This window comes from Aythya ferina, assembly GCF_964211825.1.
Source record: "Aythya ferina genome assembly, chromosome: 3".
NCBI lineage: Eukaryota > Metazoa > Chordata > Aves > Anseriformes > Anatidae > Aythya > Aythya ferina.
This window is the reverse complement of record NC_140298.1, coordinates 113,122,788-113,266,966: the sequence shown is the minus strand read 5'-3', so window position 1 is coordinate 113,266,966 and position 144,179 is coordinate 113,122,788. Positions and strand designations below refer to the sequence as shown.

Sequence of the window (144,179 nt, the reverse complement as noted above, 5' to 3'; positions counted from 1 at the left end):
TTCAGGTCTGTTCAGAACTTCCTAAATGAGAGCATGGTTTTTGCCTGGATGGGACAATACCAGCCTCAGCCCTGCACCAGAGCCCACACAAGGACTGGGGAAACTCAAATGGAACATGGTCTAGATACATACAGGCCTTGGGTTCCCCTTTGCTTTTCTTCTTGTAGAAAGTACTTTAATTGTGGAGATATATGTCAATAAAATAAATGGGTGAAGCCATCTGAGTAGTAATCTTATTTGTTGGGATTTAGTCAGGGACAGATTTATGAAGGAGAACAGAAAAGAATGAGAGAAAAAAAAGAGAAGTGACCAGTGGAAGAGAAGTGGAGCTAACTTAGTTTCCGCAGTAACATTGCTGGTATATTTACTGGCGTGTCTTGAGAGCCTTGACAGTTCAATAATATAGACACATCAGACTATGCCTGCGAGTTCATAGCCAGAAGATGGGTCAAGAAATTCCCTGGTGTGGAGAACACCCAAGGCTGCATTAAACAGTTCTTGAATACTACAGTTAAAGGACCTTGAACTGATCCCTTCATCTCAAACTGCCTCCCCTCTTGGTGAATTAGGCACTTGTATCCTTGCAATTGCTCTGACTTATGTTGCCCATCTGCTGTAGGGGACAGGAAACAGTTCCCACATCATAGCTGTATGACACCTGGGATAGACAAATCTCACATTTGAGTCAGCGCCTTGGTGTGCCACAGAGCAGCCTGCAGTGAGCTCATTTACTTTGGCCATTAAAAGCAGACCACCACCTGGACGTGGGAGAGCTTCTCTGGAAGATTTTATTATGTTAACAGAGTTATAGAGGACATTCAAGCACTTGGAAACTGAAATGGCACAGTCCAGAAGTGGAGGAGCTGGTAGTAAATAAGAAGCTGTTGTGGACAGACAAATTATGAGAAGCAGAATGACTCTCAAAGAGAGTCAGCTTGTACATGTTATTGTGGAGAAGGAGGCAGTCCACCTAAGGGTGGGACAAGAGATTAGGAAGAGGAGGTTTTGACATGAATTTTCTTGCACGGAAGCAATTATTATTTTCTGGGGTATTTATTAGTTTACCAAAACAGCAGAACCACCAGGGAAAGGAAAACAAACAAACAAACAATAGCCAATCAATTTTTATTTTATTTTGGGGGGGGGGGGGGGGGGGAGTTGAATAATAGAAAATCTATTCGGAAAAATCACCATCACTGCTAGCTTGTGGATCTATATGTCAGGCCCAATACAGAGAAGACAGAGGACTAACTTGTGTCGTGGTTCCGCTCAAGTGGGCAGCCGAGCTCCACCACAGCCGCTCTCTCACTTCCCCTCCTCAAAGAGGAATGGGGGAGAAAATATGTGAAAAGGGCTCAAAGGTTGAGATAAGGATAAGAAAATCACACAGTAATTATTGTAACGGGCAAAACAGACTCGGCATAAGGAGATAGTAAGATTTATTGCTTATTACTAACAAGCTACAGAAGTGAGAAACAAAGGAAAGAAACCAAAAGCACCTTCACCCCCCATCCACCCTCTTCCACCTCCTCCCCCCGAGTGGCGCAGGGGAACAGGGGAATGGGGGTTATGGTCAGTCTACAGCGCTTCTTCTCCGCCGCTCCTTCTTGGTCACTCTCGTCCCCTGTGCTGTGGGGTCCCACCCACGGGATGCAGTCCCTGATGAACTGATCTGGCGTGGGCTTCCCACATGCAGCAGCTCTTCCAGAACTGCTCCAGATATGGGTCCGTACCACGGGGTCCATCCCTCAGGAGAAAACTGCTCCAACCTGGGTCCCCCACAGTCAGCAGCTCCTGCCAGGTCACCTGCTCCTGCGTGGTCTCCTCTCCACGGGCTACAGGTCCAGCCCGGAACCTGCTCCGGCAGGGGTCTTCCACAGGCGGCAGCCTCCGTCAGTGCAGGGCTACCTGCTCCACTGTGGTCTCCTCCACGGCCTGCAGCGTGGAACCCTGCTCCACCGTGGTACTCCATGGGCTGCATGGGGACATCCTGCTTCACCATGGTCCTCACCACAGGCCGCAGGGGACTTCTGCTCCGGCGCCTGGAGCACCTCTCCCCCTCCTTCTGCACTGACCTTGGCGCCTGCAAGGCCATTCCTCACTCCTCTCACTCTCCCAGCTGCTGTGTGGCGCAGCGTTTTTTTCCCTGTCTTAAATATGCTCTCACAGAGACACAAAACAACATCGCTTATTGGCTCAGCTTTGGAAAACAGTGGGGCCCTTACCAAACATGGGGCAGCTTCTAGATCCTTCTCACAGAAAGCACCCTTATGGCCCCCTGCTACCAAAACCTTCCCACGTAAACCCACTACAACTTGGTACCTTATATTTTATATACACACCTTACATATATAATGGGACCGTAAGTTCTTTCCCTTATGGTCCCATTATAGAAACACATTTGTGCTGCCTTTATTTATTTATTTATTTATTCCAGATTATGGAAATGAAAGCAGGGGATGGATACACAAGAGTGAAGGAAATAAATAGAATCTCTTCCTTCTTCCTATTTCTTCTTACCCACTAACCAATTAAGAGTCCCACTGCGTTATATTTGTCTCATTGACTGTGGTTTCCATTATACTGGTAAGTGCCACATTACCTCTAGTTACTAAAGCTTCTTAATGAGGGAATTACCATTCACAACAATGGGGCAAACACAGAAAACACAGTCAAGCAAATCCTTTTATCATTTTGTTACTGATAACAACTTAAACTTCACAAGCACATTCTGAGCATCTGTTCACCTCCACAGTCTAATTTCTTGCAAGAGGAACCAGTTTGCTGTACCCAGGCTGGAGGGGACATAGACACTGATAAGCAGACACAGCCAGTCGGGAACTCTCGTACCCCATGCTGATTTCCTGTAGTACCCCCAGATGTTTGGATGAAAGCTCTCTAGGAAACATTTCACGTTATTAGTACTAAAAGAAACTAATTACAGAAAATGTAGATTCAAGAGACCTATTAGGGCTCCTAGGCACTGCAGATTGCTCTCAGGAGTTTGCAGTGCTTTGTCCAGAATAGCTCTCATTGTGCCAAGGGGAAGTGTGGGATCCAGAGGAAAATGCTTGTGAAAGAGAGCTGTAACTACGCACTGTAATTTAGGAACTCAGCAACTGGCAAAAGGAAAGAAGATTACCTTTTCATTGTGCTACCACATTACCTCAAACAAGGCAGCCCCACTGTTGCTGACATAAGCAGGCATTACTTTACATTGCTGGCAAAGCTGTAAAACAACTTGACAAAGTGGGTGTGTCAGAACAACTGAACCTGAATAAAATGAAAATAAATGTGTGCCAGCAGAATTAGTGATAGTGATAGAATAGGGTTTTAACACAATTAAAAACCAACACCCACCTTGTACTAAACCGTGTAACAAATGAGCAAAATTAACTCAAGGACACTAAACTACTGCTAGAGCCCACACTTGATATATGCAACAAGGTCACTATATTCCAACTGCAGTAGTGGTTTTAACTATTTGTTAAGTAATTGCTATTATAGCGTTAGATGTTGCATATAGTGGTGTAGACCAGAGGTTCATCAGGATATTCATTACATTTCATAGGAGGTTTTACATCAAAGCATGTTGGCATTTTCTGTATCTTAAATTTTCCACAATGAAAATATATGGTAGTAGAGAAAGAACTATTTTTTTTCCATTATTGCTATTCAAAATGCTTTTCCATAAATTTGTACCAGAATTATGTTTGTGCTTTAAAAATCACACATCAATAGCAAGTGAAAGTTTTCTTCCTTGTCAGCATAATATGCCTCCTCATTTCAGCTCTTAGAAAGACTAAATAATAACACATCAAGGCATCAATTCAAAACAAAAACTGTTGCTGAGTTCCAAGGCATCTGTTTCAAATTCAACTTTAAAAAATGCAACTTTTCAGAATATTTGCTTTATACCACTCGTGTCACAAATTAATGGCTACCATAATATACTTCACAGAAATAGAGTACATTGTGCTGTCACTTGAACTGCTTATGTTTTCAAGCATTAATTCAGCTCTGCTTTTCTTGACTATTGAAAGCCATGATGTATGCTAAGTAATTGCATACATTATCTGAAGTATTTCAAGTATTAGAAGTATTTACATCCCAGAAAGACTTGATAAAATCTAGTGAACCAGCACAAACCTCTCACCTGATTACTGTGCTCAGGGAGTAAATAATTTCTCTCAAAAGATCCCAGTCTTATTTAAAGTCTTTCCAATGTCAGTACCTTCAGTTACATCCCCCAGTAAGCTTCCCCTGTGTTTATCCATCCTCACTACACAAAGTACAAGAGTGGATTATCTGAAATCAATTTTCTTTAACTTTGGTTTGCAGCCCATGGTTACTGTTAAGCTCTTGTCCATAAGTTTGGAAGCCAACTACTTCCATGCATCTCTATAAATAACTGTACATAGAGATTAATTCACCTCCTTTTTTTTTTTCTTTTTTTTTTTTTTTCTTGCTATAATGTGAATTAGATAAGCTCCATGAAACTTATACTGTAAGGCTGATTTCCAACCCTTGGATCCCCCCCTAAATTCTCTTTAATATTACCTCCATATCTATGTTAATACAGGGGCCCCGTAACTAGAAACAGCTTGCAATAGTCTTATCAAATCCACAGGAAAGATCACCTTCTTATGTATGACAACCTGCTTGCTGCGGTGAACTCAATGGACACCAAAATCTTCCTCGACTCCTCATGATCTCAGCCAGCATCTACATGCCAAGACAAAGCCTGTCTTTATCTTTCCCTGTTGCATTACTTCTGTTTATCTGCACTGAAACGTTTCCACTGTAAACAATGGAGATCCAGTCAATATAGTCATTCAAGTCAAGAAAGTTATTCAGTTAATCAAACGTAGATTTGCTGTAGGGAAAGCTGAATTCTCCAGGCTTGAAACCAAGCCATTCAAATAATTCAGTATAAATAACTTACTTTCAACATTTACTGTTCTGTCAGATTGCAGTAAGCCTTTTAGTAAGGATTCTGCCATATTTTTTAAATTATTAATAAAACTATTACTTGCATTTTAACAATTATCTAAGCTGTCATACAGATAATAGTTAATAAATAAAACCGGTTTGAGATATATAATTGAGCCAGTTTTTAGTGTATTTAATACCTGAATAATTAACAAAAAGATTTTCTACCAAAACAGTAAAACTAGGGCTTCTCTAGTTGGAGGAAATTTATTTCCATCTTGTTTCTTTTATCAGTTATAGCTATAATCCCAGTAGAAAAAATATATATTTTTTCACAGTATCACAGAATGGTTGAGGTTGGAAGGGACCTCTAAATACCACCTAGTCCAACCCCCCTGCTGAGCAGAATCACCTAGAGCACATTGCGCAGGATGGCATCCAGGCAGGTTTTCAATATCTCCAGAAAAGGAGACTCCACAACATCTCTGGACAACCTGTTCCAGTGCTGTCATCCTCACAATAAAGAGCCCCCTCATATTCAGCCAGAGATCTTATGAGATGTTCTTTGATATCATGTTGACAATTATCAATTTACTATTGTCAATTATATTTTTAATTTCTAAATTTTGTTTCTAGAATTTTAAGTGAGCTATTAATTTTTTTTGTTGTTGTTATATTAAACTCAGGGCTCAGAATTTCTTGCGAATATTCTAACTTATTTAAAGTCTTTTAGCATTTAGAATCTCTTCAAATGTCTAAAATATTACACAAATGATTTATTCAAATCTTTCCTCACTTACAAATGTAACTATGAGTAGTACAAACTAAAAGCTTTGGTAATGTTTTAACATTAGAAGATAATATTCACTGAAAGATACTAAAAGATGGGAAAAAAAAAATCCATGAGTATTGCAGTGGATGAAAACATATCATTGCTCTCTTCCAAAGACAAATTAATATTTTTATATATCAGCATAATACAGGGCTTGGGGTTTAACAGTTTAAAACATTTAGAGTTTCAGATTGTTGCAGTAAACTTAAGGGATGGGAGTCACCCCAGGCAAACTCAGTGACCCTGCTTATGCATTAAGGTCTCCATTTGTAAGTATGTGTGTGGCAACCCATGGGAGGCCAACGGGATTAAACCCTGGGTTCACTTACCTGAACACGGACTCCTCCCTTTCTCTTTTTAGGCATATGCCTCTTCTTTTTTAAGCACTTGGGAGAACAGTATTGTTATAACTTTAAGTGCAGATTTTTCAAGTTTTTTGTAATCCTAAATTACTGATGGTACCTGGAGAGCTTTCCGAAGCATACTGGAAATGCCAGTCAATGACTATGTGTTTCTTTACACATCTAACTACCCAACAAACCTTGTCCTTGACTCTTCTTTGAACTACATTATCTAGGCATTTTTAATAAAGAAATGCACTAACTTTACAGCTGCTATCATAATTTCAAAGATACATGAATGTATTAAAATTAAAATTGGAAATGGAAACGTATTATGGCAACATAAATCTATTACTCTGTTAATTATTCCAGTCAGATTGTGTGCACAGAATAATATTACTTACAACAGCTAATACTTGTTTGGCCTCTTGGGTCATTCAGCATATAAATTCTTCATGTTTAAAAACTGTGCTACACTATGCTGTGGTGTTCATACAATAACTCACAGCTTTAACCTTCAATTTCACATGATGCTTTCACTTTTCATTGATCCTCCAAGCTATGCTGCCTGTACCATTAAGTAAAATGATTAAGGATATTTTTCCGAGGTCAAATGACAAGGTTTTACTGATGTTCACATATCTAAACTCTCTTTTTCCTGAAACAAAGTGTCTAAATTCAAATTATCAGCAGAAATAATTTCTGAGAAATGTGATCCCCAAACAATGCCAGGCTACTGTCCAGGGTTCTGCTAATTAGCACTCATAGAAAGCATGCCAGGAACTGTGCTAATGATTAAACAATGTGGATATTTAGAGGTTGGTGCCTGAGACTGTATTCTGACATTGGTTCATTCCCTGGCTTACCACTGCAACACCACTGAGGCTGGATCTTGACTGGTAGCAAAACAAAGTAATAAAGAAACTACCTGCAGGCAAAGAGCAATGTCTCAGCGTTCCACAAATTCCTAATTCCCATGGTTGCCTTATAGCAATCATCAATACCAACATCAAGATGTTTTACTTCTCTGACAAGCAAGCTGACCAGCCTTGAAGGATGCCAAGGTTTGTTTTTTCCTCTCCAGGGTTCATAAGGAAGGGGAAGCCCACACAGCTCTCACAGAATTACCAGGCAACAGCTGACAATGATTTTGTGGTGCTGATGTAGTTGATGTTTTAATTGTCCTGAGGGCAAAAGTAGTTATGCTTACAGTATTTTTATATATAAGTCAAGTACTCGACTTTATGTACAAGTTGAGAAGTTTTACGTATAAGTTGAAAAGCCTTGGAGCATGCAGTTTAATTCTATTGTTGAATCCAATAGGATTCAATATTGTTGAGTCCAATAGGACTGAGACAAAGTAGGATGGGTGACTGTGTAGGAAATGCAAAAGAAAAAAAAAAAAAAAAAAAAAAAAAACAACATAAAATGCAGGCCCAGCCACTCTCTAAGGAATGGCTACCCTGCAGAGATATAACACCTTCCACCACCAGTTTTTATTGCTCACCATGATGTACATGGCATGGAATATCCATTTGGCCAGTTTCTTGTACACTCCCTGCCTATTCACTGAAGTGTGAGAAGAGAAAGCCTTGATGCTGTTGATGCTGTGCAAGCAGTGCTCAGCCATAGCTAAAATGATGATGACACATCAAGCTTCTAGTCTCAGATGCAAAACAAAGCATCATGTGGGCAGCTATGAATAAAGCTGACTCCATCCCAACACAGCTTGAACTTTGGTGTGCCTCAGACTTTTGTCTCTCTCGGGTCTCTTCATGGATTTTGATTTCATGATACACACATCACGTACATACAGCAAAGTAATACCAAGTTATTGCCCTTTATAATTTAATGGATTAATGGAGTTTTTGCTGCTTAATTTTAGACAGCTGGCTCTAAGCCAGTGAGGAATGGCAAGCACTCCATATAATGCCAAAGGTTCACAATTTAAATGAATTTTTTTTTACCAAAAATAATAGAAAAGCTGTATTTGAAAAGTCTTGTAATGGGTAACAACAAGGGCATGTAAAGTCAGTTATACTCTTTAAAGATCCTGGGACACTTCAATCAGCAAGTTTAAAGTTTAACTAGATTCTTAATGTACTGTAGGTTTTGCTGAACTTGTACAACTTTCGTTTTGAGGCAATTTATAGAGATACAGATTTGGAGACGGGTTTTGCTGAGCTCTAGTTCCAAAGCAATTTATGCCGCTTTCACTCTAGAAACAGAGATGATAATGAAGTGAATTCAGTGTTCTCTATTCAAAGGCCATTTAGTTCCTTGATTAGATTGTTTTAGTAATATAAATTGCCTACTGCTGGAAAAAGAATAGCCTAAACTTTTCAATCAGTTTTAACATGAGAACAAGCCTGGGAAAATGTTATTAAAAAAAAAAAAAAAAGAAAAATTAATGCGCCTTCACAGCTAGGTCCTGTAATAATCTCCTCTGTAAAATTATATGAACTCTGTGTTCTGGAACAATAGTATAAATGAGTTAATTGCAGATCTAAAAATTGTTTGCCAGCTGCTGCCTATTCTGTTACCAACACCTGTTTCGGCTCATGCCCTCATTAATTAAAATGTGATGAGCAAGCAGGCAAGTTCAAATCGTAGTGCTGACAATGTCTGTACAACTGACATGAAATCCATATTTGTAGTCTTCATCCAAAGCCAGGAAGTAAAATATCTGTAGTGTGATAGAGAGATTTTTATTTATTTTTTTTTTTCCCCAGAATTGCTACAGTTATGAAACTGTTGATTAAGGCTACATTTTAGTGGTAAATTGAGGGTAGAAATCATGGGCTTTCTAGAGCAGAAAAGTGTGTCAATTTAAAAATTATAACTATGAAATATTACTAGTTAACCATTTCAAACATTTTAGGGGCATTTGAGGAAAAAAAAAAAAAAAAAAACAAAACACATTGGAAATACTTATGCTGTTATCAATTTTCATCACTGACTATTCATTCACTTCTGTATTTTATTTTGACTGGATAATATCCCTTTTTAGGATTTGTACTGTTCAGCAGCATTTTTGTTTTCTGCAGCAGAGGCCACTAGACCTTTTATGACATACCTCATCTGTGTATTCACACACACACAGGTCTACATCAGAAAAAATAGAAAGGAAGCCACCTAAATCCCACATAAGCCAGGACGAAAATATCTCAGTCCCATCTGATTTGCAGAGTGGGATTTAATCCCAACTATTTTTCAAAGCTGTTGAATCTAGTTGGAGACACCTAAAAATGGTGAGCATCCTCCTGCTCAGATTGAAACTTCCCAGGGCACATAACAGCTACATCTACAGGCCCTTGGGTATGTTTGTGTTTATGTTGGGTTCTGCCTTTGTCCCAGAGATCCAGAAACATCCAACCTAGACCACCAGGAAGCAGGACTTTGCCTGAATTCCTCAGAGAATCTGCAGGTGCTAAATATCAGAAGTGTTAGTCTCACAACTTCTGCTAGCACCTTGTAATTCTTCTGCACAGTCACCTACCTTTTTGTGCACTCAGGCATAACATGGAAGGCCTTGTCCTGATGGGGAATTGACTACTAAAGTCTGGAGGAGAGGATGAAGAAGTAGAATGTAGTATGATAAATATGAACATATTCTCCAATGCAATTTGGTGCTGAGACAAGAGCAGAAACATCATAGGATCAGAAGAAGTCCAACTATTTCCAAGCTGGAAGTAGTCTGATCTTAGCCTGTTTGTTAAGGAACCCTGCAGAGGGGACAAAATTCGAGGGGACAGTCTAGTCTTACTTGGTGATACGTGTATGTACTGGGTAAAACCAGGAACTGAGTACTCAACCCCAAATGTGTCCTCTCACCAGAAAGTGACCTACCAACCACAGGAGAGGTAGGCACCTCCTAGTTGCTGTGCTTCTGTCCCTATTCCTGGACATACAAGGGGTCTAATTTCAAGAGAAGAAGGAAAGAGATATTTATGCAGGATACCCTGAGGTATCTAGATATGAGTTTAATCCTTTCTAGATGAGTAGAACTTAAAATTCTTGCTTCCTTAGCAGTAGAAGCTATGTTTGCTTTGGCCAAGCAGGCAACTGCCTTTATAAATATGTGAAGCTCAATAGATTCAGGTACCTAACATGTACCATTGGGTCTCTGCATTACTAATTTAAGAGGCAGAGAAAAAATAAGTTACACTGCAGATCTTCCAGAGTACCTACCCCTCTCCACTGGTAGCAGAGTGATTGCCTAATCTTCCAGGTGTCAAATATTCAAGGGGACTATAAATTGGGTGCCCAATTAAAGGGAAGGTATTATATATAGGGTTATTCTGAGGCCAAGTCTAAGGAGTCAGACCAACATACATGTAAACGCTCTGCAAAGTCAGTGCTCAGATATTTCTGGCATACAGGCAGACCTTTAGACACCACTACATTTTCCTACCAGAATACAGGACACCCACCTCAATCACCTCAAGAAGAATGTTACCTTTCACTGTAATGAAATGTATTATAAAACCAAAAGAATCACCCAAGCATCATGTAAGTGCTGGAGGATCCCACTGATGGTCATATCACCATGCCAAGGGCAGGAATCACTATGTAAATATACCTTCAATTAATAAGATCCTGTCCTGAAATAATACTTCTCAGAATTTTCCCTCCAAGCTTTTAATCAGCATTCTGGTAGCAATAAACTAACCAACAGAAGCCAGCTACCTGTAGAACTATATCTACATGTATATTAAACAAGCTGACACTACATGGGTAAAAAATGTAAAACTGACCAGCTCATCTACAAAACTCATTCAGTAGAATACAGACCATCAGAGAACCAACAGGTCTTGCAATCATACCTCCAAGGTGCATCAAATGTTTTTACAGAAGACACATAGGTGAAGCAAAAAGACTACTTGTACTAGAATAAGCTCACTCTGAGAACAGATAAATAATAGAAAGAGCTGGGAAAAGGAACATTTCTTGCCTGGCAGTCTTGAAGTCTCTGACCTCTCAGTCCTCATCCTTCAAGGAGAGGTACAAAACCCTTTAAATTACAACCTTAAGACCATAACACACAGCTTTGCAGCATTGCACATACTAATTAAAAATATTTGTTTTGATATAACATAATCATAATTCCCTGGTAGACTCTTTATTTTGCACTTGAAAAGTATTACTTCTCTTTCCTTTTAGAGCAATCACTCTACCACAAATAACTTTCTGCATACCAGGTACTTTTGTTCTCAAATAATATAAGTGATTAATTGATCTAATTACTCTCTGAACAATTGTTCTCAATTTGTATTTAGTTTTGAGGATTTTTGCTTCTAATTTAAAAAGCAAACACTATGCTTTTGTAAGTTCGTATTCTAGGTTTGTGGTGGTTTTACCATGCTGGGCAGCTAAACCCCACAACCGCTCTCTCATTCCCCCTCTTTTTAGATGAGGAAGGGGAGAAGTAAAGCAAAGAACAGCTCACGGGTTGAGATAAGGATAATTTAATTAAAGGGAAATAATAATAATAATTAAAGAAAGATTATTATGAACTAAACAATTTAACTAAAGGGAAATAAAAAGGGAAAAGGGAGGGGGAAAGAGAAAATAAAAAGAAGGGAGGAAAACAAACAAATAAATGAAGGCTATGTGGAAGTGCAGAGGAAAGAAATTACTCTCTATTTCCCACAAATGAGCGATGATTGACCACATCCTTGAAGCAGGGCCTCAACGCACATAGCCGGTGTTCAGGAAGAGGACCAACATTTTCACAAGAGCCCACCCCTGCCCTCTTCTTCCTGTTTCCACCTTTTATTGCTGAGTGTGACGTCACATGGTATGGAATATCCCTTTGGTTGGTTTAGGTCAGCTGCCCTAGTGATGTTTCTCTTCTCACTTTTTGCCCACCCCCTAGGAGAGTTAGAGAGAGGCCCGATGCTGTGCCAGCACTGCTCAGCAGTAGACACAACACTGGTGTGATAACACTGCTGTTCCAACTACAAGTGCAGAGTACAGCACTGTATGGGCTGCTGCAGGGAAAGTTAACATTCCAGCCAGACCCGGTACAAGATTTTACCGAGCTATGAACATAAAGCAGTAAGTTGTAGTCTAAAATGTGGTTTTAAAGCAATCTGATTTGGGAAGATGTTACACTATGGGAGCATCTTAAATCTAAACTTTAGAAAAAGATTCTAAATATATTAATACTTGTTTCTCCTTCTCATGATGTTGCAATAAAATGTTTGCTAATAAGCACATAAAATAATGACAATTGCTGTAGAAATCCCAACAGAGACATTTTCTCCAGAATTGGTTTGCCTTGTTTTGTTTTCTAATGTAAACCTGAATATTAATTTGATTATCTATCATGAAGCAAAATAAAATTGTTCTATACTATGCTCACTATTTATTTCGTGTTTGAACCTTTTGGTTTTTTTTTGTTTTGGATTTTTTTTCTCATGGTTTATCATAAAATCATAGAATCATAGAATATCCTGAGTTGGAAAGGACCCACTAGGATCATGGAGTCCAACTTCCAGCTCCACCACAGGACCATCCAAAACCAGACCTTATGTCTGAGAGTGCTGTCCTGACACTTCTTGAACTCCAGCATCTCGGTGCTGTGACCACTGCCCTGGGGAGCCTGTCCCAGTGCCCGACCACTTCTAGGTGCAGAACCTTTCCCTCACACCCAGCCTGAACCTCCCCTGTCCCAGCTCCATGCCGTCCCTCGGGTCCTGTCACTGTCCCCAGAGAGCAGAGCTCAGCGCCTGCCCCTCTGCTCCCCTCGTGAGGGAGCTGCAGGCCGCCATGAGGCCTCCCCTCAGCCTGCTCTGCTCTGGGCTGAACAGACCAAAGCACCTCAGTTGCTCCTCATACATCTTGCCCTCCAGACCCTTCACCATATTCATAACATCATTCTATTAGAGAGTTTGGACACTCTCTAATAGTTTTACATCTTTTTAATACTGTGGTGCCCAAAACTGCACACAACACTTGAGGTGAGGCTGCACCAGCGCAGAGCAGAGCAGGACAATCCCTTCCCTCGACCAGCCAGCAATGCCATGCCTGATGCACCCCAGGGTACAGCTGGCCCTTTTGGCTACTGGGGCACGCTGCTGATTCAACAGTATTTATTGTGCTTTGTTTTGTTTTGTTTTGTTTTGTTTTTAATCCACAGACTTATTTAATCTACCTTCAAGTTCTACCTCCAAGTCAGAGTGACAAATAGCAAATGATGAAAACATCAAAGTGAACTATCCCTAAAATGGAGCCCTGCAGAACCCCACTAGTGACTGGCCACCAGCCTGATGCAACCCCATCATAACCATTATCATTAGGGCTGTGACTTTTTCCACACTGTTGGGAGAAAAAAGATACACAACTCTAGAAGAGTGAAAAGGAAAGCAACAGACCTATTCTAGCAGGCAACCTAGTCTTTTTTAATAATTTCTTTTTATTTATTTATTTATTTATTTTTAGAATCATATTGACTCAATGTGAATGTGAAGGAGAGTTGACCATATAGCTTTTATCTCACCTCATACCCTGGTGTGCCTTAAACCAAATGTAGCTGATGAAGAGGCAGACAGGAGTCACCTGGTAAGCGCACACTGTTCTGAACCAACTTATGTTTTGCAGATATCCCCTCAAACTGCATTTTACACTAATTTTCCACTGCCAATCTGTACGTTGGCTGGCACCTAACCATTCACAACAGCAGGAGATATGCAAAGGAAAACAGCTCCTGGGGTGGATTCACTGCACAAAGAAAGAGTTATTCTTTCATGTTGTTTCATAAAGGCTTTAGAGCTTTTTCCTCCTTTAAACTTGCACCTTTCAGATATTTAGAGTTATTTTTCTCTCTTTTTACCCACATGGCTTGTACACAAGTAAAAACAAATGAAATTCCCATTTCCCCAGAGGTCTTTAAACCCTTCAGTAGCCGGCAGTACCAAGATCATATAGTAATTTTTTTTTTCTTTGAATTTCTTACAATTTACGAATCTTTCTACCATTGTGCCCTTCAGAGTCATAATAATTGTGCTGTATTTTCAGTCTTAATATTGCTCCAAAGAGGAGGCATGAAATTTCTTCAATGGCAGCCGAAAATATAATAATGTTATTAGTTTTCATATGTACTTCTAAAATTGCATTCTAAGTCAATAATGCAGAAGCAAGGTCTATTACAACAAATAGATGAGTAAAGAAGCATGAGGAAAATTGAAACTGCCATCTGCATATATTCATTGCTAAGAACTTTGCCAGCTTTTTTTTTTTTTAACAAATAGAATCCTCATGTAAAATCAGACAGAAACAAGTAAATAAATAATAAGTATGAAATTAAGCATACAACTAAAGCTGTTCAATTCTATGACTGTAAAAACTCATTAGAAAATAACTACATTGCTGTACTTACTGCTGTTGCTGTGTAACCATACTGGAATGAGTGACATTGGAACTGAAATGTTCTTTTAAAAGGTATTTTAATTCAAGAGCAATTATGACACAGCCCACCAATTAACTGCAAGTTAGGAAGGTATGTAAGAGACTTGAGCCTCAAAGCATCTCACATAATTTCCAGAAGGTAAAAGGTAATCAGATGAGACCAGAGTTATTTGAGCAATTAAAGCATCATTTCATATATCTAAGTTGGAGCACTCCTTCTAATTTAAAGAGAAATTATTTTCCAAAAGTGCCCTCATTGAGTTGTTATATGAGAAGCAGACCCAGGGCTATCTTGCATAAGGGATCCTATCCTACTCTTGCTAATCCAAAGGCATAAACAGCACTCCAAGGAGCTCTCAGTTCAGAGAACACAGAGACTTACCTGAAAATGAGGAAACATCCATATGCCATGCAAAAGCCTGCAAGACTCCAGTTTAGGTACTGCTATTTTATGCAGTGCAGATTCAGCAGCTTCTAATCCATCTTCCTGTGCAAGCTATGAACAGGTATTACCTTCCCTGGTCAGAACAGCTCAAGGGATTGCTGGGGACAACTTTTTCTGGCCTATGGGAAAGAACCTGGTATGGGACACAGCTTTGAATAAATAAAAATATAAGAAAAGAAAGATTTGTTTGTTTGTTTTTGTTGTCTATAGATTTTAGAACTATGTATTCAATTTGACTTGCTGCATTTATGTGTGTGGGAGTATGTGCACATGCAATTGCAATGTATTAGGTGGAAGCAATCCCTAAAATTCAAGCAGTATATTTATATTGAGCTAGCAGGGATTTTCCCCAAGGAAAAAGTTCACCTTTTGCTAACCAGTGCTTTTACTGTGCTAGACCTCAGCAGAAAATTGTGGGGTTTTGTTGTCCTTTTCAGCAAAGTTAACAAAGAGCATCTGGAAGTATGAACAGAGCTTGATCTGGAATATTCCACTACCTCTTTGCAATACTAGATTTCTACATGGTTCGGATTACCTCATTTTAAAAAACAATTGCTAATATTGTCCTTCCTAATCTCAGAGTGCTTGTAGCCATTCTGGTGCTCCTGCTACTTCAGTTCCAATGAGTTTTCCTGTCCTGAGAGTTGAATATTTGTTGCTGTAACAATCTGACATGTATTTTGTCAACCATACAATCTGTGATCTGGAGGTTTTAGAAGATAGTTAAGAAAGATGTGGGGGGGAGTAAGGGAAAGATATCTTGCAGGAGCACCAGTTTCTATGGCATGGGTGCTCAGTGAAGCATAATCATATACCTCATGTGATGACATATACTTTTTTACATTTAAGGTGGTTTTTTTGTTTGTTTGTTTCTTTTTTTCTTTTTTTGGCAATATTGCAGTTTGGCTGCCCTGTACAACTCTGATAGCATCTCTGAAGGCTGTTGTGAGAGGAAGAGAAAGCATATTTACTCGAGATATGAGTATGAGTTTCAGAACTTAGGACTGAATCTGAATCCCATTCTTCCTAGCCAAAGGCATTCATGTCATATTGATATAACAGACAAATGCTGTCTTACAATTCTATTGTTTCTGCTCCACTATATCTTTGAAAATATCTTCCAGGACCTTATTCCTTTGATAACTCATTCATTTGTTATATTCCAGCCTCATCTCATTTAGTATTTATGCTCCATGTTGTTTTTTTTTGCTTAAATAGGTTTTCTTCCTTCTTGGTACTCATCTTATTGTTACTGCACTTGGAATTTTCAGGGGTCTTTCCTATATTTTCCCCCTATTTTTTTTCTGCTTTATGTATTTGGATTGCAATCACTGCAAGGCAGGATGTGTTCTTATCTGAATATATTCAGATGTTATTTTTAATGACAAGGCTCCCATTTTGGATAGGGCCTTTGGGGGCTGAGCTGCAAGTTAATAAAGATGACAAAGAATATAGGCAATGAGGAATAGCAATCCTCCTTGCTTGTTGCCCTAAAGGAAATGAGGTTGCTTGCCAGCTATCAAAAGTGGTAGTTCTCCTTGATTAATTTACATTGTGTACAACAGAGAGGCAGTGCAATTCCCTTCATTACTGACCTAGCTGATAACATATCCTGATAACAGACAGAGATGAGGTCAAAATGACCCTGCCACATTGCTGCTTGTGGCTTCCTCTTGAAAATCCATTAACATTGCCAATCTTTTTGAATCATCACCATTTTCTCAGACTATGTATTTCTATGCTGAACAATTAAAATGACTAACTTCCAAGGTCATGGTAAAGAAATCTATCCTACTTCCTTGGTGGAAATACTACAGCAAACAAAACTTAGTTTAAAGACCTGAACATGAACAAAAGTAGATTAAAAACAAACATGTGCCCAATGGAGTTATGAAAAAAATCATTTGATATTGTTGGTACAGATAATAAAACTGTTGGTACAGACAATAAAACTGATGCATCATTACATCAGGTTCTGTACCCAGTTGTGGCAACAGTTTCTGTTTAATAGGGGTTAGTAATAAACAGATTTAAATATATATATATATATATATAAATAACAACTTCAGAATGATCTGCAAGAAAAATCTCACTGAAGTTTTACAGATATATATGACACACATTTTTTTAAGTACCCTTTATGTATCTGTATTTTCTCAGGCAGTGAATAATTTGTTGAATGAATACATAAATAAATTGAATTCTGTCTTTAAATGAAAATAAATAAATAAATAAAACTGTAGCTTAGCTGTCTATGAATTGTACTTGCTTTCTGGTCAGGTCTTTACACACTAAATTCCTGGGAGTATGATAATAATGAAGGACATCATCAGAGTAGTTAAAAAAGAAGCTAGACACTTTCTGAAGTGTACACAGATTTGCTTTAGATGGTACATACGGCAACAATGAGAAAAAGATGAAAAACTAGAGTAAAATGGAACAATTAACCTCTTTGTGGGAAAAGGGGCAGAAAAACTACCTAAAGACAACTTCAGGTAACTGTAATTCACTGTATAACTGTCTTTGAACAGGCTAAGTAGAATGACAAAAGCAAAGACTAATTCATTTAGTCTAGCAGCCTACCTCCCCCGGGTCAAAAGTTAAAGTTTATGGCCTGTGATATTCAGGAAACTAAGCTAAGTGGCCGTAATGAACTCTTCTCATTTTCAGATCTGCGGATGCCACTAGGAAAGGCATAGGTGAAAAGCACATTGAAGCTTGTAAGCCTCCACTTTTCAATTCACTCATGGCCATGGCCATCTCTAAGCATAGGTGAAGTGCCCGCTGTTCTTTGTGTGCTGGGAAACTGGGAAAGTGTTATTTTAAGGTGAGACACAAAGAGCTACTAATGTACAAATACCCTTCATACTGAAAAGTAAAACCCACTCATTTCACTTAACCTGGATCTAGCCCTTACTACATCTGGGTTCAGCTCCAGTCTCAATCAGTTAAATGTAGTTGTGTCTACAAAATAGTTCTCTAGTCAACTACCCAAACTTAGGTATCTACAGTGATTTCAGGTACCCAAGGGGTTCCCAGGCATCTACAGAAGAGGGGCAAATACAGGACCTCTCAGGGATGTATGTTCTTCTGGAGTGGCAAGAGAAGATTTGGCAGTTTCTCAAATGCTTCTAGCAGTCTCCTTCAGCAAGTGAATCACGTTCTTAATCAGTACAGTTAATTACATATAAGATGTGATTTATCTGACCAAAGGTAAATACCAGCTTCAGGAAGCATATAATCCATCTCTCGGATCATTTGTTTATAGCAGTTACAATTGACTATAAAAGTTAGTTCTTCAGTGGCTTTAATGAGAGCTTAGACATGTAGACACCTACATTAAAATGTCTAATCTGGAGCTGAATGCTTCTTCCAGTTCTTGAGGAATCAGACAGCTCAAGCATAATTTGTGTTGTGTTGACAATTCTTTGTATCTTTAATAATTCAGCAAACTGTGATGTCTCCTGTAAAGAATCTCAGTAAAATGAATACTAAAGTTATTCTTAAATTAACTTCAAGCATCTTCATATAAAATCATTCACTCAGTATCTGTTCTTCACATAAATGTAAAATAATAATAAATAATAAATAATTGATGTGTTTGTGTTGGTTTGGAATTTTAATATTTTATTTACTTTTATTTTTATATAACCAGGAAAAGGAAAGGAAAGGAAAGGAAAGGAAAGGAAAGGAAAGGAAAGGAAAGGAAAGGAAAGGAAAGGAAAGGAAAGGAAAGGAAAGGAAAGGAAAGGAAAGGAAAGGAAAGGAAAGGAAAGGAAAGGAAAGGAAAGGAAAGGAAAGGAAAGGAAAGAAAAGAAAAGAAAAGAAAAGAAAAGAAAAGAAAAGAAAAGAAAAGAAAAGAAAAGAAAAGAAAAGAAAAGAAAAGAAAAGAAAAGAAAAGAAAAGAAAAGAAAAGAAAAGAAACCGATAAAACTGTTCCAAAATCACACAATGCAAATACGCATAGCACAGATTTCAACAATTTATTCCAGTGTTTCAGCTGAAAAATCTGTCATGTTAGGAAAAACTTTAGAGGCTCATAGGTCTGACCCATAGAAAAAAAAACTGTAGGCGATCCAGTTTACCTTGCATGTATCATTGAAGACTCTTGATTGCCTGCAGAACACGTTCTACAAAGTTGTTCACATTCAGTCAATGACTTTATGAAGAAACCTCTACTTGTTTTAGTAACCCATTCTAGTGGTCAATCAGTCTCACTTCATATACAGTGTTGATTTATAATTTGAATTACTCTGACTTTAATTTCAAGCAGTTGATCCTCAGATGCAGTCTTCTGTATGCTGTATGCAGCTTCACTGCACTGTTCCAAAGAAGTTTAATTTTGTCTCACCGTATTAAAACACATGCTGTCTGAGTTGGCATAGTGTAAGAAGCTGATATAGGGTACCGTACATCACATTTCATCATAGTAATTGCAGCTGCCTCAGAGTGTGTAAGTCAGCTTCAGACTTATCTACCAGAATTTTATAGGTATATGGAGATCATTAGGAATAATAGTAGAGTGTTGTTCCCCATGAGAAACACTCCTATTTGACTATGATTCTCCATTGATGAATGCCTTGCAAAATAGTTTGGTGTTTTTATCCTGATATTACTGAGAACTACCAATTTATTTCAGAAAGTAGAACAGCAGCCAATGAAACACCTAAATTCTAAGGTGTTTTCTAACATTGAAAAATAAACTAAAATTCTCAGAAACCAAAACCCAGGACTGATATAGTTTTGCAGTGGTTCAGTGGTCCAAATAGTTGTTCATTTCATCCATGACACCTATTTTTTGTGTAGCAAAGATGGCATAAACACCTCAATACTTCTCTAGCCATCAATGGGAGGCCTGGGAAACTAAAGTTAGCACAGATATCTCCCTTTCATATCCCTTTCTGTAATAGCAAACATTTCACTTTCTGACATAACAAGAAAGGAAAAAAAAAAAAAAAAAAAAGAAAGAAAAAAGTGAACCTCATGCAGAGAAAAGTAAGATTGATTTATTTTCCTTGCAGTTTCCTGGATAACATGCAATGGAGTGGCATAGACTCTTTGTAATTACAGCATCTAGATTCATATTACCCTTAATCAGGATTTACAGTCACAGGCCAAAGGAGAACTATTCTGTGGCATAATGATTATAAGTCTCATCTTGGTTCTACATTTTGGGAAATTAAGACTGAAAACAAATGATGATCTTTGCTCTTGAAAATTCATGAGTTGTTTATCACAGGACTAAACTTGCCTTCCCAGGTAACAAAGCTGTGGGGAGAAAGCATCTTTAAGAGCAAACTGTTACATGCCACTAGCCAAAAGCCAAAGTGGAATACAGTGACTGAAATGAATATCACAAAAGGAGCAGGGGGAAAAAAATCATTTTTATGATCTGCACCTCCTGAGTGAAGCCCTGAATTTGAAAATCACAGTACTGGTCTAATTGAAGGAGTCAGGGATGAAATTCATATGCATATGTAAATGAAAGCAGATACAGATGCTACATTGCACAAACTGTGGTGGGCTGGAAATGGTGGTCAGTCTTTCTAAAATTAATGGCCTGCAAGCTTCACCCAGTGCCAGAAGAACAGAATGGATGGAATCTCCTCCTACCTTGAGGATCACAGCTAGAGTTGGAGCTCAGCCTCACCCAGCTCCATTTCCCCTTATTTACATCCGTCCAGAGCCAAAGCTCTGTGTGTGCCCGTCTGCAAACACTCCATCAGCACAGTTATCAGTACAATTATTAACAGCATTGAAGAACTGTGTAGCTCTAAGTTTAGCCATTCTAAGAAAACCCTGAGAGTGCACATTATTTTTGGAGCCATACCAATATTTTTCAGCAGAGCATTTTTTCTTTCCAAATAAAGTATTTCATCATTAAAAATAAATAAATAAATAAATAAATAAAAAGCCTTTTTGATTAAATGAAGTGAAGATATAGTACATGTTGAGAGTTTCTGAACTTCCATTTTCAAATAACTTATTTTTTAATTTTTTGGATGTCATAATCCATAACGGATGTTTGTTAAAGCCTAAAATCAGAATAAAAAATTTCAGCATTATCAAAACAATACAATTGTAAATGTCTGAAATTTACCTTTTTCCAAGTTTCAATCTTTAGATGAGGAATCTAGGCGGTTTTGCTGTAGTGATATTTCACTCCCATTTCAGAACAGATGTTTTTTCCCATCTGACTAATTTCCTCGAAAGTAAATCATCCAATTTCCTCATGTCCCTTTTGGGTTTTGTTAATCACCTTTAAAAATAGATATGGGGAAACAGACTTGGACCTAAGGGTCACTGCTTAACAACACCTAGGTGGAAAGTGAGCTATCATTTCAGCCTCTCAGTCCTGCTTTTGCTGCACTGGCTGTCCCAAAAGGAAACTCCTTGAGCAGGGTCTTACCATACCCCATAAATTTGCTGCTATTGTGATCACTCCCAGAAGATCACAGCCCAGAAAATTTTATGTGCACTTGCAGGTTCATAAGAAACAAAGGAGAGGAACAATTCTCCCCTTTAGCATACCTGGGGCAGTCATTTTGAGAAATGACTCTTAAGCACTATGGTTCCAATTTGTCTTGCATTCTGCACAAACATAAATGGATACCCATGATAAAGGACTATGTATAAACACAGCTCAGATACGTCTAGCATGAGGCTGTGACACTGCTTGCATCTAGCTGTAATGCCAATGAATCAAGAGCATTCTTTGATGCTTTTAGACTCAAAATGCACTAATGATGCATTCAGGAAGGCACAAAAACTGTGCATTAAAAGACCACTGTGAACAAAACTTCAAGAATCATTTGCTACCTGTCCACGGCCTATAGTTGGCTAAAGTGGGAATTTCAAACCCTCCCACACGGACTTTCATAGCCACCCCTGTAATTTAATACTGTGGTTTTCATCATATTTACAGCTGTGGTATTAAGTATACTTACGTATTTACAGAATTTTTGAACTCAAACCAACATTTTTTAAATAAAAAAAGTTGTAAACTCAAGTTGTATCTTAAAAAAAATCTTTATGAATAATCATGCCTCATTTCTAAGCAAAATGTGTAAGGGTCAGGTCTGATCTCTAAAGCAGTTGATGCAAATGAGTAATTCAGTTGATTCATGTAATCTGAACATCAGCCCCTCATTCATTAGAACTAGGAGATTAAATTTTCAATCTACTTTATAACCCTGATCTTGTCCTTTTCTGCGCTTACAGGATGTCTGAAATGAGAGCAATGAGAGTTGAATAGATTTTAGCACTTTTTGGAGTCAAAACTGAACTCAGAGTGTGCACCTGGCCCAGCCTCTGGCTCTCCCTTACTCGCCTGAAAAAGGAAACCTTTCTTTTGCTGCTCCAGTGACCTTCAGCATTGCCTCTCATGAAACTCTTTTTTGTTTCCCCTCTCTTCCTGCAGAAAGCTTATCTGTAGCCTCCACTATTCAAGATCTGTGCATTCAATCCAATACCAAAGTTCAACTGCTGAAACCAAATCCCCAATAGTTGTCATCCCTCATTTTCATGATAAGCTAAATTCAGACCAGCACAAGACCCCATTTTCCTCAACAGTGTACAAACATGTAATTAGAAACAATCCCTGCATCTACAAATTTTGTACTCTAAACAAGAGGAAGGTGAAGGTGTCATCTCACTGACACGTTTCCATCTCATACACAGAACTCAAAATCCTCCTGTATCACATTGACTTTTCTTTTGCTTCCAGCATTTAGAAGAGAACAGATGTGGCTAGGCAGCAGGAGGCCAAGTCAGGAGCATTTTTCCTACTCAAGAACCATAATAGTCTTTGGCTCTTTAGGGCTGTTTTTAGCAGTCGGGACAGCAGGTGTCTCTGAATGGTTCAGCACACCTTCTGCCATTTTTATAGGCTGTGTTCAACCATAATGTCACAAACCTGCGAATGAATTGCTAAATTTGTTCCCATACTGATCTTTTTTCCTAGTTATGCAAGGGAATATAAAGGCAAAAATGCATATATAATGGAGAGAGAATGCAAATGAAGGGAATTCCTACTTTTTGTTACTTGGGTGCTTTTTTGGTATGGCAGAAGATGACAAAGCAGGATCAGATACTTCGGTTTTCAGCTTTCTGTAAAAAAAGCAAAGCAGTGCTTGCTGTAGAAAAATCATGCTGGGAGGACAACTTCAGAACTGCTGAGAGGGTTTTCTCAGAAATCCACAGCACAAAGAATATGACCATGCCACCAAAAGCCGTGTGAGCACATGATATGTAGGCACGTGTTAGTTTTAAAGCAGCCTTATCAAGGAAAGACAATGATATAGCTGCTGTTACATGTGCACATAAATACCAAGGACACCCCACAAGCCAGATCAATACATGTCTAACTCTGTGCCACCGCAGAAATACCTGAACTACCCAGTGTAAGGTACTCTTGTGTCTATGCCATATGAAGACAGAAAATTCCCTTAGTGACAGCTTTGAAAAATTGCTTCTTGTCTACTTTAATTATTACAGACATGTTGTCCTAGTCCAATGATAAGGAGAGCACACTAAAACAGGTGGGTTGCCAAAAAGAAATGGAATCTTACTGTGGGGGTGCCACTGGGTACTGAGGGTGCCCAGATGACTGCTTAGACCAGAGATGAATCCTACGCCACAGTGACTATGTTGTCATACAAACACATCTGTAGGATCTGAATCACTCACCTTTCCTTATTCCTTCAAAATTGCCTATGTATATTGTTATTAATGCACTATTCAACCTTCTCTCTGTGAGAGGACATCTTGTGAGAAGACAGATAAAAGGGTTGCGTTGCACATATTTATGAGTAATCCTATGTATGTCTTTGTGATGAGAATTCATTTACAGGGTGAGCATTCAGAATATTGGTATGCATTTAGGGGAAAAAAAAAAAAAAAAAGAAGAAAAAAAGAATAATTTCCATTGAGAATAATTTCTTTTATTTAACTGAAATACAAACCCTATTAAAAGCTTTTGATAAGAAAATCTGAAGTTTAACGTTGTAGTATATAACAGGTTTCCCTAATCACTTTTAAATAGGTGCTGCTATTCAGTTCCAATTATTTCTTCACTTCATTTCCTATGAAGAAAAAGGTAAATCAGTGCACTCATTTTATCTTTTCTAAATATTATTTACTCAATTTTATTAATCATTATTATTCAGCAGAGATATGTTAAAGGAACTTAGATTAAGCTCCATTATGCAAAGCATTGTATATTCAAATAGCAAGAGACAATGTTTGCCTCAAAGTAGTTACAATATATGTAGATAACAGCCTTGTTAATGTACTTATTTTACAGATGAGGAATTTATACAGAAGACTACACCAAATCCCCAAGGACGCAGAGGATAGCCAGAGTAGAATGACTTAGAATATGAGCTGAGGGACTGAGTTCTTGATCCCCACAGCTCCATGGCCTGTCTGCTAATGTGCTAAGCCCACCCATGTGGTTTTATTCATTACTCATGTTTTGTTTTGTTGTTTTTTGTTTTGTTGTTGTTGTTGTTTGGACAACTCCCAGTTGAGAAAGGAGTAAGTGCTTGAAGTGTTTCAGATAAATACAGTTGGTGATGTGAAGGCTTCTCATCAATCACAGTGGAAATCAAATGTTTTTTTTTCATCTGCAACCCACCCTTGCCTGTCTTTCTTTACCCTGGAACCACCGAGGGCCTCCCACGCCATGGTCACTGTACCCCAGGCAGGAGAGGTGGTGGAAAACTGAGAGGTGCCTGCCAGCTGCAGGGGATGATGTGAACAGTGCAAACTCCTCCTAGGTCAAAATCAAACAAGTGGGCACACCACCTTCAGTGGCTCATTAATGTCACCTGTATAACTTTCCTGAATTGGTTGACTGAGATGTTGGTTGGTAAATTTTTTGTTGGTTGGTAATTTTTTGGTTGGTTTTTGTTTTGTTTTGTTCTGTTTTTGTTGTTATTTTTAAAGCCACCAGTTCCTAGTTTCTAAAGGTGGTGGGTAATTACTGCCTAACTCTCTGAACTGAAGTTTGGGTGGTCTCCACTTCCATGTAGCATCAAGTTTCACGCTCTATCATAAAGCCCATGTCCTGTCTGTTGCCTCTGTCTTTATGATCAAAAGGCTCTCAGGTAGATACAGGATATTGACAGTATCTGGAGATAGCACTAAGTAGCATTGGCAGTAATACCCTTCAAGCCAGAAATGTAAACAGAGGAGCTTTCTCTCTCAGTATATCTGTCCTTTATGAGATGTCTATAAACTGCTTCACATGCTTCTGCGCTAAACAGATTTTGGGGAAATAAGAAGGCTAGGTCTCCTGTTGTTGTCTGTAGATGAGTTTGTTTTTCCATAGAAAATATGTCTGCTTTTTTATCTTTTATAACACTATGCCAGTTGAAAGCTTGTCCCTTGGGCATTTGACTAAACCTGTCAAAGAAATACAAACATTTATGTTATTTTTTTTTCTGCTGCAAAACAACACCAAAAAGAAAAAACTCATATATTTCTTCCCTTATTGAATCTACCCAAGTTTGTGAGTTGTAGGTCATCAGAGCACAGTATTTTTCCCATAGGCTTACAGCACTGGAAGAACAATTGTATATTCTCTACTTTTACCTTATCCAGAGCACCTTATAAATTTAAAACTAGTTGCAAGAGAGTTTTTGTTAACCATTGAGTTGCACAGATTGCTGAAGAATACATTTCTGCTCTTTTTCAACCCTGAAATGTTCTTCCCTGCCCTTGTGGGGAAATAGCCATTTTTAAAAACAAAAAAACTTTCTTACTAATCTCAAAGTTATAGAATACAGTGCAACTCAAACCAGTAGTGCCAGAGATCAGAAAACAACAAGAACCTTACAAAAAAAAGGTATATTTTTCCAATAAAATATTTCACAGTTCATAAGGTCCTGGGAAGCTGTTGCTTAAAACACCCATCGTTAATGAAAGTTCCTTCAGCTCTGATCTACATAAGCTTGCCCCTTTTCTATATGACATGATGTTTTTTAGTTATGACTGATACATGAATACCATGGAAGTTTGATTGCCACACTGGCATCATCGATGGCATCATCACTGCCATTGCCACAGCTATGACCCACACCAGAGTGCGCAGAAGAAAATGCCCAGTGACTGAGCTGTCCTGATGAAATGAAGCTGGTGCAATGCAACAGCACAGGACTTTACTTTTCATGACAGTGACTGTACAAACCAGGGAAAGATTAATTTATTACCATGCAGTGAATAACCTCAGTGCAAAGAAAATGCTAAAACAATAAAGAGCAGGAATACAGCACAGATACAATGAGAACTGATGAAATTGTATCTCACACAACTCAGAATGTCACCTCAGAAGGGTTTAATCAGTCTGCCTTTTTTTTTGGGGGGGGGGGGGCGGTGGCTAAAACTATGATGGCTGCATGTAAAATAGGAAAAATATTCTTTATTTTAATGCTAAAGAACAAGACAAGGTGAGGGAAATGTGCAAAAGTTACAAGAGAAATGAAAATATCTGCTTGGCCAAACAAACCCTTCCTCATCAGTTTAGCACTCAGTTTTTCTTCACCTTCTGCAATGCTTTATTCAGTTCTCATCTACTGCCAATTTGACAGAACATCTACCATTTCTACACCTAATCTGCAGTCAAAACATTCTCCCCGATATTCTCGGTATCTAAACAACATTCAGGAAGGATGTGAAAATGACCTTGGTTCCTGCATGATCTAAGAAAACAGAAATCGCTATTCTGCATCAAGATAAGGCACACCTTATCCCAAATGCCATCTCTGACAACAGTCAGAGCCAGGGACTGAAAAGGACATGAGTACAGAATCCCTCAGACTGAGATGAACCACTTTACCCTTCAAATAAGGCTTCTGAGCTAGTTATTGCTAGATGTTAATAATGCTGCAGCATGATGTTTGATATCATTTTCTAGTTCTTTAATGCAATTTGAGAAGTATTCTTGTTATCCATGTAACACCAGTTCATTTTTTAATTTGTTGCATTTTTGGTTTTAGTTGCACACTATATGGAAACACTATATTTTCTTGATTATGAATTCCCTCCCTACTGCCTTTCAACTGTAATTAAATCTAGTCTAGCTAAACCTTTTCCTTGAAAGACTTTTATACCACCTTCCAACCCAGAATATGAAGCAGTTCTCAGTGTGCAAAATAGTCCATGTCTTCCACTCTCTTCTGTAAGCAGGTGGTTCTGGGTGATGATTTTTATATTGTGGTTTTTGTTTGTTTGTTTGTTTGTTTGTTGTTGTTATACACCAGGAAGAAGAGCAGCTTCCAAGGAAAGTGCTTGATGTCCACTTTACATCCTTATGAATGCATTTGTACAGCTCTTCTGGATGATCTGGGTACCCATAATACCCAGCTTGTTAACATATGAGAAGGATCTGCTCATTACAAATGATAGATATCTAAACTCCCTCCTCAAATCCAGTTGTTCAACTACGGCATCAAGCAGCCCTTGGACAGTACCTTTCCGAATTAAACTTAGATTCTGATGGTTTCACAGGTCATTAATAGCTCCCTGATCCAGCTGTAGCTGAAAGTAATTTGACACTGTGGGAGGTGTAAAAACAGATTTATCTCCTCAGGCATCTCATTTCTACTGACTGTTATGGGACATTAGACACCTAGCACACATGTATATACCTACTTTGAAGAGATCTAAATGTAAGTGTGCAAATCTGGATGCTTGTCTTTAGATTGCTATCTTAAGGGCTCAAGATATTGCTGATCTTGACTTGAAACGCTTAACATCACACTTGGATTCCGCAAAACGTCCAGGATGTCACCAGTTACTTTTATTTAATCACAAAACAAAACCAAAATCAACAACAACACTTAAAAAATGCTGTGAGTAAAGATAGATCATGATTAGCTATGAAGATAGTGAAGATAGTGAACTAATGTTTCTGATAAATTGAAGAAAACATAAAGAGTGATAAGGCACTAAAGAAAAGCGTTTCATCCCATAGATTTGAGATCGAGCAGCCTACTTCCACCATCCTGTTGAAGAAGAGCAGTTATTAGACCTAAGTCATCTCATCCAATGATAACTCTTTTCAGATACCTACCTCAGATATATGGAGTAATTTGTAGACATCAATGATATCTGTTCATCTCCAGAGACTAGTGAGAACTGACTGTCTACTTCAGATTTTGGCGACCAAATTCACATGTTAAGAGGAATCCCAGCTAAATTAGGCTTGTAAAATTTTTTCAATTCTTTAAAGTGTAAAAACCTTAAATTAAGGTAAAATACTGACTTCTAAACAACTCATTTTTTTAAAACTTTTTTCATGTTGATTTTTTCCCCAAGTGTACTTGCAAACTAAAGAGCTCTGAAAACAGCCTCAGAGATACAAGAACATTAAATGTTGCAGCATGAACATTATTTAATGCTGAAATATTAATCAGCTGAAGGATCTCTGACTTTCAGAAACAAAACTATAACTAGGTCACTTCCTGCTCTGAAGCAATCTTCTTGTGATTGCAGAGTACTTAATTTTCTTAACAGAACACTATTTCAAATAATTTCTGTAATTCAGTATTTTCTAAAGATTTTTTAGAAAAAATAAAAAAATAAAAAATCTTAGTTGTCATCTTTCTAGAGCATTTATATATATCACATTCCTTGTTTCTATTTTAGAATTTCATGTCACTTAGGAGTTCCTCCTTTCTGCTCTCACTTGGGTATTTAGTAGCTATTTTGATCTTCTTTCTGGCTGCCATTTGTAACACTTCCCACCATGGTACAATTTGCAATGTTAATCAGAGTTGAATTCTGAGAATAAATAACCTGAAAAAATCTTGATCCCATATTTATTCTTGAGACTGTGTCTGAGATAACTTCTGGTTGTGATCCAGATACTGCTACCTCTTGTAATTTTCCCGTTGAGTAATGTTAATCACACCATCATTTTTCCATAGAATGTTTTAGATTGCAGTGTATGCAACACTTTATTCAAAAAAAGATGGATAATATCCACCACATGCATTTCACCCACCCACCCTGTAATATAAAAAGAACCCACTGTTTTTGTCAGACATGATTAATGTCTCAAATTCATGGTGCTTACTGCTCAGCAAGTTCATTTCCCCAAAAATACTTATTCTTACAATTCCCTGTTACTCATTCTAGTCTACTGGAGTCAAGCTAAGTGGTCACTGATTTCCCAGGTGGTCTTAAACATCCACTATGCTATTTCCACTCAAATACTTTCTCACTCATTTTCCAAGAGTATTTTTCTCCATCTTGTGCATTTCACTACATATGGGGCTTTGCAGAACTAGGACATAAAATCATTCCCTTTGCCTCAAAGAGCTTAAAATTCAGAGGCTTCCTCTGGTGAGTCAATGGAAGTGTTCTGTAGCCACATCTCTATCAGAATGCTATGGTAAATTATAGAAAGCAAGCCGTTGATTCAAATAAAAAAACATGAGAACTGAAGCCATTTGCAAATGAAAAGTGTTCCCAGTTTTAGATACCAATAGAGTTTGAAGAAGAGATTGAAAGAGCACATAAGATAGCAGATGCATCTGCTGGTGGTAGGTGAAAGGATTGGTTTCAGCTGGCATTCAGACTAAAATAGCCTTTATCCCAGGAAGATGGGGATTATAGGAGGGAAGCAGAGACTGAAGGAGGGAGGGAGAAAAAGCTACATAATCATTGGTTTAAGAAAAATGATACACCAAATGCCTGAAAAACAAATTAGCTAAGATGAAATAACACACTTCACAAGAGGCAGAAAATTTAAAGCTGCAAATGACAGGCACAGAAATGCAGCAAAGAAGCTGGAGGAGGCAAATGGGCAAACCAGTGAAAGGGTTTGTTACTCTTGAACTAGAATGGAGAAGATTAGAAACCAAGGATGAGGCAGGAAAAATGAAAAGGCTTTAGTATTGCTTCAAAGGGAAATGTGGATCTCAAAATTATCAGAGCAAACATTGTATATAAACTGTAGTAGACCTGAGAAGGACTTAGAATTCTGCTTTACAATCTCCTCTTTTTCTCCCCCTCCATCTCTGTTCCCCTGACCCAAACAACATATATTATGGTCAGGATCCACAAGTCTGTCTGCAACCAACTTCAGAAGCAGTAGCTAGCCTTAGCAACCTTACTCGGGTCAGCTGCCCAGAGGGTGGCTCGATGGCTGGAAGGCAACAGCACACTCCCACCTAGTAGTCACTGCTCATCTGCAAGACACAGCTGCTGGGGACACATGGACACCAGCGTCTCACACCCTGGAGGACAAGCTATCACCACTCCTGGTAAAAAAAAAAAAAAAAAAAAAAAAAGTTGGGGGGGGGGGCATCAACGCAAAGCTTGGGTATACCTGGGAGTCTATCTTGTGAGTATCGATCAGTAAAATAATGATAAAGCCAAGGGGTTGCATTATCTTACCCCAGTCCAGATCTCCAGTGTTCAACAACAATTTCTGTTCTTTTTATTTCTACATGTCAACATGGGGTCATTTTTTTCTGAATAAAATGCTGTGCCTCTTCCCTTTCAGATTTATTTTTCCAGACAAATAAAGACTACAAGTAAACAACGAGAAAACAGAGTCAAGTATGCTGCTGAATAGCAAAGAGCAGCTTTGCCAGTTCTAATTACACTTTGTCTATAAACTTACTTTCCTTTATTGCTGGATTGTGCTATTCTTTGTTAAGGAACTGCAGTGATTTGAGAGTTAGTGAGCCATTAGCACATTGTGAAGAGGAAGCTTTCTGTTTCCCAGGGCTTTGCAAACAGGTAAGCAGAGACAGCAATATATCTTTGCCTAAGGAGCAGGGTGAGAGCTACAGTTACAAAGAAATATCAGCAGGTAGCAGATAACTGTCATGTTTGTATAGGAGCCCACAGTGACTTACTGTACACCTTACAAGTAGGGTGCCTTTTTACCACCTCACAGTAATGCCTGAAAAGTGCATTGCCCTTCTCTTTAAAGATGAATTTGATGAACAAAAGCATAATTATCTCTAGACTCAATGGTCTGAAAGTTGCCAAATGTAGTAGAGTCGGAGGAACTATGTTGACCTATGTGGCGAACATAGTGGTTCACCACTATGTGGTGAACTATGTGGTCCCATACAGCCCTTCCTTTCAATCTTTCTTCACAGTGTTCATACTGTGCAACTCTGTCTTGTTGCACAGGATGCATTCTTGCTCTGGAGATAACAATGATCCTTAGCAAGCTCGATTCAACAGCCAGCTATGATCAGCAAGACTGATTTTTGTAGCCTATTGCACCTGACTTGCAGACCCCAGTGCAGCTGTAGTCCCTAAGCCTGTGCTACTCACATCCGTGCTGGAGGAAAAAATTACCCACACTAGCAGAGACTCTGTTCTTCATAAAAAATGAATTTTTTACCTTGTCAGCCCTGTGAAAGGAGAAATTAATCTGATTTAATGAAGTGTACTGATCTGCCAGGGATGTAACTGTAAAACCTGATGGAGTCCCATATGGCGCACCCTTTCCCATGGAAATAGACATTATTTCTGATTATTGATCACCTCTTGAAGCCAGGCAAAGGAGAAAGAGTTTGCTGCTTTGAATCAGAGGAGAAATACAAAGGAGAAATTATATGTTAGTGCACCAAAGGCAAGAAGAGAAGCCTTCATTTTGACCTTTTCAAAATGAAGGTCTGAATCTGCCACTGTCACCAAGAAAAAACAGCTCTTTGCTGGGCTCACATCGGAGCTGTTATCTGGAGTTTAAAGGGTCTCAAAGTATTTTTTTCCAGCTTAATTCTACCACTATAAAGACAAGTAGGACATATAAATGTTCTAAGAGGAGCTAAACTGTAAAACACACTTTTTTTTTTTAAAAAAAAGAAACTGATAATGTCTCAATGCTCGTTCTGGGTGCCAGTCTATTGGAGATAGTGGGAGATAGCAATATAGTCCTTTATGCTTTACAAGCAAGGATTGGATTGTGCAATAAGATAGATGTCTTCAGATGGAGAAAATTCAGGTTTAATTCCCTGTTCTGACAAAGACTTAAGGACCTCCAATCCCTGCTCTCAGACCATACAATGAGGACAGTTAGACTTCCACAGCTTCCTATCTGCCTGTGCTAGTGAGGACAGCTAAAGGCTTTTTCAAAACAGAAATTGTTAAAAACATTAAGAAATCTTCATCCTTTTTGAAGAGATTTCAGTTTTGGTTAGTGATCTATGCTAGCATCCAAAATTCAGGAATCAATTCACCTTTGTGGTGGATTCTACATAATTTCTGTGTTGTTTCCACAATGAATTAACAAGTAACTGGAAGAAAGAAGAGGTGTGACTATCCAGTTTGTTGATAAGCTATCTTAGTTTGTTCTGTACTTTTTTTTTTTTTAAGTGAAAATTAGGAAATTTGTATTAATGACAAAGAGCCTTCATATGGCTTTTTTTTCCAGTGGATCCATCTGAATACCTTAACATCACTTCATTAAGCAAAAGGAAAGATATGATTCGTTCTGCAGAAGTGCCCTCCAAACAAAGGAGCCCTTGATAGTTCAGTGAGCAGGCAAATTGATATTGTTGTATCTGCAGATCAGCAAAGGGAAGCACGGTTTCCCCATGTGAGCTCAGCTGTGGACGTCCATAAAGGCCAGGACAGTGTCCTGCCTTTCAGGAATTTCCTGGAGAGAACTAAAAACACATTAACCTTTTACTGCCATGGAGACTTGCCTTTGCTGGAACTCTTCCTCTTCTTATCAGGTTGTTTAGTTGTCCCGAGCTCAACATGAAACAAAATTCTCCTGCTCAGTGGGCACTACTTAAGGGCAGTGTCCATTTCTAATAGATGTGTAAGCTCTTCTGCACAGGAAAGGTTCCTTAGGGACAATTCAAGAATTGCATTGCAATGAATCTCCAAACCTAAATACAACACTGCTCACACAGTCCTCCTCATAGAGGAAAGACAAAAGAAAGAGTGGTAAATGTTAGCCATATAATTCATGCGCAGCTAGAGGATATTTGATATATGCTATATATGCTTACTGCATTCTCAGTTATAGACATACTACATTAATATGTAAAGAGAATAATACTGTCAGCACAGCATATGTGAAGAGTTCAGGATGCCGTTCACATGCTCCTTTTTGCTCACCTCACGAAGGCACAGAGAGAGAGTAGAAGTAACAACTGCAGGCAACAGTTTTAGCTGTTTATTCAGCCATATCTATAAGCAATGAACCTCTTTCAGCACAGCTCTGGTTACAAAAAAGAAACAAACAAACAACAACAAAACACAAGAAATGGAATATTTGATCAAATATTTTGGATTGAAAAAAAAAATAAATTTGCTTGTGCATGTTTCCTTCTATAGAGCTGCCCTAATTCTAGAAGTGTTTAAGCAATCTACTTTCTCCAAAGTTGGAACATTTTGTTTGTCTCTTCTGGTTCTGCTTCTCCCCTGAAATAAACCCCAGTCTACCATGAAACAAGATGATGCACATCTCTGGTGCTTCTGACTGCAGGTCTTGTTAGAGATCACAACTCCTTGCAGTGCAAGCAGGGACTGCAATCTGCTATGCAGTAGGAAAGGGCATGCTGCTTGATTCAGGCAAGTCACGAGATCAGTCTCACAGAACTGTGGGTCCCCCTTTCCTGAAGCACTGTACTTGAAAGTGTGAGGTATAAAGCCTCAAGTATAGGCACAGTGAAGAATACTGCATGGACATAGTTCATCAGAATTCATTTTTAGGAGGCTGCTTTTTATACTGTCTGTAACTTCTCTCCTCCCAACTCTTCTTTCTCTGCTATGCAGACTTCTGCATCCTTCAAGAATCAAGAGCATGTTACCATATGCTAGCAATGCTTTGCATTTCTGTAGCACTTGATGTGAGAGCATTCAAGGACTTCAAAATACTTCAAAGGCTGAAAGACACTTATAGGGGCTTGAAAAATGCAGGGAAGTAGAAGCTCAAAACAACCAATCGACTAAGGCCAAGGGAGAAACACAGCAGGGCAGCTATTCCTGTGCTTTTAGAGCATCATGAAGCACTACATGCAGCAGATATATACTGTTCTTTTAGTTACCAGTCCAGCTGACATCAAAGCAGATCTGAAGTTAGCAAATTCTTGAATATATTTCCTGTGTGAGTGGGTCTCCATGACCTGCTATACCTCTTGGTCACACGAGAACATCCTGAGCAGGAGAAAGCATCAAATCAGTACAGCTGTAAAAAATCTTAAGTATGTTTTTGCATTATTGCTGGATACCATAATATTAATGCAGTGCTAGTCAAAGATACCTGAATGTGCTGCTTAGCTTTCAGTCAGGAGAAGTTTCCAGTTCAAGAATTTTTTGCATTTTTACCAAGGTGAAAAAAATAATGAGTGCATTAACACATACCAGCAAGGTGATCAAACAAGGGGAAATTTTAATGGCTGCAGACTTTAGCTACAATTCAGGCACTATTATGAAAGAAGCAGCACATTCAGCTAAAGGTCTTCTTGATTTCAGCCTTTCACAGGGTCAGGGGTGTCTTCTCTGTTAACAGCCCAGGAAGAGTACATCTCACTTGAAAAGGAGATGCCATTTTACCTCTTTATTGCTGCTTGACTATGTTTTCTTTGAATAGGAGAAAAGTGAGCTATAAGTCAGTGCTAGGTATGGTGTTTTACATTTTAGATGTGTAGACATAAAATAGACTCTTTGGTTTATAACATGTTCCTTAAACTTAGAGAGGAAGGGAGGGACACATTTCAGACAAAGTACAGCTTGAAGAAAAAAATATTCTTAGCCTAAATGTTCATTGCAACATTAACATTTCTCTACTACTGTTTCTAATAGTGGTCTCGTTAATTTAGATCTGTAGGATGTTATTGCAAGGCATCCTTTGCTAACAATTCACTCAGAGATAGGTTGATTCTGTATTTGTAATAAACCATATACTCTGCAAAAAGAGTTTTTTATTTGCATTTTTACATCCTACTTCTGTTTCTTTATTGTCGTCGCTAGTAATGTTCTTTTATCTTATGTACATTCTCTCCACTGAAACTTAATAAGCATCTGGTGTTTCTTCAAAACAAATTTATCCTTAATACTTAATATTGGTATCCTGCATTTCACCTTCAGATACAACACATTGTCCTTAAGAAGAGAAAAACACTGCTGCTTATACTGTCCTCTTCCACCTGCTCCTCTCAGTTTGATTTGCCCATCACAATAACATCCTACCCTGTGGTATACATGGCCCTAAAATAGTCCTAGTTATTTTTAATTTTCTTCTCTGTTGTTATTTCTTGTGTAATTGCCTTATTTCTACACCCTCACTCGCCTTCTCCCTTTGAAGCATAGATTCTTTTTGAAATAGAGGACACTGAAAACAGCCATAGTCCTAGGAATCACATCAATCATACACAGACAACAACAGCAAATCAACAGTACATCACAGGCAAAGACACCCAAGCATGGTCATACCATGTCAAAGCAAACTGCTCCTTCATTCAGCAATGTTTCTATCAAGACTTCTTGCATGAGCACCAGAAAAGGGAACAAGAAAGCAAGGGAGAATAGAATAGTCCTTCCCCTGATATAGACTTGCAGTTTCTAGCAAGCTGCAGTGTAGGGACTGTCAGTGCTAAATGCTATTGCTAAACACATTTATTGTCCATTTTGCAGACATTTTTTTCCACAATAATTCTTCTAATTATTTTTCAGCCTATGTATATCTTTACTCTACACAGAGTCTTGCAGTTACTTATTGAGGAACTGAAGAAACTTCACCAGATGAACCAAGTTAAGAGAACACTTTCACTGCTGTACACACTTAGATGGAGATGGCACTTATATCAGTAAGGCGACCTTAGTGGTATTAAACGTTTCAACAGAAGTTTTGTTTACAGCACTGTTGAGGCCATACGTGGGATCCACGGTATGAGAGACATGGACATATTGGAGAAGGTCCAAGAAGATGTTGAAAGGACTGGAGCTCTTCTGTGAAGAAAGGCTGTGAGAGCTGGGGCTGCTCATCCTGAAGCAGAGGAGGCTCCAGGGGAGCTCCCCCGTGGCCATCAGTACCCACAGGAATGTGTGGAGAGGCTGGAACCGGGCTCTGCTCAGCGGTGCCCAGGGCCAGGCCCAGAGGCCCCAGGCCCAGCCTGGAGCCCCAGCGGCTCCCCCTGCCCCTCAGGCAGCACTGCTGGGCCCAGGGATGCCGGAGCCCTGGCACAGGCTGCCCCGAGAGGGGCTGGGGGCTGCTCCTGGGAGAGCTCCCCAAGCCCAGGACCATGGGGCTGGGCACCCTGCTGGGGCAGGGGAGGGACAGGGGCACCCAGGGGTTTCTGCCACTTCAGCTATGCTGTGATTCCATTAAGATAGGGAATTCAGCCTGAGAACACACTGCTTTTTTTGTTTTGTTTTGTTTTGTTGGTTTGTTTTTTGTTTTGAACTGCAAGCTCAATTAAGCAATGAAAGAAATTACTGAGGAGTGTGCTAGAATCTCAGACACTACAAAGTCTTTTATAGTGGTTTGGATGGCTTTCTGAGAGAGATGCACTACCTCATCCACATCCTCCTCCCTTGGATTTCTGAGCGGTGTTTAGCAGCAGATCATTTCAGAGATCCAGCCAGGCCTTCTTTAATGTCAGATTTCACGCTTTGTCCAAGACCTGTTGGCATTTCTTCCTAAGAAAACACACAATCAAGGACTGCTTTATCTTTTTCTTAAAAACTGCCCTCAGTTCCTGCCTATGCATATGAATTTTAAACCTTCACCACAGAGGAAACAGAGACTTTTTTGGCAGGAGAGACAGACAAAGGTGAATGCTCATCCCTTCACTGCAGACAGCCATGGTTCAGAGAGCAGCAGCTACACCTCACAGTGAGGGCATCAGGGAGAAGAGAAAAATAGACAAATGGGGTAGGGATGGACATAGGACTGTGAACACAGAGAGATGTGGGGAAAGTGTTCCTCAGAAGGCTGAGGAACACCGGGGATCTCAAGGACATTCAATTCCGTAAAGTTTGCAGTTACTGAAAGTGTTGTGAATTCATGGCATAAAGGAGCCCCCATCCAGCTTTGGCCTCCTGGTACATCTCCTTCTCTGTAGGGCTCTTTGATCTGAAACCCAAGGGTCTATTTTCCCCAGATCATGAGAGCTTTAAATGCTCATTTTCAATGCCCAAACCATTTTGACCCAAGTAAGCTAGTCTGCTGAGGTTTCACATCATCAAGCATCCTGCCACAGCAAAAAAAAAGCCTTTCTTGCCATCCAGCTTGGGGTCAAATTCCTGAAATGAAAGTGAAAATGAGCTCAAGGCAGGTTTTGTTATGAAACTCCCTGGAGTTTAGAAGTTTTGGGTTAGGTTGGTTTGTTGTTTACTTGTTCGTTTTTCTTACCTGTTTCTCCTGTGATCAGAACTAGATGAATGACTTTTCCCTTTGCAGCTCCCCGGGGCTGCTGAGCACCGCTGCACCAGCAGAGTTGCAGGGAGTGAAGCAAAGGCTGTCTTCCTGCGTCTCCTCAAACTGCAAGCAAGGATAGCCAGAGCAGTTATTTCTGTCTTTTCAATGCGTGAAAAGAAGTAGGTAATATTTGGCCTTAAATAGCTTATACTTGGGAAAAAAAATAAATAAATAAATAAAAATAATAAAAAGAGTTACGTACATCTAGAACAGCCTCAGAAGCGAACTCTTGCTTAATACTTATGGATATGAGGTAAATTAATGGTTTAAGTATAAAATCCACAATTTACTTATAGCATCTTAGAATTCTCTCTTCAAGTACGGAAATGGTTCATACTTGGAAATTTAGCAAATACATAGGAATTTCTACTCAAATCAGTAAGTGAAGAATATTCAGACTTACTTAAAAAAAAAAAAAAAAAAAAATCAGATTGTGTACATACTGTTATAGGGAGTAAAGAACACCATTTGCAGCATCCCTGTTTGGAGTAGACCAGAGCCTTGTGGATCTTACTCAGACCACACCAAAAAGAGACATAAGAAAAATCCAGGACAACAAGAGAGATAATTATTATGTGGAAGTATTTATTACTGTTTAATGCAAGTCTTTCAGTACTCCTCTGGAAGATCAGCCCACACCTGACAAATCCTGAGTAAACTAAACATTTTGCCTTGATATTCCTTGAAAGCTAAGACAAACAATTTGGTTACAGGTGAAAAAGACATGGAATAATGTTCAGACCCATCAGACTGCTCTTCAATATGATGTGGTTCCACTCATACACAGCTTAATTATCCAGGATCTGTGTTGTGTTTCAGAGTTCAAATAAGAGAACAGTTACCTGTATGGCAGGCACAACCAAAGTTTTACAGCATTTTGAAACCCAGCTTTATGGGAATCAAAGGTAATTTTTTCTGAATTTGTAAAGCTACCCTTTTCAAAGGACAGCATTTTCACACTCCTGTTATTTCTAGGCTATCTTAAGTTTTTCTTTGAAGTCATCTAAGGAAAAGCTAGTAAATGGTTCAGAAAAATGCCCAGTTGAATTCTAGCAGAGGTCAGATATGGGAGGCATACATCTTTTTACTACTTTTTATTTTACCTTCACAGAACAGTAAAAATTACTGTAAAGTCTGGTTTAGTCAAAAATAAAATAAAATAAAATAAAATAAATACAAAAAAAAAAAAAAAAAAAAAAAAAAAACACTTCATAGACCATTGTTTTGAGAAAACAGCCAAGGTGGTGCACAGAGACTCAGTCTTTGCCAGCTTTTCATTCAGATTTTCAAGTAGATTGAAGTTTTAAGAGGAATACAGGCTGAGAGCAATCAAGTTAACATTTTCAAGACCTATGTTGTTAGTCTGCTGCAGTTATGAGGCAAAACTTCTTGGTGTTTTGGTAACTAATGCCAATGCATTTTCTGCTGGAATGGAAAGGAGCAGCAGAGAGCACCTTCCCATTTACTGTGGTTCACCTGGGGAGCAGTAACTAATTAAGATGCAACAACACAACTGCTTGCAGTTACATGCCTCTGCCCTAACCCAAAATTTCAGCCTGAATGGATCCAATCTGCTGTGCATTAGCATAGAATCTTTCAGTGCAGATATTTCTGCAGCAGAAGGCTCAGTCTCCAACATCTAGCATAATTCAATTTGTTGAGCTCCCACGGGGATAACCAGGACAGAGTGCAGCTCTGCCAATCCTGAGACCTATTGAATTAGATCTGTAGGAGGTGCTGACCTGAAAGCTTGTTGTGAAACTGTGTAGGTTAATCATGTAAAAGACCTAATTCCTTATACATGAATTGATTTCATGTATTTAGGTATCTTCCAAGCTGGTTCAGGACTTACCAGAAGTGCCATCGTCCAAAATTCATGGAAATACATATCACCACACTTACAGCAATGTCATTTCTCTTGCTAGAAAGAACAACAACTTTAAATCACAAGGGTGCTTGTCTGCTGTGTGAGAAAACATGGTTGTATATGTGCATTGTTAGGCTTTCCCATGGGAGTAGCATGCACAATATATGGGAAGATATCAGAAATAATCTCTATATTCATATTTTCAAGCAATAGAATTACTGATATAATCCCTTTTGTGACCTGGAAAATTCAAAATTGTGTGTAGTCCACTGCCAAATAAATAAATATATAAATGCATCTTCAGAGAATTTGTGATTCTTAATGGTCAGAGAAATGTGTTCTGGAGCCCTAGAAACTGCTTTTAATTGGGAAGTGACAAAACCAATGCGATAACACATCAGGATTGGTAATAAACCTGGTGAATGGGAGGGTTGTGGGTCCTGTTATACAGTCAGACCTGTTCACACTGTAGTTAAGAGATGTCATTTCATGTGTGTTTGTGACATGCTTCAGTGCATCCCCACCTACACTGTTAGAACTGATTGCAACATACCTATAAATTTTATGTTGGTTTCTGAAGGCAAGAATATTTCTTGAAGGAGGGAATTCAACAGACATCAAAAAAGACATGACATTTTTTACTGTAAGGCTATCTTGAATCATTCCTAGGTGACACCAAGCATTTTGGAAAGATTTTCCAGGTCTTAAATTTATCAGTGTTTGTTGAATATGGATGGAGATTATTCCATGTCTGACTGCTGGAAAGAGTGAGGTTGTTTGGCATCCCTTTGCAGGATTTAATGCTGCCCATGGACAGCAACTGGAAACCAATCCAAATAATCCTCGGACCTGACTCGGTGCAGCAATTCTAAGTGTGGATCAGATCCAAGACTAAAATCCTTCATGATATTTCTTGAGTTACCCAAAAGGGAAAAGTAACACATATGTTTCAAAGATACTTAAAGGTGAAAGCTCTGCTCTGAATAATTGCTCATCATCTTCTGCTGTACACATGGTGCTCTAGTCCCTCTGATAGGCTAAGATTTAGCCTGACATCTGAAAACTCTGTTAGGTTCCACCCATCACAATATAATCTCTGTAAATTGATTTATATAAGTAATTTTAGTGGAGATAAACAAAGGATGTCAGCACCCAACTTATGTACACCAGATTTCACAGTGGATGGCTTCTTCATTATTGGATGTGCATTCACCTTGCAAACAACCATCAGGAGACAAATTTAAAATTCAAAATATTTTTATTTCCTTGTTTGAAACACTTCCAGAATTTCTTACAGTGCCTTTGTCTCCGACAGTCATTTATAGCTTTATTGAAATATTGCTTTCCCCCTGCTGACCCATCAAAGAGGTTTCCTCACTTAAATTGTCATCCTGCACAAATGCTACAGTCATGCTCTGTAGGTTACACAGACTTGGAAGCAGCTGTTCACTCATGGCTACAGAAGGAATCAGAGATGGGTGTATAGGATTCTGCAAAGAAATCTTTGGGCACTTCCCAGAAGCAGTACAATGAAAATCCATGAGCCTAGTAACTGATTACTCTACAAGATCACTGAGCCAATGCTGTCCAAAACTATCCTCAGTGAGTAAATACAGACGAAAAATGGGACAGCTGGCTTGGCATGGTGTTGATGCAAAAATTAGTTATGCAAGTGATATGCATGGATGAGGTTACACAATGGGCAAACATGGCTTCGGCCAGCAACAGCATTTGTTCCCAAGTCCTTCAATATTAAAACCAAGGGCGGAGTTCAAAAATCAATGCTATTACATGAAATAAGCAGCTCATTCTCACTTCAGCCTCACTACCCCGACTTGCTACACATACTTTGTTTGACACCTTCAGCAGAGTATGTACGCTTGGTACAGCTCTATCATGATTCTTGTTCTTAGACCCATAATACCCATAGTCAAATGGCAGCAATAATATTTAAACCATAGATTTTCAACACTCTGGTTACACCTATTCCAGTAAATTATACAGGGCCAGTACTTGTTCCTTGAGCTACCACGAGACTAAGTGGAGCTATCTGGTCACATCCATATAGTTAGACTCTCCTATCACTCACCAAGGTGACTGTATCCAAAATGCCATTGTAAATGGTCCCTGGTGCATGCTAACTCCCAAAATACAATCAAAAATATTTTGGAGTCTGCTAATTGGACCACACTAAAGATGTGTCAAGACCCATGCTACCAGCTTGATAGTATAGATGGTTGAGTTTTGGAGCCCAGGAAACCACCAAGCACTGTTTGATTTACTGGTATAGATTGGCTAAATTAAGCAAAACAACTGCTGTTTGGCTACAAAATATACTATATGCTGAAAGGTACAATGTCGCTGCATCCCATAGCTCCAAACTGTCTACACCTGATGGAAAGCCTTCTTTTGTACTGCTTGTGTAATTCTTTTGTCTGCTAGGAGCAGACCACAGACATCCTCACTCTACTGGAAACAAATTTCTGAATTTCACTACTCACTGTGTAAAAAGATAAACAAACTTAATAAAATGGTCTAAACTGATGTCCTACAAATTTCAAGGAATGCTTTATTGTTTGCATATTGTGCATTTTTTGTGAATAAGAGTTCTGTATTTAGTTTGTCCTTCATGATTTTATTAGCTTTAATTTGTCATTGCCCTTTTCTCTGTTTTCTGTAACCCCATTCCATCCTTCCTGAGATGTGGAGACCAGAAGTGCTCATAGTGTATGTGCAACCAAAGTTTTGAACAGCAGCAAAGGATCTCTTCCTCAGTACTCTCCCTGATGATGCCTCACTTTTTGTTGGCTTTTTGGCTGTCACTGCACATTAAACCACTGATTTCAAGACCTGCCAACAGTGATGCCAGGATCTCCTTTCTGAAATGACTGTGACTGTCAGTATCATGGAGGCATGGTTTCGATTTTTTTTCTCCGGATGAACCACTGCACATTTATTCATAGCGGAGCTCATCTGCCACCTTTCTGACCCATTTTTGTCAGGTCCTTATAGAGGTCCCCGCTGTAATAAAACATTTCACAAAGATAATGAATATAATTTTTATTGTCCACAGATTTGGACCTTTAACAGCTTATTCACTTCAAGATCATACATGAGGGTCAAATAAAAGTAAGACAGCCCACACTGATAGCTGTAAACCCAAGCATACTGGAAACTCATTTCCTTGGTATATAAGCCCTAAGGGCCACACTAGTCACTAAGAATGGAACAAATCTTACTAATCCATTCAAGTCAAGAAGCCACCTCAAATATTCACTTAACCTCAGTGTAGGCTTAGGACACTATGAATAAAAACATGATTGAACCAGTTTCTCCAATTCTTGTACTACCATGTTATTACCCTTTATTTTCCATTCTTAATACTATGGAATAAGCAAGATGATATACACCCACAAAAAGCATCTTTAGTGGCTAAATCCTCAGCAAGGTTTGCATGCAAGTTCTTCTGTCTAGACAGGCAAGGGTTATAATAGCTGGTGTCACTGGTACAAAAGGAACAATGGCTGGATAGAGAAGTTAGTGAAAAACTGAAGTTTGACACTAGTTGCACTATTTCACTGACACTAGTGTGAATGAGCCAGTTTTTGTCTTTCTGGCAGAGGAAGAAATACATTGCAAGCATAGCACAGATTTAACAGTAGGACTTGTAGGTAAAACAAAAAGAGAAAACGTGGCATTATTTCCTTCTTACTGCAGGGTCACCTATTCTGGATGCTGATTCAGACTCACAATCTAGAAGTGTAAAATGTCTTGTTTCTTTCACATTATTATTATTATTATTATTATTATTGAGGGAGACACAGAATAATCACTTTGCAGAAGGGGTTCAACCAAGTATCCATGGTTGTAAAGCATATACAAACCAATAATGAAAGCTGTCCCTCTTCCATCCATGAGAGCTACCTGTGATGAGAACCACAACCTAACCAATTTTAGTTCCCTTTTTCTTTCAAAATTCCCAAGGCCTGTTTGAGAGCATATCTAATCCACTCTTCTCAACACCTCTTGCTCTTGAATTACCTAATGTAAAAGATGAATCAGTAATATGCAGACTAGAGTTCTTTTAAAAACTAGAGAGGAAAATGTAGTGTAATTCCCACAGGTTCCACAGCAGCAGCAGTTTGGATGTATGCTAAATAAAATTTTCTCTAGAGATAGAAGCAAGGACGTGTAGAAACTAACTCATACAGTCAAAGAAAACAAACAAATCAGTAAACAAACATACAACAACAACAAACCAAACAGGAGTTCCTTAAACAAGCCAACAAAGATCAGAAAAATCTTTTGAGCATATCTGAAGAGGAGATTTTGAGCTAAACAGCTACCTTCTCCCCTCAAATGCTAGCTAATCCTACATAAGAGAGGACCCTTCTCTAGTGTGTGCTTCTAGCATGCCTGCAGGTGATGATAGTCAGGTATCCTCCCTTCAGTCCCCACAGCCTCATCCTCCCCATTGTCCTGATGGGGCCATGGTTAAAGTCCACTGCAATCCCTTTCTGGGTGACACCCTTCCATTTTTTTGTTGTGGAAAACAAGTAGGAAAATGAAGTCTGTGTGAATGGAGGAGTCTCCCAGTGTCTCTGGGACAGAGAAATGAGGAACACTCAGAATCCATGAACACACAGATATTTTTATAGCAGAGTTACAGGATCTTCCTCTTTCTGTATTCTTCTGGTCTATCAGAATTGGATAGACCAGATTTTCCTAACTGAATATTAGGAAAATGTTCTTCACCAAGACAGTTGTCAGGAACTGGGACAGGATCCCCAGGGCAGTGGTCACAGCACTGAGCTGCCAGAGTTCAAGAAGTGTTTGGACAATGCTCTCATACATAGGGTCTGATTTTTGGGTGGTCCTGTGTGGAGCCAGGAGTTGGACCCAATGATCCTTGTAGGTCCCTTCCAACTCAGGATATTCCATGATTCTATGAATTTGATTGTATTAGATTTCAAGGAATCTCAAGTCAAAAAGGTTAGTTTGATCAGGATTTGTCAGGTATGGGTCGACCTTCCTCCAGAGAAGTACTGAAAGAATTAAATTAACAAATAATAAATACTTCTAGTTAATAAATATTCAATCTTTAGACATACGGTTTGATATTTTGGGGCCAGGAGTTGGACTCAATGATCCTTGGTGTTTTTTTGTTTGCTTGTTTGTTTGTTTGTAACTCTATGTCTTCAGCTTCTTATTTTTTTATATTTTCTTAATGCCAACATAGGCTTTGCCAGTACCTTACTCATTTATGCAGTTAAACCACAATCAGGTGATAAAAAGGTGGTATTCACCAGGATGACCCAGTACCTGGGAGGAAAGTGAATACTTTGGTATAGAAGCACTTAAAGGAGCAAATATGTTCACACTAGCAGGGATAGCTAACACGATACAGCATTTGGGCTCAGCCAAGCCCTCAGTTTCAAAGTGCTTGGAGGTCTGTGCCCAGTGAATCTATCACTTCTGACATATGAGTGACAGAAATAGAGTTTCTGCAGTTTAATGACTTACAGCTTGTCAGCTTCATCAAGGTAAATGGCCACCTTCACTCTTCTAACTGAGAGAAAACATGTTACCTGACACCACCAAGAAGCTCTGGACGGTAACTGAAGTTGATGGATCCCATTCTTTTGTGATAAATAAAAGTCAGCTTTGTGGAAGAGCAGCATAACTCTGGAGGAGGGGCACAAAGGAGTCTATCCTAAGACTCCTTCCAAGTGCAAAGTGACTGTCTTCACAACATCCCAGTGTAAGTGCAGGAAGTTTTACAGGTTTTATAGCAACTGAGGTCCAAAGAGACCAGTGGGCCAACCAGTCGGACTTGCTGTTTGCTGCTAAGCATCTCCCAGGCTCCCTATCTTCCGTACTAAATGTCCTAGTCATGCAAAAATTTCATCCTCAGGAATTAAAACGATGGGTCACAGACCGGAAACAGCTGAGGTCAAAATGAGCCTACAGATCAAAGCGTCTGCATTGGTAGATGGCCCGGAGAACCTCCATGAAACCTAAAATCAAGAACTACTTGCACAAATGTCTTCCTCATGAAAGAAATGACTCCTATCACTGGTAATGGCTGAAAGCAAATGTTTTTAAGATAATCCTTGGACATGCTCTCCTAATAGTGATAAGCACATCCTGGAAATATATATACACAGAACAGAGTTTCTCTCTGGATACATGGGCCCAGCTGTTTACATCTATTAAACAGGTAAGCAGAAGAGGATGACAATATCTGCTTTTCTAGGCTACAACAGAATTCTGGCCTGGTATTTATGGATTAGTATTTCCCAGGCTCAGTCTCCAGTCCTACTCTTGGTATTGTTTTTCAAGGATAATGACAAGATTGCCAAGAGTGATAATATTTTCCTTTAGGAGACATTTGCTCTATGAAAATATTAAAGAACATCCAAATTCATTTCACACAGGTTCTCCTCTTGTCCTCCATGGCTGTTAGAGTACTATTATTTTAGCAGCTGTGCTAATATAGCATGACACAGCTACAGAGAAAGCTTCCAAAAGCAACATTTGCCATTACAAAGGTGTCAGCATGTGTACTTTATATACTCATTTTTATTACTGTTAAAGTAATTACCCTGAAAAATTGTCCATCACTGCTGCTTAATAATTTATCCATCAAGTTGATCATCAGCAGAACTGACACCCAACATCAGGCAGATTATTGCCATCAGAATATTAAAAAATAAAACACTTGCTCACTGAGATGCTATATTGAAGAACTGTTTCTTGACTGGTTGCATCCTGATCCAAAAATAACATTTGTTAATACACAATAAACCTGTTGGCAACTTCCCCATCTATTTTTAATTTTTTCTGCTATACTAGGCAGAAGAAAATATTTTGATTTCCAATGTAAAATTTTAAAATGCCCACTTTAGTGACTATCCATGTATAGCTAATAGTCTGTTTTATTGTGCCTGTAAATGATTCGTTCTTGTCCCTGCTCTCTCTTTGACAGAAGTAGAAAACAAAAACTGTTGGATTCACTGGCAGAATTTAAGAGCTGCTTCTCATCTTCTTTTGCCTTCACAGATACATTTTATCTTCCTTTCCTACCAGCATATGGCTGAAAGTCTATATACTAAAAGTCCAACCCTCACATCTGTTTTTAATGAGCAGTAATTCTGGATCAAAACAAGTCATGGAAAAAAAGCTGGGGAATTTCTTTATATAGAATAAAATTCATAGAGATCAACAAGGAATTAGAAGGAGAAAAAATTACAGGATTTGAACAAGATAGAAAGTATACCTGAGGAAATCAGAGTACCGCAGGGGTCTCTCTAAAACTAAATGAATTTCATACAACTTCCATGAGATATGAGAAAAAAAAAAAAAAAAAAAAAAAAAAAAAAAGGAAAAGGAAAAATAAAAGGAAGTAGAGATTGGCTCAGTGCTGATATATATGTTTTCTTTTAAATTTGTTTATTTTAAACCAATTAAATTTCATTTAATTTAAAGAGCAAGCATTACATGTATTGCAAAAACATGAGTTTATGGATGTTTATGATGGTGAACAGGATTTGGAGTCTGGTGTCTGCCTTCAATCCATGCATGTTTGAACATCAGACCATGCAGCCTCTGATTTCCTCCTCGCTTGCACCAAGTGCTCTTAAACAGATGAGAATTGGAGCCACTTATATTTGCTCTTCTGAGTTACTTCCATGCAGTGGATAATCTGTCCTGTTCAAGGTCTTCCCTCCCAGTACTGCATAGGATAGTTCAGCAAGACGATGCCATTAAAGCTTCTCCAAATCACAGATTTAATCATTTCACACAGCACGTAGGAGATCATATATGCTCACAAAAGATTCAGCGACACTTCCAGAAATGAAAATATTCTAAGGAGAAATAAGTCATATTTTCATAAATCACATAAATTATGTGATTTTCACATTATTAGGCAAGCAGAACACATTATTACTAATCTCTGACTTTTGAGAGAAGAAAGAACAAGGTCAGACCTTGACTGTCAGGCACAGGTAAGTACTTTCTCTGGCCCTGCATGACCGATTTATCAAGCAGGGATCATTCTTTAAGCCCTGACCTGAGGTTACATTGTCTGAACAGGACTTGGGAAACTGTTGGACACAACACAGAAAATTGCTTTGTGCGATGAGAACAATGTATGAAGCTGACCAAAGCCCCAGATAGTACCGCAAGGGATGGTAGTGTTGCTGTGTCACACACCTTTCCTTTACCATCCTAGGGAAAGTTTGTGAGAAATGGCCAAGTTTCACAGGTGATTGAAGAGGAGTACTGGCGACTTGTTGGAGAGCAGGACTTTGAAAGGCCATAATAGCTGGGGAACCTATCAGTAATACCAAATGTGCAATATCAGTAGGTAACAGTGTCAGAAATACCAGGTTTGGCAATGGGTATAACAAACCTGTGCCACTGTGAAAAAAAGGAAAACGTAATTATGGATGGGTTGTTGATTTGGGAGAAAACTGTCAGAGAAAAGGTGGTACAAGGGCACTGATAGGCATTGTTAAACAAGTCTCGCAATTTTAAATCATCAGGTTGCTAGATATTAAACAGCTGGAATAAACTTCACTAATGAAGTACCTTTGGGCAAGTTTGAAACACAAAAGGAATTTAAAAAAAAAAAAAAAAGAAAGATTCTGGTTTAAAAGTGCAGTATGTTAGGAGCTGACTGTATGCAATTACTTTGGGTGGAAGCCTGTAAGCTGTCTAAAGGGACTCTTCTGCCATTAAGAAAGCTATTTCAGCTGTATTTTCCTGCTTGCTGACATACACACAGCTCATAGAGCAGTCACTGCCTGGTACTTCCTTTGGGAACAAGCTATAACTTTGTAGTCCTACACATTTAAGCTTTGAATGCCAATGCATCATAAAAATAAAAAGAAAAGAAAAAAGAAAAGAAAAGAAAAGAAAAGAAAAGAAAAGAAAAGAAAAGAAAAGAAAAGAAAAGAAAAGAAAAGAAAAGAAAAGAAAAGAAAAGAAAAGAAAAGAAAAGAAAAGAAAAGAAAAGAAAAGAAAAGAAAAGAAAAAAGAAAAGAAAAGAAAAGAAAAAGCCTGCAAACACATTGAAGGAATTTAAAAAGAAAAGGCCATTAAGCTCCCAGTGGCTGATTGTCCCTTGCAGAGCATTTTGTAGGTTTGTTTCCTTGTTAACAGCCAAGATCCACTCCACTGCGCCCTTCAGACCAGCCCTACAACACAATTTCTGTTGTCAATGACAGGCTCCCTCAATTGTTTTCCTTCTCCAAAACCGAGTTCCCTTCCAGTCTGCACATCCACATCCTTCCACCCACAGACCTTCTGGTTACCCTAACCTTGAAGATGGATGTCCGTCACCTTCAGCTTCCCTTCCTCTTTCTCTGCTAATTCACTGGAAAAAAAAATAAAATAAAAAAATGAAAATAAAAAATAAAAATAAAAAACAGTAACAGTAACTGTACTATTCAGTACTCACATCACACTGTTGCTGAACTCTTCCAACAAATTTTCTTTGGATGTAATCAACATCTCATCAACATTCCATTACTTCTCCCCAGTCAATCACTAAAGTGCTTTGACAACAGTCAGAAAGAAAATTCACCGACGTCTATAATTTGGGGGGTTTCTTTTGCTTTTGCCTTTTTGGTTTGTTTGGTTTCTGTATAGTTGTGATTTTCTTTCTTTTTAAATTTTCTTTTCTTCTTTTATTTTTTTCTGTATATATAAGGGATATTTTGGAGCCTGAAAGTTACCTTGTCTTGCTCATTAATATATATCTGTTGCCTCTCAGTGTCCATAATCTGTATATTCTGAGGGATGAGTTTTGGGGGGAAGGCACAAATGGGTTGTTAATTGTTTCCTGAGGTTCCTCTGTGTTACAACAGAACAATTTCATTAACCTTCCACTATTTAGAGGTTAAAAAGTGGAATTTTTAAAGGATCTTGGTGCAGGTCCCTCTGATCTTTCCCTTTAAAATCTCCAATCTTGTTCTCTCAAGAAAAATCCCTCAGCCTTGAGTCTTCGATGTAACTGGGAGTGATTACAAGCCAAATATAGGATTTTCCTCTGAGAGGTGATGCAGTAGAGTTATGATGATTATTTGTGTCATATTTCTTTAAAAAAGAAGAGTATTTGTTGTTGATATTGTGTTGTGTGTTTTTTTTTGTTTGTTTGTTTGTTTAATTCCTTTTGCAGAGACATTTCATATCCAGTACTCAAAGATGTAAATAAAGTCAGATGGTGCAAGTTAAAGGTGGTTTGGTCTTTGTGTCCTAAAGAGGGGTAAGACATGGTGACAGGACAATTCCTGGACAAGGCCAAAGGGAAAGACCTTCAGACTACGCCACAGCTACAAAGCGCATTTATAGCTCAGGCAAGGTCTAGCACAGGTAAATGATAGTCTTCAAATAAAAAGTCTACAAAAATATATATATTTAAGGAGAAAATCATGGGAAAGTCCTAGCTATTTTTACACCATTTTTATAAAATATATCCTTGTCCTGGTTTCAGTTAGCACAGAATTAATTTTCTTCCTAGTAGCTGGTGGAATGCTGTGTTTTGGCTTAGAATGAGAAGAGTGCTGATAACACCCCGATGCTTTAATTGTTGCAGAGCAGTGCTTATACTAAGCCAAGGACATCTCAGCCTTTGCTCTGTCCTGCCAACGGGCAGGCTGGGGGGTGCAGTAAGAGCTGGGAGGGGACAGACCCAGGACAGGTGACCCAAACTAGCCAAAGGGGTATTCCATACCATCTGACGTCATGCTAAACAATATATAGGGGTGGCTAGCCGGGGGGAGGGGGCCGGACTGCTCAGGGTTAGGCTGGGCATCGGTCAGCGGGTGGTGAGCAATTGCATTGTGCATCACTTGTTTGTACATACTATTATTACTTTCGTATTATCACCATTGTATCATCATTATTATTATTGTTATTATTATTTTGTTATTTTTTTTTTCCTGTCTTATTAAACTGTCTTTATCTCAACTCACGGGCTTCACTTTCCATTTCTCTCCCCCGTCCCAGAGAGGGAGGGGGGAGGGTGAGCGAACGGCTGCGTGGTGTTTAGCTGCCGGTCGGGTTAAACCACGACAATCCTCTATATATATTTACAAAAACAGAAGCAAATATATATATATATTTTAAAAAAAAAAAAAAAAAAAGCCTATTTTTTATCAAAATTGAGAGGGAAAAGATCTCTTTTTCTTAGTGCTGCAGAACAAGTAATCAGTTTCTTGTCATCTTCCACTGCCAAAGATTTTGCCCTACAGAATCACTTCAGAATGTCAACTTTTATTAAGAAACAACATTTACAGAAGTGCAGCAAACATCTATTTTTTCTGGCTCTTCTCCACCTGATTTTTACCAAAAGTGTTCTCTCTATGCAGCAAGATTTATTTAATGCAACTACCACAGCTATCTTCTATTCAGTACACTTCATATAATTAGAGCATTTCTGCTCAAAAACTGTCAGGCGTACAGCAATGGCCAAAGCACCTGAGATGCCAAGCATGAAATTGTACAGGGCACTAAAGATACCTCCAACATAGGACCCATCAGAAGTGATCAAAGATGAGTTGCAATCCATTATCGGTGCACCCATAAAGGACCAAGTAGGTCTCTCAGCTCAAAGCAACTGCATAGTGAAATGCATTTCCCCAAACTGTTTCATATGCGTCTCACTTCTAAGCTTCTTTTACACTTACTTTCTTGAGGTATGTGGCAAGCATCTGATAATAGCATGTTTATTTATTGTGTAGTCAGTGCTCATTGGAGTGAGATGTGTGCTCAGTTGTGTGACACACTGTAAGGTCAGATGGAAATTTTCTGTTATTAAAAAAATATATTTCTGTTATTAAAAAATCTATATTTTAAATGCTCTGAAACAATAGCATAGTAACTGTCTTTCATCAGTATCCCCATCATCCTCACCTGCTGCATCAACTGTTATCTTTTTATGAGACCCACACCTTTGTATCAGTAATGATAGATTATTCTAGGTAGATTATTCTAGATTATGTGCAGAATATTGATGACAGTATAAGAGAATTGCACTTCCCAACTCAAGCTGTTTGCCATAGATGTAATTACTCTTGCACAGATTAAACGCATCAGGCCCAACACATCACTGAATCTGTACATAGATTCTGTGCTGGTCTTTACATAAGAGCTGGTCCCACACTGCTTGTCCTTCCTTTCCCATGGCCTATGTATTCCAGATAGCACTGCAGAGAAAAAAGCAACTTCACCAGCTGATAAAACTCTTCATCTTTCTGAATTTTATTAAGTACTCCCACACAGAGCTACCTTGTAGGAAGGGCTTAAAAATAACATAAAGATCTACAGAGGGATTGTTTAGTTTTCTATCTGCCTTAATCTCTGGAATGGCTAAGACTGTACTTTATTAACAGATATTAATTCCTGAGGAAATAATAATATCTTCATCCCCAGGTTCCTCAACAGCTGTCATATATTCCTGAGGGAAGAAGGCATGAATCCTGCCAAGTCCTAACAGAGGTGGGTTTTGATTTTCTTTTTTTCTTTTTTTCCTTTCTTGCCATGTTTACATTATGTTATTTATAACAGTAATAACGAATATCAAGGCAGTTAAATGGATTTTAGTTCTTCATCCTCCAAAACACTACTCACTTTTTGGTATACATTCTGCATACATGCTTACAGGAACTTCTCCCTTGTGGCAGCCACCTACCCACCAGCCATGATGGGATCTGAGCTCTTGAAATTGCATTCAAATTACTGATGGAAGCCAAGACTCAGAGGTTACATCTCTGCTAGCCTGTTCTCTGCCCCTGAGGCCAAGCAGCCAGTCACACAGGAAGTCTGTAGGAGAGTGGGAGCTTCAGTGCCCTTTCTCCTAATTGAGGTTTGCCCCATACCTCCTTGCCCCATATCTCCTTGACTTGCAGTCACAAAAAACTAATGATATCAGAAATTTTAAATAAAGGCCTTAGATCTAAATTTGGTACCTCACTATATGGTTTTAAATATGACCTCCCAAAAAGTTTGTGCCCAGATTTGCTTGTCTGCATTACTTGAAAACAGTATCTCCGCAGCTTTTTTCAGGCAGATGAGCATTTTCTTTGCCTCTTCTCTGTGATGGTTGGGTGCCAGTCAGCTCTGATTTGAAGGTGCTGGGACAAGTACTAACACCAGAGCTAACCAAATCAAGAGCAAAGTTCTGCTTAATGCTGCCAGCTGCTGGATCAGAATGTGTTAGCGTTGGAAAGAGCTTGCAGACATACTGTGCTTCACTTTTTGTGATTGTTCTGGAAGACATTAATGAGAGCCGAACTGTAGTCTTCATTTGGGAAATTACAGTGGTTACTGCTTTGATGTCTGTAGCTGAAAACTCTTTGGCCATGCCTTCAAAGAGGCAGGTGAAATGATCTGCTTTAAGCCATTCAATTTGCGAGAGACAGAACCAGGAGAGCTAAACGCTAGCACACAACCAACATAACTTTCTTTTTTTCTCACTTAAATGAACTATTTCCCTGTTTTATAAGTAAACCCATTTATTCCTATGGTTAATCCTTCCCATTGAGTAATAATAGTTGATTAGGCATTCAAGCTTTGTCCCTTAACATCACTGACTAATGGGCAAATTAGCGGTCTCTCTGAGTGGAAATGTAATGTCGCTATTCCATCAGTCCATTGGAGCAAAGAATATTTATTACCCACCTTGCCTTTGTTTCCTTTGCAGCTCATGCACTTTGCACCTTTCAAGAGTCCCTGGATGCCACTGATAAAAGAACAGCTACAACCTCTGTGCTGGCGTAAGGCATGCACTAGATCACTAGTATATGAAACAGCAAGGACAACAAAACAAGCTGGATAATTTTCCTGTACTAAAAATAAACAGTGAATAACTGTTTACATTTAAATAAGCATATTCAGCATGTTCACATATTATATTGTAATTACTTAATAGCTTGATCTTTGTTAAACGGTGCATTTTATTGCACACATTCAATCTCTCTTACATTGCACGGATGATGCTGACAGCAGCAAGTAATCAATCTGGGCTGTGTTTCAGGTACTCACATAAATCTTGATCTCTCTCTTCCTCACACACTTATTCAATTAATATCTCCCTAACTTTAATTGACATTCCTCTTTTTCCAAGGGTTCCCAAACTTTGTTTTCCCAAAGATGTTTTGTTATTCAACTCAGTTCCTCCAACAATTTTGCACATTTCTATCTTCCTCTTCTGGCTGCAAATATTCCTTCCCTAAATTTTCTTTTCCCCCAGGTCCCAAACAAAGAGAACTTTCCAGCCATCTCAATTATCCTGTACTTGTAAGTGGGCAGAAACAGATATTTGGACAGTGGTGTAGAGCTCTGGTTGCTATTGCTGCTGGGTGAAGAGAGAAATGCACAAACTACATTTCAGAAGATGCTGCTATTACCTAGGACAAAAGCTACCAATAAGTTCCTATCTTTACAAGGTGGGTGAAGAATGCATTTCTTACTGAGAAAAAAATAAGGCCTTGGACAAACTCACGTAAGCAAGCCCTGCTGCATTAACTAAAATTAAATTGACGTCTTTCACTGCTTGGTTGCCTACCTTGCCTCAGGCTCTGTGAAGTTATAGCTCCATCCAGACAACATATGTTAACTTTCTTGCTTCTACCATAGCAGAACCTACATATCCAGGGTAGCTCTGAAAAGATAGCTGAATAGTTCCTTGATTAGGACCATTTCCCCTCCTTAAATATATTTATATATATATTTGTTAACAGTAAGAAACAAAAAACATTGTAGTAAATTTATGCTTCAGGGAGGGGGAAAAGTTACCCTAGGGATTACTTTAATGCACTTTTTCCTATGGCTGAGTGTCAGAGACAGTTACACAAAATAATACACTATCCTTGAATTTTGTGCATGCATGAAACCCCTAAAGCTCAAGGCATATTTTTTTCCTGATTAGAGCACTTACTCTGACATTCCTTGTGACTGCAATAACTATTTTAATTTTAAGAACATCTACTCTTAACTCCTCTTCAGTCTTTAAAAAGGCAGTGATTCACTGTTTAAAGCTATGCTTCCTAAAAGAGCATGTAGCTGGATCTTACGAAAGGCATTTTTATCATTGGGTGGAAAATCATTCGGAAAATTATATTTCTTGCTCTTGGAAAAGTTTCCAAATGCCTTTCTTACCCAAGGAAACTTTAGGATTCTGATTAAACTTTAAAGTTAAATCAGAATGCTTTTAAATAAGTTCTGATTCATAAAGTTTCTCTGATGTTAAATCCTACTCTTAATTGGGCTGCTGGCATAGCTGTGCAGCAATAGAGCCCTCCAGATCGATGTGAATGGGGCTAAGTATGCGAGTATGTGCTATAAAATCACCACTGGTAAAGATAGATTGCAACTTCAGCCTTGCTGGAGTGTGTCTACCTGGCTTTGTGTTTATATAATTGGCTATTTTCATTCTACAAGATTTGATCTCACTAATGCTGTAAAGCGATCAGGAACTTCTCAAAGTGTAATAGGTGCAATAGAATGTACAGCATAGAGTCAGCCAGTGAACAACTAAAATGTCAATACAACATGGCCAGATATGAATGGCATGTGTGCACTCTTGAGCTGGGGTTTTATTCTTTTTTGTAGTTAATTCCTCATGTATAGTATTCTATTTGTAGATATTTTAGTTAAGGCTGAAATATACTAAATCCTCTCCAAACGTTGAACTCTCAGTAGTACTTTCATTACATATACATAACAAAAGGCAATCTAAATATTCTATCACAAGTCATCTCTAATACCACTTGTGTAACAATTCAAGATGATAATATAAATACTGAAGAAAGCTATGAATATATTTATTTCAATGGCACCTCAACCCTCACACACAGAAAGAGTTAAATCTGCTGGACTAGGTATTGTAGAAACTATCAAAGTCAACAGACCTTTGAAATATAAGAGTCTTTATGCCTTTTAAATATAAAATACTTTTATTAGAAGCTATTTATTTTAATAACATTTTTTAAATTTTTAAACAGGCTTCCAAAGTGCACATATAACTAAGTTTATAGAGATCACAAGGGAAGCAAAGATAAACAGGATGAATAGTTTTAGAACAGTATCTAACAGGTCATGTTCCAATTAGTCTTGGATTCTCACCTTTATCTGAATAAAACTAATACAAGTTTGAGCAAGATAGATATACATATGTCATGCTTACACCAAATAAAACTTCACAGAACTTCTCCTTTGGGGAACATAAAACACAATATTCTAGGCTTTCCAGTTTTTCAACTTCCTAAGCCAATTAATGTTAACAAGCACAGTGCAAATATCCTTATATCTTGCCATGTTCCTCAGGAACCAAATAACCTTTTTCCCTTCCTGATGAAAGCATTTCAGTACTACACGAATTTGTTCAAATTTGCCACAAGCAAATCTACACATCTTGCCAAAAACACAGGAAATTGCACAAATTGCTCTCAACTGCTCTACTTCCCCAAATCCAGGACCCCTGTGTCCCCTCCCGGCTCCTGGGGCACCCCCAGCCTCCCTGCTGGCAGGGCAGCATGAGGAGATGAAAAGTTCTTGGCTGTGTGCAAGCACTGCTCTGCAACAACTTAAACACCGGTATGTTATCACTGCTGTTTTCATCACGCATCCTAAGCACAACATTGTGTGAACCTCTACAAAGAAAATTAACTCTATTCCAGACAAAACCATGAGAAAATCACAGTCCATCTTGTTCTGCTTGAAAGATGTTTTGGTAATGAAGTATTCTGTTGTTGTAGACCTTGAGTGGATTCATACTTGTAGACTACGTTCCACACTCATTTTTATATCATCACACAACTGCTGGGATGTTCAGCAGCTTTGCATTTTCTTTCAGCTCTCACCTTGCTTACTCTGACACTGTATTCTTGCCTATACCATGGTCATTCCCTGCGCTGTGTCCCAATATGCTCCAATTTGTCAAATGGACATCCATGTGCCAAGTGCTAGAAAGACCTTAAGTGAGATGAGCTTAATTACTCAGAAGACAGTTACTACCTCAGAGAGGTACACTGCTTGGCAAAGAAGTGGAAAAACTGCCAGTCCATTCTACTTTGAAGAAAGTTTCAACTCACAGTTCTGACATCCTAGAGAAACAGCTCCTTGAGACCGAAGAACATCTTGGTGACCATCAAAACCAAGTTGATCTAGTTATTCAGAGGTTGTAGTGCCAGGCAGTCCTGCTGCATAATTCTTTCCCTAGTGTTTTTTGCTAGCAAGTCAAAGTTGACAAGCTGTGAAATTTTCCACAGTATATCTTTGGTTACAGAAAGAGTCAAGCTCTTAATGCACTCAGTAGGGTGATCATGTAGTCTTTGGTCAATCTTTCACAATGCAGTTACAAAACCCACTGTCTTCACTCAGTTCCAGTTACAGCTCCTCAAAATAAAATTGCAGGAGGCATCTCCCTATGTTGGAATAGTTTTGCTCAGCATTATCTGTGCTGTTTGAAAAGACAGGCTACAAATTTCAGATTGCAGCAATGTATTGGAAGACTTGGGAATAGTAAAGATTTCCCTTTGTTTATTTTCTTTAATGAATTATTCCAAAATACAATTTCCACTAATTTAAAAGAATAATTAGAAGTGCAGTTACCAAGAACCTTTTCCAGAAACAAAATAAATAAGTAAATAAATAAATAAATAAATTTATATTAAAAAAAAAAAAAAAATCAAGTATATAGCTTTATTGGATTTATACCAAATTCTGGTTGAGTTTATGACTTTCAGTCATTTAGAAACCTCAGAATTCAAACAAAAAATTAGGAACATGCTCTTTAAGCCTGTTTCCCCCCACGCTCTGAAGTTTATATGTTAATCATATTCGGGATTCAAAGTCTCCTTTCAGGAGCTTCCCTCAAATGTCATGCTCCAAGTATCTATTTATTGCATCAAAAAACATTCCAGGAAAAAATAAGAGGGCACACAGCATTTTTTTCTAGCTTTGGGAAATGTTCAGCTATATAGCCTGAAATTCATAATACTTTTAGAATTAAAAATATATATTTTTGTAGACATCTTTAAATTTCCCAAGCTTCAAGCTTCATTTTCTGTGAAATGAAATGGCACCAAGGCAGTCTACCTAAGTAGAGAATACAAAAATGTATAAAAATGCAGAATAACAAGGAGTAGTTTGGCTTTCAGATAATCAGAATGAATGGAGGGACTTAGAATTTATTTATTTTGACAAACATAAAAGGAGACATAAATGGAAAAAAAATAATGCAGAAATCAAAGTTGTACAGTAAAACCAGTATCCAGGGCAATACCTCCAGCTTCTTACTCTGAAGCAGCACATTCTCTTGTAGGTGATTTCCCCAGGTGTACCCACCTACAGTTCTTACCTTCCCCTTCTAAAGAGGCATTATTGTCTGTTTTGATGTCAGTGTCATCAGCTTGACATATGTGCACAGTAAGTCAGATATTTGCTGGAAGCATCACACTTACAATGTGTACAGATAATGAGTGTATGTATGCACACTTTACAAAACACCACTGTTTTTTCCCCAGCTGAGTGTGAATTTAGCAGTGAGGTGACTAAAACCTTATCCTACAATTTTCATAAAGACTCCATAATCTAAAAACACCAGCCAGGTTGGGACAATTTTGTTTCATCTGTTACTGGGATTATGGGAAATCTAAAAATCTCTTCTCTAATGGTTAAAAATGGCTGTATCATGGGGCTTGGACAACAAGAAGCTGCATAACAGAAGTTTGCTCTAGCAAACAGCAAAGTTTCATTGAATCTGCAGAGTGATGCCAGCTTCTGTCTCTAGTTTTGCTTCCTTGATTCTTCCAATCTGTCTAGTAAGAGAAGGAACCTCATTAGCAATCAATCAGCTTCTCTTGGACTCCAATGCCTTGTACTTGGAGCGTTTTGTAAGGCTTCTAATTACAGATGGCTTAATTTAAGAATGCATTTGATGCTCTAGAGAATTGAAAGGAATTCATCACAGTATAATTAGGTTGATAGCTCTTTGGTCATCAAGTAGCCAACCACTTTGCTCATGATGGTAGTTTAGAGAATGATACTGAAAAATATTATAGTTGTCCCTAATGATTGATCCAAGACCTTTCATCATTGCTTAGAATAAATTATGTGCAGGCCATGATCTTTTACTTATTACTAACAATTTCTGACCTCATTGTCATCACAGACAGCTTTCAGTCAAAAAGACTGTGGACTCATAAACAATAGGAAGTTTTTCAGCCTTCTCCCTTCCTCCACATGATCTGATCCAATAAGCAGTTTTGAACTTGTGATAGATGTGATGTGCAATGGGGACAGTGTCTGGATTAGGTAGCCTTGCTCAGGAAAGGTGCACAGAGTCAATAGCTGATCTTTTGGGGTGATAAGGTATAGGTCAATGCCCATCTCTTACAAACCTGTCATCAGGCTGTGAGCTGGGCCCTGGTCCATTCCTCAACACATCAGGGAAAATATTAGTAGTACTATAGAGCTAGAGCCAAAAAAATAATAATAATAAAATAAAATAAAATAAAATAAAATAATAAAATAAAATAAAATAAAATAAAATAAAATAAAATAAAATAAAATAAAATAAAATAAAATAAAATAAATTTGTAAATACATCATTTACTGCCTTTCCAGAGCAGGGACATCCTCGTGTTCCATTTGGAAAGCTGGATGAATAACCTTTGATTTCAGTGGTTATTCCACAAAAGAAAGGAGAGGAGAGGAGAGGAGAGGAGAGGAGAGGAGAGGAGAGGAGAGGAGAGGAGAGGAGAGGAGAGGAGAGGAGAGGAGAGGAGAGGAGAGGAGAGGAGAGGAGAGGAGAGGAGAGGAGAGGAGAGGAGAGGAGAGGAGAGGAGAGGAGAGGAGAGGAGAGGAGAGGAGAGGAGAGGAGAGGAGAGGAGAGGAGAGGAGAGGAGAGGAGAGGAGAGGAGAGGAGAGGAGAGGAGAGGAGAGGAGAGGAGAGGAGAGGAGAGGAGAGGAGAGGAGAGGAGAGGAGAGGAGAGGAGAGGAGAGGAGAGGAGAGGAGAGGAGAGGAGAGGAGAGGAGAGGAGAGGAGAGGAGAGGAGAGGAGAGGAGAGGAGAGGAGAGGAGAGGAGAGGAGAGGAGAGGAGAGGAGAGGAGAGGAGAGGAGAGGAGAGGAGAGGAGAGGAGAGGAGAGGATCTATTTCAGAAATAGAAATCTATTAGAGATAGGAGATCCATTTCAGCCAAAAGAAAATTATGCATGAAAGAAAAAAATCCATGTTTTCATTCAAGTCAAATGCTTGACATTTAAGCCACTTCTCCCACTTCTTGGCAAAACTATTTGATACAATTTCACCAAAAAAAAAAAAAAAAAAAAAAAAAAAAAGAAAAGCTTCATTTCCCCTGCAACTTTTTTCAAGGAAATTCAATATACATACACAGATATATATACAATACACAGCATTGCCTGCTTACTCTCCTCGGGAAAAAAAGAAAAAAATCAAGTCAGGATTCTCTGCCCCACTGCTAAAAACAACCTGTTTCCATAGCTGTCACTTTACCTGCAGTGAGGGAATCTGAAACATCCCTAGTGCCTTGTCACATCTATTGATCTATTCCTTGCTGGCTGGCACACTGCTTGTAGCTCTGAAGGTGGGCAGGAGCTAGGAGCAGCCTCCTCTGCTGCAGTTCTGACTCACTTTCCTGGGCCAGCTTCAAACAGCTGGGGAATTCCCTAGGAGATGGAGGTGCGGGCACCACAGCTCCTTTGCAGTGCTTAATGCAGGGTGAAGGAACCCAGAGGTACCACTGGAAGAGGTCTTCCAACACACACCTTCATGGAAGGCATAAAAGCTTTTCCAGATGCCATCACCAAGGGCAGGAGGGCTCTGTAGCAAGCTACAAACATCCTTCTGCCAGCCCGCTTGCATAAGAGTCTGTTCAGCCTGTTTCAACCCATTTGTGGCTGTAATTTTGCCAAAAAGCAAAAATAAAAACAGGAGATCGCAGATTATAGCCAAGCACTCACCAGGCTCCATCCAGAACAGGTTCATGTCCCACCAGTACCAGTTGTACCTCCTGCATGTAGCAAAGGTACAGGGCTGGAGGACAGAGTTCCTTACCCCTGCAACTGTTTCCTTCTCACCACCTGGCAACATCCAAGACCATAATGCCTTTGGGGAAGGAAAAAAAGCCCTTTGCATCATCACTAACGAGACCTTGTCCAGCCTGGCGTCAGGCAACAAGTCTTAGTCAAGCCATTTCTAATCCAGATATGGAAATCAGGGCTGGCAAATATATCTTGATTTTATTCTGTTGCTTTTTGGACAGGAAAAAAAAAAAAAAAAAAAAAAAAAAAAAAAAAAAAAAAAGATTAACTATTTCATACCCCTATTTTCTTTATGAAGCATTTCAATGCTAAAAAAAAATGAAAATATAATTGCTGTAGTTCTGAACTTTAATTTTAACACTTAAATATAACTACTTTGATTTGAATGTAATGCTTTGTCTAGTTCAAAACACATTGTTTTACTACAGTTTGGGGTTTTGTTTTTTGGGGGGAGGCAGAGCAGAGGGAAGAATTTTTATTTAATTGCTATTATCCAGTTCATAGAGATCTCCAGAAAACCTGCTCTCTGTTAATGCTCTCACTGGGCTGAATGCTGGGGAAATACAATCATGACTGGCCTTGACAAAGAGGAGAGAACATCAGAAACCATAACACCAGAAAAAATAACATCTGAAGATAAAGCTAGCTAGACTTGCTTAGTTAGTCTGAACATCTTCACTAAATTAGGAGATGTAATTTCACAACACTGTAGATTTCAGTTTAACAGATTGGGCTTTGTCTTCCATAAGAAAAGTTGCAGGAGATACAGCCACAGTCTATAAAAATCCCACGATTTAATTTATACCTATTGGCCAGTTTGAAGTTGAATGAAACTAGCTGATTGAAAACAGGAACCGAGCTGAACAACAATTCACATCCAACCTACACAAAACCCAAACCTGAAACAGTGGAATGCTATTTGGTAAGCAATGTTCTATCTGTCTTTTGCCCCGGCACCATCTATCTGCAATGATTAAAGGCATGAAGACAAAGTACATGGAGCATTTTCTGGTTCCAGGAGAATGGAACAGACCTTTGGTTGCTCAGGACATCAATAATCCAGCGTGAGCAGCTGAAAAGGAAAAACATTACTGATTCCTATAACTTAAGTGAAGAGCAAATTGCCTGGCTCTGGTTTTAGTGCTTTGATAGATTTTCCTGCTCACTTACTGGTTTAAAGGAGAGGAAGGAAGGAATGGTCATTTGGTCTCTGAGGTACCCTTCAAGTCAGGGCCCAGAACGCTCCTGCAGCTTCAGCAAATGCAAATCTTGGTTTAGTCTTTGCTGGGGCAATGTCAGCTGGTATTGTCACTAAAGTCCCACGGAGATGCTGCTGGCTCTGTACCCCATGGAAGGAAGGAACTGAGAAAGATAACAGAGGGACAGTAAGCTTATAGAGCTGCAACAGGGAAAAAAGGGTGCAAGAACAGAGCTGAGGAAGTTGTGGAAGCAGTCAGGAAAGAATGTAAATAGGATTTCAGATGGTTTCTGAATTCGTCTCTATCCACCTCTCACATTTTATGCTTTAATTAAAAAAAGAAAAATTAAAAAAAGATACTTTGTTAATCTTTTTTTTTTTTTTTTTAATCTTGCTTATTTTTATTGTTGATATCAAGGCATTGTTATTTTATTGACACCAGATGCATCCATGCATTCAGGGGTTGAGAAGGGGTGGTGGTGTCAGTTTTGTTTTTCCATCTAGTTTGGCATTATTCCACTGGGCTGGCAGGTTATTATATTATTTTCTAAAGGGACATTTAAAGGAATTGATTTTGAATCTTTGACATTGCAATCAATACATGTAAGAGAAAATATTAACTCACAACTGCCAGTTTCTTCTGTGATCATGTGGATTTTTATTATTTTTTTCTAGTACCAGATAAGGTCAGGAACTATCTAAATGAAATGTGCTGGGTAAATATATTTTACCAAAAAGCAAAGCTCTACCAAAGCAAACAAGGACAAAAAGATCAGGGATCCCAAGTCCATCCAGTTCTGCATTGTCCCAGATAACAGAGCCCTCCTGCCTCCTCTTCAGTTCTCCCTGAGTACATGCCCAGTCCACTAGACTAAAATAAGAATACGAGGTTAATCTTCCTCCTTCTGGTTGTAAACAAAATTGGGCAAGTTTTGACTCTGCCTATCCATTCAAAACAATTTTACTCCCCTTCTTCCTCAAATTGTATCATTCCTCAAAAATATTGTTTCCCAACATTAGCACATAACTTTCCAGTTTTACAAATGAGAATGTGAGACTGGGGCATTTTCATGAAGACTGGCCAAAATTAGGGAAGCTTTTCCTATTGTCAAGGCCATACAGGTCATTATGTGTCACTAATCAGTCAAATAGCAGATGTAACTCCTGCAGCATGAAGAGCTGTTGTTGTTCTCCCTTCTTTTTCAATTACTGCCCCATGAACATCACACTTAAGCAGGGACAAAGAGGGTGAAATGCAAGGATTATTATGTGCATATTTGAAAATATGAGGAAATATGTGAATATAAATTTAATGTTAGAATCCCCATCAAATGTGTCGTGCTCAGTTCCCAGGAACTCCAGGGCAATTAGAAACACAGGAAAAGGAACACTAACGCTATGTCTGTATCAACAAATTAAGCATTGCCAGGCCCAAGCACTGGAAATCATTCTCCTCTATGACCTCACTAGACTGGTTCCTCACCAGTTTTTTTGGAGTGGTGTCCACCACAGGCTGTACTGGTTTTTTGTTTGTTTGCTTGCTTTTTTTTTTTTTTTTTTACCTCCACTGCTGCTTTATCTTTAGAAACTCTACTAAACTTTCCACCACTACAGAAGTTTCCAGCTATCCTCCAGTTTGCAAGCCAAATGGATAGCTTAGAGAAATTTGTTGCATCTGTGTTGTTAAATTTTAGTCTTAAGTTCCTTGATGTTCACACCCCACTGCTTTCTTCTCCTTGTCTGGTTTTCCTGTGATCTATGTCCTCCTAGATGTTTTGTCAGACTGAACAAACCAGCCTCAGCTGATCTGTCTCCTGCAAAAGGCTTGTCCTGGTCACCAATGAGCCTCAAAGTAAAGCAGCAATATGGGTTGGGACCAGCCTCCTCTCCTGCCATGGAAAAAGTGCAAGTTTCATAGACATTTGAGTCCAGAAAGCAAATGATGTTAATAATTTAAGACCATTCCCCAGCCTGAGATCTAAGGAATACCTCTAGTTAATAAAAAAGTCCTCCTCTATGCACTGACAGGATTTTAAAATTTTCTTTTGCTTTCACATATAATAGAAGAGATCTTCAAATATTTTCACAAAACAGTAAGTAAAGAATGGGCAGAAATTCAACATGTCCCTTGGGCTGGACATCCTGACCGTGGAGGAGACTAGCTCCCTCAACAACACAAAATCTTTAAAGTTTGCCTTTTAGCTGCTACTGTATTTGTCACATGTTGTTTGAACATGTTAAAAGTCACTACTACCCAAAAGTAGACTTGTCATAAATAATTGAATGACCTGCTTTTAACAAAGTCCTCAGAGTTTCTTTCCATTCTATCACCTGTAGGAAATACTGTCTCTATCTTTTCAAATTACAGTTTTGATTCTGACAAATACAATTTTTAACTCTTTGCCCAAATTCTCCTCAGCTGAGTGTTTGCAGGCACATTCATTTCTATATGCAATCATTCTCACACATTTGCACCAGATAATGAATGCTTGAGAGTTCTTCATCATAGAGAGGCAGAAGTCAAGAGTCACAAACTAAGCATCTGTTGATTAAGACTGCTCTGTTGAGAGTCCTGAACGTCTCCACAATTCTCTAAAAGACTAACCAGAGAACAGCATTTGAGCTTCTTGTTGTAACACTAGAGAGACCTTCAAATAGCTAAGCGAGCATCCATGGAAAGAGTCAGAAGCTGGGCTACCATCACAATTTAAATGGATAGTGTAGGCAGAAGATAGAATTTGGTTAGTACTGTCCTAGAGTGCATTCTCCAACTTTTCATTTGCCAGTGGAAAGGGATATTTTGCATTTGTAAAATTAGCTAGTGCATTTAAGAAGGTTATTAGCATCCTAAATGCTAATCTCTTACAAGAAAATTAAGAAGTGTCAGTGAACACACTTGGGTGCTAAAAGCTGGCTGTCTATATACTGTCAAATTGTTAGAGTGGTTCCTGGCCAAGGGCAGTTCCCCCAAACTCCTGGATATGGTTCAGAAGTTAACATAAGCCAGGAACTATTCCTAATAATCACTTTGGATGCAATCACTGTTTTGAAGGCTAAGACTGTTTAATAGCTTAAATGCAGGCCATTCAGTGCCAGTTGGCTTTAGGTACCCAAGACTGTTCTCTGGACATTTAATTAGCTGGTGAAGAAACAGCCAAGCCTACCAAAGTGGATTCTTTAAAATATGTGTCTCTGGTTATTATAAAAATCCTACATATGAATGCTTCAAAATTATTGCTAGGAATGTAAATCAATTTACAGGGGCTAAGGAGGAAGTTTGACACATGGAGATATGAAGGAAATAGTCTACAATCACTGCCTAGAGTAAATGGACTTGGCTCTAGACCTCTCATAGCCCATGTTAGTTAAGTACACAATTTGATTTTTCACTGCCCAGTTTTTCTGCTTCACTGGATTAACCTTTTCTTGCCTGGCCATATGTTTCTTGTTTATTTTACAATACTTTTTTCTGGGTTTATGTTATTTAAGAGTTTAACAGAAAACAGTATTTTGCATATCTGTTTGCTCAGAGCATTTTCACATGTATCCAGTGAAGAAAGTCAGATGAGAAGTGAGGCTCTTTTCTCAATTTTCAGCTCTTTACATCTTTGAACACACTAGAAGAAATACTAAGTTTGTGCATATTCATCCATCCCCAATAGTTACCCATAATGCATGGAGGGGGCACTCAGGGAGATTGTCTTACAATTTTTTATTTTTTTTTTATTCTGGTAGAGAATTTCAAAGTGTTTTACACCCATAGACAACTAGAAGATGAAAAGGAAAAAGTACAAATCAAACTGTTATTATCAGCACAGATATGCACAACCTGAGGTTTTTCTTCCCTACACCCCACCCTTTTTTCAGCAATCATAATATATTCAATGCCTATTTAAAATAAAATAATTAAAAAGACTGTTGTTTTGCCAGCTCTTCTTTACTTTTTTGCTCTCAGTTGCTCTATTTACCCTGCACACTTATTGGTATGAGATTAATCCATTAATTGCAGCCCAGCTGCCCGCTGGTTACCACCAAGGATCATTTGCTCATGAAGGATATGTACCTCTGCTCATTTGCAGACATATAAATGCATGACATTCTGCTCCATTCCCAAAGGGAAAAGCAGTTCAGAATCTTCCATTAGATTTGCCACTCTCCCACCTCCCATTACTGTTAATTTAGCTGGAAGAGCTGTGGCTGTTGAGATTTAAAGGCTTGAGGAAATCCAGCCATTCTGTTGTTAGTGGAGCTAATAAGCCAAACAAGTCCATGTGCTAACTCAGATGGCTAAATCCTACAGCTCATCCCTGGTGGAAACCAGTGGGAAAGAAGCCAAGGGAGACTGGGAAAGTTTGATTATTTATGAATACACAACTTGTAGCTAGCCTGCTCACGTGTGACCAAGAAATAAGCATTGATTAAGCTCTGGTCCTACTGAGAAAGTAAAGCATTGGCCAGAGATATTGAGATGGGTTGAGACTGAACAGGCTGAAAAAATCTCTGTACACTTTCTTATTGTTTTCTGTGCTCCTATAGAGCAATCAATAAAGATGTCCAGAGAAGTATCAGAACAGGAAGTCCTGTTCAACAATGAAGCAAACACTTCATGAAATCACATCAGAAGGAGATTCAGGGGGGATAAAGGATTAATCGGAATAGCTCTTGCAATATTTAAATGTGCAGATTCATCATTGTTAGAATAAAAACTTACAGTTTTACTTCATAGAAATGATTTTTCATTTTGTAGTTTTGAAATGTATTATACTCTAACAGAAATAGAAAGTGACCTATTTTGACTGAACTGAAACTACTCTTTTTATACCCTAGAACTCCACTGAAATGTTAAAAGGGAGGACAAATTTCATAAATCATCTAAACCCCCCATGATTTGTTCCATTCATCCCATGAATGCATCCCTTATATAGAGAAATGGTGACATCATCATCTATAAGCCAGAAGAGCTGGAACGTGTTTCCTAAGGAAATAATTAGAAGTAGTTGGAAGAAATATAGCAGAAGAGATGCCAGGTGATGGTCTGTAAATCTTTATGTCTCCAAGGAACAGGTCCACAGCAAAAGACAGGAGATAATTTGAATCAGGAAGGGTTGCATCTCATCCCCTTAAACATATAGGCAGTGCTACCAGCCTTGCTGTAATGAAGAAGCCCAGAAGTTCTCCTGGCTACCCCATATAAACCACCACCCATCCAGGCCTCCAACCCGATCCATGAACTGGAGTGCAGAAGACATGAAAAATCACAGGTGCCCTGTGGTATAGAAGCGTCTAAACATCATTTCTCCATCTTCACACCCTTTCTCTCACACACACTGTACACTAGCAGACATTCTGCCTGGAAATGCTTTTTCACGACTGTTCTAAATTTATTTGGGGAGAGGAGAGAAAATCAAACTTCTGGGTGTTTTTGGCCAACTGTAGTGATCATAAATCCCAGGCAATTTGGCAACTTGAGACCTGCTCATCACCACACTGGATTTTATGGCACAAACCAGTGTGCACAGTGCAACACAGAACAGTTGTACCACAAACCTGCTTTCCTTTGAAACCCAACCTACAGTATGGTCACCACCTCAACACTTTGAGTGACAAACATACCACCAATGTTAGACACAAGTTTCTCCTATTCAGTGCAGGGAAGCTGTGATTTTACCCTAAGCTGACAATAGAAAACACATTACCTTTCCTGCCCTTGCCAATCTGTAGCATTTTCATCTTCCAAAGAGTCAGACAAGATCCATTTAACGTACTGCTCTGAGACAGACTGTTTTACTTCTGGATTTTCCTTCCTGGCATTTGTGAGCAGCTGCTACAGGGAGCTCTCTAATGCTCTTTTCAATGCAGAGCTTGCTAGAACAGAACCCTTTGGCCTTAACACAAACACAGGAGATTGATAGTCTGTTCTCTTGCCTACCCAACGTATTTTGCAACCTGCAGCCATCTGGGCAGAGAAAGCAGTTCCTTGGAAGTGAATGCATTTCCCACTGTGAGTAAGTTCTAAGAAGAAGATGGAAGCTAAATGCTAAATAAAAAATAATAAATAAATAAATAAATAAATAAATATGCATCAGCACTTTCTCCACCTGAAAAGGTGAACAGTGCATTCTTCAGCAAAGCATTCCCCCTCCATCCTTTTGCAGTCATCAGGCTGTTTCTTCAGGTCTGTTTAGCACACACAGCACATCCTTCTTCATCCCTCTTCCTACAAAGCCACATATGTTCTCTGAAGGGAGAAATTAGGAGCATGGTACATCATGACTGGAAAAGCAGAGCTAAGAAATTTACTGATAAGATGTGCTCCTTCCACAGCTATTCCACAACATCTGAAGGTACTTTTTCTTTTAACTACATGCAAGGTCAAGAGAGGTATAAATAACAGTCAGAATGAATTAGATTTTTAGTTAACATAATCTCTTCTACTGACGATGTTTCAGCTCCCTAAGACCATGGTCTCAGGTCAGTTCCCTCTGCTTGTGGCAATTCTACATCAACATTTCAAGGGGGTTAGTGGGGACTTATTTGTTTAGTGATTCATGCCTGAGACATTTTGAAATCTCTCAGAAGTATCATCAAAATGAAATTTAATAACAAATGCAACAGTCTCATGACTACTTTTTTAAGAAAACACTGATTTATTTATAAAAGAAAATTACTGGTGAAAGTGTCCCCAAAGAACAAATATTTTTTTGATATCAGCAGTGGAATTTTTATGGCAGTAATACAGCTGAAAACTGGACCCCATTTGCCCCCACCCCAACATGGCCAAAGGCTAGTTTTCACTCTCATATACACAAATACCCCACCCCTCATTTTTCAGAGGAGATTTGGAAGTTTCCTAACACCTTCCCAGTAGAGAAACACTTTTATATTCTTTTCTCTATTAAGAGCACCTATTAACTACTAAACCGTCTATCAAAGTGAACACTCTCCCACAGCTGAGCTGGGCATGAAGGCTTTATTTCCATGCTCTTCCCATACTATATTTGCAGAACAAGCACAAGACCAAGTTTTTCATTTAAGAAAGACCCACTAATCGCCCACGTAAGCTCAAGAATATTTTTATGTAAGGAAATGTGTCTCAGCTCCTGAATTCTCCCTGCAGATGGGACAGAGGGATGATTATAAAAGAAGACGTGAAACCAAAGGCCTAATGTTCATGCTTGCAGTACATTTTCTACCCAATACCAGCTCATGTGTCTACAACACACAAGTTCCTTCCTTTTCCACTCTCCTGACTTCTTTCACCTTGAGCACTTCCCAGATGATTTTTCCATTTAAATGGTGGTTTATCCAGAACTGTTTGCATTAATAAGAAAGGTCTCCTGAGTGACTAATTCCTCTGTTAGAACAACTTAGATGTAATAATGACTACAGTTGGGTAGTATATGACTGAAGTGAGAAAATAAATAAATAAATTATTAAAGACATAAACTTTATTTGGGTTAAGTCTTAGAAGGTGGCTTTGGAAGCAATAATAACAATTATAATTAATGAATGTGCTGCCAAGTATTGACCAAACGATATTTACAAGTTTGTCCTTCATTTCCCCAATGCCTGACTACTCAATTTGTTTTCTTATTAAAATCCAAGGGCTCTGTGAAAATGCCTTTGAAAACAATCTCTAGGATATAACCGCTCCTTGTAAATAAGAGCAAGAACCAAATTTTATGCTCCATTTCCCTGTTAATACCTTTTATTTTAAAAGGTTTGTATGGTATTTTAAAATTAATGGCAAGAGAAAAAGAGTAATACCATTTTAGTCTGTCAAACAGATTACATATTTGAAGAGAACTGTATAGATAGCGAAACAGCTCTGGAATGTGCAAAAGGTCTGATCTGGGGAATCCTAAAATTACTGGAGTACAGTTATTCAGAGAATAAGTAGAACTATGGACAATCAAGCAAACAGGGGCAATAACGTGATAGTTAATTGTAATCACTGGGTAACAAAGGATCAGAACATGTTATCCAAAGGATAAGCCTAAATAATAATAAAATAGAGAGAGATAAAATTAAAGGAGAATTCACTAACTGAATTTAAATCATAATTTTCCTGGCATGATTTTCTTTCTTGTATTTTCCTTTCCACAGCACTGATAGCATTTTATACTGTTGTATGCTATCAAGAATAGACAAATTACTCACATCTTGCAAAGCAGGCTGCTGGGGTGGGTCCATCCTTTCCACTCCTACAAATATTCCTGGAAGGGACATTTAGCATTCTTCATCAGTGCTCACATCACACCACATGCTTGGGTGAGCCATCAGTATCAAAAAGTGAAACCTTGAGCTTGAGATTAACACATATAAATCATTATTTTTTAAGAAAAAAAAAAAAAAAAGCAAAAAAAAAAAAAAGCTTGGTAGAGAAAACTGTAGAGGGAGACAGAAACTTACCCTCGATAAAAATTCAGCACCGACAATTATGGGAAAAGGGACACAAGGAAATCTTTTTTTTCCATGCACAGCAAACCCACATTAAAAAAATAAAAATAAAAAAATGGTCACTGATGTAATTAAATATACCAGTAACATTTTCTTACAAAGTTTGTCCCTTTAGATGAGGTCTCTTGAGCAAAGGCAAATTTCAAAAAATTGAAAATGTTTTTTCTTCCTTTGCAACAGAGTACATACCCCTATTTTCTTCATCACAGAGATATTTTCCATTCATAACTCCTCTACTGTTGCCAGCACCTACATTAACAGCAATGCCCTTTGCCATGACACTCTGAAGTTTCCAGAGTCGTCAAGTGGAACTTTGCTCTTTGGTTCTTAAACTCAGTTTAAAAGAAAAGGATCAATGCAACTGTACTCTTTTTGTCTTTGGTTTGCTAACAATCTCCCAAAAGTTTGCAACTCATGTTATGTGGCAAGGATCCTTTGAGCTAGCTGTCTATAGCCCAGTTTGCCTGTGATTATGAAACAAGCAGATTTTAATCTATTATATGCCAGATTGTCAGACAATGTTAGTTTCCCATTTTTACCTTTGTGTCAGATATGTTGGAGCAGAACGTTTCCCCTGCTAATTAGGATAGAGACAGTAGTGCTTGACATGTGGGCTTTGTTTCTATGGGCAGCTGCCAGATGGACTGGAGCAGAGAACGTCTAAGCATGTGACTGCAAGAGCAAGCAAAGCAAATACACAACCTTTTTTTAAAATGGAAATATTCTCTACAGAAAGGTATTACCCTCTCATAATATGTATCCTTCTGTTTGGCCTTTTCAAGATGGACAAGCTCTGGCAGAGGAACATCAGAGTCCTTATGCATGATGTCTGGTAAAACAGGAGGAGCTGAGTCCACAATGTGTACAACTCCTTGGTTCAAGCCCTCATTTTATATTGCTGCCACTCTTATGGGAGTTGTTAATGAGAACTGGGAGTAAAGATGATGTAAGTCTGGGAGAAAATAAGAGGTTCCTTCAGACAACGGTTTGCTGAAGTGGTAAAACCTGAAGGACATCATGACTAACAGCTCTGGAATGAAGAAAAGGCATCCCAAGAAACATAATGCAACAAGTGTTTATCTATCTCATGCAGTGGAGCAGACAGCCCAAGTTAGGTCTGAGTCTGAGTGCTGTATAAAAAACAGTACTCTCCCAAAGTCCTAGTCTTCCCTCCAAAAGAGTCACCACTGCCTGCATATACCAATCCTGAAATATGATGCTCACTCTTCTGTTTTGTCTGCCATAAGCTCTGAACTAGTAGTGTTCAAGAGACTCACCCCTTCCTCACATGGGTAGGTCCATCTGTATCAAGTGTAGGCAGGAGTACAGTTTCTTCCTCCTCAGATAGATTTGAAATAAGCTATTCATAAAGATCATACACTGACTTACAGATGAAATGGAGGGCAGACTTTTTTGAGTTAGCATTCCTGACCCACTGAAGTACATGACCAATTTTCTTGCTCAGCTTTCCAACAAATACTAAATAAATAAGCTAACAACTAACTCAAAAAAACAGTGAAGAATCATTCTCCTTTTTTTTTTCTACTATATGTATTTTCTTTGTCCTTTAACACACAACTACAAAGTGAATGATGATAGATGATTTTTCAATTTGAATTATGATCACTGTTAGATGTTAAAGGACAATGGAAATAAATCATTCTGAAAAGACATAAGGAGGTGATGGTGTTTTCATCCTTCAAAGATCTTTCCAAATTGTTGGCAAATAGAAGTTTTCCTGGATGATGGTAATTTTGTGGTCTTTATCTCTTCTTGGGGAAATGCACTTGATGGCTTTGACTTTTTTTAATCAATAACCTGGTGATTTTTCAAGGGAAAAAGTTAAAAACCTTGCACAACATTAAAAAGAAAGCTATGAATAAGAAATATATGGTGCAGGTGGAAGGAAGGAAAATTGTGTGTTCTTTGGAATTTCTCTGATCCCCTTCCCTTGATTTCTCTTTTAGAAAAAAAAAAATCTGATTGAACCAGATTTTCATGGCAAACCAGGCTCAAATCAAATTCAATTCTGGTCAAAATAGATTCTGATGTTCTTGTCATAAGGCACCTGCCAACAAACCAGGCAGGTGTGTGTCATCTCCATTTGTGACCACCTCTTGGAAAGATGTAGGCTAAAGCTGCAGGTGTTGGAAGCAGTAGGGTTCTGCAGTGTAAGGAGCAGAACTAGAACAGTACTAGAACTAGAACTAGTACTAGAACTAGAACAGTACTAGAGCATCTTCTGTGGCCCTCTGACTCCAAGTCACCAAAGCATTGATATTGAGTCCTCCTACCAGTAAATCATGTTATGGAAACAGGTTTCAAATGAAGAAAAATATTCATTTTTACAGATTAATATGTTGCTGACTTACTGAGTGTTAACATTAGCAGTTAATGTCAGTCATAACTCATAACTCATTTGATGTCCAGCAATACAAAGCATTTAATCTGAGTTTTGTTAAAGAAGCTGAAAATAGGAACATTTTACACTTTAACAGAGACTGTCATTAGCCTCTTGAAGTAGCTTTAGAACATGGATCAGCACAAATACTCCAGTTTTACAGCTGAATAAGCCAGAAGTCTGGGTGACTCCAAATGTTTATACTCTCACTATCTTGAGGATCATTAACATGCAAAGTCAAGTGTGGAATCACAGAGGAAAAAAACAGTCCTATATCCTACACAGTGATCCACATAGCTTAACTATAGCATTAATATAAGACTCCTTGTCATCCTCTTTAGCACAGGTAGTGGATGCCCTGTGCTGACACTGGAGTCCCTTTAAACTTGACAGCCATGAAACAGAGCTTCGTGCATTTTGGTTATTTCACCTAGATGGGAGACCCAGGCCTGCCAGCACGTGTAATGTACAACATGTCCACCAGGAATGTGAAGGCATTTAGGTCTATGCAGGGACATTTTTGCCCTGACTGTAGGGCAGACTGTGGTTTGCATTTTGATTCTGGCACTAACACAAAAACGTGGTAATAACCATCAATGAGAAATTAGCACATAAAGAAGATCTTGCATAACACAATCATGTTTCCAGAAATCTTGGAATGAGCTTGCTTGATTTCCCTTTGGGTTCATGACCATTTATTGATACCTTACAAAAATAAAAATAAAAAAAAATATATATATAAAGTAATAATAATCATAAAAAGCCCTATTTTTATAGCCAAAGGAATCACAGCATAAATCACAAACCAGAGAGTGAATGAAACCTGTGCAAAGAGTTTTGGTCATTAACTTTTACTGACAAATCCATTTGATAAAATTATCGTTTGTTGCAGACAATGTGCAGACACCTACTTTACTACTTCAGCTCGTTTACTCGTCCCCACATGTACATCCTCAAGCTCAAATATAAACCAAATTCCTCCTCTGTGCCACAGAAATACCCTGTACTAGTGGAAAGCAAGGCATGCTGCTGTAGAGAACTGTTCTGCTGGTAAATGACAATAAATGTACTCTCCTTTATGTAGCATCAAAGCCATCCTTAGATATATAAAATATAACCAGCAAACAGAGGTTTCCTTTTGAACTTACACACTGGCTTTTGCAATCCAGTTTATTATCTGTCTTACAACCACAATCAACATCTCAGCACAGATCCTCTTTTAACATTACAGAGGATCTGGAATTAAAGGCTATTTGTGAGACAATGTAATTGAACTGTAGGTCTACTATTTAAACTGATTTATTTTTTCATGTTTCCTGAGACAATACTAATACACTTTGGTAGAGATTTCTATCATATGTTTATCACAAGCATTTAAGCAATATTACTGAAAGCAAGTTCAATGCAGTACTCTCCCATCTCTTACAGAATAGGCAGCGGTTATAAAAAGATTTTCCCCATATTTCCTTTTCCTTCCAGCATACTGCATGTATCCAATCAACACATCACCTCTCCATCTCATTAAACATCTGCACTCAGAAGATATTTTTTTCCCTGCCTTTTCTCATTAATTTTTTTCTTCCTCTCTTCCACTGTTTTTCTCTGGCATACTATTTTTTACGTCTCTGGAGCATCAGTGGATGGATGGGGAGAGAGTGTTTTTCATAGTACAGGTGATACAGTGCACAAATTTCTATTGTTCTCATATGAATAGAAAACTGCAGGAGGTCTGGCTTCATTTGTCAGAGATCTACATGTGAATCATGTTTTAGATGGACATAGGAAAGATCTGGGACCAACACAATTAGAGGAAGATGGAGCTAGCTACAGGTTAATGGCTCAAGTCAAGGATGAAAAATACACAAGTCCACAGTGCTTATGCTAACACATTAATAACAGACAGATAAAAGGGCAGCATATGATAATGCTCAGGAGTGACTGCATTTTTGAACGTGAACTTCGATGACTTCTATTTAAGTTTTTCAAGGAAAAAAAAAAGTTCTTCAAGTATGTTTAGGCAAGGCTTCTTCCTTTCTGAATGCTATAATATATAATGAAGTCCAAACAAGCCTTTAAACAAGAATGTTGAAAGTAGATGATCAAAAAAGAGCAAGTACATCATAAGCATCAGTAAGCAACCCATTTAAGCAATACTGAGTAAAATTGAGTAGTATAAATGAGCACCTTTCCACAGACATCAAAGAAGTGATGACTTTAACCAACAAGAATTAGGGCCTAAAAAGGCTATTTTAGGAAGAGAGAGGTACAAAAATATTTCCAGTCTAGTTTTGGAACGATAGTGTTGTCCATCTGTCTAAGGTAAAAAGGGATAGAAGTAAATAGAGAGACATAACAAAAGTAGCAAAGGCTCTCTCCTTGGTCCTTACTCCCCACAGGCTGCAGTACTGTCAGGCATAGGAGCAACCAAATCAGGAATTTAGTTGCCCAGTGACCATTCCATCTGAGGACAACATCATCCCCAGTGGGATGATTTGAGTTTAAGGTTGTTGGGATTTTTTTGGAAGGAATAATGGAATTGTAAATGGCAATTTGCCAATGGCAACATTAAAACATTAGTAGATTAATAAGGTCCTAGGTTTGGCCATCTAACAAACGTTAGTGAGACCACTTTAGTTACTCCCTGTACAGAACCCCATTCCTTGTTTTTGAGTAGAACATGTTTTCTGTGTGGCCAGTCTAAAGTACCCTAGAGGCCTGATCTCAAAGGAAAATCTTCTACCTCTTTATCCCATTTTGATCTTTGAACTATTTTGACTTCTATGGTGTCCTTTCATGATGTAGTATAAAAAGCTAGTAATCAAAGTTGAGATGCAGCATTGATTTATATGTGGCAATGAAAACAGCCCCAAGTATCTCCCACATCTTTATTACTATTCATTTCTTTATGTCACTGCATATTACTGGCCTTCAGCAGCAGTATTATGCAATCTCCCTATGCCATATTCATAACCATTCAGTGAAGATGTCCCCTGTCTTCTGAAGATCATTGTTATCACTTTCCCAGAGTATCGTGAACTGATTTTAATCCCACCACACCAGCCAAGTCTAGACCTGTGGTGTTTCACAGTCAAGAGTTGTCATTACTGCAGTTGAGGTGTCCCTTATTGATTCATGGGTATAAGACACTATAGATATTAAAAAACATTGCAGACATGAGTAGCATGCTTTAGAGACTGTCTTACACAGATTAATAGAAAGTATTAAAGGTGATTTCAGATAACTTTGTCACTGACTGCAGGTGTCCCCTGGGTGCAGGATTGCCAGCCCTGCCATGAGGAGTGGCCAGCTCTGTGCTGTGACACACGCCAAGGCTACGGATGTACTGCGTCGATGGTTGCATTTTAAAATATATTGGGCAATGGTGCTGTGAGATTAGGTGAAGGGACAGGCTGTGCCTCAGAGTGATGTTGATGGTGTTCAGTAATATTGGAAATGATTTCCTCGCAAGTGTTAGCTCCCACAATCCTGGTGGAATCACTCACTTTGTCAAGGTGAAGAAAATGTTCCTGACAAGCCCATCACTGGACACATTCAGGTGTTTCTCCTCTGGGAGGAGCAAGGGTAGAATGATTTACTGTTCTCTGCCTATCTTCTTAACCGCCTGAGGCAGGGCACACAGACATGTCATGAGAGGTGGGAAAGGTTATTTATGTGTTTACCACTTCTCCTGGTGTCCTAAAGTGTCCCCTGCTCCTGGCAAGTCATCTGTTTCCTCTTAGCCTCCTTCTTCAGACAGGGTATGACTCCAAAACCATCACAAATAACACTATCACTTGGTGCCATGTGCACAGCTAAACTGGAAGGATTTTAGAAATGATTAAACTTGCTGCTTGAATATCCTCAGCAGGGCTGCCTCTCCTATCAGTCGGATGTCATGCACGGCTCTTTAGAGGCTTGGGTAGACAGAGCAGAGGTTGTCCTCCTTTTATCCTTGCTGTTTTGCAAAAACTTTCACATCTTTGTCCTCTCTTGCTCTCCTTTTCCTCTTCCCTCATTTCTCATGAGCATCTAAAGGGCAGCATAGACACAAACTGGCCCTCTCCCAGGCTTCCTCTCATTTTTCAGTGTTTTCCTAGGTATAAGAGCAGAAACCCCAATTTTTTTTTTAAAGCAGCTACTTAAATAACCCCATTGAAAACCTGTCTGAAAGGAAGACACTTAAAAAATGAGATAAGTGGTACATTCAGACTGTGATAGGACTATTTTGAGCCTTCCCTCCTTTGATTTTTTTTTTTTTTTGAGCTCAAGTTCAAAGGTGACAGCACAGTAGCTCCTCTGAGATGAAGTGAAGTATGTGGATGACTTTGATAAATGAAACTATTCTTTTCTATGATTAGCCTATAAGGAAAAAGAAAGAAAAATAGGCCAAAATTCTTCCACAGCAAAAAAATATAATAACCAAAACAGACTAAACTCTGAACAGATAGTCCCTCTGACTGGCATTCAGTGGGGATTGAACAGCAAAACCAGAAATATCCAGCAAAGAGAGCTTAGGACTGGTTGTATTTGGTCAGTAACAGTAGTCAAAACACACAAGAAACATGAGAGCTTGTTTGAGCAAGGAAACCTGATTTTACTGCAGATTACTACAACTTTCCCAAATTGATTACTCTAATGCAAGTCTGAAAAACAAAACAAAACAAACAAGCAAACAAAAAAATAACAGGAAAGTACTGCATTGCTGCATTCCTGTGAGTACCTGCATTGCACCAATCAACCCCCTGAATCAGGAACATCCTTATAAGAGACAAGTGTCATATTCCTTCAATAAAAACAAAAGTCATTGTGCCTGTGAACAGAAATCATTGTGTCTGTGCTTATTGGTGTTTCTGGATCTTGGAGTAATTAACCTCCTAACTTCCACGGAATGCGTTGACTCCAGAACTGTGATGCCACTTATAACCCCACAAAATGGAAAGAGCCATTCACTTGGCAAAGTATGGCATTCTCTACAGGTTATTGCTTGTTTAGGATTATTGTTTAAGAGAAAAAGAAAGAGATCACTGCCTTTGAGTCACTTGTTATTCAAGCTGTGCTACCTACCTTGACAAGCTTTTTGAAACTCTTTCTCTATTTCACATCAATTTTAAAACTCCAGCTCCCAAAATGGTGATGGTCTGGAAATATCAAACAACTTCTGTTTTTCATGTTTTTTATTTCCCTGGCAGAAGATATTCCATATGAAACAAATATTTTATATTCCTTAATATAAAAGGACCCACAATGTTCAGAATTCTTAAAGGACCTTTTTCTTCTATAAAAACTTCATAACTTCAGACTCTATTTCGTGATTTTGGGATGGTTTCCTTTGTGATTTTAGTTATTAGTACTGAAAACAAATGCCAGTTTTAATTCTCAGTCTCAAGATCAGCCAAAATAAACCTTCTGAGAAAGGAAAACAAGTTGTTTGACTTTTTCAGTCAGTTCAAGAAAAACAAAGTCATCAGCTTCACTGTTAATTTCTTAGCAGAAGCATCCATCTGTGAGCAAAACAAGAAATACTCAGGGGAGAAAACAGCCACATGGATCTTTTTGATTTCGATCCCCCAACATGCTATCTTAGCTACTGTGCTGGGATGCTAACACTTACTCAATAAATAATGGTCCAAATTCATCCCAGGTGTAATTTGGTGGAGTTACTACAGGAATGAATTTCTCTCTTCAGATGTGATTACCTTCATTTATTATAAACTTCTTTGATAACTTGTTATAAATCTTGACTATTTCCCACTTCTGTGCCAGCCATACTGGCAACACTCTCCATGTGAGTGCAGCAGAGGTAGCTAGCTAACAATTTGGCTGACAAAAAGAGGCATTTAGGCACAGATGCACTTTGCAGCTATCCGAGGCAAGACAAAGACTGCATTCAGAAAAGAGGTGATTTTAGAACAATTGTAAGGAACTTCATAGCGTAATGTATTTGTTTAGTGTGCAGTTTTTTAGAGGCCTCTGGAGGTCTCTGGATATGCCAGCCTGTTTGCTTTTTTTCACATAAATAAGAAAACAGAAGGTCTGCCGTGAAAAATATCATTTCTGACTCAAACAATGGTCTTGATGTATGTGATGTATGCAATCCTCCTCTCACCCTGGAAAGGTGGAAAAGCTCTCACATAGCAGCTGCCACCAGGAAATATTTAATCCTGCCCCATGGTGCTATCCCTCCACCACAGCCTGTCCAGGGAGAGCACCTGCTCCTATGCCCGAAGAAAGACAAGAGATCCTTTGGCCTCCAAGGGTTGGCTGTTTTTCCCATTGCTAACCTTCATCTACAGTCCCCAAAGTTATTCAAAGGTTTAGTAGAGAACACTATTTGGTGACTAGGAAATTACACAGATTATTCCAGGAAACAAAACAGTTCAAAGAGCTACCGAAGTTATTGTTATTGTTTGACCTAAAGTAATTATCATTAGAGACAATGGATGAAATGTAAATAAATTTCAAGTTGAGTTGTGAGACTGTTTTTTCAAAGATAACCTGTTAGAAGGTTAATCTGTCCAATTACCAGTAAACAAATTACCTCTAACTTGAAGAGACTGGAAGAGTTGAAATTGCAAACCAAAAGGCATGAGTCTCATCTTCACTGTGAAATACATGCTCTGTTCTTCACATCCTTCTCCTGGTGTTAACTGAAAGCAGCTATATTGCTGTTGTGATTAGTTCACTTAGGTTCCCACTACTAGGACTCTGGAATTCCATGCTTTCCCAACAACACCCTTCACAACAAGATCCTATCCATTTTAAAAGACCCAAGCACTATGCAAGCACAGGAGAGCTTTCATGGTCCCCTCCTTAACAAATGGCCTGGACAACAACCAACCCTTTTTAGTACAAAAATGTGAGAGCACACAGTGTGTATGTTGAAAATACACAGCACTGTCTTGAGAGTGTTTGCCCAAAACTCATCATGGTGAAGACAAAGATGACGAGCAGTGTAACCAAATAGTAAGAAGGAAATTGCTGACAGACTCTGGCAATATGAAAGGAGTCACCTTGAAAAGATATATAGAAAAATCTTGGAACTGTGTAATGGGGAAAGACATCAGAGTGAGAAGAGCAGAACGTGGTTTGGTGCTGCCAGAAGTCACCCTGCAGCATCACCATCCTGCCCAGGCTGGGCTGAGCATCATCCCCTGGGACACTACAGGGACATGGCAACCAGTCAGTGAGGGAGAGCTGGGGGCAATGAGTGGAAACACCAGGGTGCTCTATGTGCCCCTGCACAATGTTTCATGCCCAAGTGTGTGACACAAGTATATGTACATCTGGAGCACTCTCATTTACCATGGGATGGGAGTGCAAGCAGGGGACCTGCACCCTTAGTATTGCCCCAACTCTATTATTGAGGTTTATCTGTTCTATTAATTGATATCAAACCTGAATGTACTGTTCAGTGATTTCCAGTTAATTATATGTCATTATCAATTTATAGCTTTGAACATGATTTGGGTTTAAAACACATGAACCTACTCCTTGTGAAAACCAGCAGTGTTGCTTTTTCATGACACCAGTAAAATATCTCATCATATTTAATGGTGGCTTAGACCCTTATTTCCACTGACCCTTTGTTAGATCTCATAGGGTACATAAATTGCAGTTTAATAGCACTGCAGTGTAGTAGCTGCATCCCTACCCCTCCACTACTAAAAAATGGTACTGCAACAATTCTTTGTAAAAAACTTGTAGCTCATTTAATAATGTGCCTCAAGCAGAATGTAGTTACCTATGAGTTGGATCTGTAGAAAATTCAGGTATATACAATGTAAGGCAAGCCATTGCATTACACCCATTATGCTTTCTTTGTTTTAAACAACATCTTTGATCAAATTAAATTCAATGCTAGACTTAACTACGGCAAGCAGAAGCTTGCCAGCATTCTTTTCACACCCTTTAAGCACAGCAATTTTGCAAACAGATATGGAGAAAACAAATCCCTTGAGACTTGTTTATTTTGCCTGGTAATTGATGAGAAACCTTGGGGTACAGATATGCATCACCTTGATAGAGGCTGCGCACAAACATTTATTGTGTTCTTTTGTACACAGTGTGTTTTCTTCCTAAAGGATTCGAAAGCTGTGCTTTTGTTTTCCTCTTACAAGCAGGCTAACATGATGCACAGTGGAAATCGTTTTATTTTTACTGCAGAAAGGGTAAAGATCTGGTTAGTGATCTGGCTTCACATCTAACCATTACTGCCTGGGCCCAACAGAAAAAAAAAAAACACATGTATGTGCCTTTATACCTTATTTCATTGCAGTACACTGAAAAAAATAAAAATATTTAGCTTATGTTTTTCTGATTATTACTTTTTATGCTGTGCCAGCTGTGCCCAAAGCTCTATCTCATCTGGAAGGCTGACTTCCCCAGAAGGGAAGAACACAGGGCTACAAATATGGTGAAGGGCCTAGAGAGGAAGGTGTGTGAAGAGCGGCTGAGGTCCCTTGGTTTGTTCAGCCCAGAGCAGAGCAGGCTGAGGGGAGGCCTTATGGCGGCCTGCAGCTCCCTCACGAGGGGAGTGGAGGGGCAGGCGCTGAGCTCGACAGGACCTGAGGGGACGGCATGGAGCTGGGACAGGGCAAGGTCAGGCTGGGGGTTAGGGAAAGGTTCTGCACCCAGAGGTGGTCAGGCACTGGGACAGGCTCCCCAGGGCAGTGGTCATGGCACTGAGCTGCCGGACTTCAAGAAATGTTGGGACAGTGCTCTCAGACAAGGGTCCAGTTTTGGGTGGTCCTGTGTTGAGCCAGGAGCTGGACTTCATGATCCTTGTGGGTCCCTTCCAACTCAGGATATTCTATGATTCTATCCCCTTTTTCTGTAATTTACAACTCAGGGACTTCCTATGCCAGACATCAATTCATTTGTATAGTTCTATATGGATTTTTTCTTCCATAGAAGTATGTAAATATGTTTTTTTTGTGTGTGTAGTTATTTGTTGTAATAGAGCGGTGTGTGTTTTATAGCCTACATCTTGAGGCTGAAAAATTGCCAAGGAATGATACTTGCCATAAAATGGATAATTATCAGCCCAGCTGAAACACATCAGATCCTGCTCCAATCTGAAGACACTCTGGAAACAGAGTTTAGTAAAGTGTGGCACATGGGACAGGTCTTTGCTCACAAAGCAAAGCTTTTTACACTGAGAGGAAGAGGTCAGCTCCTGCTTTTGCTATGAGAGACTATAGTCATGCACGCCTACAGATTTTGGGGCTTTCACCATCTGAATTTAAGAAAAAAAACTGAAAAGTTCACTTTCCACAAGTGCATGCTTTGGCAGATATTGCATCAGCAGTTACTAATGCTACAGAAAATAGAACATTTTGGGAACAAAGCAGACTCAAAAACATCATGAAGAAACTAAGACACGTAATGGGAATGCAGTTATCATTCATCCTCCCTCCACTAGAGCAGATGATAGCGGAGGTGTTCTCCTGTGGAGGCACAAAAAGATGAGGGGGAGGAATGCCTACCATGGAAAGATACACTGCACAGAGAAAAGTCACAACTGTCTTTCTTGCCCTGGCAAATGGAGACACACCATTAAACACACAAGGACACAAAAGGAGTAAGAGACAGCAGTGGAACAGCAAAACTTTGCATCCCAAACCAGCTGGATGTATTTAGGTTTATGTGTGATAAATAAGCCCAGATCTATTACTGTATAGATTGAATCCTTGTTACCCTCCCATCGACCATTCTATAAAGGCAGGTGCCAAGAAAAAAAATTTGTCTCCTTCTACAATTAATGGGAAGAAGATGGCACCTTTCACAAGTAATTCAGAGCAGGAAACTCCAATGCATTTCAATTATATTCAATTCAAGAAAGAAACTGGCATCTCCAAATGAGATTCAAGCATCTCGAAAGATGCTGAATGAATCTCCTACTGATTGTATCTGTTCTCCTTGATGATGAATCTTGGACTTAGACATTTCAGTTTTGTTTCCTTTGCTGACATCTAAAAAGTAAATATCCATATTTACTAGTTTGGATCTAGTTGTCCACAACCTAAACTTAATGGAAACTCACTTTGAATTCAATGAATAGTATAATCATCTTCGGACCTTTTCCTTTTGCTCTAACAAAGACAGCTGGAATAGATTAGATAAAAGTGCCCATCACTTTGCATTGTGCAGAAGCAGTGCCCAAGATGTCTGTTTGAGTGTGGTGGTTTTACCGTGCTGGGCAGCTAAACCCCACAACCGCTCTCTCACTCCCCCTCCTTTAGATGAGGAGGGGGAGAAGTAAAGCAAAGAACAACTCACGGGTTGAGATAAGGATAATTTAATTAAAGGGAAATAATTATAATAATTAAATAAAGACTACCATGAATTAAACAATTTAACTAAGGGGAAATAAAAGGGAAAGGGGAAAAAAGGGAGGAAAACAAACAAACAAAATAAATGAAAGCTATATGGAAGTGCAGAGGAAAGAAATTACTCTCTACTTCCCACAAATGAGCGATGATTGACCACGTCCTTGAAGCAAGGCCTCAACGCACGCAGCCGGTGTTCGAGAGGAGGACCGACGTCTTCTCAATGAGAGCCCACCCCTCCCCTCTTCTTCCTGTTTCCACCTTTTATTGCTGAGTGTGACACCACATGGTATGGAATATCCCTTTGATTGGTTTAGGTCAGCTGCCCTAGTGATGTTTCTCTCCTCACTTTTTGCCCACCCCCTAGGAGGGTTAGAGAAAGGCCCAATGCTGTGCCACTGCTGCTCAGCAGTAGACACAACACTGGTGTGATAACACTGCTGTTCCAGCTACAAGTACAGAGTACAGCACTGTATGGGCTGCTGCCGGGAAAGTTAACATTCCAGCCAGACCCAGTACATTGAGATGCAGGCTTCTACACTGCAGGCATACAAAACCAGATGGACAGAATCCCAACCCTGAATAAAGTAAAATAAATCCCATCATTATGAGTCTATGTTCAGTTAATCCAGTACATTTGACCTTTAACCTTTTACAGTAATTAAACCCTAAAATGCAAAGAAAGACCAAATTCAATTGGGCTACCTGTGATCCTTAATGATTTTAGGCCTCTTTATAATTAATGAATCATTTACAGGAACAATAAACTGACAATAGCATTTTCCTTCATGAAAATAATACTAGTTTTACTGCTTAATAATAATAATAATAATAATAATAATAATAATAATAATAATAATAAAAACGTAATAATAATAATTAAAAAAAAAAAATAAAACAAAAAAAAAAAATAAAACACTAACATTTGCAAGTGTGGAAACCAGCAGTGCTGTGTTATAAATAAAAAGGAGATCTCTTCCCCTGCAGATGCTTATTCTGTGCTGGGAACCATGAAATTTGTTCTCTTATCTTACTGAATCAGTCTCAACAGCCATAATTTTTTTTAGAGATACCCATAGTACAACCATTTTCACTCTAAATTTGATGTTTTAAAGATGGCTTTTATTCCACACTGTAATGTGACATGTACGGGTCTTGGTCCATCAATTACCGGATTGTAAAGGCAGTTTTCTCTTCCTCTCTTTCCTTCTTTCTCTCTCTCTCTTCCAAGTTTCCTGTCAGCTCCTTTTTCTCACCTGTCTATGTCCCTCCATATAGCAGCTATGCTTTCCATTAATCAACATCCCCACCAATATGAAAAGAGCTGAAAGTGCACTGCCCCATCATCCAGATTTTTAATGAAGGTATTAAGCAATATTTTTCCCAGTACCAAACCCCAAGGGTGTCCATTAATACACAACTACCAGTTGGACTTTGTGCCACTGAACATCACCCTGTGGTCCAGACACTTTTTCACAAGCTTTATCATCCACTCCTGCAGACCTTATTTCCTACATTTGACTGTGAGTTTACCATGGGAGATTGTTCCAAAAGCCTTACTATGGTGACAAACAACACCCACTGCTCTTCCCTTGTCACCTCATCACAGAAAGTAATCAGTTATTCAGCAGTATGCTCTACTGGCATTTCAATTGTTTTGTTTTTGATTTTGTGGAGAGAAAACAGTGCAAATAGAAGCCATAAAAATCAAAGCACCTGGATCTCCATTTGACGTCAGTCATGAATAACACTGCAATGTCAATAAAGCACAAAGCAGCATTTTCTTTTGCCTGCTGATAAAATATATCAAATGCATACAACCCTTGTAAGAAAAGACTTGTCATGTTTTCATTTCACTGCTTCAGAGCTGCAAGGGACAGCAAGGCACTCTAGCACAACTTTCTAGTGCTTCAAATTCTGTGTCCCTAGCTTGAGATGATGGGTAGGTGGTCAAAAATAAATGGGCAGCCTAGGTTGCAGTGCTTAGTTAGTTCAGTGAATTCCAGTACACTGTGAGGATCTTTGCTTTTTATTTTCAGTATTTCTAGAGGTCAATACAGGAAGAAAGGCCACTGTTTGGTTCCATCTGTGCCACCTTGGAAACACAGAGCAACACTGTATTTATTTAATTGTTTGGATTTATAAGGAGAAAAAAAAAAAAAAAAAAAAAAAAAAAAGAGAGGGAAAAACAGACAGAAAGAAAATCTCTTCCATCTCTCCCAGTTCTGAAACAAGAACAGATCACAAAACCCAGGAAGCAGGAGCTGCCAGTCAGGCTATTTATTTGGGAGGTCTTAGTATGTCAAAAGGAATAAACATCCCTTATACCAGCACTCTTCATTACTGGGTTATGCACAAGTCAAGCAGGCTTTGAAGAAAGAGATCTTTATTGAGGTGCTGAGCACTTGATATTAAATACTAACCTCTGTCTTGAGAGAAAATAGGAGTATTTGTGGGTTTGCTTCTGCACCCCTATAATATCATGAGACTAGACTCCCACTGGAGCGTAATATTCTTCCTTCATTTCCCACCATCCATTTTTGTACCAGTAAATTTAACAACACCAGGACAAGAGCACAGGTGCAGGAATTCATTATCCCTGCTGTTAAAAAGCTAAAGGAGCCCTTAGCTGCTTTTGGCCCAGACCAACTAACAGTTTCCCAGATGGCTGGTTCCCCAGCATGGTTTGGGAGCCAGATCAGAGCAAGGAACTTCCCACCAAGCCCTGGATTATGGAAGGAATTGAATGACAGCCTGGTTTTCCAGCTGGCTTCAGGGCTCCACAACAGCTCCTGGCACTGGACAGTTTTCTAGTAGAGATACAATGCTTTCCCAGTCAAATCAGAGCAAACCCAGCTTTCCCCACTCTGTTGTAATTCAAATGTTTTCCCTCTCTTCCTCCACTGTTTTGGAAGAATTGGGATATTTTTCCCAGCATCTGAGTTTCTCAGTACCTTCACATAATGTTTCCTCTTTGTTTCAAAGAGAGGCTGCTGCTGCCTTTGAAGAAATTCAGAACTAATAGCACTGTCTGGCAAGGAGTGACAAGCTTGTATCATCAAAGACAAGAACATAAATCTTAACAACTTGCACCTAAGGAACTATCTCCCCCCTCCCCACAGACAAAGCTACAAGATAGAAGAGAGGCATGAAGATTTATTGGGAACAGAAAAGAGTGAATGAGGAATGAGAGAAAGAGGCTTAACAAGTCATAAATGAGTTTATGAAAGCAAGAAGTTTCCCTGTACCTGAATATGCGCAGATAAAATCTGAGTCCTTAACCCTCCTAAGGTGGTTGACTTAGCTGTGTTTTCTCACCCTGGATCAAGGAGATCCTATTGCTGTGACACTTGATGGTCTACCCAAGGTCACCTTCTTCCTTGCACACAGGGACAAGCTCTGCTTCTTTGCCCAGTCCAGGTTTCTCTTGGGGATAAATCTTTTCCTCTCAGGTGTGATAAATGTAACCTGGGATCAGTTTAGGTCCCTGAAAGAAAGAATTTACAAAACTTAGAAACATCTCCAGGGCAGTAAGATCTAGATACATTTCTTGCTCTCCCTGCTTTGTATGGAGACAAGCTGCCCTTTTCTCCTCTTTTCTTAGGAGGGGCAGGGCAGCCCTTGTACAGGGAAACATGGGCACTTTTAGTCCACCTGTACCAAGGTTCCTCTGTCTCTCTCAACATCCTTCAGCCTCTTCTCCCTGTTCTCCACTCTCCAGGCCTGCTAAGATACTCTCAGGGGAGTGTGGCAGCCATCTCAGTGTTAATTAATTTATTGGGGTCCATTAAATCAGTGCTTCAAGGGCAGGCAAAATTTGAAAATATACATAGAAATACCAAGAGATTTTAAAAGTTTACTGGAATCCCCTGCTGTTTTCCCTTTCTTCGTCCCAGGTGGCTTTGCTTGAGTATCTACATGTATATTTTTTTAATTCTAATGTTAATTATGTTGAACATCCCTACTCAAACAGACAAGGTGATTCCAAATGAGCTCTGAATTAAAGCATGAAAGTCTAGATTCTTCTTCCCAAAGGAACTCAGCTATTTCAGTAGATAGACGATGGTCTCTGTTAATAATTATATCACCATTAACATTGGCTGTTTCGAAAACTGGACCTGTGCCATTCTTGCAGGCAGTGGGGTTGATTGGAGAAGAATTTGGTGTTGTAGAACGGAATTTTATCCAAACTAAAAATATTTTTTTCTTTATAATCATCCAAAGTAGATGCAGCTTCCACCTCAAGACTGACCTCCTGTCACGGGGGAAAGAAAACAACCAGATAATACAATGACACTAAGTTCAGGTTGTTCTTCAAGGGAAAAGTGTCAGGAAATGCCCGGCTCAAGATGTTCACAGCAGAGAAGTCTACTTTTTGCTAAAATACAAGGAAGCTAATTTTTTTAATATTTTTGTGGAATTTGTGATCTGAAGTCCATAATAGATGAATGTAGAGAGTCATGGTGGCCATCAGTGCTAGCTTGCAGGTCCACATGAAGACTGAGTCAGGATTGGAAACAGTTTATTACAAACTAGGATTTATAATCTTGTCCAAGAAATGCATTTGACTTTTTTTTCTTAAATAAAAAAACAATGACCATCTTGTCCCTGCCACCAAAGCTGTTTTTGCCTGTGTCCCATTTCCTGTAATTAGTGCAGACTTGCATAGTTTCATATGACATTGGACACCAATGGGGAGAGTGAAAAGCTTCAGGAAGAAGAACAAATATGAATAAGTATCTGAGAGTTTAATCATACAGAGTGTTGCAGCCCTCAAAAACTGTCACAAAAAAAATGTAATCCACTCTCTTCACAGGCAAATGACTATAAGGTAACTATGCTGTCCTATTGGACTACTATTTTGAACATGAAGGTCATGCTGAACACATTAAGGGTTATTAAATGGGATGAAGTGAATAAAAACCATCTACAGTAGTTAGTACTGATGAATACCCATTGCATGTTCCTAAAGAGGAAAGAAAACATTTTTTGTTTAATAGCTCACATAAAAACCTGCATAGCCTGATCAACATTTCTCCCATGCAAATTTATAAATCTCATTGTAAATGCTCTGGTAGATAAAGAAAAAAAGTCCTTCTTTCAGCTAATAAACTTGCATCAAGAAATGCAGTTCTAATAAATAAATAAATAAAACCAGATGTATGAATATAAATTGCTTTTTAAGTGCAAAATGAATCAGATTGTCTGAAGATGAAACCTGTATATGTGCTGAACCACGTTTGTGTTTTCTGTCCCATTTGCTCTGAATTTCAAGCTATAGGAAAGTTTCTTTTTTATTTCTAGTTGGTTGCAGTCCACTCACAGGTGGATACTATTCTGCACTTCTTCAGCAGTACATTTATGGGTATGAACTGAAAATGGAGGATTCTTATCATGCTCATTACTCCGTGTGTCTGTTTAATTATGCCACATTGGGCAGCTGGTCACTTTACAAAAAGACCAAAACTAACACATTTTATTTTATTCTTTTTCTTGTTAATACCAAGCCATTAATGTTTGCTTATTTATTTTTTGTTTATTTATTTATTTTAATTATGAGCCCCAGAAAATTAGTTTTTGTGCTTGACATGAAAAAATTTGAGGTTACTTTTATAGCTTATGTGATTTTTCCAGGATTAGGCCTATAAAAATAGATTTTAGAATTATAATGAAAAATAGCCAATTGTAGGTGGTTTGTGGCCTCACAGTAACAACAATTTGAGTGCCAAAATGTTGTGCTCCATGCTGCTGTCCAGCCAAGATGGGAATCTCAGTACAGTTGTTATTTTCAGGCTATCACTATAAACATTATACAGCAATAGTAACAGAAAAAACCTTTACTATAAAATCTTGCATACAATAGCAATAATAGAAGGGTCCTTAGTATAAATTCTTACATGGCAGTTTATCTGATATTGGTGAAGGAAGAACTCACAAATATCCAGATCATGGGTCAGAATAAGAAGCTGGGAAACAGGATATGGATTAGGGCTGCTGAAACCAAGGTGGGGAAAAATGGAAAACTGGCTCCAAAGAAGTTAGAACTCAAAGGAGAGCAGAAATATGCTTGATATTCCCAGGCAGAGCTCTTCTGAAATGAAGGATGTTCCCCAAAGGTCTCAGTGACAGTAAGTGATGTCCCAGTTAATGCAAGGTGGGTCATTGGAATAAATACATAGCATCCTCTTCCTCCAAGGAAGCCATCCAATAAGTTTCTTGTATATTAAGCTTCTAGTTTTAGACCTGTCTTGGGTGTGTCCTCCTCTTTCCAGCACACATGCACACACGAAATGGACTAACAAACATTCAGCATCATTCTGTCTACCTTCCAACACGTTTTCTAAAAGTCTGTTTCAGTTTTAATAAGAATTGACTACAACTGACTGACTGGGTCACCTTCCATCCAAAATGCCATTTGTCCTAGGTCTTTCTATTTCGAAGCCTGCACAATTCAGTGACATTTTGTTCCATCTGTCCATCTGGTTTACACACCTGTCTTCTCTTCCTCCAGGTACAGAAGCTGATGACTATGACAAATAACAGATTAGGTTGAAAAAATGTGCAGTCTTATTATTTCATCACACACACAATTTTTAAAGGTAAACGCCAATGCACTTCCAACTCACTTTTTATTTCTGCAGTAATGTTCCCCTGAAGATCTGCAAGGAGTGAAAGTCAAAGGGAAGATATAGAGAAGTCTATTGCTCAAGCTACCTGAAGCATGATAGCCACACATAACTTGCAAAAGAATTGAATCACTTCTTTCATTTTTTAAATCACAATCCCCAGTAGGTGACAGTCTGTTCAAAAAAATAAAAAATACAAAATACAAAATTAAAAAAAAAAAAAAATTTACTGATTGTTAAGGAATGACAAGATTTTTTTCAGAATAAAACAAGTATTCAGTTTTGACAGAAAAAAAAATGTTTTTGTTTTTTATGGTTTAAAATAAAGAGCAGAGACACAGCTTCCAAACTGCAGTGCAAGAAGCTTCACAATATGTATACAATATGCAAGTGGCTTTGCGTGGGAGAGAAAGACAGAGACAGAGAGACAAGGACAGGAAGAGAGAAAATGATTTAATCTAAGTTTTTCCCCAGCAGAATTTCATAGTAGATTATTTCATTAGTCCCTGGTCTCATGATCTATGGGCCTTTAGTTCCCCAAACTTTACTATGAGATAACAAACGTGATCCTCCCAGTGTCGATATTTTGCCTGAAGTTAGATAAAACATCAATATGCACAGAGGAGACCATACAAAGTATCTAACACATGAAAAAATGTGTGATATGCATCCATCCCCTTCCTGTTCAGCTTTTTATTTAATGACATTTTTTATGTGAGTTTGGACAGCTCAGGAAAAAAAAAAAAAAAAAAAAAAAAAAAAAAAAAAAAAAAAAGCCTGCAGGAGACCTGCAATTCTAGGTGAGTTTCCTGAACTGGCTGATGACTGAGCACCCTCTTTTCACTGTATCAGGATAGAAAAGGAGGGGATGTATTAAAGCTGTCTCTTACTAAAGGACGTTTATGAACTTGCCTGTCAGTAAAATTTTGCATCAATGTTTGCCTCAGCAGATGAGCCCAGGCTTTGGGAGACACAGATTCCTCTGACCTCATTTGGGTATCTAGAGGTTAGTTGTCTAGATCATGGATTTAGGTCCTGCTGTTGTTAATGAAAATAGATCAGTAGAAGACGATTTTTCTATCCATAGATAAAAGATTTCTATGCATACAAGATGAATTACTCTCTGGTGCCCAGTGAGCACCAGATCCTTTCTGAAGGATCTCCAGCAAGAAGTTGCAACCCCCTAAGCAGAAGTGCCAAAGAATGTCTGATAGGATCTTCCCTTAAAGCCTTCAAAGGTAGATCCTGCGAGACATTGGCTATGTAAGAAATGAAGATATTTACTTCCAGCAGAACTGTTTCACTATTAGCCTAAAATTTAGGTTCAACTTGACTGGCTCAATTTGCTGCAGGTTTTCTGGCTGATTTGTAGACCTGATCTCTAGGAATCAAGTGGGGAAATCCACACAAGAAAATTCATAACACCCATGCTTGCATTGTCCCTAGAAGAGGGGGATGTTTTCATGTCAATGCATATGAGGGAATGACAGATACGTGGGATCATCTCCAAATTCTCTGTGGCAAAGTTATTTTGAAATGAAATTGATTTCTGGAAACTCATAAGTTAATTTTAGATCGGATCTCCTAAGTATTTATTTTGGCTTAGGCGTAGACCTGTGTGTACAGAAAATATATCTAGAAAATTTCTCACAATGTCTCACAGCTACAGTTACAGAAAAACTAAGCCTAATCTTGACAGATATGGGGTTGATAAATTAAAGGAACCAATCTGACACTTTCAGCAGTTACTTAACAGGAGTATCTCGAGCCCTGATTCCACGACAAGGGGCTGCACCTTACAGACCTGTCTATAACTAGTGAGCTGTCTGACGAATGAAGAAAGGAAGGAAGAAATGGACAGTCCCAAGGCAAGAAAATAGCATTTCCATATTGTCAGGTCAATGTCAGCACCTTGGTGACTCTTCCTCTCAATGCTGTGCTGAGTTAGTGGCTAGCACCCCACGGGTAGGATCAGCACATACATGTACATGCTGTCCCAGGAGCAGCTGAAGAACACTGTGCGGTACAAGTCTGAATGACTAAACAAGATTTTGCGGGTCTCTGCTCAGAGGCGGCTTGTCCCTGGGGCTATATTCTGCTCACACATAAGTCAACCATAAAGTTCACCCACACCAGGCTGGGAACAAGATCAGGCCTTTTCTATTACATATTTAATGCTTCTCCAATTGTTGCTTATGAAAGATGATAACGTGCACCACTGAGAGAGCACTTTATCAGGAGCAAGGAACAGCACCAAGTGAAAGGAAAAAGTTGTTGAATTGAGCAGTCTATTGCCCCAATGCTGTAAAATTAATCTATAAGGATCACATTCAGCAATTGCTTTGCAATTACTGTAAACTCTGAGAAGACAAATCTTTGTCCTTAGCCTTTGTCATCCCAATGGAGTCACAGAAGCTTAGAAAAATAAGCTGGATAATACCTCAACAGGTGATCTAATACATTGCCCAGAGTCTTTGTTATTCAAACAAATAAAGTGTAATTTCTCCACTACAGGTGTTCTACAATTATTCTACTACAATTACCATTACAAAAAAAAAAAACACTTTACCAGCATGGCAGTAACTAACAAATCAAAGGCTTTGCTATTCTCTGAGATCCTTTGATTTAAAACATATTTCTATCTCCATTTTGCACCATGAAGTAGAGTGAAATTGTTATTACGTCTTGCAGAAAATCTCATAGAGCCTTTCTATAAATCAGGTGAGAACTTTCTCTGTCCCACAAGGTCTGTGGTTAGGTGTTACCATTGCTCACTACAATGTTCACTGGATGTTACCAGTGAGCATTGCTGTTGCACTGCCAGATTCAGAAAATTCACACCCTGGACTTCCAGTCGGGGCAGGAGATGGTACAAGACTTCTCTAACAACAACAAAGACATGTATGTGTGATCACATTAGGTGCTACGTAAAAGTTAAAAATGACCATAAATATTCTTCTTTATGCTAGGTCCCTCATCCTGCCATCAGATTTGACCCACGGTGAGGCAGATAGCAGCTACATGATAGGAACTGTGTTACCAGTAAAGGTATATGTCTATATGTCCCTTTACTCTAAGCATACAGCAAAAACAATGCAAATTCTACACAAGTTCTCCAGGCGGCACACAGACCTATTGGTTTAGGAGTATTTTCTTTTGGATTTTTTTTTTTAAACAACTCAAGCAAAATTGCCTCCTGCATGGCTGAATGATGCATCACATCTTATGTCAGGTCACCTTTGAGGCAGTCATTGCAATCAGGTTTTATCTGATAACATCAGAGCAGATGAGCCAGCTTACTGTACATACAGTAAAGGAAAGCTGCTAATAAAGATGCCTGACCTTGGGGACAAATTTGCTGAGCTCCACAATGGAGAAAGAAGTGCTATGTGTGCTGACAGTGAAGGTCCATCTTGTGATAAGCTAGACGTGACAACAGACTAACAGAAAAATTAATTACTAGCAGCTGAATTCTTATATGTGACCCAGTTTCAGGAAAAAATAGGAGTAAAAATGTTTTCTTTAAACAGCTTTCAACATCCTCAGCTTTCTCAACATTTCTGAATCTTCTCTGAAAAATAAGAAACCAGATATAGGGGATGGTAGCATGCACACAGTAGTCTGTCAGTTTTGATTCAAAATACTGCAGAATACACCCCAATGTCCCAAATTTAATAAGTAATAAAAAATATATATTTTCTGGGGGAAAGGTCATTTTTTAAAAGCAATGTGATAAATAAGAACAAGAACTGCACTGGAAAGTTACCCACAAAGGGCTTCCATAATGCAAGATTTCATTTAACTGGAGTCTTTTCCTGCTTCCCAGTACAGCCTAGCTCATTAAGATGTCACCTCTAGATCATCAGATCAAGGCATGTCAATTTCAAACATGGTTTTCTATCCTGCTTTATTGAACATTTCTTAAAACTGCTCTTTCTGTTTTTTTGTTTGTTTGTTTGTTTGTTTGTTTGTTTTTTCCCCCTCACACTAAGGAAAACAGATTTCAGAAATGCAAGACCTACAACTGAAATCACTCTTCTCTATAAAATTCACATTTAATTATAGCTGAATATCAATTCTTACATTTTTCCAAAGCTAAGAACAATCAGAAATATTGTAGCAGGAGGTATAGATAAACATAAGCCCACTGTAATTTGGCGTTTCTTGTCATTCTTGGAATTGAAATTTTGCTAAATGCTGCTACCAGACCAAAAATATAGCAGCATGGTTTGGATGTTTCCTTTTTCTCTGCAGAAGCAAATGAAGTTTAGTAAGTAATTAGGAAAGATTCTATATCTTTAGCACTGGAAACCTGAGTATTCTCCTGATCTGCAGGTAACGTAAATCTGGGAAAATGAAATGTGACAATGAAACTTTCATACATTGTTGATAAAACCTTTATTTAACATAGCTACTGTAACAAAAGATCATCTTCTAAGTTCTATTTGCTAGAGGACATATAGCTTCTCTATCATCCTTATAAAAGCAGCTTCTTCCAATTCTGAGGGAATAAAACAGACACTTTAATAATAAATAATAAAACGGACACCAACAATAAAGCGGATGCAAGTAATAAGACAGATGCCAATAATAAACAACAAAAAAGTAAAGTGTTTTTCTATTGTTTGTAAAATATATAAATATATGAAAAATGGCCGTAAATAAATAAATAAATAAGGTAAATAATAAGGGGACACTGTTGATATGTGTCTGGAAATTATTTACTTTTTGACACCAGATCTTGTAGATACTGGAAGCCTGGGATTACATAGTATCAGAGCCAGTCAATGAAGAATTATTCTGTTTTGCATGAACTATTTATCTTTCATTATTTGGATTCATCTTGCAACAGACAAGAGGGACCTTTTGCATGAAAGCCCTTTATGTCATGAAGAAAAAGAAAGTTCTTTCAGATTTACCAGTTCAGTAATCTAGGCACCCCAAATTCAGAGACCCCATACTCATTGCAACACTACCTGGTCCTTAGCATGGACTGCGGATGAGGTTTCCCTCAACATGTTGAGCTCCCATGAAAACTACGAAATATGATTTCTCTCTTCCTAGCAAAAACTGCATCCTATTTAGGAGACAATTTTCCTGGTGGAAGTTTTGTTAAGGTGCATACATTTCAGCACATCACTTACTAAACTTCATTATAGGTTTCAATTTATGGACTCTTTTCAATACTTAAGCTCTTGGTGTTGGGGGGGTGGAGAGGGGAGGAAAAACAGAAAAAGATCTTATTAAGCTCTATTTGCTGTAACCAACAGCTGAATTTCCTGCAAGATTGTTACATGATGCTATTTCCATTTCTACAGCATTTAGCAGTACTAAGACTGAAAATATTCATACACACCATACAGCTGGTGCAACTCAATAGTGAGAAGTCACTTTCTGCCTCACCCAATCTGTAGAAACCATCTAAGGCATCCTCCACTCTTTATCTACCTTCCTTCTTTTCAGTTCACAGCTGAATTATATCACCAGATGCAATCACAGACATTGAATCACAGGATGCTAGATCATAGCATCCCTGTTTGCCTTTGCAGTTTAATATTTCAGCATGTTTCTCTTGTGCTGTACCTTCTGCCTCCAGGCACTGTGATCAAGCTGAATGTTGCCTGTGAGCAGGACTGAGCTGGCTCACCCCATCTGGGGACACTTTGTCTTTTAATGAGATGCCAAAACCACTGCTGGGATGGACTGGAGTGAACTGGGTGTGTTTAAGCCTAGAGAAGAGCTCTTGGTGTTTTCTTTCACTATGGAAAGTGTACAAATAGAGAAGTTGAAACATGGCTGTTTTTATAAGTGTACAGTATAAGGGCAAGAAGCAATAGACACAAGTTACAGCAGTGAAATTTCTGACTTCATACCAGGAAAATAAATTTCAAGTGCTAAAATAGTAGGACAAGTGCCTAGAGAGTTCGTGAAATCTGAGTCCTTGGAGATACTCAGAACTTGGAAGGAAGAAAATCCTTGAGCAATCTGATCTAACTTTGAAGTTAGATCTGTTCTGAGCAGGAGGTCAAACTGGAGACCTGCAGAGGTCCCTTCCAGCCTGAATTATTCTGTGAACTTATTTGTTATTCTCTTCTATGACCCAGAACTTAATGAAAACCCTGAATCAGAGAGGTGCATTTAACATTAAATCAAGGTCATAAAGAAGCAGAAAAACTCAGAGGATGCTGCTTGTGTCCCACAGCTTCAACATGAAGAGCTCTTCATGCTTGCTCAACCTAAGACCAATCACTCCTGTACCATGAAGGGCAGCGAAGTCCAGATACAACTGCAACCCTTTTGTGGCACTTTTTTAAAGGAATGAAATATAAGCATATTAATCTTAAGAAACACTACAAGCCATGCAAATTAGGTTGCCCAAGGACAGTGCAAGCAATTTAGCATATTTTAATCCCTGGTATGCTCTCCCAGCACCTACCCATTTGCTCATTCCTAAACCAAAGGTTATTTGTTTTATTTCAAGTCTTTCAGAACAATTGTTCTCTTTTGTTTGTTTGCTCAAATTTTAAACTCACAGGCTTTTTGCTGTCAACAGTATCTTCTGTTAAGTGATCCAGTAAAAGACACTGGATAATAAATAAATAATAAAACCTAGAATAGCACATCAACTCACAGTAATAGGTCTTGGTTGAGCTTTGCTGGGAAAGAATGCCCACCCACAGCAAGCACAGCAGATCCATAAGTACTTGAACAAAAGCAATTACATACTTTTGACTAACTCGTGTAATTTTTTTTAAAGTTCAGTTAAAATAATTATAATAATAATAAAAAAATCCAATTAATTTTGTTTCACCCGGAAGAAAGTGTGATATAGCCTATGGAAAGTAATACTGTAATAAACCAATTTCAGCTGGCACACAGCTGTGTCGATCTGGAAAATGTCAGATCGGTCAGAAAGCCCCAGGCAGGATGAGTGGCGTGCTTTGGATCCACATGGCTGCACAGTGACTTTCCTAAAATGGATCTGGAAGTTCCAGAATGAGTAAGATTGCCCACATTTTATGCTATTTTCTGCTGCTTCTGCTAAGAGATGTTTTTAAGTACTGCCTCCTTCTTCGTTCACAGTTCAGGTTTTGGGCTGAGCTCAAAGAGAAGTTGGTAGCATGTAGGTCATACAAAGCCCCACACTGTGCTCCCGTGCTACTGCAGCATGTTGGAGGAAAGGAAAGGGTCAAGAGTGAAGCCCCAGGTGGAAGCATGATGGTTAACACAAATTCTTAAGACAATCAAGTCACCAGCCAGGAAGTCTTTCCTGGATATCCACATCTGGGCCCTTTCTTCAAGAAGAAGCAAAAATTGTATTAACACATCTTTGTGCTACCGCACCCCTCCCACCACCTCCCTTCCATTCTTACCATCACTTTCTCCATCAGTTTATGGAACCACTGCAAGCATCTTCCTCATCTGACTCATCCCGTTTTGCCAGCAGACTTGTTTGACATTCCAACACCATCCATAGCATTTCCAGCTCAGGATCATCACCTGGCACTTGCTATCTGTTCTGACCAGCTCTGCTGGCTTGCAAATATCTAAAGTATCCTTTTTTGAGTGCCAAAGCCCCCTTCACGTTGCTACAACAATTACTGCTAGCAAGTATTTCTTGCTACCACACTGGCCAGCAGCTTCTGTGGATTAAACAAGGCATAAAGATTCCCAGGTCAGATGTTGCCTTCAATTCAGCAAAACTTTTCTCCCACTTCAGTAACAGACATTCCTGATTTTGGCTTGGACTTAATTCTGACTATTTTGAAATATTCACAAGGACTGTTTCTTATAAGAACTCCACTGCTCTTACAGTATCTTCTGAACTTTTATTTCCTTGCTAGGTTTTCTATTTTCTACCATTATTTTTGAAGGAGATGATCTCATTTCTGTTGCATTTTTTTTCTTTTCAGTGGTTAGATCTGATTGATTAGGCAAGTCAGACATTGGAAACTATCAAAACTGAGGACTCTAAAATAAAATAATGAGACAATATTGATCAGAAATATTTAAAAACAGAAAAGATTGGACTGTTAAAAAATTGAGTGTAACAAAACTGTCAAGTAAAAATATGTTTCTGCCAATTTGAAATTAATTACAAAGCTGCAACTTTTATTTTATAACTGCCAAAGAGTTTCACAATGTGAAGAAGCACACAGGCACTTCCCAACAAATAAGAAACATTTTTTCTTTTATAGTTGTTTTGGAAATTGATTTCTTACAGGCTCAGGTGTAATTTGATAAATCTGCTGTTGCATCAATGAGCTACTGAAGCAGTAGGAGCCATGAGGCATAAAGAGCAATATGCTACCTTTGTTTACACCAGCTAAGATTTTTTGAAGACTTTTTCACTAAACACATATTTTTGCCCGGTATTAATATATCGTTAACACCCCTGAAGTCAGCAGAGCAGCTTACATGTCTTGCTGCATATACAGCAAGGATAGTGAAGCAACAAAAACTTGCAGAAGAAGGAAATTATATTTTTAGTTTGGTAAATGTTTTCAAAAAGCAAAACAGACAAATGAAAAATATCACTCCAGAACTGAGCACATGGTTGTGTGTTCCAAAGCAAGTGGGTCATTTAATTCAGCCTTTCTTGGGATTAACTATTGATTCTGGAGACAAACAACAGGAGCTTCCAGAGAAATGTGGTGTGTGGCAGATGGAACCAGTTCAGAAGAAGCAAGAACAGACCAGCACTGACTGAGGGAGACACAACCTTTATTCCAGCTTATGAAAAATAGAAACCTTTGTCACCTTAGCAATCTTGGACATTAAAAGTGAAATATTAATTCCTCTATGCCTCTCCAGGTTACTTTTCTCCTAGCACAACTGCCTTCCCAGCAGAGACTGCTGAGATTTGTTATCAGTGGGTTGATAAAAATCTCACCCCTCCCTAACATAGCCTGCCTCTCATAACTTCTCAAGTGTAATCATTTCTAGTTTTGGCTCTCCAAAAAGTTATGTATATACAAAGAAATAATATATACTGAGAAAGAATGCAAGTAATTCTTCCAGAGCTTAAGTTTTCCCTAATACAACCTGAAATTACAGAATTTGTTACACTAATGTCCTCAAAGTTCATACAAAAGTACTAAATCTGTCACAGCACAGATGCCGTACTAGCAAGTCACTGACATAGTAACTGCTTATGCTCTGAGTATGTCCTGTTACACGTGGAAATCAGTGAAGGCCTGAAGGCAACGTGGGCAGTACACAGTGACGTGACAGAGAAATATCCCTCAGGGAACATGGGAAACTTAGACAAAATGTTGGTTACAGCAGGAGGGCATAAAAGAATTCCAAGAGGAATGAAATCCTGGGGTTGTAAGTTAACAGCATGAATGATCCTGGATCAAATAAGCGTGACCAAAGTTTTCATTTTACTGAAATCACACTGTTTTTTAACTAGGAGTGAAGTAGGAGTAAGACGATGCTGATGTAAATATTCCAACAAATAAAAAAATAAAATAAAAAAATAGGGCATTTCAAGCACAGCACAAAACTATAGGCAAAAATAACTGGTAATTTTTGAATTTTCACTTTTAATTGGAATTAAAAGTTACTGATGATTTTGAAGAAGCTAGCAGCAAGACAAAGCCAGAGGCATCCCGCTAAACTAAATGGATATTTTTGTTCTAGAAAAAGGAATCAGCAAAGGTACAGATGTCATGAAAGAGCTGAAGATGGAAACATCCTGCATTTACTTGTAAAGCTTCAACTTCAAGGACTGCTGAACCTCCTAACGCCTCTCAGGATCATGCCCTCCGTGTTTGCCTGGAGGCAAACATGGCAATCCCTATGCCTGTGGGATTTGAAAAAAAAAGGAATTTTTACACTTGGCTAGGCTTCTAGGGAAAACAGAGTGGTCTATGAGCACTTAGAGGAGAAGAAAAAATTTGATGGGGCTCTCACCCTCAATTTGTTGTGTCCAAACTTGGGAATCTGTGAATAGCAGATTTCACTGTCCTAGGGCTGGGTGGTTTTTGGAAACAGAAGGCAGTAGAACACTAACTGGAAGTACATGTTCTACCATGAGGGGCATCAACTTTGTTATCTGGTTTAAAACAAGATAGAAAAAAAAAAAAATGTTTTCACACAAGCTGTAATTATATAGAATTCATAATCCTCTTTGCAAACCCAGACTTACCTGTCACTTATTAGGTGTCTTGGGCAGAATTTAAGGAACCAGAAAAGTACAGAAAAGATGCTTTCTTACAGGAAAAAACAAAAACAAGCAAACAAAAAATCTTAGCTATTATGATTATTTTTATTAAGAGAATTGAAGAGCTTGTATCGAGTTTTCTTTGTATTATATTCTTTATGGTAGTACTGATTATAATATTTAATAGATATAAGACTCTGATTTCTTCCTACACAGACATTCAGAAGAATCAAACACCTCATCTTAGGCTTATAGGACTGTAGCCATTAATAATGGGGGAGAAAAAGAATAATGGGTGCCTGGCTGCACTGCCTCCTGCACACCTGTGTGATAAGTGGACAGCTAGAGAGATGTTTCCAGCTTTGCTTCAGTCAACCTCAGCAGCTACAGAAGGTAGCTGTGCATGGATAGGAAGTCTGATGTACTCAGACAGATTTTGCATTTTCTTTTATCAGTGAAGAAGCATCCCTCTAGGTCAGTCAAAGCTTCCTCAAAACTCCCTCCACCATGGCACAGCTCCATACTGAGCAAAAGGTGTTACTTCACCCATGACTGCTTAAATCCTGATGGATTTGATTGTCTATGTCCGTGATATAAAGAACCAACTCTATCCCAATACACAAGCAGGGGAAATCATCTCAGAAGTGTATTTCAACACAAGTTTCAGGCATATGTAACACAGTGGGAAACACCAGTCGAAATATGAGTCAAGGCAAGAAGTTGGGAATTATTTCAAAAACATTTCTTCCATTGCAAATTAGTGGGAAGCCTCTTAAATCTTCACGCTCAACACTGTATTGGCAAAATATGCAAAGTGCAGCAATGTAAGTGACAAAAGAATACATTCTTTGGATTTATAACACATTAAATACTGTAAAACTGCAGGAAATAATTTATTTCATTTTTTCTTGATGAAAACAAGACTATTTCCTTCTTAAATATGGAAAATTATAAAAATGCACATTACTCTTAAAAGTTGGCTATAATCCCTTTGCTAGAAAACAAATCTGATAGTTAAGGTGCAAGGAAACATGCCAAGAATTTTTTAATTTAAAATTATTTCTTAATTCAAATGTTAGCACTTGTCACCTACTAAAATCTTGTTCTCAGTGTCAGAAAAGTCCCCTTATTCCGCTATCTAATTAGGTCAGATATGGCTTTGTCAGAGCAGGTGCTGAAAACATTCAAAGATGGGGATGTCAATACCTGTCTGATAAATCTGTTCCTGTCTTACTCTATCTTCTGGGGGAAAGTCTTTTTTCCTAATGGGCAATTTGAACACCTCAAGCCATTAACTGTAACCTCCATGTCATGTGAAAACATCTGCCTGTCCCAAGAAAAGATGGATGGATACCCATCAAAAGAAGAGGAGTTTAGCTTCATCATATTGTTAGATGACATTCAGTTAGTTGTAGACTGTTATTAGATAAACCTTTGCCTTCCCCTTTGTCTTACTCTTCATTAAGAAGCGTGTCCTGGCATTTTTGAGTTGTATGTTGTCCAGCCAAACAACAATTTCCTCATGGCAGCCATCTTTTGAAAAGGAGTGACTATAGAGGAATTAAATCCTTTTGAAATGATAGGATTTATCATTCCCTTCTAGTTTGAATTATGCTGACCCATGATAACAAAAAAAAAAAAAAAAAAAAAAAAAAAAAAAAAAGATAGCTTTAATAATGATGTCACTTGTGCATTAATAATGTGTATCTGGTGCTGTTCAACAGGCTGCATAACTTGGATGATCAGCAACAGTACAAAAGCATCCACAGACAGAAAGAAAACACAAGTCTATCATTGCATTTATTCACTGCAATATGAAAAAATCCATTTTGAGGGTAGTGAACTGAACTCTTACTAACCATGAACTTTGTAAGGAAATTAATTGTTGAACTACAGGTAAAATTCACACCAGAGTAAAGTGTGTTTCTGCTACACGAGTTCTCTGCTAACCAAAGAGACTCCTATGTGAGGTCCACTCTTCCTCTTACAGGGTCCAAATCTAGTAATAAATTGTCCAAGGCATGGTCTTGTTTCATGTACTACCACAGAGACAGACTGTATGACTTTTGGAAGGTCAGTAAGACCCACATAACTTTAGATCATCAAGTTAAGGACATTGTTTCCCCAACCACATTGAATTCCCTTTACCATCTGTGAAGAGAGAGGCTCTGATTATCACTTTGAATGTTTATTATTCTACACAGAGTAAGACTATGATGACTGTATGGTCATCATGCCCATAAGAAATACCCCTAATTTGGGCATTTATTTGCACTTAGGAAATATCAGTTCCTTACTCCCCTACCCCTCTATGAAATGTCAATAATAGCTCACAAAGCTGTTAGTCAATCCTCTCATCATAATGGATGCAAGATATGTGCAGGGGATGAGGCAGTGGTTTACATCATTGCATTACAACTCAGAGGTTTCTAATCTGAATTGAGAGAGTACAGCCCAATATAGCCTGAACTCAAGAAAATTACTTTTGAATAATTCATTTCTTCATAAGAAAAATTTTTGAGATGTTGTTAATTTTCTAGTATGCAATGCATCTTCCTGGCACTTCTGATTTATTCTTTTTCCTTTTCATAAAGAAATTATAACTATGGACATCAGGAAAATTCATAATTTAAACCCCCAAACTCATAAGATTTTGAATAGAATCCAGTAAAAAGACATTACATTTACACACTCACAGTGTCTATTTCTAATTGGGTTCACAAGCTAAAATATATATATATATATATCCTTCCTTAGGGAATATGGAAATAGAAGAGGAGCTATTCTAATTTATTGCCATCTATATTTGATATGGCTTATAGCAATACCCATCCAGAATGTAAAATTAAACAGTGATCCCTGGTCATTCAGCCCTCTAAGACTCCTGCCTTGAATGAAAACCATGCTTCTGAAGAAACTAGTACTGAAAAATTACAAATGTTCTGCATTTTTTTTCAGCCTGAATGTGAAAAGGAAACGGTTAGTGCCCACAAAGGAAGGATATATTTATTTATTTATTTATTTATTATTTCAAAAATACTTTTAATGAAAAATTTCAGAAAAAAAAATATGTTTTCTTGTTTTTCCCCCTAAAGTAAAGTTGGTGTGTGGGTCATCTGTCAGTCATTCTGTTTGTGCATGCACGTGTACTTATACGTGTGTCTGTATACCTAAAACTTTGTTAGGGAAGCTCATTCATGTTTTTGCTTTGTCAGGAAAATCAGTTTAGTGTCACACATGCAATTTTAACCATTCCTTTGAAAAGCACCCACCTTTTTACTAAATATTTAAAAAATCCAAATTCTTGAGGTTGCATGTGCTTTACAAGAGCACATAAGAGTCCTAAGAGTCCAACACATAAATTGTTTATCCAATTCACCTGCCATGAGCATGACCAGGGAAGCACAGAGTAACAGAACCTTGATTCTGAGGTTCTTACTGCCAGCAGGGCAGTGATGTTTGAGAGCCCGAAGGTGTTAACAGGAGCAATACCTACAGCATCAAGAAGACATTTTCCACAATGCCACATACAATACTAGTCCTTAAATTATCCAGAGAACAACTTTACAAATACTGTGGCTTGGCTGCTGTCTGTAATCTACATAATGAAGTCCATGGAAACCAGGGCAGAAGAGAGAAGTTAAGCCTGATCTGCAGCTTGGCAAACTCAGGATGTGGTCTGTCAGAAGCATTCTCAGGGCCAGGCATGCCATATACACATAACATGCCAGTTCAGGGCCCATACACAACCCAGAAATGTTTTCAGAAAATTGGTAAATGGATAGTAGTCTACTTGGGTTGGCAGAAAGGCATGGTGTGTAATCACACATGGTAAAAATGACATTCAATACCACATAGTAATTTGTACCAGACTGGCCAAGGTACTTTTTAGTTCAGCACTGGTGGACTCAGTGAAATGTAAGGGATGTGAAAGAAACATCAAAGGTGCTGCAACAGAATCTCCCTACACCACTTTCCATCCCACCTCCCTGTTTCCACGTGCTTCCAGGTAGAACATCCTGCAGACACATTGCTCCAGACAAGGTTCCACCTCCTGAAGTAGCCTGCCAGGCAACATTTTGAAGCAGTTTGTCTTTTCTTGCACTCCTCGGCTCCTCATAGCCACTGACTTCATGTAGTGGTACCAGAATGGCTTTTGTGGCCATGCTGAGAGAAGGGATTTGGTAGAGGGAGGAGGTGGGCTGGATCTCCAAGTAGTTTTTGAGGTGGAGAGTAAAAGGATCTTCCTCCTTAGGAAGCACTGAAAGGAGGGAAAGGTGAGCAGGTGAACCCCTATCACCACACAGGTTGTCCACACAATGTCTTCTCCTCTTTCTGTCCTCACATTGCAGATGTTCCTCATGTCCATGTGGAGGGCAGGAAGGCAGGGGGACAGGGATGGTAGAACAGGGCTTCAGATCTGCATGGGGTTGTTGTGTCCCAAGTGCAGAACCCAGCACTTGGCCTAGCTGAACTTCATAGAGTTGGCCTTGGTCCATCAGTCCAGCCTATCCAGATCCCTCTGAATCCCTCTGATCCCTACTTGTTGATTTGCACCAAGACACATCTTCTGGGTAATACCTGACCCTTCTGCTGACATGAGAAAAGAGAAAGAAGTGTCGCAGAGACACAGGAGCTGGACAATAAGGTGTTGAGGGTATTGGAGAAAGGCAGGCAGAAGTTCAAACTCCCAAGCCTACAATCAGCCGCTGAAATAATGGAGATTCAAGAACCCCTTATGAGATGATTTAGAAAATGTATATTTCCTATGGACCATATCCTGTTGTCATAAAATAAAAACACATTTGGCTACTTTGACTTCAAAGGAATTATGCTGATTTGCTTTTAACCTAATAATGAAGCAGAATATTGCTCTGCCTCTATGACTACTTTTTTTTTTTTTTCATCTTCTGCAATAAATAAGGAAAGCATCATATTAACCTTTCTTCACAGTCCAAATCTCTTGAAAGTAATGCTTAGGTTGTAAACCAAGCAAGTCATGCCCCATGTAAACAAATAAAATGTGTCAATAGAATTATAGACCATTTCCACACATGGACACACAAGAGGCAAATTAAAATGTCATGGGCATTCTTAATTGTGACATTTTTGAAGTCTTGATCACTTGCTGAAATTTCTTCAACTAATTGCAAGTGCATCAAGCTGTTCACATTTTATTTTCAGGCTTGAGTTTGCAAGGTGAGTGTGCAGTTTTTGGAAGCTAGATTATTATTATTATTATTATTATTATTATTATTATTATTATTATTATTATTATTAGCTCATTTTCTAAGTGCTAGAAAAGCAATGAGTTTTAATTGGTCATTTTCATTTTCTAGATGCTCCACTAATGCTGTACTGATTAGGGTGTTATCATTGATCACCCATTAGAATAAATGTGCAACCATATTCACTTGAATGCAACATGATTGCTAGGAAGTCTTAGTTTAAGTGTGTCTGGGAATCCACACAGTTAGCCAAGAAGATTCTTAGACATCTCATTTGGTACAACAGAATGGTGTGATTTACTATGGCTATGTTAGCTACAGACATGTGCTACGGGATTTTATTTGTTTCTTGTGATCCTGCCTGGAAATATTAGTAGAGATAGTAGAGATCAGATGGGATGTGAAATGCTGTCCACTTTGCAGGAAAGCATAAATTGCATTGACACATATAATAGTTTAAAATTTCAATATCATCACAGGCTTATCAGAAACAGTAGTTGCACAACTAGTCAGTTCAACTCTGGACGAAGCTGGAGACCTCCAGACCCTCCCCATGAGTAACATAGGTGTGCATTGAAAGGACCACATCCACTGCAGGGCAGGTGAACCTGTCACCTGGACTGAATACATATTTCATGACAAGTAACACAGTTGCTCATTCATTTTCTTTCTTCTCTTCAAATATTAAGGAGGGGAGAAGGAGGTAGAAGAGTTGATCCAGACACATTTGTTATTTGTCTTTGTCCAGTTTTTTTTCTGATCAACAGAGTGGCTGAGGATATTCAAAATTTATATGGCAATGCTGAGAGGAGACAGGTGAGATGAGTTGTGGCATGCACAAGCACTTGTGTCTGTTCTTAGTTGACTTCAATAAAGTGCCTCAGTATTCTCTTTTGTTGATGGGGATGACCCAGGGCTGATCTGTGTATTGCACTCTTTCAGGTAGCACTGCAGTTCAGTCTCTTCTTCCTCACTGCATTACAATCCACAATTTCTCTTACTGCAATAGAGAAGGCCTGGGAAGATCTCCAAAGCAGTTTGTCTATCTGAAGGAAATCTAAGGTTCTCATCACAAAATCATGAGTTCATAAGAAAATAGTGCTCTCCCCTTGAATGTTTCAAAACCATCTTTTAAAACAGTCAGAGAAAACCTCAGGGCCTTAGTAATGCAAAACAGTCTTAATCAATTTTATTTATGATTATTAAGAGATCAGGTCATAAAAGGTGATGGTGACTGTTCTTATATCTCTTTTATTCCTCAGAACAAACTAATCTGTGCTGAGAGGCACACAGTGACACTGGGAAGATGTCATATAATGGGAATATGTCGTGAAAAATAGATGAATACACGGAATCACCTGTGGGAGTACACACACAAGATTAAGTAAATCTATAGATAAAGGCATCAGAGTGCCCCTGTTCAAATGCACCACTCTGTCTAGTGTCACCTGATGCTATTTTAAACATCATGAGGATGCTGAATGAAAATATAATCCCAAATGTGCACAGAATGTATACATTAAAAAAGAGCTGTCTTTACAGTGTAATGCTCTCACAGTTAAGAGCCCAGCACAGCAATTCCCACTCTTCAGCAAATCAACAAGGTACTTGATGGGAGCAGTTACAGAGGTAACCTGGCTGTAATGCGACAAGTTCTGACATAAAAAGACTGCTAAACACAGACTGCTAAACACAGGAGAAAAGGTCTGTCAGCCTGAAAACTCAGCCTGGGAACCAGGCCTGGCTCCTTGGCCTTTGGCCTAGGAGGAAAAATATCCTTGATGTGTGGGTGGATACCTCGTACCATCGGCATCCGGAAAGTATCATTGATGGAAATGAAACAAGAAACTGAGGGACAACATATCACCTGAGAAACTGGGAATTGAAACGAGAAATACAATTCTTGTTTAAAGAAAATAAAGGAAAGCAAGGAACATTATGGAATTATAGAATGTCTTGGGTTTGAAGGGACCTTAAAGATCATCTAACTCCAACCCCCCTGCCTTTGACAGGGATGCCACCCATTAGATCAGGTTGGTCAAGGCCCCATTCATCCTGGCCTTGAACACCTCCAGGGTGTTTGTGTCTTCTCTGTCTCAGGAAGAAGACAAAAACGAACACCATCCATTGATTCCCTAAGTGGTCGTGTCCGTATAGGACATACACCTTCTTATGTCTCAAGGAAAGAAAAAGGGCCTGTTTTTACCCAAGACAGAGCTCCTCTCTGAAAAATTACTTGTGCTGCATGTTGTCCTTTTCCTTTTCTCTTTCATTTTTCTTTTCCTCACACGGGTTGAAACTTCACTGGAACATTGTCTTCATGACACTGCAACACTGACTCCTAACTTCTGTGACACTCCACACCCCATGATGAGGATCAACTCTGAAGTGAGACTGTCCATCACTTTGGTCATTCTCTTTCTGAGATTGGTTTTAGACCCTTTGAGGTTGGTCTTTGCCTGAAGCTGGTTTCTTCATTAGACCCCTCTGAGGTCATATGACATTGGTCCTCTCTTCTGGGATCAGTTTGATGTGTTTGGTGCCAATGATTTTATGAATATATATATGTAGATAAAAAGATAAATACAGTCTTAATACATATAGTTGTGATAAGTATATTCTTGCTATTGATAAATAGAGTTGTGATAAATGTAGTCTTAATAAGAGTATCTGTGGCAAGCACATTTGATGTTATATTATTGTTTGTTAGTCATAGTAAGTCCATTCACTGTCATGGTATTATTGGTAAGTTTTCTGACCTGTAATTATCCTCAAACCCTATCTGCTGCTATATTACTGATTTTCCTACATCAAATTGTTTTTCTACTACGTCTAATTGCTGCTACTATTAAGTAGTGTTACTTAATATCTCTTTAATATATAACCTTTTACATATATACTCATATATCTTGTTTCTTGGTAGTACCTGTAATAGTTTTTATCTATATATATATATAGATATTTGTCTTATTAATCATAGTATTCTTGCTAGTGGTGATTTGTAGTGATTTGTAATAAATAGGAACCTTTGGTAACCAAAATGACCATGTCCTTTTTTATTAGGGAACCCTACGAACTCTGTTGCACTCTCCATATACCTGTGGGCCAGGTGGCATCTCCCTTTTCAAATCATGACTGTATTTTACTTGCCCACAGACTTAAGACCTACTGAATATGTCATACCTAAATGTTTTGCCAGCTAGCACCCTGGATGAGGATCATCTGTCTGGAGGGCAACCAGATCTGTTCAGTACATCCTCTGAAGGAAAAATCTCTGTTCTCCTCCCATTTAAGTGAACATTTAAACCTAAGAATGTGCCTCCTTTGTGTGTGGCACATCCCTCAAGCTGACAAATTATGTAGATAAACAGAGGAATCCTATGCAATGTTCATAAATGAGAGACACCTGAGATATTCAATTAGCTGCTCTGTTTCACCAGCTTGAGCAAATTGTTTTGCATGATTCTTGCTCCCATTTTTCCTAGTTTGGTTTTCTTAAGGCCAGACTAGGTTTAGCCTTTCTAAAACGATGTTTGCTAATCTGAAATCAATAAAACATCCTACTGAAGACTGATGACATTTTTTTGCATGAGTTTCACCCTATCGTTTTTTTTTTACAGCATTAGAAAAATGTGCTGTCAACAGAAAAAAATAATAAATAAATGTGGAGAAGTGGATAAATGTTTCAAGTCAGGAAAAAGCCATTGGGATCTTTGAATGTAAATGACAGTTTTGGTGCTAAGTTCAACAGAGGCAGAAGTATGGGATTTCTAGGTTAAGAGCCAGAGGAGTCAACAGTCAGAGAATTCCCCTTGAAGTCAGTGTGACCCTTATTGCTACTCCATGAATGTGCAGCAGTCAGAATATGAGTACCAGTGTTATAAAAATTCAGCTGTCTTTCACATTGGACCAAACATACTCCACACACTCATAGCAGGTGACTGACTAAAGTAATATACCAGCAGAGAGTGGCAGACTTGTGGACAAAAGTAACATCAAAGGCTCAGCACGATTTTAAAGACAATTTTTTCTCTCTCTCTCTTTTCTTTTTCTTTCTTTCTTTTTTTTTTTTTTTTTTTTTTTTTTTTTTTTTTCTGGAAGAGCTTTCTATATCTCAGCCAAAGCTTGTTCAATCATAGTGCAAGTTGTCCTTTCACAGTAGAATTATCTAATCAGATCCCAGACCAAAATAAAGCTCTCTATGCTACTTAACGTATATATGAGAGAAGTAGAGTATGGCTTTCTGCAACCAGTTTTGAGAGTTTTTGGCAGCAGGTGAGTTTGAGGATCACAGGACATTTTGCTTATTTGCTACCACAATACATTTTTAATTTGAGGGACAAATCCACCAACCTACCTCAGAATTGCCCTTTTGGTTTAGGAAAGCACTACCTCATCTCCTAATAATGAATTGATTCATTAATCATTTATTTTAATTATCCAGGAAGCAAAAATGAAACCAAACATGAAACCAGTTTTTACAAGGTGGCACAAATATCCAGGTAGAGTTAAAACCTCTGCTGTAAAGGCTTAAAATTAATTGGACTATGTAGGAAGAGGTAGGAAAGAGAAATGCCTAGCACTAAAGAACAGATATAATACTGCAAGTGATAATAGTAGACATCATCCCTGTCATATTTATGGCAAAAAACAGTGATGTCCAAATTATGTTTATTATTTCATATTGTGATCAAGTAAACAGGCATGGAATTAGAAAAATTCTTCTTCTGTAATACAGAAATCTCTGCAGTAGTAACAACAAACAGAAAAACAGAGTCCACACACACTTCTGATAATATAAATGTTCCCCTTTATAGAAACTACTTTGCAAACATGGAGAGAATAATTGTTTCCATTTTTTACAAGCAGCTCTTAAAGTCCATGCTGTTTTTGTGGGGCTTTTTATAAATATGTTGCTAACCACAGAAATGCATTTATTCAGCCTTTGCAGTGTTTTCAGTACTTTTACAGCACTTCTGAATTTCAAAGCCAGACACAAATGCTACATCTCTACCAGGAAATTACCCTGGTCAGGTTTCTTTCCTTGCCCCAAGGTATGAGGAGTACAGAATAGCACAACTGCATGCTGCTGGGTTCTCTTCTTCTACCATAAAGGAAGGCCTCATCCATATTATCTGTAAGGAATATGGTATCTTTCAAGTCACGTCTAGACATTGAGAAAATGCTAAAACCAACAAGTTGCATGGACAAACACACGCCAGTGCCTGCAGTCAGAATTTTTCTCTGTTTTGTTACTAATGTAGACTTAATGTAACTCAGTAAATTTCCAAAGGCTAGCCTGAGGGTTAATTTGGGAAAACGACTATTCTACATACACAGCCCATTCCTAGTTTAGAAGATAAAGATTTAAATAGTGTGGATGTGGCCAGACTGGCCTGAGAGTAGACAACAGTGTACCAGTGTCTTTTGACAATGTAGCCTGGGAGCAGCAGCCAAGGTCTTGGTGTGACCTGCACTCCCAATGCTTCCTGCCATGGTGCTGGCATCGGAACAGAAAAGTACATTTTATTATTGCTATTTCCTCTCCATGTACTAGGTGATTGATTACATGAGAGAATTGCACAACTGTCAAGTAAAGAATCCTTTATCGAAGTGAAAATTAGGAGTGCTACTACTGCAGGTAGTATTTATTCTTGCAACACAGGAACTATCTTCTTGTAGTTATTTTCAAGTTTTCCCTGTGTAGACCATTCTCTCTTTCCCTTGTTTCAAGCTTTTTTTTTTTAAACTCCCAAAGTCTATAATACTAAATTATTTAAATAAAATGAAGTTGAACAGTAGGGCCTTCCTTTGCTGTTTTATCCTGAATAGTTAATGCTCTGCCAGTACACTACATATTTTCCTAATCTGCGGCCTGTCCAAAATCTAATGTCTAGCACTGACTCAACAGATCCAAAGCAAACCAACCTGTGCAGCTGTCACTGAGTCCATGTAAGCCTCTGGAGTGTTGCTTTCTGTGATTACAGCTGGCACTATCTTTGAAGGTGCCTGATAGAGTTTGTTGTGGTGTAACATCATAATTAACAAGATAAAAAAAGGCAGCATGAGCAACTATATCTCAATTGTAGACAGTGCAGATTTTGCATGATCTGGAAAGATTAGTATAATATTGGCAAACCAGGAGCAACTACAAAATCAATCATACATCTTAAGCTATAAAGTAACTCAGGTGAAACTTAGGAGACTGATTTTTGCCTTTCAATTACTTTTTTTGTCCATAATTTCACTGGAAAGAGGTTTGCATCCCAGTTAGCTCACCAAGGCAGTGCTTTGGAAAGGAAAACTTAATTCTTGCTTATGGTAATTTAGCTTTCTAATTATAATTAATCTTTACACCTACATTTATATATGTGGAAATCAATGTTTGCACAAGCAAGGATTGATTTAGACCTTATTGGTACCTAACTGTTATATTTTATATGACTCATAAAAATATTGTGGTTTGTTTTTCCTGCATGTATTGGTGCCAGTTACATGACTAAGTCACTCTCTAACAAATTTTGGATCAGCAGCCACTATTACCGTGTAGCTGACTTTCTTCCCAGTGATGCAGATTTATGTGTCTGGGCTAAATAAACAAAATGCCTGAAAATGGAGTTGTGTGCACCAAAAAGATATATTGGTACTTTTTATGTGTCCCTCAATTCAGAAATCAATACATTATTAACCAGTTTATCACCAACGATTTGTGGGCTTCATTTACTTTTCATCAAATATGTCACCCTCAGGGCTAAATAAATTTACGGTATCCTCCAGGTACTAATTTTGCCCTAGTCATAAATAGAAAAAAGTTTCAATAAACTGTTTTTTGTTTTTTCATCATAAACTTAAAAAAAAGGAAACCTTTTATTTTTACTCTGACACAACTAAGCTTTTGCTATGGTCTTTAAATATGCACTTGGTGCAGTTTATCCAGGCTACGAGGAAGTGATTTTTCACTAACTTTCTACTGTTGTTCCTAACCCACTGATACGCCAGATCACATTGGGAATGTGGCCACAGCACATGATAAGGGAGAATTGTCTTCTGATGCATTTTTCTCATAAATAAATAAATAAATAAATAAAAATAATAATAATTTTAAAAAATGGGGTAAGAGAGGCATTGGTCAGAGTCCAGAGGGACCTGCATTCCCCTTGCAGGCATAAGCAAAGAGAGGACATCTGCATCCCTCCTGGATAAACTGTTTCAGTTAATGCATTTGTTATACCAAAATAAGCAAGCCAAAACCATCACGGCTGGAGACTGTGATACTCACAAAAGATCCAGCTGGAAGGACCACGAAGAGCAGGCTGTTTTGCTTTCCTCTGTTTCCCTGGGGTTCCTGGGAGCCAGAAAAGTTGGAGCGTGATTTAGAGCTGTCCTGAAAAAATGAGTGTTGGGTCCAGGGAGTTGGCATTTTCAAAGATCCTGCAAGTCTGACTGTCTGTCTACTGTTTATCACTGCTGTCAAAAGGATGTAGCTTTTGGAGAAAGGTGAAACTTGCATCTGTGACACCGACACATTGCAAACAATAGAGAAGACAGCTGTGCTGTGAGATTAAAAGAAAAGCAGAACCTTTCATCTCTGTTGTCCTGCTCTAGTTTGAAACCACAGAGAGAGTGGGTGTATTTTTATTTTTCTATTTTTCCTTTGAGGCGTCTCCTTGTTTTTTTTCTGCTTCCCTTTCATTGCAATTTGAATGCAAATATTTGTAATATTTGTTCTATAAATATCATAAATGATTATAAATGATGTTCTATACTCATCATAAAATTCATGTGCTTCTGGTAGAAACTGGTGCAGGAAGATGCATCTGTGCCTTTTTGGTTGTGTTTCTAAAACGTAAAGGATTACACACCTGAGGGATAAGGCCAAGGCAAAAGGTTTGAATGCACACATTCCAAAACTGCACTTATAGTTTTTGCTTGGCTTCCAGTGTGAGTCAAAATTCTGTTAACTGACAAACACAGCCATGTAACTCTGCAAACTTGGCTGGATTCTTGCAGGTTTGTAGAACAAAACACCAAACAGTGCACCAGTGTATTCTTTTCCCTTCCTATTGAACCAAAGTAACTGCAGCAGCACCTTTATTTATTTATTTTATTTATTTATTTATTTATTTATTTATTTATTTATTTATTTGGGGGGGGGACAGGTCATTAAGCAAGCTAATGCAATTGAATTATTGCTAAAATTCAGAACCTCAAAGTCTTTTGCCATCCAGATGTCTAAAAGAAGCTTTCACTCCAAGCCATGGGGGTATTCTTTGTCTTCTCTTCCTGTAGGACCAGTGGAGCAGATAAACCTGTGCATAAATGCCTTATGAGAAAAAGAAAATCTTTAAAATCTCTGTACACATATCTTTAATCCTCCATTTATAAAAGTGACCTGAGACAGAAATTAGTCATGGTGACTCAGCTAATGGATGTCCATGAATTTAAATTCCATAGTCCTCAAATTCATTCTCTTTCTGCCTTTCAGATATTCATAACCCTTCACAAAAAAGGAGTTTATCACAGTCATCCTTGGTAAACCTGCAGCATTCTGGGCTGTGATCAAGGTACTCTGAAAAATTATTGTCCCTCTGAATGGCTGAGAAGAGGTCCTATGTGCAAAAAGGCAATGGAGAAGCAGGAGCTGGGAATGAGCTTGCATGGGATACGGGCACCAGTGGAAGAAGGATCACATTCCTCCAGCTATACGTAAAGTGTTTGTAACACTCAAAACCCAGACTGCAAGGACAAGGCAGCCTGGATCAGCATCTGGGGGGACCTACACCTGATCTGTTTTCAGCTGTCATATCTGGATACTATATGTGGAAGGACAGATACCTAATTCTAATGTTGAATTATTCTTTTAAGGGGATTCCTCACACTGTGATATGTTGAAGTTTGTCTATCGACCCTTTACTTGGGCACCATTCCCTGACCAGAACACAGTATGGATGGGTTGTACGCCATGCTCAGACCTGTAAATTGTCCAGTGGTTTTGTCTAATGCACTACAGCTTTCACCCATGTTTGTTATTTTATATGTTGTGGTTTTTTTTCCCTGCTACTATCAGTGTAGAAGACAATTTCCCCATAAATATGATTAAAGTTCCTTAAACAGTGTTCTTCAAATCCCCTTCTAGCTTACATTGTGCTAGAATGTCTAGTGGTTAAAATATTTTTGGCCACCTCCAGCCAGGCCAACTCCCCTTACACCTATCTATACCTAGGTGTGCACCTAGTCTCTATCTGCACAGTCTGGAGGCAGACCCCTCTGGTGACCTCTGTATCCATACCTCTGCAATAACATGGTTGGAAAGCATTACATATACTCATGTCCCACAGAATTCTTGTTTGCAGTGTTGGCAATGAGCCTGGTGGGAGGTTAGCACAGATCTTACACCATGACCAGGAATAAGCAGAAGCAGGGCAGCTGCTGGTGGTTGTAGTTGTGGTTCATCCATCCTCCTGTGCAGGTGCACAAGCACCTGCCCACCAAGAAGTTCTCAGATTCTACTTAGGTCTGCACTTGGGCAGTTTGTGTATCATCTAAATGACAGGAGACGGTGGACCTGAAACTGTGCACTTAACTGTCCATGAGAGCTGCTATTCCAAATAAAGTGCCTGCACCAACCCCATGTCTCACTCTGTAGTTTCTCTTCATGGCCTGCCTTCACCTGAAGGAATATTTCTGACTAGGACATGTCTGCTTGCTTTGTTACCTACTGACCTGTAACAGTGAGTGTTTGCTTATTTCTGGGCTTGCACCACACAGCTTGTTTTCCAATGCATTTGCAAAGACAGCCTGCACTGAGCTGAATGCAGCCAGCCATCAATAAGCAAGCACACTTGCAAGTGCAAAGAGAGGGCAGGCAGAAGACACACTACTTACATAATTAAGTACATCACTTAATGAATTTCCATTAGGCCATGGTGTGGAAGGGTGATTATGAACAGGGCTGGGGAATGATGTGCTTCAGACTCCAAGGGGGATTCAGTAAAGGGACGGTAATTAAAGTTTGGGAGCTGAGTTTCTGCCAGCTCCTTTGAACCTGGTTAATGATGACTGCTTATGAGTTGGCTTTATTTTGTTTCTGATCTCCAGTATGAGTGACCATCCAATCTAATTCAACCTTCTAAAAATTATTATCTGAAATGAGTCAACATCAGAAAAAGAAAAAGAAAAAGAAAAAAAGAGAGAGAGAGAGAATAAACAGAAAAGAAAAAAAAAAAAAAGGAAAAAGGAAAAAATATATTTTCAAAGAAAAAGACGAGAATTTGAAGGAACACTTGCACATTTCTTTTTCTTCAGAAAAACATCTAAAGTCCTGAAATGTGTGGAAAGCATTTTTAAAATGTCATCATAGTGCCCACTGGTCCCTTAAAAGTCAGCAGGCAAAAAGAATGAAGAATTTGTTTCAAAAAATAATAAACCAGAAGACATTGGCATTAATAGGAGCTTTAACATATATTTGTTCAAATAGTGTCAGTTAAGAATATTACACTCTGAGTATTGGAACTGAAAATTTAGGGGTTTTTAAATAAAGAATCAGCAATTCATTTTTCTTTCTTTTTTTTTGGGTGGATTTGAAAGGAAATAGTAAAACAGACATTTCAAAGCTCTGTCTTTATTTCTAAACAGATATTAAAATTCAGCTAGGAACCAAACTCTAAGTTTGTCTGAAGTTAGTTACAAATTCTCCTGCAGTGGATCTTATCGTGATAGACAGGGATTTTATTCCATCTAAAATGCCTAGCACACTTCACCGGGAACACTGATTAGATGATTCTTACATTAATATGGCCAGCCTGGCTCAAACCTTGACATATTAAGTAATAAACTCTCATGGAATAAACCTGAAGTAATAAATTATTTCTTGCTCTGCTAAAGAGAACAACGAGGCAGAAACAAAAATATTTCTGCTCACAGCAGGACAGACTGAGCAGTCTTTTTTTGCTAGTTAGCATCAGACTCTTAAAACAGAAAGGGATTTATTGCCTCAAGCAACTGATTGCTTCTTTCTCTATCAAAATATATTATCTGCCTGAGTCTAAAGGGTTTCTCCCAACCACAGTGAATGGAAACTGTCAATATATACATACTCTCTGTCAATATACACATACTTTTCTCAGTATACATATATTTTAAAATACATTGCCAGGAAGGGAAAGGAAATGCTGAGTTCCTGGGGACAAGCCAAAGCCTCACTGAATTTTTAAACTCATTGTGTATCACCAAGCAGTTTACAAAGCATTAGTGTTTTGAAACTCATGGTGTTTGGGTCCTCACATATCAGTGTTTCTGTATTGAACTTGAATAGATCTTTTACTTATGCTTTTAGAAAGTCTTGAAAGCACTGCTTCCAGTCGCAGATATTGGATTTCAGTTTAGGGAACAGTTTAGTCTGGAACTGATCCTCCTCAGGAAACTCTTCTTCAAGCAATAAAGGACATTATAATTTATGAGATTCCTATGAGTTAATGGCAAGGGAGCATTTTGTAATGAATCAGCAATGAAAGATTACCTCTGATTATATTGCTGCTTTAGTGACAATCCCTGGATTGTCAAAAACACTTTTGGTTCCTCTGACACAATGTGACACCAGCAACCCATTATGTAAGACTTACTTCCAAACCCCGAGCCTGGAATTGAATGAGGACTTATAAATAATGTATCAATAAAGTAAATTATGCAAGTAATCATTCCAGAAAGTGTCTGAACTCATCAACAAATTAGATAACAAGGAGGTCTTTTTTTCTAGTAACTTAAATAAGCAAATTGAAATGGGATTTCTTCAAGAGCTTCCTCAGCAGTTTCTTAGCAGTGACTTGGGGTTACTGGGCAATTTCATTAACTCTGGGACTTGCAAAGCCTACTGTAAACACTGAAAATCCCCATTTAATTTTTTTCTCATGCAATATTAAGGCACTTTCTTGCTCTGTTGGCTGCTGGGTCAACTGGCATTGTGGGGGCATCAGCCTTTCTTCTAATCCCCTGTTCTGCATTGAAGGAATTGTGTAGGAGATGTGAGGGAATCTCTAGAGCACCACAGCCCCAAGAAGCAAGTGGCTGAAGGCTTGTGCATTAGGTGCTGTGACTCTGGGCCTCCAAAGTGTCAGGCAGGCACTGTAGGCATGCAGTGTTGCAAAGGCTTCCAGTGACCTTCTTGTTTCTGCTGTTGAGTGTAACTACATTATCATTACACAGGATCTCATCTCTAAAAGCCCTTTTAAAGAGATCTAATTATATTATAGGTTTTCACCCTTACCTCCCTTTTGTATTTAGAGAGAGCAATCACCTTTGCTACCATTAATTACAAGAGACGTTAGGTATCCAGCTCTGCTGTTTGTCATTCTTTTCAAGTTATACAAGGTAAAGTCCTCAGTAAAGACTATTTCCAGGTCTCAATTAACATATTCATTTTAAAATTTAAAGTGACTTCTGTATAACAAGGAGCTACTGCTGTTAAAATCCCAAAGAGAGGTTGCAGGTTCAAGGTGTGTTTCTCCCTCTCCTACTGCCAGAAACACACTTGTTAACATCTGACATCGAGAGACAGCTATGCTAAATTAGCATTAGGTCCTCAGACCCTTTTCCACCTGACTGGTACCTCCTCTGCTGAGTGCCCTTTCTTTGGGAATGAGACTTCCACGGATTCCAGTCACCCTGTGGTTGCTCTAGATGGTAAATCCCCTTTAAGGAAAAAAAAAATTATTTGACCACACTACAGACAAACAAAAATGATTATTGAATTAAGGATAGATGAGAAAATTGACCTACTTATTTGTATGTGAAGGGGTAAATCTTCAGTGCCCTCCCAGACATCTATTTCACCGTGAGAAAAATCACCCTCTGGAGATACATATTTCTTTCTACTGACTCTACAGAGTCTAAGGTGATTAGCTCAGACTTAAGCAATGAATTTTTAGGTGAGTAAGGTAGGTGAGATGAATCTAATCCACAAGGAGAGGACAATTTTATGTGTGAATAACAGTGCCAATGATAATGAAAAAAAGAATCATATTTTGGCCTGACGTCTGATTTTAGTATACTTCAGCTGGCATGCAACGTAGCCTTTTCCTAAGTATTTGAGTGGTAAGATGTTGTCATGGGCTTTGTATTATAAATATATGGCTGAGCTGTGATATTAACATATAATCTTTTTTTTTCTTTTTTTTTCTTTTTTATGATGTACAGTGCTCTCAGCTATACGCACTGACATTATCAAAGCTACTAGTATAATGGATAGCAACTGGGGATACATTCGTGTTAAATGGCCTGTAGTAATTGTGTCACTGAATTGAGCTAATAATCATCAAACTGTGCCTCAAAATCTTGGAAGAGCTTCTTCTGAGATCTAATAATATCTATAATATAAAAATGAGATTCTTAGGCTTGCTGAAGGAAATTTCTCCTCACCTATGAGCCTTATTCAGGTTGAATTGATGACCTTATTCGCTATTTTCAACTCATTTTTGGAAGCCTGCTGTAGGATCTGGTGAGGACTGTAGCACAACCTAGCTCCATCATACAGCTTTGCAAGACAAGTGTCTGTAGCTGTCAAAGAGGTAATTACTAAATCGTTTCTCAAACGTAGCTTATGCAATATAATTCCTATGACCTTCAGAGAATCACAGAACCACAGAATATCCTGAGGAACACACAAGGATCATTGAGTCCTACTCCTGGGTCTCCAAAGGACCACCCAAAAAATCAGACCATGTATCTGAGAGCATTATCCAAATGTTTCATGACCTTAGTACCATCATACCTGATTTACAAGGACAGAAACAAATAGAGAAACAGACAACATACAGAAAAAATAAAATACTCATCTGTGTTATGAATTTCACTTAATATAGCTGGAAATCAGCTGTGATTCACATGACTGAGCCTGGCCTTAGCTTCTCAGTTCACACTAAACCTAGACAGAACTCTGCAGCTTAGTCAAGAAGTCTTCATTGTAAAATTATTCCACTGGGATTTTCCAGATTTTGTCTGCAGATGTGTTCAGTGACTTCACTGCAGGTTGCTTGTTCAGAAAAATATAGCACTCATTTGTAAAAATCCACTGTTTATTTTACAGAGAGCATGTTGCCCTTTTAAAGAAATTTACGGTCTGATGGGGATTTCTTTCATGTGAGAAGATTTGGCACCAAGAGATTAGAATTGCTTCCAGTGTATGAATTGCATCATTCTGAATGTCAGTTTGTTTCAGGATGGAAAAACTGACAGGCTGATAAGCATAACCACATCTTTTTTCTTTTTTTGACAGAGCATCTTCTAATAATTGTTTTTTCTCCTGAGATTTTAAATGAAAATGGTAAACATTTTCCTGATTTAAAATAATCACATAGCCTGGGTCTGAGAAGAGCAAAGTACCAGTGAATACCCAACCTCTATTTCAGTTTCCCTTCTTTTTGCAGCTTCCAGCCTGGCATGTGTTCAGGGGTAGTATCTCTGTCAGCTATGTTACCTAAGCTGATTAACCCATCCTTGTTCAGACACGTAAGCATATTTTCCAGACATGCCAACCACCTTGTTCTGCAGTCTTACCTTCTTAATTTTCTTTCAATCCGAAGTCGCTCTGAGTCAGGAACATGAGCTGTGGATGCTATAAGGATGTGGAGTTTCATTTCGCCTGCCCGCATGGCGAGGGAGCAATGCTTTGAATCTAAACCACGCAGCCCTAAAGAGCTGTGTACAGAGAGCAGCAGAGATCTGAGGCAAGTGATCACCAGTGTGATCACAGAGCAAATTCACAAGGAGATGTTTCCCCATATCTTCACTGCAACATATAGATACGTCAGTATTTAAGTTTATATTTAGCCTTCTCTTCTCATTATTTCCTCTTTTCTCTGTTACAAGAAAATCTTTGTTGTTGAAGGCAAACAAATAAATGACAGCAGCTGTGCTTTCAACAGCTGTAACTCTGTCACAATTAAATCTCATGAGAGTTAGTTGTCCACTGTAAATATTAATTGATTAATCAGGTGCAAGCAGCTAAAAGAAAAGCATTATGCAATTGCTTCTCCAATTCTCTTGCTGTTGATGAAAGCAAAACCAAGTCCAAGAGACTGTGAAAACTCATCATAAATAGCTGATTTTTTTTGCACAACTCATTAAACTGGGAGAAATTATCAGATGAAACGGTATTTGCCAGAAAAACAGACAGTCTTAAAAGAGTTTAACTGACATACACAAAAAATAAAAGGCATTTCTTTATACACTGAGAATAAAAATGCCCTGCCAGGGTTTCAGCTATTTCCTGCGTTTGATATCTGGGCAGGGGAGATGGAAGCATTTGTTCCAGCTGAACAGCAGGAAACAAACAGAATTTATCAGCAAAGGAGAAGCATGAGTTTAGCTCCATATTAAATCTGCTTTTCTTGATGTCAGGGAGTTATGTGGTCCCCTACCAGACTATGTCAGTTGGTCTCAAGGCCAAAGAGCGGGCCCTCATTTATTAATAGCGGGAAAATGTGGTTCCACTTCCTGAGAACTGCTTTTATTTCCATAGCCGGCATTTCCGTGTCATTTCTCCTCATCTTTCTATATTTGGGCAAGGAGCACGCTGGAGTCCAGCTGCCTCCTCTCAGCACCACTAACTTGTTGTGTAACTCTTTTTGTATCCAGGAATAAGGCCTTCAAGCTGCTTTAACTCTTGTACTCCTTTTTATTTATTAATTTTATTTTTTTTTTCAGATGAAACAGCACAGAGGTAGCTTATAACAAGCAAAGGAACAGTCTCTAAACCTCTGCTCTGTCAGATTGCACTCCCCATTCAGCATGCGGTTTAAATCCCCATACAAATGGTTTTGGTAACAGCACAGAACAGCTCACCAGATTCAAGACAAATCACTGCTGGAAGACCTCCCACGTTGTAATGCTGATTTCAGATCCATATGAATGGCTTAGCTCCGAGCATCATGTGCTGGGAAAGACCCAAGTCTTTCCCAGCTGCAATGTTCACGTGGCTGAAGCAGACCTTCAGGAGAAAGCCAGGGGCATCACATGGGAGAGGGCACTACACAATAAGGAAGCAGTACCTCTGCTTGCTCACGTTGATTGTCCTGGCATTTAACAAGGATCAGCCCTCAACCTGGCCTTGAGTCACTGATGGACACCAGTTGTGGGTCTGGCACCACAATGCACAGTGCCACAGATTTACCTCTTCCTAAGCCTTTCCAAAAAAGAACACCTTAGTGATTCAAGCAGCCATACATGAGAATAATGGCGTAATCAAACCCTCAACTAGAAAAACAGAATTGTTTGATGACTTTAAGCAACTGCTATAAACATCAGTCTATCCTTTCACCTGACTGCTGTCTAGAGCAGAAGTCACTGGGGCACAAGTAGTTGAAAGCTCAGTCCCAGTCAACATCAGTGGGAGTTGCAGAACCATATAACCGTAAAACCTGTCCATTCAAGTATGAGAAAAAAAGAAAAACTAAATAAAAGAAGAAGAAAATGAGATAATGTAGGGTCACTCCCATCACAAAACCAACAATGGCCCTTTTCACAAGCTTACAGACATATCCTATGTTTCTGCTGCTAAATAAAACAGGAAGCAGAACATTTGACCTCAGTCAGACACATGGACATATGCTAGCAGTTGAGTAGCATGAAAAATCAGTGGTACAGAGACCTAGCAAATGCCTTGGCCTGATTTTCTAATCTGTGTATTTGTATCCAAGGAGAAGAAGCAAAAAAATCAGTGGAAGAGGAGGAGTCACCACATGAATGATTCACTACATGGAGGAAAACAATTAGGACGCTGGACCAAGCAAGAGGCAGCTGAAACTGTGAACTCCTACCCAGTGGGAAGGTCAACGTGTGGTACTCCTTATCTCCTGAAGACAAAATAGTAATAAAACATGCAAGGGAAGAAGAAGGGATGTATGAAATACCAAGAGAGAGAAGTGGTGGAAGAGATGAAGACAACAAGGTAACAGAAGTCAAGGAAAAAGAGGAGGGGAGGGGAGGGGAGGGGAGGGGAGGGGAGGGGAGGGGAGGGGAGGGGAGGGGAGGGGAGGGGAGGGGAGGGGAGGGGAGGGGAGGGGAGGGGAGGGGAGGGGAGGGGAGGGGAGGGGAGGGGAGGGGAAGAAAAAGTTTTGGTCAAATGAAAGAATAAAGAAAGGGAAAAAAAGAGAGTCAAAGAACAAAAATCAGATTTTACATCCTCTATGACCTGTTTTCCTAATTCTGTTTGAAAATAATAGTTTCTTCTCTTTTCTTCCTTATGCCTCACCAATTCCACCAGTCACATTACCTTCCCTCCCATCCCCTTTTTCCAACCAATTGAAAACATTGATATGCAGACCTCTATCCTTCTGCCATGCATAGAAGAGTGTTTAACACCTCTCATTTAACAATTCATTTTCCCTACATAGACTTTGCTTAAAAATCTTTCTAATGAAGTTATTAAAGGGTAAAGTCTCTAAAGATGAGGAACGTTCCATATCTACAGATACATCTGCTAAATTCTTCATCTTATCCAACAGTCTCCTCCTGCACTTTTTTCCCCACTAGTAACTGAAAAGGATCAAATTTTCAAGAAGCTGTATTTCAGCCATACATCAATCCATTAAAAAATACAGCCTAAAGGGATACAAAGGAGATGAGGCAGTGAGGCATTTGTCAGATGATGCACCTGCTGCCTGGCAGACTGTAAAATCCAGAAGGTACTAGAATAGGCAAATCTAAACAATAATTTCCTTTCCCTGAATTAGATGTGTGTTAGTGCCAAAAGAAGATAGTGTGTTAGCACAAGAGAAGTTTATTTGTTCTGTTAGAAAAAGATGAATGCGGAACAATTTAGGTCACATAGTGTTTGGACAAAGGGGTTATAACTGAGTGGTCACATCACACATTTCCAATGGTTAATTTTAATTTGAGGGTGCAGAAGAGTAAGGAAACTAGATGCTTCCAGGTCTCATTGTATAGATAAGGAAGCTACAGTCTGTAGGCTTATTTCAGTCATTTTTCAGCACACAGGGTTGAAGGTTACTGTCCCCAGTGGTCTGCAGGCTAAGGCTATCAGGCAAGAGCATCCAAATCTGTTTCAGCCAGAGTAAAGGATTTAAGCAGAGGACATTACAAGCATGGCTCAGCTGGACATTAGGACAGGAAGCAAAGGCACACAGCGCTTAGAGTATGGCAACACCTAGCAGAGATGAGCAGCTGGGGGCTGAAAGCAGAAATCTCTTCAGCCACCATGACATCAGAGACTATAAATTAATGGCCTAAAGAAAAGGAGGTGCAAGGGAAAACATCAGACTCTTTCCGAAAGTGCTCTAGAGATAACAGAGTATCTCCAGTAACAGGATCTGTAAACCTGTCAAGTGCAAGGGGAATTGATTTTAACACTGCCTCCAGCCGTCCAGCATCACTTCTCATCTCTGTCCTAAAACTCAGCCAGGGTCATGTCAGAGCCAAAGCATCAGAAACCTTGAAGATGCGTCCTCATCTTAAGCAGAGCAGTGTCATCAGACTAACTAGGATACTACAGGATGTGAAACCGCTTTCAGAAATGTGCCTGAAATAAGGAATGTAGCAAAATTTAACATATCTGTCATGGTGAAATACTGACACTCAGGTACACACCTGTTGCGTTAAGGGGTGTAGCTGATTAACCGTTACGGGCCCGGTCAGATTCAGGTTACTGAACCAGTCGGACATTCACCAAAAACACATTAACCGTCTGGGGGTCCAGTCAGACATTCACCAAAAACGCATTAACGGCCTGGGGGTCCGTTCAGACATTCACCAAAAACGCATTAACCATCTGGGGGTCCGTTCGGACATTCACCAAAAATGCATTAACCGCCTGGGGGTCTGGTTAGATTCAGAACACTGAACTATCACGGATAACCACCCTCACCCTCGTTGCACTCAATGAGAGTTATCACAATGCAATCAAGTATGGTTTATTACAGCAACAGATAATCAGGTTCTTTTGGATTGCCGGCGATAGTGACTGTCTGCAAAAGCAAGCTAGTATGCATAAAATACACAGGTGTTATAGGTGTTATAGATGTTATAGATGTTACAGGTGTTTATAGGTGTTACAGATGTTACAGGTGTTACAGATGTTATAGATGTTACAGGTGTTACAGGTGCGCAGCCTAGAAATAAACGCGTTAAAAAGGATCAGAGACTCTATAGAGATTTATAAGCAAGTATTTAGATCTCACCCAAAGGCGTCCCAATGGGGGGGGAAGAGAGGCTCAGCCCGTCGACTGATCCCAGGAGTCAGGAGGTCCTAAGGATGTTGTCCTCGGGATGGTATCTCCCCTGACGGTGGTATCTTCCCTAACATCCCCTTTCTCTTGGGCCAATTTATATTATTTTCTATCTTTTAGGTGGAGCTTGAGTGGCTCTAGTCAAGCATATCTTAGTTATGATTGGTGTAAAGTTTTCCCGTCTCCGTTTAAAGTAATAGGCTCCGAGGCGCACCTTGGAGGCGGGTAGCTTTTGGGATGGAGGTGTGTTTTGGTATTATAATGATATTATAATGAGCAAAAAGTACACTAGGGTACAGCATTTGTCAAAACATGACAGGTCTTTGGCTTAGGGTGGCAAAAAGTGCAGCTTTGTGCACAAGAACAATCGAGGTCCCATCTGATTACAGAGCCTAGCCGTGGTGTCTCCACTCCACTCTATGCTCCGTGCTGTTCCTTAGAGCTAGCACACCAAGTTTCCCCAGCGCGATAGCATCTAAGGCTGGGAGCCTAGGGAACGCTCAGATAAAGCAGTTATGCCCTACCCTGAAAGCCTCTTCAATGCTGTACCTTTTCCTTAAAAATGTGAATGTTAGTTTTATTTTCCTAGTTACTTCAGGCATTTACACCACATAATCCACCCCGTGACTATAGTCACTCAAGCTTCACGACAGTTAGAATATGTCGGGGATATCACAAACATTCTCAGGATGAGGTTTATCGAGTGTATGTACATTGTGTAGGGATGCTAAACGTTTCATCATAAACCAGATTAGCAGAACAATAACAGGGTGAAGCATCTTGTTGAAGATTCCCTTGGCAGCTGGCGACCATCCAAACAAAGTGTCCCACCAACGGTGTCTCTCATCTCTCTGCACTCTTTCCATCACTCGATGTATTTCTTGTGCATCATGATGGACAGTAATCAGAGTCTTTCGTCCATTTTCTCGGACCTGTGTCATCAGCTGCTTCAGGTCCTCATGTACCAGCAATTTCTTCACCAAGGTAAGGTTCATTCCAATAGGAGTAGGCAGCAGTTCATGAAGCAGAATATAATTAGATGCAATAAGTCGATAAGAAGTGACAGGAGCTGAGTATTTAAAATCACATCCTAGAATTTTGGTAAAATTGCAAACACAAACATTAGAGTGATTATTGATATCTACCACTGCATTATCTATGACTATAGAATCACAATGAGTTCTCATGCAAACACAACCTTTCCCAATATATACAAGTACAGTTTCAAGGGTTTCATTAGGATGTATCTCAAAGTGGCAAATATTTTGCTCAGTGTCAAGACAAATGTCTTGGGATTCCAGCGTGTTACTTTCACAGATGAAACCTTTTTGTTCATGCACAATACATGCATTTACATCAATTGTTTGCCACTTTCCTCCCTTTTGATGGGCCCATACTTTATGCTCTTTAGGATAAAGTATGGTTCCATTATGATTGAGTCCTAATGCAATGATTGGATATACATTGTATACGGTGGCATTACTTATAGTAAGTATAAAGGCAACAATTTTATCATTTTCTGCATAATGGGTAAAGTTGACTAATTGCCACTATGCTTGAAATTCTTTTTCAAATTCTGAAGCATTATCCCAAATCAATTTTTGAATTTCAGTGGGCAAAGTTCCTCCTTCTCCCTCTCTAATAATAGCTGCTGCTACAGATTGTATCCATAACTGTGCTTGGATACAGCTCAAGGCAAGGGAGGTATTGCCTTGGGCTTTTCCAAGGGCATTTACAATTAATTGATGATCATTTTCCTCAATTTGTTCCCAATGGGGTAAAATATCTGATAGAAGCCATTGATTTGCTCCTAAAGCCAATAAAGTTGATTTTATTGGTTGTTCCAGTTTCCTTAGGTCATCTGTAGTAGCAGTTATTCTACTTATTAAAACCTCAGCATCAATGCTATTTAATATACCTAATCCTGTCCCTAATAACCCAGTTGCATCCCGTGGCCCTCTTTTAGGGACCAACTAGGGTCAAAGAGAATTTGTTGTTGAATTATGTAAGGGCCTGTATTGAAGATGGAAGGAGTTAGACCAATGGGAGGCTGAGTCGGTTCGTTTTCAAATATCTGCGGAGGCAGAGGCTTCTTATCCTTTGTAGTCGATGATGTTTCTGTATTAACCATGAATTCAAATAATATTTCTGTGCCTCTGTAACCCCAAAGACAGTACACAATTATAGGTTTGGTGAAAGTAAAATTGTACCAGCAATCAAAATTTGGTTCAGTTATTGTGGAAACTGTCTTAATTTCAGTCAGCCGATTATAAGTGGATCGGTTAGTTATTCGACAACCAATTTGTATTATCTGGCCAGATGTGGCTTGAAGTTCAGCCATTCTTAGAGAATCATTCCAACTCCATTCATCTTTTGAAAATATTTTGTTTCCATGTAGAACTAAAGTAGAGAGATTTAGGTCCTTTCTGTTTTGAGATGTTCCAGTGACTGTGCTATACTGTGACAATACATGGTTAGATGCCATGGTGAAACACCTCAGCTCCATGCACAGCCACAGTAGCTAAGTTTCCTTTAAGGTCTGTAATTGCATCAAGGTCAGGGTAAAGCATGGCATTATTAATCCAAACTGTTGATTCGTCATCTTCCAGCTGTCCATATACAGTTTGCTCAGGGTTCCTGTGAACACAAAAGAAAATAAAATATGCTCGGTTGTATTCAACCGGCAGGGTTAGAAAGAGGGTGAAATAGCAATCTTTGATTTCCCATGCATAGAAATATTTGGGAGTAGTTAGCACTATTACTACTGTTAGATACACAGAGGGCTTTCACTATCTCTGCCATGTTTGGAACTGCGGCAGTCAAAGGTATAGTGTTAGCATTCAACTGTCTGTAATCCACTGTAAAATGCCATTGCCTGGTTGGTTCCTTTACTGGCCACACTGGTGAATTATAAGGTGAATGGGTCCTTTTAATAATGCCTCTTTTTTCCAATTCTGTTACCACCCCGTCAATCCCCGTAAATACTGCTGCTGACAACAGATATTGCCGATCATTAATGATTTTAGCAGGGGATAAGGGTATGGATGTTTGTAACAGGCTCAGTCTCATGGTGCCTGAATCCCTTTGATGTGTCGCGAAACTCCACACAGTTCCATCAGGGAGTTTCCACATGCAACCATGCAGTATGTCAAATCCTAAAATATTAGTATATGCAGCACCAACTAATACTTCTATCCTGGTTAATTTTTGTTCCTCTGGCAACCAGAGTGAAATTTTTGCAGTGGGGCATTGTTTTTCCACACCATTAATTCCCGTGAATTTAACCCTGCGTTGACCAGGTGTTATGCTCAGGGTTTGTGCTGTCTCATGTGTAATTACTGACATTTGGGTCCTGGTATCAATAAGAAAATTTACCAATATTTTTTGGGGGTTCAACAGGAATGGCAATGATAGGATCAGAGTGTTCATTAGAGAGCCATTGAATTGCTAATACCCGCTGAGCAGGATGGCTCACTGCCCTCCCCGGGGACAAGAGTTTTTTTGTCGACACCACAACTCACCTCGTTTCCTATTAGGTTTCAACCTCTCTTTGAATTTGGGATATCTGGGATTTCTAGTGTGGATTTGCCGGACTCGCCGAGAGTGGTCTTGGGATTTAATGCTGGATGAATTAATCCAGCCTATTTGGCATCCGTATTTATCTATGTCTTGTACCAATTCACTCCAGGTGGGAATAGGGGAGTTAGGATTTCGCCTACAACCACTATCATCATCCCTACAAGCAGCTAGTATGTGATCTTGGGTGTTTTCTACAAACATCTTAAGACAATCAGGGAGTCCACGGATGAGAGGGGTTAATTGAACCGGGTCAATAGGAGCTAACATTGGGGAATTCCTTAATTTATCTCTTTCATATATTGCCTGAATGCAGGCTGCTTTCTGTACTGCTACAGCCAAGTCAGCTCCTGGTGTGATGGTTAAAAATACTCCAGGTCTCCAAAAGCCTCCTACTTCTTCCTTACACAACATCATTCGATCTCCTCCTTTAAGAGAAACTCGACACACATACTCAACTTCTGATTCCCCTGACCGCCTTGAGAACTTCTCCTGTATTTTAACCAACTCTGCTGGTGACAACGGAATCGTTTGCACAGTAGTACGGATTTCATCATTATCATCAACAGTAGTCTCAGTCTTAACCAAAGGTCTCAAGGAAATCGATTGAGGTTCAGAATCAGAAATCTCTTCAACACCATCATCACTGTCAGACCAGAAATCACTGTCCCAGCTTTCAGGTTCTACACTATGCAGCACTCCACGAATCTGCTTGACCGGAGCGCAAGGCTGTACTTTATTTAACAGATGACTAACCCTCTCCAGCAATTGTTTAAGATGATTATTTTCACTCACAAGTTTATCATTTTCAGTCACAAGTTTGTCATTCTCAATGGAAAGTTTATTATTTTCATCCAAAAGATTATCCACTCTGATTCCTAATGTTTTTCCCGTCTCCCTTTCAAAGGCCAATGATGACTTCAACACCTCATTCTCTGATTTCAAAGCTGTATGTTCCGCATCAGAGATCAGTTTGGGAGCAGGAGTTTCCTTAGCTTTTTGCCGAGCACAAGACAAACAGGCTCCTAACACAGCACAAATCGCACCTTTACCCTTTCTTTGACCAATCTTTCGTGAAGCCTGACAATGCTCAATGCACTCTACCACTTTCTCCTCATCTTTCCAAAACTTTTGGGAAAACTCCTTCCCTGCCTGGGAAGGGGCACATTTGTATTTTTGCAGACGTTTATCCATAGCAATCCTGCCGACTACGCCAATTTTACTGTTGCGTTAAGGGGTGTAGCTGATTAACCGTTACGGGCCCGGTCAGATTCAGGTTACTGAACCAGTCGGACATTCACCAAAAACACATTAACCGTCTGGGGGTCCAGTCAGACATTCACCAAAAACGCATTAACGGCCTGGGGGTCCGTTCAGACATTCACCAAAAACGCATTAACCATCTGGGGGTCCGTTCGGACATTCACCAAAAATGCATTAACCGCCTGGGGGTCTGGTTAGATTCAGAACACTGAACTATCACGGATAACCACCCTCACCCTCGTTGCACTCAATGAGAGTTATCACAATGCAATCAAGTATGGTTTATTACAGCAACAGATAATCAGGTTCTTTTGGATTGCCGGCGATAGTGACTGTCTGCAAAAGCAAGCTAGTATGCATAAAATACACAGGTGTTATAGGTGTTATAGATGTTATAGATGTTACAGGTGTTTATAGGTGTTACAGATGTTACAGGTGTTACAGATGTTATAGATGTTACAGGTGTTACAGGTGCGCAGCCTAGAAATAAACGCGTTAAAAAGGATCAGAGACTCTATAGAGATTTATAAGCAAGTATTTAGATCTCACCCAAAGGCGTCCCAATGGGGGGGGAAGAGAGGCTCAGCCCGTCGACTGATCCCAGGAGTCAGGAGGTCCTAAGGATGTTGTCCTCGGGATGGTATCTCCCCTGACGGTGGTATCTTCCCTAACATCCCCTTTCTCTTGGGCCAATTTATATTATTTTCTATCTTTTAGGTGGAGCTTGAGTGGCTCTAGTCAAGCATATCTTAGTTATGATTGGTGTAAAGTTTTCCCGTCTCCGTTTAAAGTAATAGGCTCCGAGGCGCACCTTGGAGGCGGGTAGCTTTTGGGATGGAGGTGTGTTTTGGTATTATAATGATATTATAATGAGCAAAAAGTACACTAGGGTACAGCATTTGTCAAAACATGACAGGTCTTTGGCTTAGGGTGGCAAAAAGTGCAGCTTTGTGCACAAGAACAATCGAGGTCCCATCTGATTACAGAGCCTAGCAGTGGTGTCTCCACTCCACTCTATGCTCCGTGCTGTTCCTTAGAGCTAGCACACCAAGTTTCCCCAGCGCGATAGCATCTAAGGCTGGGAGCCTAGGGAACGCTCAGATAAAGCAGTTATGCCCTACCCTGAAAGCCTCTTCAATGCTGTACCTTTTCCTTAAAAATGTGAATGTTAGTTTTATTTTCCTAGTTACTTCAGGCATTTACACCACATAATACACCTTCAGAAGATAGGAATGAGGAAGACAGCAGCAGGAGAATGGTATACAGTAATGAAACAGACCGAAGAGACATGATTTGGTCAAAAACAAAATACTCTTGGGTCAAAAAAATTTGAAGGGGAAGACAGAGTTTAGCACAGAGATTGAGATCCCTGTGAGTAACTAGAAGTGGAATTATTATGGGAAAACATCACAAGGAAAATTTGGAGACTTAACGAATCAGACTTTACTTATTCCTTGATGCAAACAAATTCCTTAACTATGTAGTCATTACAACTAGAATCATAGAGTCATTAAGGTTGGAAGAGACCTTCATGACCATCTGGTCCAACCACCCCCCTACCACCAATTTCACCCACTAAACCATGCCCCTAAGCACCACATCCAACCTTTCCTTGAACACCCCTAAGGACAGTGATGCTACCACCTCCCTGGGCAACCCATTCCAGTACCTGACTACTGTGGCTAGTGTTGCTTTACCTTCAGTCCAGATAACTGGGAAAGGTGTTGTAAGCTTATTGTAGCATCTTAAAGAAAAGAGAAAAAAGAAAAAAAAAAAAAAAAAAAAAAAGGCACTTAGGAGGATAATAAAAACAATTGATCAGCAAAGAAAACTGCACTTTAGGGGTCAGATAATGCAAGTGCAAAAGTCACATAAATAGAACAAGGAAAGATAATACAAAGGAAATTAAAGTAAATAGAATCATAGAATAGATTTATTCTCAGGAAACAACCCAGAATAATAATAGCCTTCCAACATCTAGTCATTTGGAGGATTCATATGCATGTTTTTGCTGTAGTAGCAGATTCTGTTGCTATGTTTACACTGCTAAAAATAAAAATAAAAATAAAAAATAAAAGAAAGAGAGAGAGAGAGAAGGCTAGGAGATCCATTCTTGTCCATAAGGCTTCTATCCACACTTCTCCTTTCTGCAAGAGATTAGTTTGGGAAAGTACTAGTACTGAATTAGTACTAATACTGTACTAGTACCAGAACTACCAGTACTATACCAGAACTTCAGTACTGTACTAGTATTAGTACAAGGTCTGGCCCAAGGTCTAGTACAGCAAAGAAGGAATTTTCACATTGTTTTCCATAGAAAATTTAGCATATTCTATGTTTATGATAATTACAATAGTTTGGAAGACTGTACATGACAGAAAAGTGTGTTTCTGCTAGAATCACTTCAAACCCAGCAGAAACTGGGTGGATGGCTAGTACTGAAACAAAAAGTTACCTTTCAGTCATGAAAACATCGATGCAGTTGACAGCTCAGAACAGACAGTGAGAGTCCATGAAAATGTACTTGGCTATAAGAAATCCATGTGTAAAAGTCACTAAGTATTTGTGATTTCACTGTCACCTCTACAACAGTGGAGCAAGTATTAATCTCTCATGTATGGTACCTTTCCACAGCTCAGGATATTCTATGATTTTGTGATTCTGTGATTCTAAGATCTATTTATGGGTAAGAACTGGGAATAAAGAAGAGACATATGACCTGTACTCGCATGTCCCAGCACCTAACTTCCACATTAATAAACACTAGACAGAGCAGAGGGTCTCTCTGGGCCTCAGCGTGCATTGCCATGTGGTCAGGCTCCATGCCCAGCTGTGCCATCCTCATCCTGGAGAGCCCAAAGCACAGCCTGGATCGGCAAACACTTTGTCTGTAGGAACTGGGACTTGTGAATGTGTCCGGTCTGCTCTGCATCAGCTGCTCCTGATGATGATGCACGTAGAGCAGATGGTAGCATGGGTAGCTTGAGGCAAAGCTGGAGCAAAGCAGCCAATTAAATTAATCTCTCCTCCATCAGGCTCGCTCCCAATATATCTTGGTTGCACTGGTGGCTGATTTATCATTCAGCCTTGTCTGTTGGCACAGGTATTAGCTGTGTGTAGTTGATCAGATCACGCTTTTCATAATCAGACCATTCTGAAAGACAAAAAATTAAAATAATTTAAATAAACAAATTAATAGCTTGGCATGGGCTGTGCACTGCCCTGCACCCTCAGCCAGTCTTTGATGCCTATATGAAGCAGGTGTGAAGTGGCACTACTCAAGAGGCAGAGGACAGGGAGGATCAGAGCCAGACCCTGAGTGATGGAGGCTGGCAGGATTCCACTGAAATCAGTGTGAAGCTCTCCAACAATAAAGACCGTGCCAGCTTCCATAAACTGTGGGTCTGCTTGCAGCCCTAATATCCAAATAGCTCTGCGCATTTCTTACCTAAACGTGGCCATCACTAGAGCTCTCATTACCTTTAGCACTTAGAAGCAAGGGACAGACTTGCTCAGCATCACCTTCTCACACAGATATACCTTTTGGTGACACAGCAAAGAGAAGCAAGGTAGGGCATCAGATTTGCTCTCACCAGATGGAAAGAGACATCTGTCAGGTGCTCAGGTGCTTTCTCATCTCTGTATTTGCCAGTTCTGGTCACCTTTATTGCTCCTTACACTCTGAGGGTATTCCTCTCTTGAACATCTAGTATTGCACAATCATCCATATGCCCTTATTAAATCCCAGGCAACTGCTGACCCCACTCAGGTCACCGAGGATAATGAACACAATAGATATAGCACCTGTCAAAAATAAGGATCTTATGAGTGTTTCATTGACTGCTCTCTACTACTGCTCACTGTTAACACCTTCAAGGGCAGAGACCCCATCGATCCCTTTGCCACTTGCCTGGAGAGCCAGCCACCAGGCTGGAGATATTGTGCAGCAGCCAGAGGCACCAGTGGTCTCAGGACTGTCCTCAACAGTAGGCATATGCCATCACATAAAGTCCCCAAAGTTGTATATCACACACTGAATCTACACAAGCATTATCCATCATGAGTTGATAAGGGTATTCTTATCCCCTTGAACTGATGCTATCCCTAAAGGAAGTTTTAGCTCTCATCACAGAATCACAGAATTTCTAGGTTGGAAGAGACCTCAAGATCATCGAGTCCAACCTCTGACCTAACGCTAGCAGTCCCCACTAAACCATATCCCTAAGCTCTACATCTAAACGTCTTTTGAAGACTTCCAGGGATGGTGACTCCACCACTTCCCTGGGCAGCCTGTTCCAATGCCTCACAACCCTTTCAGTAAAGAAGTTCTTCCTAACATCTAACCTAAAACTCCCCTGGCTCAACTTAAGCCCATTCCCCCTCGTCCTGTCACCAGGCACGTGGGAGAACAAACCAACCCCCACCTCGCTACAGCCTCCCTTGAGGTACCTATAGAGAGTGATAAGGTCGCCCCTGGGCCTCCTCTTCTCCAGGCTGAACAAGCCCAGCTCCCTCAGCTGCTCCTCGTAGGACTTGTTCTCCAGGCCCCTCACCAGCTTCGTCGCCCTTCTCTGAACCCGCTCAAGCACCTCGATGTCCTTCTTGTAGCGAGGGGCTACAAGAAGGGTCATCTTGACCCAACCAGTAGCCAGCCCAGGATCCTTTTAAATTTAATGAAATATGAGGAAGAAAAGACAGACTTTGTTCCACAGCTCCTGCTCCACCACTAGTGCTTGCCCCAGAATGGTTTCCCACGGGGAAGTGGGGGCTGTCCACAGCCAAGTGTAGAGTTTTGAAACAACCCCTAAAGCTCATCTTCCGCACATGAAGATGGGCTGACTCATGATGGTTCAAGCAGACAGTAGTATTCTGTGGCTTCAGAGGCTCACTGTAGCATATTAATGAAGGAAAAGGAAAGAGAATGTCTTCATCAGGAATAAAAATACCCTATGTAAGGAGAAGATACCTGGTATAAGAGGGCTTTGTAATATTACTAATGAAGACCTAGTCATGTCCAAGAGCTAGATCTCAGCCATAGAAAATTTCAAACTGGAAACACCAGATTGTTTTTTTATTAGTAATGGCAACTATGGTTAACAGAGAGATCAGTTCTCTCAGTTAGGTTCTCCTTAGGTTAGATTCTGGGACCTCAGCTCACAGAAATAATGGCAGATCTTGGATTTAGAGTAATTTCTACTGTTTCCTAAATCTTCTAGCCTTACTTGTCTTACTAAAAGATGTGCTCTACTTCATCCATAACCTATTGGATTCAGCACAGGATATCTTAAATGAAAGTCTATGGCCTGTGTTGTCAGACTAGATGAACATCATAAACTTTTCTACCTAAACTATTTGTAGGGCAGTTAGTGCAAAATGCATGGTTTTACTAAAGTCTTTGGAATTATATTGATTTACACCAGCTGAGAATATGTCTCATTTTTAATTTCTTCAGTGATTTCAACCAGCATGATAAAACTGGTATCAGCAAAGGCTGAGCTAGCCCATTTGCATCCTGTGGGGCTACTGAGGAGCAACCCTTTCTGATCCAGATGGTCATTCAGCCCATTTTAGCTGCATAGTTTTTTTCCTTTCCCACTTTGATTCAGAATTTGCCACTCATTGTGGGAAGGATGAGGCTGTGAGGCAGGTGCTTAGAGACTCGCACTAAATTACGCACAGCAGAAAATCTGCAAAATGTACTTTAAGAGCTGGAAACTTACCATGTGTGACTAAAAATTGCAGAGAGACAGAATTCTAATTTCCAGATTAGCTATTTCATCAATTAAAGGCACATTTGCAATCCTTTCTTATTTGTCTGCCAATCTGCATCTACTGCTAATATGAAGCTATCATCATAGCAGAAACCCAAAAGGATATTTGGTGCCATGGGCATATGAAAAAGGACGGGAGGTTTTGTGGTGTGTGTGAGTTCTGGCTTGGGTAGGGGTATTTTTATTTTTTTTTTTTTTTTGATTGACCGATTGATTTTTTTTAAGCATAGGAGTTTTACCTAATTAGTTTTTTTTATGTATTTGCATTAGTTTGTGGAATTCCATAGTTCCTACTAAGCAGAGACAGGTAATTAAATGAGAAAATGAAGCTAGCTTTTCAACACACTGTGTGCAGAGTTGAAAGGGCAAGGTTTATATTTAGGATAATGTGATAGCTGGTTACACAAGAACAAAACAGCTCCTGCTGATCCACACAATTCCCAACACATTTTGCAAGTGTACTATGACCCTCAAATCCCTCATGAGTCCAACTGCCTCCTAAGAGTCTCTTCCAGCTCTGTAAGGTCCAAACCTCAGTGTTACTTTGCTAAGCTGTCATAAACTTCGTTTAAATACAAGCTAAACTTTGCAGGACCTCAGCTGAGATGCTGTGAGCTGAGGCAGCCCAGCAGTGCCAGACCAATTCCTTGCAAAGACATATGATGGTGTCATTAGCAAAAAATGGGTCTGCAAGTGAGAAACTTGGGACTGAAAGCAGTGCCAATGGGACAAACCTACAACCTTGGAAAACAAAACTGAGCCCAGCCTTTCTCTCCACATCCAAACTCAATTACTTTAATATTTCTTCACTTATTTAGAGTCATGTCACTAAAATTGTACCTAGAGTTGCATCCATCCCCACAGGACTGATAATTTTTGCACTTCAGCCACATTACAGCCAGTTGTTGGAGTGACACCGTCATGTTTCATCCCATCACAGGTATGCCTGCAGTATCTCTTTCCCAATACACAAGGAGGGAAGGATGCATTTTCAGGGTTAGGGAAGACCTCCAAAATTCACTTGCAATCTCTTTATGGCCTATTTGCACCTGCCAGCAGGCACAGGGTGTTAAATCCCAGCTTGGGACGTCTTCCAGATGCCCACCAAGCAAGACAGCATCCAGCAAAAAGGGCTGTTTTGATGGTAAGTCCTCAATGGATTAGATAAATCCAAGAGGATTTAATGCCAGACAGCGCCAGCCCAAGGACCCCATCATCTCCCCGTTGGCAGCAGCTCGACCATTACCTTGAAAAGGTGACAAGCAGCTCCCAGGGGACATGGTGCCACTGCCAATCCACAGAGCAAATCTGCAAAAGTTTGAGGAGCAAGGGAGAGCTACAGCTAGCTTCTGCTGCTGGTAGCGAGCAGAGCCTCACCGTGACACTGGGCAGCTGCTGACTTCTCACTTGGAGTCCAAATTGACTGTCAGACGCTTGTGATGTTCTCTTCCTGGCACTTTGTTAAGATATATTTTAAGGATCTATTGCTTCATTCTAAAATCATCTTTTCAATCTGCATTTGTATGTGTCATCCTTTGAAACGATTAACCCTTATAATTGACTTTTTGATTTACTTTTGATTTTGATTAACATCAATATGCAGAGGTCCCATGTCTATATTCTTTATGACAACACTTTAAAAGATATATGATGCTCTTTGGCTACAAGCTAGTAATAACAGAACTCTGGAATTCTGATTTTATACTTAAAAAAAAAAAAAAAAAAAAAAAAGTTTATAAAAAGCATACTACCTGGAATAACTACCTTAGAGCTATATATCTCAGAAATAGTTTGCCTTTCCAACACAACAAGGTTTGTTGAAGTTTGGTGGGGGTACAGAAAAAGTTGGATTGAGTTATTGTTGGAGCATCTGTGAGAACTGAATCCAAAAAGAACCAGACACTCTCATAAATCTAACCTTTTTCTAAGGTACATTTGGGAATTTTTATGGTCATTATTACGGTGGACAGAGTACAGAGTACATGGCCTTTTTTAATTCTAGAACAAGATCAGATGAGCTGTTTCCTTATACATAAATCACATACTATGTTACTTGAATTGCTCTAAAACCCACAGGGTCTAGCTGAGATTAAGCCCTTGTACAGACAAGTGGCAAGAGATAATACCCATTCTTAAGAATTTACGACACACATGAGTAAAAATGTAAAGGCTATCAACAGCGAAACTATTCCCATTTTTCACATAGAAAGCTATGGCAGGGGGAGCTGAGGGGAACTGTTTTTATTCTATCTCACTGAAATTCAGTTATGTCTTTGAGAACATCCAGTTCTATGTAACCTCATCAGAAGTCATTCAGGGTGCTCCTAGGAGGATGGGAGGATTCTTATCCCATATGGTATGGAAATACCATTGCTGCACTTCTCAGTGACCCAGCTGGAATGGGAGCCCTAATACACACCAGGTGGGAGTTGTCAGGACTCACTAGAATCCAGAAAGCATATTGAAATTGCCTATAGAAAGAAGATGCAGAAGCAGAGACACTGTCCTTCTGTAATCACATCTATTTGCCAGTAACTCCCTGCTTGCTTTAGTCCAAAGACGGCCTCAACTCACCAAGGGCCTGATATCTGGGGTCATTTCACTGCATACTGTCAGATCCATAACTTCATATATGTACTTTAGAAGTGTCTATACCTAATCTAGTCATGAAAGCTTTCTCCGCAGTCAGCAGAGAGAAATGAGTGTCATTACTGAATGAGTCCATTTCTCACCTCATCTATTTCTGATCCATTTCTCACCTCATCTATTCTGCAGGCAGATGAATCTTTCTCTAAAAGCATGTAATTCTCTCCTTTGTCATTAAGAGGGTGTAGGCATTTGGTCAGATAGATATCTGTAATTATGCAGAAAAATCCCACCTTCAAAACTTGGAAAGAAGGTCCCCTAAGGCTTTTAAGACTTCCAGCTGACATCTATGTGTACTAAAATACCTTTTAAAATTGAGACCTTAATGCCCAAAGGCTCTCCTGTGCCAATCCCTGGTTTCCCCAAAGCCTTGCTATCCTGGAGGTGGCTGAGCTCCTGCCTGACAAAGGGAAGTACTGAGTGAATTCTTTGTTTTGTTTTGCTTGCACATTCAGCTTTTGCTTTCCTTAGTAAACTGGCTCTACGTCAGCCCATGAGTTCTCACACTACTTTTCCAATTCTCTCCCCCGTCCCACTGATGGGGAGTGAGCAAGCAGCTGTGTGGTGCTGAGCTGCCTACCAACGTTAATCACCTCACAAACCCAAGAAAATCCTGTGCTCAGAGTTTGCTGAAAAGGAGAGACACAACCAGCTGCTCTGTAGCTCTGTAACATGCAGGAAAATAATATTCTCTTTGCATTATTTATGCCAAATTTAATGGAGTAACCTTCTGCTCTGTTCCTCTGGAAGTCAATGATACACCCACAATATCACTGGATCAGCAATACCTGCTTTGAAAGTGAACTTCTAGGCTATTTCTAAGAGCTGAATCAGCTGCTTTGCAGTTTCATTCCAAATGTCAGGAGGAAGCTATCCTGAAGCAACAATCTCAAGAGCACCACTCTCCACAAGCCTTTCACAGTAGAGGCTTGGTATCCCTGGAGGAAGCAATAAATGTCCAGCAGCAGTAGTATGGTGTAGAATACAATTCCTAGGACTTAATATAACAGAGAGTCCAAGATAATGGAAATGAAGGACCTGGTAACAGAGTAGTATGAAATTATACTCCCTTCTAGATGTAATTACTGGACTTGGTGCATAACATGCTTTGTAGATACCCAGTTACAACTTGCAACAAAAGTGTCTTTGCTACCTCAAGGCTTGGTTTCCAAAGTAAAAACAGGCAAAAGAGGTACCATATCCAGACTCATTCCATCATCAGTCCTTGTCAATATGCATGGATATCTCAGAACCAGCTTGCAGACCACTATGTGCTGCCTGGCTGAGCAAGCCTGAAAAGCTTTTTTCAATGCAGTTGCTCCAAGTCCTGGGTTCTCCAGAGGGTACTTTTCAGCAGTGCCTGCAGCCATCATTACAAATTTATTGTCTACAAAACCAGCAGAACTGCCTGGCCCACAAGTTAAATCCTAACCCCACTAAATAGGTTACTATCTTCTTCTGGATCACCAGGATATTAAGACCTCCAGGAAACTAATGCGCTGTCACTAACTTGCAGGTCAGAAATAAAACCTTCATATCCCAAAATGCCACGTGCTTCCATTTCCATTCTGCTTTCAGCAGTACTACGGAAGTACTCATAAAAAGGAGAAAGGCAGCAAACACTCAAGGTGATGGATCACCTCCTTTCCCTCCTGCTTAGCAAATCTTACACTCAAACATCCAAAGGGATTAAAAAGCATGAAGCCAAAGAATCACCAGAGCTGTAGATTCTACGCAGAAATATCCAGCTATCCCATCCAAACACTGCATGAATTCAGATTTCCAGCCTCAAGAAAAATGTCAGGTATCCTGCAGGAATTTCTGCTGGCATTACTGAAACGTTCACTTTCAAAGCAGGATAACTATGAAGAAAGTAAGAAAAACAAAGTGATTCAGATATTCTGCCTAAAAGAAAACAAAGATAGCATTTCTGATCCCTGTCTCACATGCAGAGGCAATAAAGGCACTGATTTGACAAACACAGGTGGGTTTCTCACGCCTGGTAGATATCACTTGCCAATGAAAACAAATAGAATCAAGCAACTTGAGGTGTGCCTGTTACTAAAAGCTGCAAAACAAATTAGAAATACTTGAGAAACAAAAAGAGGTTTAGCCATACAGAGCTTGACTAGGTTTAATTTAGCCTGCTGAGAAGATGGGTAAATTAACCTCCCTGAGCTCCGGGATGCCACAGCTGGATTGCTACCTCTCCCTGGCGTGCTTCATCAAAAGCTGTGCTAGAAACTTCTCATGGCAAGCACAGGTACATATATACTGCCTGATCTTATGTGTAACAGGTAAAATAATAACTGCTGCCACCTGTCCCTGCTCCCATGGGGTTAATAGCTTTCTCAGCCAGAGAAAGGCTGAGGTTGTAAAGTTTCCCTCCTTGGAGATCTTCAAAAGCTTCCTGGGTATAGTGCTGGGCACCCTGCCTGAGCAGGGAGCTTGACCACATGAGCTCCAAAGGTCCCTTCCAACCTCAAATATTCTGTGATGCTGAGATTTATTCCTCAGCATGCCATCTGGTCTAATCAAGGAGGCAGTGCCCTTTTCTTATACTGAAATAAGTCAGCATGGTTGCAGTGGTGACAGTTTGTTCTTAACTTCCCAGCAAATATCTGGAGTGCAGGTGTTTGCAGCAGTCATCCAGCTTTCCTTTAGAAATGTGCTGGACTTTAGAAGTGTACTGAGGCAAGTGTCAGGCCATTAAAGAGTTAAAAGTGTCTGGGGAGGAGACACAGAAAACTAATGATGCTTCACGAGTACTTAAGAGAATATTACATAACACTAATGCTTTTAGATATCACATGGCATGTGAAGGTAAGCACTTAAATTAATAGCAAATATAAGTTTCAATATGTTTTAATGCAGGTGATACATGTAATGTGTGTGATAATACAAACGTTTATCACTGAGAATTTGTTTTCTTCCTCAGTGCCTTGTTTTAATCTATCACAGTAGCAGAAGCAAGCAGAGAAATCATCTTGATACAAAACCTATAAGGCCATGGCTTCGTACCTGTTTATCCAGGACTAACCTGGCACTGGAAAGCCTTACAGTGTAGGAAGTACAATTTCTAAGGCATAAGAGCAGTCCTGTCATAGAATCATAGAGTCATAGAATGGTTTGGGTTGGAGAGGACCTTTAAGCCTGTCTGGTTCCAGACCCCTGCCATGGCAGGGACACCTCCCACCAGCCCAAGCTGCCAACAGCCCCATCCAGCCTGGCCTTGGGCTCTGCCAGGGATGGGGCACCCAAAGCTCCTTGGGGCAGCCTGCGCCAGGGCCTCACCACCCCCTGAGTAAAGAATTTCTTCCTAATCACTACTTTCTTCTGTCATACTTGCCCACCACTGCAGTGGAGGGCCCCCAAAGCCTGCCCATGGCAGAAGGATCTTGTTCTTGTTACACCCTCTGTCCTCTCTGCACTGAGAAGGAGTCTCATCCTGGTGGGATTGGAAACCTGGAGCAAGAGGTAGGAGAGGGTGGGTGAGAGAGGCAACAGGGCTGTGGTGAATGCCAGAGCCCCTTTTAAATGGCATTATCTGGTTTCTAAACTTTTAGTGTTTAGGTAAATGCCAGGTAAGCCTGCTTCAGATCTCCTCAGGCTGAAAAGCCTGAAGCCCTTGTTTAAACTGGAACTAAAATAATGTGTTTTCAGAGCTACAAGCCTGAGGCAGGAGAGCAAATGATGAGGATGCAAAGCCAGGGTGATCTGATGAAGCCTTGGAGGAGACTGAATGACCCAGGTCTGCAACTACACCTGCAGGCAGACGAAGGATGCACGATTAACACCCCCTGATGTTATAAGCTGTGAAGGGAGGTGCGCTGCTGCACTAATTCAAGGCACTATTTTCTGTGCCCAAAAATCTACAGCTCCTGATATGTGGTTTAGGGGACAGTCACAGCAGGAGGCTCCCCTGGCACCCTGGGACTGGTGAGCCCACATTTGTAGGTAAATATACCTACAGCTAGTGAGGTGTTTCTCTTCCTACAACTGCCATGTTAAATTTGTCATTATTCTCCAACATGTCTCAGTACCTGAGCCATAAAACAAGGACCAGATCTTGCCTGGAAGATTGAGATCAGATTTTCAGAACACTGGTTGCCTTACATTGAGCATTCATACAGCATCCAGCAATGTGGGGCTGTGGTCTCAGCAGGCATCTCGTGGTTGACAGTCATGCAAAAAAATCACAATAAACCAGAAGAGAGAAGTAAGATCAATTTTAGGATGTAGAGCTGCAGCTCTAATGTAGAAAAATTAGTTCAATGGAAACTCAGTTTCTTCACTGAACTCAAAAATAGAATAAATAGCAGGCTTGGGAAAGAAAAAAGAAAAAAGAAAAAAAAAAAAAAAGGAAGAAAAAAAACTGTTAAAAGCACTTAAGCGTTTTCATTTGGAGTTTTGGCAGTGATGACATTAAATTGTGCAATCTTTTAAAAACAGTTATGTACACCCAAAGCAGTGGTTATCCTGTACGAAAATTAAAAATTCTACATTGCCTACAGCAAGAAACAGATAAAGAATATAAGTTTTTGTAATGACAAAGAATTTTTAAAACAAAATCATGAATCAGCTACTAAAATATGTTTAATATATTTAAGAAATCCTCTTTTAGCAAATAGCCATCAAGAACAATCTTAACTTAAACAAAAACTGTCCTAACTTTTGCAAATTCATTCTGAATTCAGTCACAATGTGTTTTTCACTACAAAAAAAAATAAAAGTGAATTACATTAATTTCAAACAGTTTTTTTTTTTTTTTCTGGAATCAAGGAAATGCTTCAGAAATATCAGCACAGAAAAAAATAAAAAAAAATAATAAAAAAAAATGGTGATAAAACTGAATCAACTGACTCAGAAAATGATTATCAGCACCTTTTATTGTCCAAAGGGGTAAAACACAGTTCTCTTGATTGAATATTTTGGCCAGCACTGGAGATGGGCAGCGCAGTCATTAGGCCAGGCAGCAATAACAACAATATTAACAGATAACTCATATTTATGTCAATTCACACAGTGACTCAAGAAAACTCTAATATGATTCTCTTCTTTGCAAGTCAGTGTCGACATCAGCGCTGCAGTGGACAGCTTCCAAAGGGCACATAAACCAACACACTTCCAAAAAAAGTCTCTTCAGAAATTTTGCCTGCAAAAAAATAAATGCAAGATTCTCTCTCACTGCCCTTTTATTCTGGAGAAAGAGGGAGTGCTTTACATTTGCAGGACCTGCACAATAGCCCCAGAGGTCACAGTCTGGGATGCTGAAAAGCAATAAAAAATCAGAAGCCAAACTGTGCTCTGGTTTCAGCGGGTAAAGTGTTCTCCACTTCCATATGACAGCATGTATTAGAGCAAATTCAAGGGAGATGTCTGATCAAAGGATGCAGCCTGAAATAAATAAAAATTGCACTAGCCTTTTCTCCTCTGAGAAGTGGCAATTCAAAGCTTGCCTGAACGAAAACAACTTTTGATCTCTGTTGTCTGTCTGGGTTTGAACCGGTAGGTTTTCTGCAGAGCTTGCATTTAAGTTCTGTAGTGTTACTTTTGGAAGCAGGGAACATTTCTGGACTAATGGGGACAAATACAATACTTAATACAGAAAATAACTATATATAGCAATTATAGGAAATACTACAGGTCCATTACTTCCTGATGGAGATGTTAATATGAACCATTAAGCAACACATTGATTTAATGTTAGCAGAGTTCCTATTTTCAGTACTGCCATACAGCCAAAGATTGCTAAGAGATATCACAGTACTGAAAGGTTATTATAAGATGCTTTTAACATAGGCTTCTGCCAGAAATAGTGTTTAACATGAAATATGTTGTATCTTTTTTTTTTTAACATTGATTGTACTTGTCTGCAAGTTCTGTATTAATTCTAAGTTATTATGCATATAAACCATACTTTTTAAATGAACTCTCTTGTTTGTGATTACTGTGATTCATGAAGGACATTACAAATATATATTAACTGGTGCCTGTGTGGTTCTCTTAGTAGTCAATTTTAAAGCACTATGTTATTGAGCTATAAATTTTCCCATAACAGAAACTATGGGTTCTGAAAGGTTTCCTGTGGGACACTTTTAGCTTTTCCCTGATGAAGGTAATAAATTTGGTAAGTAATAGTCTAAATATGGTAAGTAATAGTCAGGAGGAGAATGCATTTGAGTAGAAGAACTGCATTAGCATGTCCCTTGTTTAACTTCAAAGACCCATTAGGTGTTACAGGATTCAGTCATACCTAGAGGTACAAGTGTGACCTTCTCTCAGCCTAGCAGTCTTCAACCTTTCTGCCTCTCTGTTCCTCTCTGCCAGCTTTAACATCTGACCAAAGACACCAAGCCCTGCAGAGACCATTCAGCCCCAGGCAATGGGTAAGCCCAACCACAACTACAATACTGTGCTGGTTTTGTGCTGCTACCCAAACCATACAGCCTGTCCTGTCAGCTGTGAAACTCAGTGAGTGCCACCTGCCACCACTGGAACTGTCTACTGCCCATGGCAAAAGGAAGTTGTCTGAAAACATCAAGCCACTTTAACTGTTGTTTTGTTTTGGTTTGTTTTTTTTCAATGCAAAACATTTCTGTTTTATATTTAATTGAAATCTCATTGATGTTTTCAAACCAACAAAACCCAAAGTCATGCTAAATACAGATGAAACTTTTGCTACAAATCAAACAAAATGTTATCAGACCTCATCCAATTTATCTTTTTTTTTTTTTTTTCTGTTTACTGAACTTTTCAATTTGACCTTCCATTCATTCATTATACTTTTAGTGGTTTTGTTGCCAACAACCCCAAATATTGCAATTCCAATTTTCAGATCTGATTTAACCTGTACAGGAGGAACAGATTTCCAAAGGAAGAGCTTATTGCTTGCACCAATAACAGATCAAAACTGTACTTTTTCAGAATATATAAATCACATCTGTGGTATTGCTATTCAGTGTA

General features: G+C 39.1%; 2 long non-coding RNA genes across 2 annotated transcripts; both read right to left on the bottom strand.

The window, feature by feature from the left end:
* Positions 1-33,357: 33,357 nt before the first annotated feature.
* LOC311435387 lies at positions 33,358-119,353 on the bottom strand. The gene is made up of 3 exons (XR_014692094.1): positions 119,270-119,353; positions 37,302-37,430; positions 33,358-34,102 (listed from the first exon to the last, which is right to left on the bottom strand). It is a non-coding gene; the product is annotated as an uncharacterized lncRNA (long non-coding RNA).
* Positions 119,354-125,519: 6,166 nt separating this feature from the next.
* Positions 125,520-129,455, bottom strand: LOC311435377. Its single transcript, XR_014692090.1, has 2 exons — positions 129,346-129,455; positions 125,520-126,594 (listed from the first exon to the last, which is right to left on the bottom strand). It is a non-coding gene; the product is annotated as an uncharacterized lncRNA (long non-coding RNA).
* Between the last annotated feature and the right edge of the window lie 14,724 nt (positions 129,456-144,179).